This window comes from Myodes glareolus, chromosome 6 (genome assembly GCF_982192425.1).
Source record: "Myodes glareolus chromosome 6, mMyoGla1.1, whole genome shotgun sequence".
Classification (NCBI taxonomy): domain Eukaryota; kingdom Metazoa; phylum Chordata; class Mammalia; order Rodentia; family Cricetidae; genus Myodes; species Myodes glareolus.
In genome coordinates, this window is record NC_142031.1 from 101192507 (window position 1) to 101306822 (window position 114316).

General features: G+C 43.9%; 3 protein-coding genes across 5 annotated transcripts; 1 reads left to right on the top strand and 2 right to left on the bottom strand.

Moving 5' to 3' along the window:
* Positions 1–269: 269 nt before the first annotated feature.
* On the bottom strand, positions 270–41844 carry Hadhb (hydroxyacyl-CoA dehydrogenase trifunctional multienzyme complex subunit beta). Of its 3 annotated transcripts, none has more exons than XM_048436619.3 (16): positions 41705–41844; positions 33869–33943; positions 33743–33787; positions 27212–27311; positions 25050–25094; positions 22814–22913; positions 12915–13002; positions 10755–10942; positions 8966–9146; positions 7362–7483; positions 4327–4406; positions 4196–4243; positions 2935–3022; positions 2552–2626; positions 1744–1908; positions 270–794 (listed from the first exon to the last, which is right to left on the bottom strand). In XM_048436619.3, exons 2-16 carry the CDS (start codon positions 33933–33935, stop codon positions 759–761), a joined length of 1428 nt encoding a protein of 475 aa, XP_048292576.1. In that variant the 5' UTR covers positions 33936–33943; positions 41705–41844; the 3' UTR covers positions 270–758. The 3 variants fall into 3 exon arrangements, with proteins under 3 accessions (XP_048292576.1, XP_048292575.1, XP_048292577.1); XM_048436618.3 differs by having other exon boundaries at positions 41662–41790; XM_048436620.3 differs by lacking the exon at positions 41705–41844 and adding an exon at positions 41474–41491.
* Positions 41845–41955: 111 nt separating this feature from the next.
* Positions 41956–78218, top strand: Hadha (hydroxyacyl-CoA dehydrogenase trifunctional multienzyme complex subunit alpha). Its single transcript, XM_085691204.2, has 20 exons — positions 41956–42155; positions 47664–47705; positions 48296–48366; positions 50382–50515; positions 51448–51586; positions 52300–52419; positions 54265–54367; positions 58516–58638; positions 59125–59243; positions 61538–61594; positions 66537–66646; positions 67896–68030; positions 69190–69361; positions 73798–73884; positions 74647–74787; positions 75165–75233; positions 75997–76192; positions 76749–76863; positions 77475–77620; positions 77701–78218. Exons 1-20 carry the CDS (start codon positions 42089–42091, stop codon positions 77844–77846), a joined length of 2292 nt encoding a protein of 763 aa, XP_085547330.2. The 5' UTR covers positions 41956–42088; the 3' UTR covers positions 77847–78218.
* Positions 78219–79163: 945 nt separating this feature from the next.
* Positions 79164–93543, bottom strand: Garem2 (GRB2 associated regulator of MAPK1 subtype 2). Its single transcript, XM_085691203.2, has 6 exons — positions 93321–93543; positions 90386–90526; positions 85056–85186; positions 83447–84508; positions 82533–82702; positions 79164–81806 (listed from the first exon to the last, which is right to left on the bottom strand). Exons 1-6 carry the CDS (start codon positions 93430–93432, stop codon positions 80798–80800), a joined length of 2625 nt encoding a protein of 874 aa, XP_085547329.1. The 5' UTR covers positions 93433–93543; the 3' UTR covers positions 79164–80797.
* Positions 93544–114316: the final 20773 nt, after the last annotated feature.

Genomic DNA, 114316 nt, shown 5'->3' on the forward strand with positions numbered 1-114316 from the left:
TAGCTGTCAAGAATTTCAAAGAGTCTCTGATAGTCATGTTTTTACACGTGACACCAACCTTGACAAACAGGATCGCCTCCAAGGATATCAATTTGCTTCAATTAAGCAATAGAAGTGTATTATTATAAGGCAGGATATTACTTACAGTCCTGGTGGTTTCACAATCGACTGAAATAGTTATAAGTTCTAAATGAGTAATTAAAGGCAAAAGGTGCCTGTAAGTCAAAAAGGCCATCTTCTCCCACTAATAAAGAGATTACAAACAGTCCTCTAATACAGTTCTACTTTATTAGGGTCAGCAAAAATAGTATTTATGTATCTAAGCATTTCAATTTTCAGGGATGTTCAAATTATTATTTTTTTCCATAGTAAGTTAATTTAGGCACATAGGTTTGTATTTTAGAAAAAAAATAATTACCTCTATGGCACAGACAGGAACAGGGGGAATCTGCAAATGTTACAAAGATGATCCCAAACCTCAGCTAACCTCTCTCTAAGCTGCTGGCAGCCGTTAGTCTTTGTGACAAAAGACAACGAGAACTGTGTAGACATCTGTGATAGCCTGGAACTTAGAGAGCTGAAGCTGTGGTCATCGGAAAGCTTGGAATACTGACAAGGCTTGATTGCAAAGTATTTAAGAGAAGGCCACAAATGTTCCTAAGAAGAGCTAGGGCTACAGGTGTCACTCGGTAGTGCATTGAAATGGCATTGCCCAGTGCGAGTGCTGCACAGAAATCAGGTCACCTCCTCCACAGCAATCACTTTGGATAAGCTTCCACAATCATAGCATGACCCTGTAAACAGAAAAAAAAAGTCCAGTCAAAGTAATGAAAGCAATGAAAAGTGACAAATCCAGCCAGTATGGAAACAAGCGAACAGTGTACACAGACACCTTCAGCTACTGTGGACCATGGGAAAGTGATCCTTCTGAGCCCCAATTTCCTCTATAAAATGGAGCTCATGGTGCCTAGTTTAGACAGATTTTATAAACATTTTTAACTCAGAACACATTATATAGACACACGTGTATTTATATATATACACAACTGGCTATTCTCATATAAACACACGGATATATATATATATATATATATATATATATATATATATGTATATATATATATACATACACATACACACATACAGCAGACTCAGTGTAATATAGAGTATGAGTCCTAATAAGTATAATAAATGGTTGCTTTTATTTTAGTTTCTGTGCTTCTGGTGATTGATTCAGGGTCTCAGGCATGCTAGGCAAGCACTCTACCACTGGACCACATCTTCAACCCAAGTAGGATTTGAAAGATTAAGTGACTCAGTCAGACCATAAGTTACAGTTAAGTAAGACCAGATCTGAAAACAGGTGTGAGGATTCTGAGGCCTGGGCTCTCGGCTCTTCACTATTCTCTGGCTAAGAAGATGAACTGAATGTACATAAGGGTAGGAAGAAAGAACAATGTCCCTTCTCCAACACTCTGCACAGTTCTGGGTACTAGTCAAGCCTAAACAGCTAGGATTTCCAATCTGATAAACAGTCGTCCTTATCGCTGGACTGCCATCAAACCAGTAAACAGCCTAATGAAATGCCCAGCTTCTAGGTTCAACTCCCTTAAATAAGTATTAAGAAACTATTATTTATAAGGCACCAAGTTCAATACTATGTAAGTTTAAGGTTTGTCTCATGAATGTTTCAAACAAAATGTTCTTGAGATGTGAAGTGGTAAGGACACTGCTTTGACGTACCTGTCCTCCAGCTGCACAGGCAGCCACTAAAGCATACTGGCCTCCATCCTTCCTCAGTCTGTTTGCAGCTGCCATGACCAAACGACAGCCAGTGGCTCCAAAAGGGTGTCCCAGAGACAGTGATCCACCCCAGATATTAAACTTCTCCAGAGGAGGTGATCCAACCTGGCACCCACAAAAACAAACACCAGTTTAAAAGCAATTTTACTTAAGATCAATCAAATCAGGCTCTTCCTAAGAGAAGCAGGCAACCCAGAGGAAAGCAAGTAGCACTGACCACCTTACAAACCAGTGTATGACCTAGGAATGAGACCAGCAGAAGACTGATGTGGGATCCACCTCTGTATGCTGTAATTATTAGTATACTGTAAGTATACTAATACAAATGCTGTAATTATGTTTCATTGCCATTGGTTAATAAAGAAGCTGCTTTTGGCCAATGGCTTAATAGAGTAAAGTTAGGTGGAAAATCCCAACAGAAATGTAGAGAGAGAGTAGGCAGAATCAAAGAGACGCCATGTAGCAGCCAAAGCAGACAGATGCCCCAGAACCTTGTCAGTAAACCACGAGTCTTATGGTAAAATATAAAATAATAGAAATGGGCAAATTTAAGATGTAAGAGCTAGCTAGAAATATGCTTAAGCTATTGACCAAGCAGTGTTGTAATTAATTAATACAGTTTCTGTGTGATTATTTCGGGTCTGAGTGGCCAGGAAACAAGCAAGGAGCCTCCGCCTACAGAAGGCAACATAAAGGCTTATTGTCTTCACCGGGAAATTCAAACATATATTCTTCATTAGAAACTTACCTTGGCTTTCCGACCCATGTAGTTTTGTGCAAACCAGTCAGAATCCATGGCTTTAAAGTTAGCCAAAATCTGACCCTAGGAGGGAAATTATTCATGATTTTGTTATCAAGCTCTTCTGGGCTTTATCTAAGACACAGACACGTAACTTTAAGCAAATTTTTCTATCAGTTCTCAGTGAAAGTGTCTTAAAGAAATAATTTAACACCCCTTAATAGGCCTCTAAGAAACATCCTCAAAGGTATATTTTCAACACAAGTATGACCCAATTTTCTGTCGTAGCCTCCCTTCAAAGAAGCCTGAAATACAAAGTCCCACTCCTTACAAGCATGAGTTTCATTTTTAATGGTTATATACATTTCAGATGTGTCTTATAAACAACTTACTGAGAAGGCTTCATGAAATTCAAAAGCATCAATATCATTCATGGTTAATCCTGCCTTTTCTAGAACTTTTGGAGTAGCATATGTTGGTCTGAAAAAGAAAATAAACAAAAGGTAGTAGCCCAGAACTTTCCATTTTAACTTAAGTATTTCTTAGTATACTCCAAATTGAGTTGTATACTTATTCATTGGTTCTATTATACAAATACTAATTAAGTTTGAAGACACAAAAAGACATGCCTTTCATCTTTTCCATACTATAGAACTGGAAAAACAGATAATCAGCAGGCAAACATTGAAGGGTAAGTTAAAACTAAAGAAAAAAGGAACAGAATTGAAAGGGGCAAGGCAGGGAAGGGCTTGCCTAATTTTAAGGTTACAATGAAGCCAGTGGAAAAAGGAGTGTAGTACAAATTCTAATTGGTCTTAACAATAAAAACTTGGAGTCAGCTATCAGGAGGCTAAAGCTAAAGGATTAAAGAAGCAGAGCAGCCAGTCACTAGAGCTTTTACCTCTACTGATGCTCAGAGAGCAAAGAGGCGATCCTGTCCTCAGACTGCCTTCTCAGACTGACTTCCCCTGAGCTCCTGTCTCCTCCCACCTTACATTCCTCTCTCCAATTCAGCCATATCCCTTCCTGTCTCCTAGTGCTGGGATTAAAAGTGTGTGAATTCCAAGTACTGAGAATAAAGGTGTGAGTCACTATTGCTTGACTGTTTCTCTTTTAGACTAGATCAATTCCATGTAGCCCAGAGAGATCCATCTGCCTCTGTCTCCCGAATTCTGGGATTAAAGGTGTGTGCCACCACTGCCTGACTGCCATGGCTATCTAGTGTGGCTAGCTCTGCACTCTGATCTTCAAGCAAGCTTTATTTATTAGATCATAGACAAAATATCACCACAAATGAGATAACCAGAGGCACTTATGAAAGATCCTGTGGGATAGGGGTGAGGCTCAGTGTTGGGAGTGCTTGGTTTCAATACCCCAAAACACATAAATATACATACACACACATTCCACAGGGTGGAGGTGCTGTCTAATTATATTGCACAATGAATAGTGACATGAAAATAAAATACTTATGCCAATTTAGGGCTTAACATACTTTGAAACCTGTGTAAAACTGTGAGCAATTGATCCCTGGGTCCCATGTGGTGGAAGGAGAAAATTATACTCCACCATCCTCCATACACACTAAATAAATGTAATAAAAAAATCAAATACTTTTTATTGAAATCTAAAGAGATATTCACTACTACTTACCCAAGTAAAAGCTGATCTTTTGGATCCTGGGAAACATACATAAAATCCCTAGACAACAAAAAAACAGAGAAGATAACTCCGGCAATAAAATAAAGAAATCACAGGCAATTCACACAGAATATTTACTTTACCTCAAATATGCCTTTGGCTTATAACCCATGGCCAGAGCTTTCTCCTCTGACATGATGAGCATCGCAGAAGCGCCATCAGTCTGAAATGGTAACAGAACAATGATGTCATCTGGAGGTCTCCCGGCAGTCACCTCCTAAGTCTGTTCCTGAGTCCACTAACAGATCTATATGAAATCTATACAACAAATTCACTTTACTGTATCCACCATTAAGTCACAATCAAGCAAACACACTAAGCCACTCTGGGAGGACAACAGTAGCAGGTACTGTTCATAAGGTATCATAATTTGTCAAGATACATCGGGAGAGGCAACTTTAGAAATAAAAACCTATAGATTTTTGTTTAGAGCACAGGAAATAAAATTTTTTTATGAATTAGAACAATATTTTATTTACTCCAATTACTTATTTTTTACATTTTCTGTGCTGTTTCTTTGCTGCCTCCTGCCCACAACTTTGAGATTTTATTCTAGAGGCAAAACATTGAGAGAAGACATAGGTGGGCAAGTGAGAACATTAAAACCATGGTTTTAGAACATTTTGAATACATCCTGTATATTTTTATCCCAAATAATAATCAAGAAGTTACAGGACAAAAAGGACTTCTGGGGGGCTGGAGAGATGGCTCAGAGGTTAAGAGCACTGACTGCTCTTCCAGAGAATCTGGATTTGATTCCCAGAAACCACATGATGGCTCACAACCATCTGTAATGAGATTTGGTGCCCTCTTCTGGCCTGCAGACAGAACACTGTATACACAGTAAAGATAAAGAGAGAGAGAGAGAGAGAGAGAGAGAGAGAGAGAGAGAGAGAGAGAGAGAGAGAGAGAAAGGTACTTCTGGAGTTTGTTTTTAAAAAGTTCTTTACCATTACTTCAAAAAGAAAAGAATGGTCAAGTAGTGGAAGTCACACCTTTAATCCCAGCACTCAGGAGGCAGAGGCAGGCAGATCTCTGTGAGTTCAAAGCCAGCCTGGCTACAGAGTGAGTTCCAGGACAGCCAGGGCTACACAGAGAAACACTGTCTCAAACAAACAAAAAAGAAAGAAAGAGAAAATGAGAGAGAGAGAGAGAGAGAGAGAGAGAGAGAGAGAGAGAGAGAGAGAGAAGAAAGGAAGAGAGAAAAGAATGTCCTCCACAATTCAAAAGAAAATTAAACCAGTCCCTATAATATGCAAAAATCAAAACAAGTTCTGTCACATTCAGTTATACATCCCTTTTTAAAACTCCGCAATCCTAAAAAGAACATGTAGCCACCAATTTGGTGGCCATAAAGTCTGAGAACACAAGTGACTATACATAAAAGAAAATGGTTTATGGAGGTTAGAGAGATGGCTCAGCAGTTAAGAGCACTGGCTGCTCTTCCAGATCCAGGTTCAATTCCCAGCACCCACATGGTGGTTTACAACTGTCTTTAACTCCAGTTCCAGGGAATCTGATACTTTCATTATTATACCTTTATACCAATGCAAATAAAATTAATTTTAATAAATTATAAAACTGGGCAGTGGTGACGCATGCCTTTAATCTCAGCACTCGGGAGGCAGAGGCAGGCGGATCTCTCAGAGTTCGAGGGCAGCCTGGTCTACAAGAACTAGTTCCAGGACAGCTAGGGCTGTTACAGAGAGAAGCTCTGTCTTGAAAAAACAAAAAACAAGCAAACAAAAAAAAAATGGTTTATGGATACTACAATAGTATGGTCACTGCTGGGTGTGGTGGTAGTAACTGGTTAGCTATACTGTCAAAGAAACATTGAGGGCTCGAGAGACAGGCAGCTCAGTGGTTAAAAGAACTTGTTCTTCCAGAGGAGCCAGGTTCGTTTTCCAGTCTCCACACAGCACCGAAGAACAATCTGTAACTCCAGTTCCAGAAGAGCCAATCTCTCTTCTGGCCTCTATGGGCCCTGCACATACACGGTGCACAGACACACAACAAATTCACTTAGTACTTCTTTTGAGAAGCCACTCTGACATCCTCAGTGGCTAATGTACAGCCACCACAGTGCTTCACTGTATCACAACTGTCTTTTCCATTTCCAGTGCCCAGCGTAAGCAATACAAGTTTGATAAATGGTCAAGGGCATAAGAAGAACAGTTTCTCTATTTGTCATAGCCAGAACCTGGAAACAACCTAAATGCCCCTTGATTGAAGAAGAGATAAGAAAAATGTGGTACATTTACACAATGGAGCACAACACAGCAGGAAAAAAATAACAACAGCTTGAATTTTGCAGGAAAATGGATGGAGCTAGAAAACATTATTTTAAGTGAGGTAACCCAGACACAGAAAATTATCACATGTACTCACTCATAGGTGGTTTCTAAACATAAAACAAAGAAAGCCAGCCTACAAACCACAATCCCAGAGAACTTAGACAACAATGCGGACACTAAGAGAGACTTATATACATGTAATCTACATGGGAAGTAAAAAGTATAAAAAGACAAGATCTCCTGAGTAAATTGGGAGCACGGGGACCTTGGGGGAGGATTGAAAGGGGAGGGAAGAGGCGGGGAGGGAAGAGGCAGGGAAGGAGCAGAGCAAAATGTAGAGCTCAATAAATATCAATTAAAAAAAAAAGAACAGCTTCTGTATCAGTACAGTGAGAGATCTAAGTCCTTAAAACTATTATTTTAAACTTGGTGTTCAAACATGGTACATGCCTGTAATTCCAGCACCACGGAGGTTGAGGCAGGATTGTAACTTTGAGGCCAACCTAGGTTATATAAGGAAATCCTATCTTCAAAGCAAAACTTTATTTGCTGCATTTTTGAGACAGGGTCTTGCATACCAAGGCTAGCTGTAAACTCTTATCCTCCAGCCTCTATATCCTGAATGCTGGGGTTACAGGTTTGTATTATCACACCCAGTTTGTGGGTTTTTTTTGTTTTTGAAATGATTTTCTTTTAACATCTTTTTTTTTTCACAGTGGATAGCTTTATTTTAAGCCTCCAATCACACACAAGCAATTTGTTGTAGGCTCTTCTACTGAGAACACAGAAAAGCCTGTATTAAACACAATAGCACTGACAATTACCAGGAAAGAAGAGTTTGCAGCTGTCACTGTGCCATAGGGTTTGATGAAGGCAGGTTTTAGTTTGGCCATTTGCTCCAATGAGGAAGGTCGAATCCCATTATCTTTGATAACTGTTTCCTTTCCTATAACGACAACAATTTTTTAACTCTAAGAAACTGTAAGCATTATGTATCTTCTCTATAGCAATATGCTTTAAAAATGATAAGAACGGGGGGTGGGGCTGGAAAGATGGCTCAGTAGTTAACACTTGTTGTTCTTTTAGTACCTAGTACCCATGTTGGGCAACTCACAACTGCCTATGACTCCAGCTCCAGAGGAACCAATGTCCTCCTCTTCTGGGCTCTAAAGAATCCACATGCATGTGCATATATCCACACAAAGACACATACATGTTACTAAAAGCTTAACAAATGTAAGTATTATCTGTCAACTATGAAGAAAGCCTTTCTATTCTTTCTAGTTCTAGGGATTACCCCCCACCCCATAGGGCCTTGACTGTCCTGAGGCAAGCACTATACTACTGAGCTATGCATACCCTAATCTTTAAAAGAAAGGCTTTTCTGATTACCAAGATGAGATCAAGTTTTATTTTGTTTCCATTTATTTAGTTACACACACAGAGATGAGAAAAGAGATACTCCAGGAGTATCTGAAAAGAGGCACTTATAAAAACGTAAAGTTGGGTATGGCAGCATGTGCAGGCAATCCGACCACTTAGGAGGTAGAGGCAGAGGATCAGGAGTTCTAGGCCAGCCTCAGTAACATAATATGAGCCCAACCAAGTCTATGAGACTTTGTTTTAAAAATAACAAAAATATCTTTCTTTTTTCTTTTCTTTTTCGGCTTTCCAAGATAGGGTTTCTCTGTGTGGCCCTGACTGTCCTGGAACTTGCTTTGTAGACCTGTGTGGACCCTCAAACTCACAGAGATGCACCTGCCTTTGCTTCCGAAGCAAAAATCTTTTTAAAGCTTACCTGTGTTACCATATAAATCTAAAATTGAGTCCATGTTTAAGAACAAAAGCTGAGCTGGTTGGTGGTGGTGCACACCTTTAATCCCAGCACTTGGGAAGCAGAGGCTGGTGGATCTTTGTGAGTTCGAGGCCAGCTTGGTCTAAAGAGAGAGTTCTAGGACCAGCTCCAAAGCTACCGAGAAACCCTGTCTTGAAAAACAAAAATGAAAAAAGAATAAAAGCTGAGTAGTTTGGAAACAATCATTATACTTATTAAAAAGTAAATTAATCATAGCACCAGGGAGGCTAAAAGCAGGCCTCGCTGTGAGCTCAAGGTTTCCAGGGTCACATGGTAAGACCCTGTCTTTAAGAAATTATCACTTAAGGTTTTTAGTATAGGGATGAAGAGATGATTGAGCATCATTAAGAGCACTTGCTGCCCTTGCAGAGAATCCAGATTTGTTCCCAGCACCCACATCAGTTGGCTCACAATCACCTGGAAGCTTGGTTCCAGGGGCTCTGATGCCCTGGACACCTGCATGTATATGCACATAAATGCATATGTATATATGCATATAAACATACAGACACTGAGGTATACACATAAAACAAAATATAAAAATAAAGAAATACTTTAAATCTCACCATTTACCTGGTACTTTGAAGGGTACAACATCAGAAAGATGTCCTTCATCCTGTGCCTTTTTGGCCAGACTATGAGAACGCAGTGCATATTCATCCTGTTCCATTCGAGAAACAGCAAAAGCAGCAGCCAGTCGGTCTGCAGAGTGGCCCATGGTCTCGTTAGTGGAGAACTCAGCCACTGCAGGGAGCTAGCAAAGGGGACATTGAGAACAGTTACAGTCAGTTACAGTTATGTAGGACTGCTCAGTGTTATTTAGAAAAGTTGAAATCTATTTATTGGCTGGATCTAGGGACACATGCCTCTAATCCAGGAGGTTGAGGCAAGGGAATTTTGATTTTTTGTTTGTTTGTTTGTTTGTTGTTGTTGTTGCTTGTTTTGTTTTTTCAAGACGGTTTCTCTGTAGCTTTTGGAGCCAGTCCTGGAACTAGCTCTTGTAGAACAGGCTGGCCTTGAACTCACGAAGATTCACCTGCCCCTGCCTCCCAAGTGGAAGATCCACCTGCCCCTGCCCCCCAAGTGCTGGGATTAAAGGCATGCACCACCACCACCCGGCTTGCAAGGGGATTTTTAATTTGAGGGTAGCTCAGCAAGATCCTAGCTAAAAAAAAAAATAAAAAATAAAAAAGGCCAAAAATCTCTTTGTGAGCAAACATATTTCTAAAGAGGGCTAACAGACAAATTTCTGGAGCTAGTCTTATTATGTAAATCAGGCTGGTCTTGAACTTACACAGACTCCCTTGTCTCTGTCTCTAAAGTGCTAAGATTAAGGGTATGTGCTGCCACGCTACCATGCCCAGGTTACAAATTCAATTTTTTTTTGTTTTGTTTTGTTTTCTTGTTTTTCAAGACAGGGTTTCTCGGTAGCTTTGGAGCCTGTCCTGGAACTAGCTCTTACAGACCAGGCTTGCTTCGAACTCACAGAGATCCACCTGTCTCTGCCTCCCGAGTGCTGGAATTAAAGGCGTGCGCCACCACCGCCTGGTACAAATTCAATTTTTTAATAATTTATTTATTTTTATTATTTTATGTGCATTGGTGTTTTGCCTGTGTGGGACCCTCACCCCTTATTCTCAAAGGGGCGAGAAGAAATTTCCTAGCAGAATGTTTTCCCAGAAAGATAGTGGTCTTCCCCTCTCCCACCATGGAGATTCTGAGCACAAGGACACTCGGCTCAGCCCAGCCAGCCATCTGGTACAGGCTGATAAAGATGGCCTAACTCAGGAACAGTGGCCTTGCTCTAAGAACAAGAAGAAAGCTGACTTAGCAAAATGAGAGGGAGCAAAAGTCCTTGTACCCGTGCCAAAGCAGCATCAAAGATTCTCTTTGCAGTTATGCCTTTAAAAGCTTACCCCACAGAGGAGATACAACTCCTCTCTACCTCGTTGTAACGGGGATGGAGACGAGTTCCAAACATGTTTGTATTATGCTGATTAAACCTTGCTTATTACAGTCTGGGCCTCCTGGTGGTCATAATCCGGGCACAACACCTGCATGTATGTCCATGTGAGTGTGTCACATCTTGGAGTTACAGACAGTTGTGAGCTGTCATGTGGGTGCTGGGATTTGAACCTGAGACCTCTGGAAGAGCAGTCAGTGCTCTTTAACCGATGAGCCATTTCTCCAGTCTCTACAAATTCAATTTTTATAACTACTCCCACCCCCATCATGACCAAATACACTGCCCTGTAATCATGAGAATATATAGTTATTAGAGTATGTGTTATATCTAACAGTAATCTAGCCACAGGATGTTCTGGAAACTCGTCTTTATTTATATTAAATTCACAAGTCTTACCTCAGGTGATAGAAAATTCAATCTGAATTTAGAGAGTAAGGACAGGCGCTGGCCCAGAGTCTTGGCTTTATTGAGATCAAGCATCATTTTCCTCATTTTTCTTGAATGACGAATAGGGACATCAGACATTAACTCAACACCACCAGCCACAACAACATCACACTGGCCAGAAGCTATCAGACCAACAGCTACAAGAAACAAAGGATATGTGCATGAACAACTTTGTAGGAATAACAAACCACTGAAATATAAGCTTCTTGATTAAAAAGTTCTATAAATGGGGGCAAGTGAGATGGCTTAACAGGTAAAGGCACTTGCAGGCAAGCCCGAGGAACTCAGCTCCATCCCTATAGTCTATATGGCAGAAGGAGAGAACCAACTTCAACAAGTTATCCTTTGACCTCTACACATACATCATGACATGCATACATGCAAAATAAATACATGAAAAATTTTTGTAACAGTTATCAGTTTTACATGACAATAATCAGTTTTTAACTTTTCCTTCCTTCCTTTTTTTTCCTTCTGGATACAGGATCCTGGAACGCACTATGCAGACCAGGCCGGCTTCTAAATCTCAAACTCACAGAGATACACCTCCTTACTGCTGCCACTACACTTGACTAGTTTTTACTCTTCTTCTTTCCTTCCTTCCTTTTTTTTTGTTTTTTTTTTTGTTGTTGTTGTTTTTTGAGGAAGGAACTTCCTGTGTAGCCCTGGATGCCCTGGATCTCACTCCGTAGACCAGGCTGCCCTCAAACTCAAGAGATCTAACTGCCTCTGCCTCCTGAGTGCTGGGATTACAAGTGTGAGCCACCTCAACTTATAAATAAGTTGATATTCTTTTAATTTATTTATTTTATTCTGTGTGTATGTGTGTTTTACAAATGTATGTACAGCACATTTGTTCCTAGTGCTCACAGAGGCCAAGAGGGCATCAGATCTCCTGGAACTGGAGTTAATAGTTGTGAATTGCCATGTGGATGCTGGGAATCATACCCTGGTCCTCTGGAAGAACAACCAGTGCTGAGCCATCTCTCCAGCCCAACTCAAACAATACTCTAAACCTAAACATATTTTATATGCTCCCAGCCTAAGTTTTCAGAAAGGTTTCTTCCACACTCCACCCCCCGCCATGCAGAGAATATTAATTTCTACTACATGAGATATCTGACTTCTCAGATCTAGGTTTCCCTGTATGGCAACTGGCATGCAATATTTTGTTGTTTCAACTAGGAGTCAGTCACACCCTGCTCAATAGAGAAGCACCCAACCACTGCTTCGGGCATCATTCCTCGCCATCCACGAACTGACCAGTCTAATTCGGCCTTGATATTATTGTAACATTAAATATTAAGCCTGTCAAGTTTCCTGTCTTTAGAAGTAAGTAGCCATTTAACATCCCACAATTTTAGGAAGATTGTTAGAAGCTGAAATACTATATAGATTGCCAAGGATGTGGGTACAAAGTGAAGAAAAAAAATGAAAACATTTTTGCATGTGTGAATGTATGCTCACAGGTGTTAGAGCACATATGGCGAGGTGTGTGTGGTGTACATGTGCGTACAACCCAGAGGCTGGTATCTGATGTCTTCAATTGTGTCCATCTTGTATATTGAGACAAGTTCCCTTACTTGAACAGAGCTCACCAATTTGGACTGTCTAGCCAGCCAGCTTGCTCTGGGAATCCTGTCTCTGCCTTCTGAATTCTGAGATTACAAGCAGGCTGCCACACTTACACATTCATGTAGGTGCTAGGGATCTATCCACTCTTGTCCTCAAGCTTACTCAACAAGTGCTCACAGCTAAGACATTCCCACCCCATGACTTAGACCATCTAGAGCAAGAATTAACAACTACGTTGATGCTTAAGGATTGAGTACGCTGTCCACATGGGAAAACGTCCAATCAGAATTACCTACGCAGGATAAACTATGAACCTCCTCCCACTGACAGTTCCAGCAGCAGCCAGCCCAGGATTAAGGAAGAATTCAACTATCCCCACAGGGCATGGAAACTACTCTGAAAAATCTCCAACTTTCATACAATTTTATCTTTATAAAACACAAATGAAGAGCTCTGTGCTAATTGCTTACTTCTCTTAAGATTAATTAAAAGGAGTACAATCAGTAAGCACCTTTGGACTCCATTTACACATACCTGTAGTCATAGCTTGGTTTGAAGAGATACAGGCCATGGTGACAGTGTGAGCAGGAGTCTTGTCCGAGAAGCCAGCTCCAAGGGCAGCCTTCAGGGAACAGTGAGGGAAAGAAAACACACATGTGAGTGACACTCCGAGTCTACTCTGCCTGAAGAATTAAGAAAAGAGTTTATTAATATTCTACAAAGCAATGTTTAAAATAAAATAGCTTATTAGTTTTTCTTCTAGACACTGAAATGTACTCTTAAACTCCTGGTAACAAGTTTATTTTTTCTTTTAAAATTTTTATTAAAATTATTTATTTATGTGAACGTGGGTAGGCACACACATGTGAAGGACACTGGGCTCAAGGGACTGAACTCAGGTTGTCAGGCTTGGCGGTACATCCCTTACCAGCTAAGTAATCTTGTCAGTCCTTTCTGTTTTTCTTTTCTTTCTGTAGCACTGGGGGTTAAACCTAAAGCCTTGCACAATCTCAGCAAGCTCTATCACCATGAAGATCTATCCCTAACCCTTTTTACTTTTTACTTTAAAACAGGATTTCACGAGGTATCCTTGAAATCACTCTGTGGCCCAGGCAGCCATGAACTTGCTTGTCTCCTGCCTCAGCCTCCCCAGTATTCAGGTATGCAGTTGGCAGACTACCAAGTCCAGCAGCCTGGTAGCCATTTTCAAGTGTAGTGTACAAGGTTACAGCATTCTTCAGCCTCACCTAATTAATAACAATGCTTTGCTTCAAGCCTTCAAGGATACCATGTAATTTTATCTCTCTTAAAATTTAATATACAACTAAGAGTGAGGAAATTGCATCACGGGGTGAGGTTTTCATGTATCCCTGAAGCTATAAAGCCTAGCAGAGGAAAGGCTGAAATGTTTCTACAGAACTGACCATTAAAACCACAACAAAAGACAGCACAAACAAACAAAAAAAACAAACAAAAGCCTTTAATCCCAGCACTCAGGAGGCAGAGTTGGAGGCTAGGTCTATACAGCTAGTTAAAAAAAAAAAAAAAAAAAAAAAAAAAAAGCTTTAGGGGCCCTGAGGAAGTTTGAGGACCAACTAACCCAACAAAAAGTGGCCTCTAATTTCATGACCCAGTCAAAAACAAACATAAAACAAGGATATCTATAATTGTTTTACACTATTTGTTGGGAAAATTTATGTTGCCAAAACATTCCAGTTTTGCTAATGTAAGGAATTGAGTACACTTAAAAAAAACTTTTTAATATTAAAGCTTTACTTTAGGGGAAAAAAGTTCCCAATTTTTCCCACATTTATTATGAAACTACCAGGAACTATTTTTAGTAGTCTTTTTTGAAACTATTTAATTATCAGAATACATATGGATGTTGCAAATTCTTGATTTAATAGGTTGGGTCTCTTAGCTAATCTTTGCCTTTATACTTACACTGCACTTGATACTACCTGCCATCTGTAGGAGCAGAAAGCTGCTACTTTTGTGTAACCAGTATGACCGTACTCTGCCGTCTCCAGGGAGGCCTGATACTAAGTGCCTAAATAACTGTGCTAAAACTACTTCCTGGCAACTGCAAGTCAACTTCTCAATCTAAACCAGTTGGAAAGGAAATCAGAAGCAGGTGTCAGAGGCAAAAGGAAAGACTCCACAGTGGGGCAAGGGTAAGGGCACTCAGGTTAGAACAGCTTGATCCTCACAAGGCCACTGAAGCACGTTACCCTTGGCCCCAGCTGACCCAAAGGACTGACGGAGCTTTAAATAGAACTGGCAGCTGGTGACCCTTGTGTGCATACTTCTATTTAAAGAATGGCTCACTTTCAAGACACCAAGGAGAAAGGAAGAAGTTAAGCGGAAGGAGAAATACACTGAGGTCTTTCAACAAAGTCAGGTTTGATAGAGGTACAAGACCTTTTAGGAGTTCATATCAATATAGGTACAGGTCCTAACAAAACCCTTTAGCTGGCTTTAGTTGGATATTAAGTTCTACTACTTATTTTCATAACTGTCCCATCAACTCTATCTTTCTCCTTAGATACAAAAATTACCTGGAGAGTCAGGCATGGTGGCTCACAACTTCAATCCCAGTACTATTGGAGGCAGAGGCAGATAGATCTCTGTAAGCTTGAGGCTAGACTGGTCTATAGTGAGTTTCAGGCTAGCAAGGGCTTCATAAAAAAAAAAAACTTACGTGGAATACAACATGATTGATATTAATATGAGATTGAGGGAGAAACTTCCTCATGTCAATTATATAACAGCTGACGTGCATACACATTTAACACTTTAAGAAAAATTCAAAGAAAAACATCATAATTCTTATTTGAAAAATGAATAAAAGCAGAGAAAACTGAAACAGATTTAATATTTACTTTTTCAGTCTTATGAAAGCCACTTCCTATTCATGATACAGAAGTTGAAAACATATTGTGAGGTGCTTTATGCACTCACGAAACTTTTTTTTTAATAAATTTCATAGCATAGGTTTTTAACGGACTAGTATCATTGTGATAATTTATTTAATCATTCTATAGTTGGGCAAGATAAGTAGTTTTTCCAAGATTCATCCTTGTTTTATTCCACAAACTTCTTGTCTTTTTTTTTTAAATAGCCCACTGGAGCTCTTATTAGGCATTTAAAATAACGTGAAGCTGCAGAGGAAAAGTAAACACTCTATGAGAACAGTAACCTCTCCCTGCTCTCAGTCCTCTTCTGCCCCCCAACAGTGTCCAGATGGCCACTTTGTGAGCTGTGCAGTGCTGGGACTTTAGCTGGTTTAACATTTGTAAAAGTGTAACAAAAACAAATGCTTCTGATCTGCACATTTTTCCCTTCTATCTTGGTTGGCAATGGAAGTTATTATCCTTGCAACTATAATGGACACAGAAACATAGGCATGAAATAAGATAAATATGCTTGCAAGCCAAGTTTCTCCAAATAATTGAAACAAAGCCCAGAAGACAGGTTTGAACTATTCACAGTCAAATGCCCGTGGGATACTCACACTAGTTTCAAGGCGGTCATTATCTCCATTGCCCAATAAACACTAGATGGGTGTGTGCCAACTAGGGTAAAGGTAAACTTGTATGAAATACCTACATAAAAAGGAAAAAATCTACCTACGTGTCATCTAGTCAATGTCAGTAAATTATAGGCAAAGCTTCCTCTGACTACAAAAATCAAGCTATGAAATTGGCTATAAGATGTTAAAGTTTAACTAGAAACCATAATGACTAACATTACAAAGAGTAATATCAGCCACACACTGCTCTACTGTTTCTCTAACACAAGAGACAGATAAACTAACATTTCCAAAACCCACTCAAATAATCTATCTGACTCAATAGCAAAATGTGAATACACAATAACAGTTATGTGATAATAACAGTAATTATTAATAATAATAGTTATCTAATGGAGGCTTTTAAAGTCCAGCCTTAAAAACCTCCTCTCAGGGTCCAAACTACAATGAACGAAGAAACTAGGATTCAAGCGAGGGTGAAGGAAACAGGTCAACTCACACACGTCTTCTCATCACGTCTCTTTATTGTACTCCTCTAATTCTTCTGTCTTAATTGTCTATAATTTCTTAGTTCTAATTCTCTGTTTCAGTTCTAATTCCAATTCTCTGTTACATTCTTTGTTTTCTTCTTCATTATTCTTCCAACATTCTTTATCCTTTTACATTTCTGCCAGTCTCTCTCTCTCTCTCTGTGTTCTACCCAGCTTATAAAGACCCACAAAATCTTGCAAGCATTGCCTCTGAAGGTCACATACCAGTTCTTAAGTAAATGATTAAGAAACAGAGTCATTCCAACAACTTACAGTGCAATAAATCCAGACAGGAAGAAAAGATCATTTTGGCTGGCGGTGGTGGCACACACTTTTAATCCCAGCACTCAGGAAGCAGAGGCCGGCAGATCCCTGTGAATTCAAGGCCAGCCTGGTCTACAGAGCTAGTTCCAGAACAGCTACACAGAAAAACAGCTAGGGCTACACAGAGAAACCCTAAGGCTCAAAAAATAATAAAATTAAAAGAAGCACTTTCTTCCATTTAACCCCTAACTCGTGCACTGCAAACCGTGGCTGTGAAAGGAGAAGTCTCTTTGTTATCTTCTCTATAGAGGTAGCTTTACAGAGTTAAACCAATAAGAGAAATAAGGAAATTGTATGTTATGTCCTATACTTCTTACTGTATATAACATCTTAAACATTCTGTGATTAGTGGTCGTAAAGGCCAGGCCCTCTCACACTGGAGACTGTTTACAAATGTGTCCTCAGAGTGCAGCACAAGCTGCAGGGACAAGGGGTATGGCAGAGGAGCCTACTCAGCACTCGCCAAAGCACACTGACATTAAAAACATTTTAAATCTTAAGTTATATTTTTCTGTCCAGCAGGTAACCCTAGACCATAGAAAGAGAAGCTGTAACTCTTTTCAGGGGCTATAAAGTTAGTTTATATTTTCTAAATAGCCCTGGCCATTCAGGGAATCTTATCCCATGGTGTCTGGGCAAAGGCTATAAAACTGAGGTTAGGAATCCATGCAAAAAGTTAATTATTGTCCCTGGTACTGCAATTAGAGTACTTTTGCACTATTTACCTTGTCTCAACAAATCATACAGCTGGCTACATGTCCTAGTAAATAAGATTGTATTCGTTTAGTAATAGTTTATCTTAAAATCCAATTAGCAAAGCACCTGGACTAAAAGCGACTTTAAAGATTTATATCAGCTAATTGTGTGCGGCTATCTTGGCAGCTGAGGAAATTACAGCTCTTTTATTTTTTTCCCCCCTTTCCTTTTGTGTGTGCACACGCGTGTGTTTTGAGACAGGGTTTTTCTGTAGCTTTGGAGCCTGTCCTGGAACTTGCTCTATTTACCAGGTCTCTGCCTCCTGAGTGCTGGGATTAAGGGCGTGTACCACCATTATAACACCTGACTCTAGGGAAGCATCTTTGTATTTGTTTTATTCATCAAAACTCTATATAGGCTAACATTATTAATATTAATTAGACAATACAGCTAAGGAAGACCCAGCTTCTTGACAATCCACAGATAAAAATGCCCAATAGATCAGGAATGTATTTATGAGATACACACACATATATACAGGCTAGAGAAAGAATGCAATTAGTACATTTAAAATTACAGGCAGAAGCAACAGTTTTCTGGAGTTTATATTTCTTGCAGGCCTTGCAAGGCAAGTTTCCTCCATCAGAAGTTAACTCTTGGGCTGGAGAGATGGCTCAGAGGTTAAGAGCACTGGCTGCTCTTCCAAAGGTCCTGAGTTCAATTCCCAGCAACCACATGGTGGCTCACAACCATCTGTAATGAAATATGCTGCCCTCTTCTGGCCTGCAGGGACATATGCAGGCAGACCACTGTATACTCAATAAATAAATCTTTAAAAAAAAAAAAAAAAAGAAGTTAACTCTTGTGACTTGACACCTTGAATATTAATTGTAACTTCTGTAATAAATGATAAAGACTTTCAGCACACATCATCTGATTTGTAGTTAAATACATATTTAGTTAATGAATTTTAAGACTTTAATGACTTTAAAATGGTAAATTCTTGGTTGGGGACATATCTTAGTGGTAGAACACTTGGCACCAAGTACAAAGCCCTCAGTCTGATCTCTAGCCCCACATGTGTGCATGCGTGTGCGTGTATACACACACACACACACACACACACACACAGAGAAAATAAATTTAAAAAAATATTACTTCATCTGTTGTGAATTCTCTGTTCAGATCAGTACCCCATTTTTTAATTGGGTTAATTAGAGTTTTAGTGTCTAGTTTCTTGAGTTCTTTGTATATTCTGGAGATCAGACCTTTGTCTGATGAGGGGCTGGTGAAGATCTTCTCCCAGTCAGAAGGCAGCCTTTTTGTCTTACTGACAGTGTCCTTTGCTTTACAGAAGCTTCTCAGTTTCAGTAGATCCCATTTATTCATTGTTTCTCTTATTGTCTGTGCTGCTGGGGTCCTACTTAGGAAGAGGGCTCCTGTGCCTATATCTTGTAGACTACTTCCCACTTTCTCTTCTATCAGGTTCAAAGTGGACGGATTAATGTTGATGTCTTTAATCCATTTGGACTTGATTTTTGTGCATGGTGATAGATATGGATCTACTTTCATTTTTTTACAGGATGACATCCAGTTATGCCAGCACCATTTGTTAAAGATGCTTTCCTTCTTCCATTGTATACCTTTAGCTCCCTTGTCAAAAATTAGGTGCTCATAGGTTTGTGGGTTAATATCCGGGTCTTCTATTCGATTCCAAAGGTCGATTTCTCTGTTCTTATGCCAATACCAAGCTGTTTTCAATACTGTAGCTCTATAATAGAGTTTGAAGTCAGGGATGGTAATGCCTCCTGAAGTTCCTTTATTGTATAAGATTGTTTTGGCTATCCTGGGTTTTTTGTTTTGCCATATAAACTTGATTATTGTTCTCTCAAGGTCTGTGAAGAAGTTTGATAGGATTTTGATAGGGATTGCATTGAATCTATAGATTGCTTTTGGTAGAATTGCCATTTTTACTATGTTGATTCTCCCAATCCAAGAGCAGGGGAGGTCTTTCCATTTTCTGGTATCCTCCTCAATTTCTTTCTTCAAAGACTTAAAGTTTTTGTCAAATAGGTCTTTCACTTCCTTGGTTAGAGTAACCCCAAGATATTTTATGCTATTTGTGGCTATCATGAAAGGTGATGTTTCTCTGATTTCCCTCTCTGCTTCTTTATCCTTTGTGTATAGGAAGGCCACTGATTTTTTGGAGTTGATCTTGTATCCTGCCACGTTACTAAAGGTGTTTATCAGCTGTAGGAGTTCTTTGGTAGAGTTTTTGGGGTCACTTATGTAAACTATCATATCGTCAGCAAATAACGAAAGTTTGACTTCATCCTTTCCAATACGAATCCCCTTGATCTCCTTATGTTGTCTTATTGCTATTGCTAGAACTTCAAGCACTATATTGAAGAGGTATGGAGAGAGTGGACAGCCTTGTCGCGTTCCTGATTTTAGTGGAAAGGCTTTGAGTTTCTCTCCATTCAGTTTGATGTTAGCTGTCGGCTTGCTGTATATTGCTTTTATTATATTTAGGTATGATCCTTGTATCCCCAGTCTCTCCAACACCTTTATCATAAATGGGTGTTGAATTTTGTCAAATGCTTTTTCAGCATCTAGTGAGATGATCATATGGTTTTTTTCTTTCAGTTTATTTATATGATGGATTACATTGATAGATTTGCGAATGTTGAACCAGCCCTGCATCTCTGGAATGAAGCCGACTTGATCATAATGGATAATTTTTCTAATGTGCTCTTGGATACGGTTTGCCAGTATTTTATTGAGAATTTTCGCGTCAATGTTCATGAGTGAGATTGGCCTGTAATTCTCTTTCTTGGTTGTGTCTTTGTGTGGTTTTGGTATTAGGGTAACTGTAGCTTCATAAAAGGAGTTAGGCAATGACTCTTCTGTTTCTATATTGTGGAATACGTTAAGGAGTATAGGTATTAGCTCTTCCTGGAAGTTCTGGTAGAATTCTGCATTGAAACCATCTGGTCCTGGGCTTTTTTTGGTAGGGAGATTTTTGATAGCAGCTTCTAATTCTTCGCGACTAACAGGTCTATTTAGATTGTTCACCTGTTCTTGGTTCAACTTTGGTATATGGTACTTATCTAAAAAAATGTCCATTTCTTTTACATTTTCCAACTTTGTGGCATATAAACTTTCGTAGTAAGATCTAATGATTCTCTGAATTTCCTCTGTGTCTGTGGTTATGTCCCCCTTTTCATTTCTGATCCTATTAATTTGCACGTTCTCTCTCTGCCGTTTGATTAGTTTGGATAGGGGTTTGTCAATCTTGTTGATTTTCTCCAAGAACCAGCTTTTTGATTCATTGATTCTTTGGATTGTTTTCTCTGTTTCTATTTTGTTGATTTCAGCCCTCAGTTTGATTATTTCCAGTCTTCTACTCCTCCTGGGTGAATCAGCTTCTTTTTTTTCTAGAGCTTTCAAGTGTGCTGAACAGATGAACTTCGAATGGCCAGAAGACACTTAAGGTCATGCTCAACCTCCTTAGCGATCAGGGAAATGCAAATCAAAACCACTTTGAGATACCATCTTACACCTGTCAGAATAGCTAAAGTTAAAAACACCAATGATAGCCTATGCTGGAGGGGATGTGGAATGAGGGGAACACTCATCCATTGTTGGTGGGAATGCAAACTTGTGCAGCCACTTTGGAAATCAGTGTGGCGGTTTCTCAGGAAACTGGGAGTCAACCTCCCTCAGGACCCAGCAATTCCTCTCTTGGGAATATACCCTAGAGATGCCCAAACATACTACAAAAGCGTTTGTTCAACTATGTTCATAGCAGCACTATTTGTAATAGCCAGAACCTGGAAACAGCCTAGGTGCCCCTCAATAGAAGAATGGTTAAAAAAGGTGTGGAACATATACACATTAGAGTTTTACTCAGCGGTAAAAAATAATGACATCTTGAATTTTGCATGCAAATGGATGGACATAGAAAACGCTTTACTGAGTGAGGTAAGCCAGACCCAAAAAGAGGAACACGGTATGTATTCACTCATAAGTGGATTCTAACCATAATTAAAGGTCTTTGAGCCTATTATTCGTGATCCTAGAGAAGCTAAATAAGAAGACGAACCTGATGAAGATTATTTACCTATCCGCCAGGAGGTAGGAAATAGTCAAGAGTCCCAGGTAATCTTGGGTGCATGGGGGAGGGGGGTGGGAGGGTTGTTGGAAGGGGAGAGGGTTAGAGAGAAGGGAGTAGGGGAGGAATGGAGAAAGCTCGGTTGACCGGGATGGGGGGAAGGGAGGAAGGATGAATGTGGGATCAGGGAAGAATATATTTCAACTAAGGGAGTCATATTAGAGTTTACAGGAAACTTGATTATATATGGGATCCCAGGTCCAAGGAGAGATCCCCAGATTGTTCTCTGGACAGAGGAGGGGGTGCCTGAGCCGGCCTTGGCCCGTGACCATACTGATGAATATTTTGCTTATCACCATAGATCCCTCATCTGGCGTTGGATGACGAAACAGATGGAGGCCCGCGTTGGAGCACCGAACTGAGCCCCCCAAGAACCAAACGAGGAGCAAAAGGAGGAAGAAAATGACGAAGGACTGCGAGGGATACTATCACCCACTGATACAAGGGGTCGGATCTAATGAGAGTTTACCAAGGCCAGATGGACCGTGACTGAACGAGCATGTGATCCAACCAGATTCTCTGAATGTGGCTGGTTTTTCTGAATGTGGCTGGCCTGCAGTCTTTCCGAGAAGCCATTGACAATGACACTGGGACTTGTTTCCTCTGCATATACTGGATTTTTGGGATCCAGTCTGTTTGGATGCTCACCTTCCTGGACCTGGAGTGAGGGGGGAGGAACTTGGACTTCCCACAGGGCAGGAGACCCTGACTTCCCTTGGGGACAAAGAGGGAGGAGGAGAGGGAGGGGGGGAGTGGGAGGGTGTTGGGAGGAGGGGCGTAAATGGAAACTTTTTATAATTTAATAAAATTACAAAAAAAAAAATATTACTTCAAATTGACTTTTTTGCCACTTTGGAGGGGTTGGGAGAGGGGAAGAAAAAGGGTCTTACTTTGTAGCCCTAGATGGTCTAAAACTCATAGATTTTCCTGCTTCTGCCTTCTGAGTGCTGATAGTAAAGGCGTGTGCCACCAAGCCTAGAGCAACAGAGCTGTTGTTATTGTTTTGGAGACAAGGTCCTACTGCAGCCAGACTGATCTGGAATTTACTACAAAGTACAGTAAGTAGTGGACTCCATGGCAATCCCCCTGCCTCAGCCTCTCAAGAATAAATTACAAGCATCAGTTATTATGTCCAGCTTTATCAATCTCTTTAAACATATAATTTTGCTTTACTTACCTCTCTAGCCACATTGCTTGTTTTTACTTCCTGAATAACCGTACCAAAAATGATATAATCAACAACATCCTTTGGAACATTGGTCCGATGCAACAAACCCCTAAGAGCAGAAATCCAAAAAAAAAGAAACAGTTCAAACATGCCAGAGAACATCACATAAAACACTGCATGTTTTTAAGCAAGCAGTGCCTAAGTTGGAGGTATAGGTCAGAAGGAGAGTGCTCATCTAGTACATATAAGGCCCTAGGTTCAATCCTAATCACTAGAAAAATACAAAGATAAGCTCTTCCCTTTAAAAGGCCAGGCACAAACATTTGGCCCCCTATCAAAAAGGAAATGAATGACAAGGGATGTGAAGGCAGTATCTGATGGTCACTTGATAATGAGACATTAGAAGGAAGAATCAAAAGTAACTTTGGAGCTAGGCAGTGGTGGTACACACCTTTAATGCCAGCAGTATTCAGTAGGCAGAGGCAGTCGGCTGTCTGTGGGTTTGAGGCCAGTCTGGTCTACAGAGCAGGTTCCAGGCCAAGCTCCAAAGCTACAGAGAAACCTTGTCTCAAAAAACAAAAACAAAACAAAACAAAAAAGAACAACAACAACAAAAAAGAATTTAAGGAGCCATCAAAAATAAGAACACAAATACACATTTGTCAAAACTCAAAGGTGAGTTATATAAAATCTGTATGGAGTTAAAGGTGCAGTTCACTGGTAGAACATTTGCCAAGTATTTACAAGTCCTTTGGGTTAACACCCCCATCACTGAAATAAAGAAGAGGGGAAAGGAAGGGAAGGGAAAAGGAAGGAAGTAGAATAAAGAAGCAGGAGATGGAAGAACATCATAAAGCTGCAATACAAGAACTCAAAGGAAGACATGTCCAAGCACAGTCCACAGTGTTAAATGCAGAGCACAGAAAGGCCCAAGAAAAGAATGTTGTATTTATGATCACGAAGTCCCTAAAGAGAAACTTCCAATGTGTAGCTAAGCAGAGATTTGGGAATGGAAATGATTATTATTATGCAATTAGGGAGAGTAAACAGTAAACAGAAACAGTCCTGTGGCATTTGTTCTTAAAGTCTGGCAGGAAGACAAGAAAACTGATTGAGTGACGATGAGCAGAAAGGTTAAATGAAAGTGTTTTCCAATGAGGAAAAGATCTTCAGCTGCTTGGAGACACTAAAGCAAAATGTCACAGGACATTTAGAAAGTATCTTATGTAGACACAGCCATACATTTTATGACCACATCATAATACTCATCTATCTCAACTTCATTTCATTACATTTAATTTAAAAAAAAAAAAAATCTTTTTTTTTTTTTTGTTTTTTTGAGACAGGGTTTCTCTGTGTAGCTTTGGAGTCTGTCCTGAATGCACTCTGTAGACCACGCTGGCCTTGAACTCACAGAGACCCACCGGCCTCTGCCTCCCGAGTGCTGGGATTAAAGGCAGGTGCCACCACCACTGAGCTCTAATTTAAAACTTTTACTTGCTTTGCACATGAACCTTCGAGTTTTTTTTTTTAATTTTTTGTCTTATGAGTATGAGTATTTGCCACCATGCATACAGATGAAACAGGATGATTGCCATGAGTTTGAAGCCATCTTGCCCTACATAATGAGTTTCAGGCCAGCCTGAGAATATTATAATAAACACCATCCACATCACCACCAATATATATATATAGTCATGTCAAGATGCTACGTGCTAAACTTGCAAGATAAAGATGCCTTCCAATCAAAGCTGTTCAAATTTAACATATAAAGTTGAAATAAAATTTAATCCTATCACGGGATACACATTTAATCCCAGAAATTGAGAGGCAGAGGTAGGTGAATCCCTAAATTCAAGGTCAGTCTGTTCTATGGTGAGTTTCAGGTCAGTCAGAGTTAGATGGTAAAACCCTATCTTAAAAACAAAAAAACCAAAAAACCTTGTATAAGGTAGTTAATATTGCTTCTTGCAGCGAGGCAGTAGCAGTGCACGCCTTTAATCCCAGCACTTAGAAGGCAGAGGCAGGTGAATGTCTGTGAGAATGAGGTCAGCCTGGTCTACAGAGCAATTTCCAGGACAGACAGGGTTACATAGAGAAACCATGTCTCGAAAAACAAAACTTACTTCTTGCCATATAAAGTTTAACATATCCTAAACATGAAAGTTCTACAGAACATACTACTTCAAATGCTAAAACAAGAAAAACATTTTAAATGAAAGAACAGGAAACTTCATTTACTTACGAAAGTGCAGCTCTAGCCAAGTCATGTGGCATTAGGTCTTTATAGCTGGGAAAGAAAACAAATAATTTAAACCAAAAGCCTAGAGTTTCAATAACCTTTTAAATTATTTTTGAAATACAGATTATCTAACATATACTGCTGAAAATGCAACCAATGTTACTGTCAAAGTCATTCCGTTGGTTCAAGTGAAGAAATAGTGACTTTGCTGTCATCTTAAAAAACCTGACAAGCCCTAAACAAGTACAGAATTTGCTGGGTATCTGACCAAACAGATGTTCTAGCTGCACATGGCGCTCAGACTCATAATCCCAGCACCTGGGAGACCAAGGCTGGGGGAATGCTCACAAAATCTAGGCCAGTCCAGCTACAGCAGGAGACCCTGTCTCAAAAGCAACAAACAAAAATCCCAACCCCAAACATAAAATATTATGTACATTAAAAATTATATCCCAACTTTTATTACTCAGTATGGGATGTGTTAATTTTTTTTAAACTAACCTTCTTTTGAGAGATTTTTGGGGGGCAGGGGATGACTACATTTTTTATTTTATAAATCCCAAAAGGATACAAGGGGCATGTTTTAGTCATTTTTATGAAACTTTTTCCTTTGAAATAATCTGAGATTTACCAAAGAGCAGAAAGGACAGAGTTGAGTTCCTACACCCTCTACTCAGCTTCTTCAAGGTACTATTCACTAAGCTGCTAACTTTGTGGCTCTCACCAGTTTCCTATGAACATCCTTTTCCTGCTCCAGGGTCTAACCCACAGGGCCATGTGGCATCTGGTTGTTATGGTTGCTATGCTAGTTCCCCACTCTGTCCTTGACAGTGATGACTTGGACACTTTCGACACCTGAGATCGGAGGCAAGGCACTCTTCTCATTGCTTCCTATTGGAATGTGTGGCATTAAAATTACTTATTACCGATGATGTTAACTTGAGCATTTGGTTCAGATGGTACCTGTCAGTTTTCTCAACTATAAGCTACTATTTTCCCTTCCTGCAAAAAGTCTGTTAGAGTCACTGACCCCAGCCTTCCTGCTCTTCTCTCCCTCCTCCTCCTTCCACATTACACATGAGGCTCCACACCTTGTTGAAGTCTTTTTTTTCTTTTTTAACATTTGGTACTGTGTGCTCATACATTTGGGGAAGTCACAGGACAACTTGTAGGAGTCAGTTCTCTCCTTGTTTTCTGTACTTGTGTCATCAGATCTGGTAGCAAGCACCTTTACCCACTGAGCCATCTCACTAGCTCCTTTTTTAAATTTTATTTTTATTTTAAGTGCATTGGTGTTTTGTCTGCACGTATGTCTGTGTTGAATTCCCTGGAACTGGAGTTACAGATAATTGTGAGCTGCCTTGTGGGTGTTGGGAATTGAACCTGGGTCCTTTCAAAGGGCTCTTACCTCCTGAGCCATTTCTTCAGCCCCTATGCTTTGCCATTTAAAAGTAATATACCTCCAAGATGTCAAATTTTGCACATGAATACATAAGGTAGGCCTTATTGTTTTTAAACTGGAGCCTAATATTCTCCAGTAAGTTTTTAATGTTAGTGACTGCCTGTGCAAAATAAAAATATTAACAAACTAACACAATCTAAATAAAACAGAAATAATTCCTGTACTTAATTAGCAGAATTCAGTATCAGGTTTTTTTGTGTAGAATGAATTTCATTTAGAGGATAGAAAATCCTAAGAAAAACAGTTGTTTGATTCTGAGAAATTATCAGGTTAGTTCAAAATACTTGGGGTTGAGCTACAAGAGGCATTTAGACCAGCTGTGTCAATTCAAAGCCTCATCATTTTCAGGACCAAAGTTCTCAGAATTTTCACAGACCATTCTCAGCACTAACTGTGCCTACAGAAGCAATCAATGTTCCAGAAAAGAAAAGGATACCCTGTTGGAAAAAGATGCTATCTGGATCTACACTGGACTATCAATTAAGGCAATTTCAGGCTAATATCATGGCAAGCTAGTTTATAAAAAGGGACAAAATATCTTGCTATTATATACCACACAGTATATAATGATTTGACTTGTTCTGTACTGATTTTATACAAGTACTTTCCATATAGTCCCCCACTAGTGGCATTATTACCTACAGAGACTACATCAAACAGTACCTTAAAAGAGAAATGACTACCACGATCATTTCATACTTACGAAGTGCCGGACAGCAGAAATGGAATGCGGACACCTTCCACCACCACTATGTTCTTCATATTGGGTTTTGCTAAGGTCTTCTTTGACTTGGTCTGGACAGCTTTAAGATAAAGTTCAAAGAAATATTAATTAAAATATATGAGATTAGGGATAGGGAAGAAGCTCGAGTGGAACACTTGCCTAGATACATTTTGCTATGCTTGCTCTCTTTCTCTCATAAGAGTCTGGTATTTGGGTCTATTTTTATGACGACCTTCTGGCTTTCCTTATTTCCACTGAGAAGTTGGGTATAATTCTGATAGGTCTGCCTTTGTCTCCTCTAAAAAGAGCTGTACTGTTTATAGTCCCTGCCAATGGGGTAGTCAAACAAGGTCATAACTCTAAATCCAAGGCACAAACTGATCAGGTTCAGAGTGGGTATGCCAGGCCTATTGACAAATCAACAAAGTAGTTGACTAGTGTATATTAACACCATTTTTTGTTTTGTTTGTTTTCTTTTTGCTACAATAAAATACTTGAGACTGGACATTAAGGAATCTAAACTAATTAAATGGTGCATACCGAGGTCCTGGTGAAGGTCTACCTGGCTATGTTTTACAAAGCTAAACATACCACAGCAAAGAAGCAGAAAGAAAAATGGCTATGTGCAGAAGAGGACAAGCACTTGGGATGGACTCATTTAAGAACAGCCACTCTTGGGCTGGAGAGATGGCTCAGTGGTTAAGAGCATTGCCTGCTCTTCCAAAGGTCCTGAGTTCAATTCCCAGCAACCACATGGTGGCTCACAACCATCTGTAATGAGGTCTGGTGCCCTCTTCTGGCCTGCAGGCATTCAAGCAGACAGAATAAATGCTGTATACATAATAAATAAATAAATAAATGTTTTAAAAAAAAAGAACAGCCACTCTTGGACTGGAGAGATGGCTCAGTAGTTAAGAGCACTGGCTGTTCTTCCAAAGGTCCTGAGATCAATTCCCAGGAACCCACATGGTGGCTCAAAGCTATCAGTTAGGAGATCTGGTGCCCTCTTCTGGCCTGTATGTATGTATCTATGCAGGCAGAACATTGCATACTAAATAAATAAATAAATCTTAAAAAAACAAAATAAAACAACAACAAAAACCCAGCCACACTCAAAGGCTGATACCATACTCATACCAATGACCAAATTACTTTTCTTTTAGGTTCAATTAAAAAACAAAAACAACAACAACAAAAAAAACCAGAGGGTACTGCTACATATCAAATTCACAATGTAGCTCAGGTTGGCCTCAAACTCTCAACACTACTACTACTTAAGCTTCCCCAGTGCTGGGATTTCTTAAAGGTTCTAGCGCCTCTCAGTATTACCACAAGGAGCAAACTTCCAGCTCATGACCTTTGGTGTGTACACTCAGACTCTATAACCATAGCAATTAGCTATTCGTGTCATCAGCAAACAAGCGATGAACTGTGCCAGGCCAGATCCTCCTTGGTAGGAATCCAAGCAAACCCATTAGCAGAGGCTGAAAGATGCCACGAAAAGGACCAGGGCAATGGTAAAGTGAAGTCATCTGTAAGCTAGCTGTGGGATAGCCACAGATCCTGAGAGCAAAGAGAAGAACAAAAGAGTAAAAAGAAAAAAGACATACACAGATGAGAAGAAAAGTCAGGGAAAGGGTACATCACAGGGTGCCAAGAGAGGAATACCTGGCCATGAGCAGCTTGTGTGCTTCCTGACACCTTTCTACTTTCAGTACACTAAAACCCTCTCAAACCTGAGGATCCATTACCCACAATAACAAAACAGCTTTGTGACTTCCTACACATCAGAAAATAAGCTTAGGAGACAGTAGAAGATCAAAGAATGTGATGGAGCTGGAGGGTAGGGAATACAGAAAAATGTTTCCATCTTCAAGAAAAATGAGAAATAAAGGGTTGGAGAGATGGCTCAGTGGTTAAAAGCACTGACTGCTCTTCCAGAGGTCCTGAGTTCAATTCCCAGCAACCACATGGTGGTTCACAACCATCTGTAATGAGATCTGGTGCCTTCTTATGGCCTAAGGCATACATGCAGACAAAACACACTATACATAATAAATCTTTAAAAAAAAAACAAGAAAATAAAAACTGAGAAATAAAAACAGTCCACCAAATCTGTAGATTACTTGTGACTGACCTTATAAAAAGATATTTTGAGGAAAAGTTGGATGACACATTACTATGTTAGGGTAATTTTTTAAAAAGTAGCTTGTTTCTTTTATTTATCTCCAAAAAGATTAAAATTCTTATTTCTCTAATTTCTTGCTCAGCTTGAATAATTCTCAACTTTCATAATGTTGCAACCCTTTAATATAGTTCCTCATGTTGTGGTAATCCCCAATCATAAATTTATTTCTGCTGTTATTTCATAAATATCATTTTGTTGCTGTTATGAATCATAATATAAGAATCAGTGTTTTTCAGTGATCTTAGAACCCCTGTGAAAGGGTCATTCAAATGCCCAAAAGGGTTGCAACCCACAGGTTGAGAACCACTGCTCTATTTGGTTATCATAAGGTATCATCTACTACTGTTTTAAATGGACAGGTTGTGCAAGCCCCCAGTCCCTTGCTCACTTCTAGTATCTCACCTTTATTCAAGTACTCTCGCATTTGCTTACCTCCCATTTCATTCAATTCTTCCATGTGTCTAGGGTTTACCTCACATTCTATCCTAATAAAGCTTTCTCTAATAATTACAGTTACCTACAGTTCTGCCTTTGAACTTCTTTTTTTGTTTTGTTTTGTTTTGTTTTGTTTTGTTTTTCGAGACAGGGTTTCTCTGTAGCTTTGGGGTCTGTCCTGGAACTAGCTCTTGTAGACCTGGCTGGCCTATTTGAAAAATGGTATTGCTATTGCATTATGTAATAGTCACCAAAAGAACTCCCACTGTTTTATGCACACACTGGCTCCTAACCACATAAAATAATTCTCAAACATAATTAATACAGCTCCTTTACACATATTCAAATGTGTGTGTGTGTGTGTGTGTGTGTGTGTGTGTGTGTGTGTGTGTGTGTTAGGGGTAAACAAAACAATGAACCCAAAAAAATTTCAACTGAGTATAAAAAAACTATGGTTTACATTCCTGGTCTGCAAAACTTTATTTGCAAATGTGCAAGCTAGACTATATAACTTGAAAATCTAGAATTCAAATACTAATCAACATATATTCTATACTCTACACACAATTAAAATCAAAGATTAAAAGATGTGTCATATCTGAGAGAAACAATTAATAAATGGGACCTCCTGAAACAAAAAAAGCTTCTAAAGCAAAGGACATGGTCAACAAGACAAAACGACAGCCTACAGAATGGAAAAAGATCTTCACTGACCCCACATCAGACAGAGGTCTGATCTCCAAAATATACAAAGAACTCAAGAAACTGGTCATCAAAAGAACACATAATCCAATAAAAAAAAAATGGAGTACAGACCTAAACAGAGAACTCTCAACAAAGAAATCTAAAATGGCTGAAAGACACTTAAGGAAATGTTCAACATCCTTGGTCATCAGAGAAATGCAAATCAAAACAACTCTGAGATTCCATCTTACACCTGAAAGAATGGCCAAGATCAAAAACACTGATGACAACTTATGCTGGTGAGGTTGTGGAGTAAAGGGAACACTCCTACATTGCTGGTGGGAATGCAAGCTGGTACAGCCCCTTTGGATATCAGTATGGTGACTTCTCAGAAAATTAGGAAACAACCTTCCTCAAGACCCAGCAATATCACTTTTATATATCCAAAGGATATATATCCATCTATCCTTTGGATGCTCAATCGTGCCCCCAAGGACATGTGCTTAACTATGTTCATAGCAGCATTGTTTGTCATAGCCAGAACCTGGAAACAACCTAAATGCCCCTCGACCGAAGAATGGATAAGGAAAATATGGTACATTTACACAATGGAGTATTACACAGCAGAAAAAAATGACAGCATCTTGAAATTTGCAGGAAAATGGATGGAGCTAGAAAACATCATTTTGAGTGAGGTAACCCAGACCCAGAAAGACAATTATCATATGTACTCACTCATAAGTGGTTTTTAAACATAAAGCAAAGAAAACCAGCCTACAAATCACAATCCCAGAGAACCTGGACAACAGTGAAGACCCTAAGAAAGAGATACACAGATCTAATCTATATAGGAAGTAGAAAAAGGCAAGATCTCTTGAGTAAATTGGGAGCATGGGGACCTTGTGAGGGGGTTGAAGGGGAGCTAAGGGGCAGGGAGGGGACCAGGAAAAAATGTAGAGCTCAATAAAAATCAATTAAAAAAATTTTAAAAAAAGATGTGTCATGCTTTACATAACTGCTATCTCTGTGTGAGGAAAAACAGGAACATGTACAGAAAAACAAAAAAGTAATCATCAAATCAGTCAAAATCCCCACTAGACACGGTTCATGAGATGACAGGACACCAACACATCTTGCAGTCATTTGCTCACGTTTCTTCCAGCAGTTAAGAGAAATTATATGGTTATAACTACTGTAACCTAAAACCTGCTTGGCACAGGCAATGGCCCTTCCCTATCCTAAAACGAGCCAGTCACATTCCTTTGCTTATCAGGTGCCTTTTTGCATGATAATGCAAATGATGATAATGCTGATGCCATTATCATCAGCAGCATTAACATAAACCACTTATAAAATACTGTTTGACACTGGGGACATAAAGTCTCAAGATTTTCAGAGCTTATAACATAGGAAGAAAAGAAAAACATCAAAAAATGGCTACCAGACAACAGAGACTAGTCTAAACAACTGAAAAATGATTTCTCTGCTGTTATCAGTCTGACCTTCTACCACTTGGCAAGGAGTCAGGTCTACGTGGGTGATTATGCAAAACAAAAGCCTGAGTGAACAGTTAAATTAGGGGAAAGGTGACATAAGTCAGAATGGAACTATCCTATATTATTCCTTGTGGAGACAATAGTAATCTAAATTCTGGAGGCTCTAGAACATAATTTCTCTAGTTGAGATTAGGCAACAGATGCCTAAGAATACTGTGGGAAAACAATACCACCATGAACATACTGACTTTAGTTTATGAAGGGCTTTTTGGTTGTTTGCTGTTGTAGCTGCTATGGTGGTGGTAGGTTGAGTACAGTGTGCTAGGTAAGTGCTCCACCATTAATCTGTATCTTCAGTCCAAATCTGCTTTCATTTTGTCCTTTTTCCCTTAGTACAGGGTGGGGATTGACCCAGGGTCTTGAATATGCTAGGTAGGAGTTCTACCACTATATTCCCAGTGCATAAAGAACTTAGAGATATATTCATACCTATGTAAGGCTGGTAATCTTTTTTTTTTTTAAGAGAAGGAAACTATAAAACATAGAGATGTCATTTGGTCACACTGGCCAAAAAGATACCGTGCTGAAATAGAGTACATGTCCTGATCCTAGATGGTACTTTCTCTATGAAACCATTGTACAAATAATATATTTTATATTATATATAAATAAATCTAAAATCAAAAAAAAAGTCAACAGAAAGCCCAGACAAGGAGAAAAAAATGTTGACAATCTGTCAGGGAATTTTTACACCACTAAGTGATTTTCAACAGTGAAGAAGCCTAATTCATTGGCTTTCGTCGAGGATCTACATAACTGGTGCAGGAGAATTGTCTGTATTCTGTCAATCATGTTTTAAATAAATGCTGACTGGCCAGGCAGGAAGTATAGGTGGGTCAACCAGACAGGAAGTAGAGGCAGGGCCATAAGAACAGGAGAATGCTAGGAAGGAGGAAGCCCATTCCTCCCAGTCCCACCTAGACCACAGAGGAAGCAAGATGCAATCTGCTCGGCTGAGAAAGGTACTGAGCCATGTGGCTAACATAGATAAGAATAATGGGTTAATATAAGCTACAACAGCTAATAAGTAGCCTGAGCTAATGGGCCAATCAGTTTATAATCTTATGGAGACCTCTGTGTGATTTTCTTTGGGACTTGCCGGCTGTGGGAACTGGGCAGGACAGAAAACCCCAACAAGCAGGCCCCTTTATGTTTCACATAACACCATCAAATCAATGAATTTCCCTACTCTTTCATTCCATGATAGCTAAACAACTTCCTTTATTAAGTAGTTTTCCCATTCACTCCTATTTCAGAAACAGGTACTCTTGTATACACGATAATAAGATATTTAATAGCAAAGTCTGCCACTAACTACAATTGCAAAAGTTAACATGGGGCTCCACAATGATTTCAAGACAGTGTATAAGTTAATCTTTTCCAGGGCTACATACACCGACCCAGCAAAGTTTATAGGACCTTCATGACTCTATGAGTGCCAAAGGCCAGGAAGCAGTCTCTTTTATCATCTTAAGCCCAAAGTAATGTTACTGATTGATTATACATATTTTATTTGAAGGTAATAATGATACTCATGTTAATTATAAAAGGGGAAGAATTAACAAATTAGTTTGAGTTTTACTCAGAATTCACTAATACAGAATTCTAACATTTAATGGAGAAGTATTTGTTTGAAAATTACTGTACCTGGTGCTGATCGTAGCTGGGAAGAACAGCTCAGAGGTCTCACAGCTAGAAAACAAAGTGTGCATCATTTAATAACTATGCACAATGTTTATAAGTCTACACTTAAAAAAGAAAAATTGAACTTACAAAATCTGAGGGCCCATTTTGATGTAGTAGAAATGTTTTTAAAAGTGGAAGTCAAGATGGTAGACATTCTGAAACCTACAAAGAAAAGAACAAAGTATGTCTTGAATTACTTCAGCAATCTGTAGTATACCATCTATGAAATCTGATAAACTCATTCACAGCCATCATAAGATACCATTATCAATTATTCTTTTCTAGCAATATTATAACTATATTGGCATAGCTTTTCCATTGTACAAATAACTATTCTAAGCATTAATCATCTATTCCTCACAATGAATAGTATATCCATACTAAGAGATTAGGAAACCTGGCAGTGGTGGCGCACACCTTTAATCCCAGCACTCGGGAGACAGAGGCAGGTGGATCTCTGTGAGTTTAAGGCCAGTCTGGTCTACAGAGCGAGTTCTAGGACAGGCTTTAAATTTATAGAGAAGCATTGTCTCAAAAAAAACCAAAAGAAGTGGGGGTGAGCGGGGAATAAAACAGAGATTGAGTGACTTGTCTATAGACCCACTACCAGGAAATGGCGAAGCTTGAATCTGAACCCAAGCTGTCTAGCTCTGGAGTTTGTGCCCTTCTTATTCAACCCAAAGCAGCAGAGACAATGCTTGCATGCCCAGAAAATCACCAGCGTTATCTTCCTGATTTTGAAGTGTTCTGAATATGTAGAGGGCTCTATGGAATGCTGGCACATAAATGGATATATACTAAAATATTCAGAGATAGCAAAATAGTATCAAGTCAGCAATTTATTTTCAACTGCTACTAGGAACACTTTTATTTTTATTTTATGTGTTTTGCCTGTTTGTCTGTGCACTACACGTGTACACTGCCCAGAGTCCAGAAGAGGGAGTCAAGTCCTCTGGAACTGTGTTTATAGGTTGTTAGCCACCATAAAGTGATGGGAATCAAACCTGGGACTTCTTGAAGAATAACCAGTGCTTTTAAAACTGAGCCATTTCTTTAAGTCCCCTAGAAAAATTACTGTAGTACTATACTTCCAACTTTTTTTCTAAGCATAATATTATATCAAAATTACTTTCCAAATTAGAAATTTGTAATATTTTAAATATATTAACAAAGTCAATTTATGGGGAAAGGGTTAAAGTCTTAACAGTAAGTCCTTACAAATCAATATGAAGAAAACAGCAAATAAATGGGCACAAGATATAAACAAACTGTTCATAGGAAAGGAAATATAAAGGGATCTTAAATATATAAAAAAAGAGGCTGGGGTGATGGCTCAGTCAGTAAAGCGCCTACCATACAAATACAAGGAACTTAGTTCAGATTCTCAGAACCCATAAAAAAAAGTCACAAAAAGTAGCACATGCCTATAATTTCAGCCTTGGATCAGGGCAGAAACTGGAGGTTCCCTGAAGTTTGCTGGCCTGATCAATAAAGTTCATGTTCAAAGATCCTCTTCTCAAAACGTAAAGGTGAAAAGAGATAAAGATGTCCAACATGAACCTGCATGCACACAACACCACAAACACACCACAAAATACATACACACACGCACACACCTACACAAGAGGAGAAAGGCTTTCTTTGACTCTAGTCATAATAGGATTCAGATCAAAACCACAGAGATATAATTGTCTGCTAAATTAGCAAAAGCCCAAAGGTTTGATCCATACTGTGTGGACAGACATGTACAAACAATAACTGCACCAAGGGTGTGAACTGGTGCAAATTCTACGCTGGGCCATTTGGAATTGCCTTCTAACACCACATGTTCATTTAACTTTTGATCTAACAACTCCACTTCCACGGACTTATATGATAGACATTATGCACATGACCTGTATTGACTGCCACTGTAATAGAAAAAGATTAGAATAATAGCAAATAGGGAACTGGTTAAGTAAGTCATACAATAAAAGATAAGAAAACAGGAGCTGGTGAGATGGCTCAAAGGTTAAGAACACTTGCTGTTCTTCCAGAGGATACAGGTTTGGTTCCCAGAACTTTCATGGCAGCTTACAACAGTCTATAAATCCAGACCCAGGACACCCAACATCTTGGCCTCTGCGGGCATCAGGCACATAGTGTTTCATAGACAAACATGCAGGCAAAACAACCATATACATAAAAATAAGTTTTTGTATGCTACCACCCATTAAAAGAGGAAAAATATTTGTATTTCCTTGAATCATAATAAAATACCCTTAGGGTACAATGTTAAAAACAACTGTTAGGCAGGGCATGGTGGCACATGTCTTTAATCCTGGCGCTCAGGAGGCAGTGCAGGCAGATTTCTACAAGTTTGAGGGCAGTCTGGTCTACACAGTGAGTTCCAAGTCAGTCAAGGCTACATAGTGAGATCCTATCACAAAAACAAACAAATGGAAAAAGAAATAATTGTTAAGATGGAGGTAGAGAGATGGCTCATCTGTTAAGTGCACTTGTTGGTTACTAAAACTTACATCATGGCTCACAACCATCCATTATCTCCAGTTCTAGGAGATCTGAACCCACTCTTCTGATCTCCATGGGCACCAGGCACACATATGGAGTGCATACATAAACACAAGCAAAACACATAAATAAAACCAAAAAGAAAAAAATTAAAATAATTGTTAGGGGCTGAGTGAAATGGCTTAGCGGGTACAGGTGCTTGTCGTCAAGCATGAGGACCTGAATTTGATCCTCAGGACTGGTATGATAGGAGGAGAAGACCAACTCCTACAGGGAGCAGAAGAAGCCCTGAGTGAGTAAAGGTCTAAAGTGAATGTGTATCATTGACATTGGCACAGCCATGCTAAAGGCTCTGATGCCTGAGCCCCACAAGAGTGACAAAGCCTGCCCCTGGGAAGGCTCAGGGAGATGGCAAAGTTTTTCTTGGGACAGGTCGTGGGAAGGAATCCAAGCATAATGAAGAGACCAAAATGCACAAAAACTAGCAACCACAGCTCCCTCCGCCTCCTGGAGGTTCACAGCCTGAGACAATTTTCCAAAAGACACCTCCTACAGATACCTCCTACCCAAGACAAGCTAGCTCCTCCCCCTGTGCTGTATATAATATGGTGAGGTTCCAAGTTCTAGTGGTAGATGTCACTTCAGAGGTTTGCACACCCCATCTGACCCCAGCTTTTCTGTACATGTCTGTCACTTCAGCGATTGTCTTTTCTTTACTCCCTCACTGTGCCTAGACAGAGTTCCAGGTCCCGAGTGGCATACAGGTTCCGGGACCACAGCAAACTTCCTACAACAAGTCTTCTGATCTCCATATGAGTGCCATGGGCCTCCCTCCCAGATAAATGTTAATAAAAGAAAAAATTGTTAGCTGGGGGAGGTGAGCATATACTATAGCACACATGTAGAGGTCACTAGACAACCTGTGGGAGTTAAAGCGTTCCTTCTACCAAGAGGTTCCATGATTCAAGTCAGGTTCTCTGGCTTGGTGGCAGGAGCTTTTACCCATGGAATCACCTCACTGATCCAATGTCTTAATTTTTAAACGTATTTTTACTTAAAAAGTAAATAATAAAGTTAAGGTTTATAAGGATGCTGCAGTGGCCAGCCTCCAAGCTGACCCCAGCATCTTTCTCTCTCGGTTTGTGTACTCTTGGTCTGGTTGCCTTCCACACTGTACTGCTCTGTCAGAAGGAATGGCACGGCTTCTGAAATCAAGCTATGAAAAAGATCACAGTTTCTGTCTAAATATCTCAGATACCCTGTGGAAAGTGAGCTGGAAAGTCACTGGCTTTCTGGAGAGGTCTGTATACTGACATTTCCTGCCAACAGCCATGTGAGTGAGCTTGGAAGCTAATCTTCTGGCACAGGAAAGCCTTCAGATGACTACCACCTGCCCCACATGTTGACGACAACCTCCTAAAACTCCAAAGTCAGAACAACCCTGCCAAGTAGCCCAGATCCTTGACCCTCAAAAATTGTATGACAACATTTTATAACAAGCATACCTAAAGATATAAGAATCTATAATACGATATATAATGTAGTGTTTAAAGTAAATGGAAGAAAGATGACTTGATCAATCAATTTGCTGGGAAATGACTAATTGCTTGGGAAAAATAAGGTCTATAGTTCACATTCTAAGTATAAAAAATGCCATGTAGATAAAAGATCTGAAAACATTTAAAAATATAGAAATACCAGAGTCGGGAAAGGTGGTACACGCTTTTATTTAATTCCAACACTTTGAGTAGACGCAGGCAGATATCTGTGATTTTGAAGTCAGCCTGGTCTACATGGTAAGTTCAAGGCTAGCCAGAGGTACACAGTGAGAGACTGTCTCAAAACAAAAAGATGAGAGACTATAAGTGTGCATGTGTGTATACATGGAAGTGAAGGTTAGAGGTCAATCACTTCTACACCTTACTTTTTGAGATAAGGCCTCTCATTAAAGCTGGTCAGTTTATTGGCTGTCCGGCTAGATAGCAATCTCTAGATTCTCTTCTTTCCACTAGTGCTAGGATTACAGACCCACAAAGCTACACATCCAGCTTCTTTTAACCCAGCATATGGAGACTCAGTTTTCATGCTTGCACAGCAAACACTTCACCTATTAGATAAGGCCACCTCCCATTAGATGAATAAGACCTAGAAGCCATAAATTAAGCGTTAACATATTTGATTACTAAAATATTTTAAACCTACACACAATTTTAAAAAACTAAAATTGAGTTAAAAAGCAAAGAATACATTTAGAGAAAATATTCTGTAACGTATAAAGCAAAAAGGGGTTAATATAATCCATAAAGAGCCTGTTTCAAATTAAAAGGGAAAAATCTGCAATTTTTAATCTATATTTTGTTCTAGCATGCATTTCCCCCACTATGTAGTTGTCAGTGAAGTTTACATGGGATTGACCTAATCAGAGTAATCTTAATTGCTGGAGGGATTAAAGGCTCAGATGGCCAAACCCTACAGCACCTTGGCCATGGGTACTGATGTTTAGTTAGTCTAATACTCAAGTTTTCTGTCTGCAGTTCTAAAACACAAATCATTCCTTTTGGCTGTAGTTTTACAAATATTAACAGTGCTGCCTAAGGACAAAGTTGATATCAAACGAAGACAGAACTGAAAATTTTATGAAAAACAAAACAAAACAAAATAACAGTCCTAGTCATATTTTATCTGAAGCCCACCCACTGATTGTCTAGGAGATAATCCCCAAATTTAATTGAATTTTCTATTATTTGCAACTGAACAGGTTCCTATCTGATATGCAGATCACAAGCAAAAATGAACAAATAAGCAGTTCACGTAAGAAACTAAAATGCCAGGGCCTTAGAGTACAGCTCAACAGCAGAGCACTTGCCTATCACGTACCCTGTGTTTGATCCCCAGCATCAGTCAAATTAAAATAGTCACACTAACAAAAAAAAAATCTCTATTTTTATATGTGTTTGTATTTCTGTGAGTGTAAGCCACATATGCATGGATGCCCATGAAAGCTAGAAGAAGGTATTCAAGACCATGGAATTGATTCAATAGGTGGCTGTGAGCTGCCCATCATGGGTCCTGGGAATCAAAGTTGGATCCTCTGCCAAGTGCAGCAAGTGCCCTGAACTGCTTAGCCCCTCTCCAGCCCCCAAAAATACCTTTAAAAAATTTGTTTTAGGGCAATCCAGTGGCTAAATTCCATATCCAGCACAGGGGAATAGGGGATACATAAAAACCAGCCACAATGCTTGTTAGAGTATTATTTATAGCTGAAACTAATCTAATTGGGAATCAATAGAAATAGCTATATCATAAATATATCAGGATTATTTAGCAGGTTGGGAAAAAACGAAAAGATATACATGTATGTACTGACATGAAAAGATGTTCATAATAGGCATTAAATAAGAACGCTTTAATCCCAGCACTCAAGAGGTAGAGGCAGATAGATCTCTTTAAGTTTGAGGCCAGTCTGGTCTAAATAGTAAGTTCCAGGTCAGTCAGAACTATCTAATAGAGGAGAGACTGTTCAAAAAAAAAAATCAAAACTATACTATCTTATGGGATGGCTGGCCTTTGTTGTCATTTACACAGATTCAGAAATATAGAAATTTTGACAAACAGGTATTCAAAACATTGAAATACCTGAGTAGTATGGGCTTAGGTAGCATGGAGAGAGGTACACGGAAAGAAAGAAGAGGGTAGGTAAAGGGTTAAAAAAGCAAGATGGGGTGACTTTACAGCTACTACAACATCAAAGTTAAGAACAGACTCTAAGGACCATTCCAAATCCTAGCTGTAAGAGCCTTCAGCAGCTGCTTAACAGTTCTGTTTCTGGAGCTTCAGTAAAATGTAGACCATTTTAGAATTGTTGAAATAATAAATACACATATAGATACATGTTGCCTGGTATTTAGTAAGGTTTATTTATGCATTCACTATTAGTAGGTAATGACATAAATATACTTAACTCTCCTCTATCTAAACCTTTGCAGTAAAGTACTAAGTATCAAAAAACTTTACTTGATGAAATTTATAATTTCAATGAAAATTCAAGGGACAAAAAAAGTGCTTTAAATCAGGCATTAGCAAAGTACAACCCAAAAGACTCAATAAAGGGCTTTTTCTTTTCTCTTTACATGTTTTTTTAAAGTACTAACTATGAAGCCAGGAACCATACTGAACAAGCTCTCTACCACTGAGATACATTCCCAGCCCGTTTTTACACTTTCAAAGAGTTGCAAAAGGGTGTGTGTGCGTGTGTCAGCAGTTGAGTTTGTGTTTAATATTCACAAGGGCCTGGGTTCCATTCCAGCAAAAAATCAAAGACCTGCAAGCGATACAAAACAAAGATTGTATGACAGAGCACGAAACGAACTATTTCCTTCCTAGGTGGCCCTTTACAAAAAGTTTACCACCACTGATCTAAATAAATGCTATACGAAATTACGTGCAGTAGAGAGCATTATAGGGCTGAAGGACTCCTTTTTGCAATTTACTCCGAAGTGATTGTCTAGTTTCTGCTTACAGCGTTCTTGGTGCAAGACATAGCCTGACTTGAGCTTTAAAACAAAGCTCCCTTCTTTCTTTCCAAAACCATCGCAGCCATTTCTTGTTTCCTCTCTTGCAGAATAATCGGCTAACTAGTGAATGCCATTTGTTTTGAATACTGGGCTTGCCACAAAGAAGAAATTTTATATAATCTTTCTGAGCCGGCCAAGTCACTGAAAGTGTAAATGATTGAAAAATGCGGGTGATGGGTATTAAAGAAAATGGTGCAATGCTCCGGAAGCTGACTTTATTTTCTTTAGAAACAAATCCGTTTATTTCAGCACCAAAACCAAACAAAACACCCAAGCTAGGCGACGTGAGGCGCTGAGCTCTCAATTAGAAGTAGACTAGGGCTCTCTAGTCTAGTTCTACCACCTGTGGCTACCAGTTAACACACTCTGTTCCAACGACTGCGGCTACTTTGGTGAAGATGCCCAGATGCCCGCCGTCTCCCCTTCTGAGCTAGAAAACGCCCGTGAACCCTGGCTCACTAAACAGGTGGGAGGATTGTCTCGCCTCCTTCCACACCCGAGGCCCGCACTTAATGACACGTTCTCAATCCCAACAGCCGCGGGACTGCCTCGACAGGTAAAGCAGGGGAAACGACAACGCTCTGACACACGCAAACAGTCAGTGCACCTGAAGTGGAGAAGGGCGACACCCCTGCTGCGAGCTACGGAGAACGCGACCCGCCGCCCGCCTGGAGTCGGTTGGCACTGGAGGCCTGGACTCCGCAGCCAGTCCCGTTCCCGGGTTTTCGACCCTCACGGGAAAGGGAAGGGGCCACAAGCCCCGGAGACAGGAGCCGGAAGGGAAGTGGGACCTGCCTGCGGGAAAGTCAGAAGAAAGCCGAATCACGCGCCGCTGCACTTCAGAGACTGCGAACGCTGCCGCTCCCAAGAAGGTCTAGCCCGGAATGACAACCGAGGGGCGGCTCCCGTTTCGCAAGGACCCCTCTCGCCCCGCCCGGGGTCACCGCGGAACTTCAGGGCTGCCCGCTGAGCGCCTGACTAGAAAGTCAGACACTCCGCCCCCCTCCTCAGAGGTCCTTGATCCTCCTTCAGAGAAATCATCCTTTGGGCCCGATTAGTTGGGAGCAAGAGGGAGGGTGAGAGGCCCGGCGACTACTCAGAGTCTGCGTTTTAGTAAGGCAGTACATCGGGCGCCCTGCGGGACAGACGGAGAAAAGAAAAGTCCTCGACTTCATTGCGCCCCGCTAGAAGAGCTTTCTACTTTCGTCCTCTTCTGCTCAAGATGGTGGCGTCCCGGGCAATTGGCAGTCTCAGTCGCTTCTCTGCCTTCAGGATCCTCCGCTCCAGAGGTGAGCCTGGGTGGGGGCTCGGGAGAGTCCCGGAGTGCCTGCCGGAACCGAGGCGGCGGTCACCAGCGTTTGCCTCTCACTGTCTCCTTCCCACCCCTTCCCCGGGACCCCGGGAAACGGGGGTTACTGTCCAGGGACCCCATTTCCTGTGCCTTTGGGAAGGAACTGTTACTTCCTCGCCCTATTGCGGCGGTGTCAGGCTCTCCCTAACTTTCCTGACTCGTTCCACTTAGTCTGGGACTTTGCGCAGGTCTCTCTGCTGCAGCCCTGCGCTCACGCCCCTCTTGTCTCCTTTAATGATTATGGTCTTGGCTCTGACCCTGTTAGATCGGGAGAATTGAGACCCATTCTGTGGCATCTTTGAGGCTCTGCCGCACCTTGGTCACCTTAAGAGATCTGTCAAGCTTCTAGGTAGCATTGACTAGCCTTACAGATCACTGCCACTCCTGATCTCTACCGTCAAAACCATTTTTTGTAGGGAGCTCAACTCTCGCACTTCCAATAATCCTGGCGTGAATTTATAAAAGACTGAAAGCAGAGGTTCTCCAACTCAGAGGAAGGAAGATTTTTAAAATACTAGAAAAACTTGATTTTTTTTTAGTAACGAAATTGTTAGATTATTTTAAGAATTATTTTTAATCTTGTTTCTGCCGATGCCCAGTCAGGCTCTATGAACTTGCATTCTTCCTCTTCAGACTGGTAGTGAAAGGGTTAAAGGGGTGGCGGTAGAAAACTGCCTGTCCGGAGGCGTCCCTTATCCGTGAGGGCTAATGTAACTTTAATCATTGCATATCATACTTGATACCAGTTACTTTGAGACTTTCATTTGTAATATGAATTCGCTTTAATTTACTTTTATCTTACCTCCCGAGACATTTAATTAAGTGAATTAATTGAATCTTTTTCTATTTTTTTTTAATCGCCACAGATCAATTGTGTGTAAACAGTCTAAATGACCACATTACCAAAAGTGAAATGGGGCCGGGCATGGTGGTTCTCACCTTTAATCTCAGGTGGAACTTTGAGTTTGTGGCCTACCTGGTCTACATGGTGAGTTCCAGGCCAGTCAGGGCTACATAGTGAGATCCTGTCCTTTAAAAAAAAAAAAAAAAAAAAAAAAAAAAAAAAAAAAAAGATGTTAAGGAAGGAATTAGGGGGAAAAAAGCATTTGTTATCTTTATGTTTGTTTTCTTTCTTTTAGGTTATCTCTGTTTACTTGTGGCCACATGTCCTTACAGTTTATATTTTCCCTTTAACTCATTTATAACAGTTTTCGGAAAAACATCATATATGCTCCTCCATTTGTGAGGTATTTTTATGGATTTTCAGCTGCGGCAACACTGGAGTGGTGATGGGGTCACATGTTTTCTAGTTACTAGGTAGCTGTGTGACTTTGGCCAAGTGCTTTAATCTAAATGGGCTTTCTCATCTGTAAAATAAACGAGAATGATTTTTTTCTTTGGCGAGAAGTAATTTATTTGATGGAGCAATTAAAGGCTTTAAGTATGGACGCTGACTTCTGGGTTAAACCTGTCTTCTACCTTTGAGTGACCTTGGGAATTAATTTCAGTATCTTTTTCTCATTGGTAAAATGGAGTCAATTACATGTTAAGTCTAAAGAAGCTGCATTAGGTATAAAACAACTTACCATGGGAATAAGTTCCCAATAAACGTTATTGACTTTTTAGCCCTAAGAAGTAATGGTTGCATATAGCTGAGAATTTTTACAGCAATCTATCCATTTTATGTAGGTGATGAAAAGCTAACAGCCGGATTTTCCTATACTTCTACACAGAAATATATGTTAATTTGTAAATTGTCGTATGTTTTCTTTAAGAAAGTCTAGTCAGTTATAGCTACAACTTATTTTAATAGCAGCTTATATACTTCGAAAAAATTTGTAGGAAAATCAACTTAAAATTAGCTGCCCACCTGATTTTACTATTTAGAGTCTAGACTTCAGTAGTCCTTGACCCTGAGAGTGTGTGTGGGCGTTGCCAAATGCCCAATGAACTGTGGTATTTCCTGGAAAAAACATAAGCCTTCTATGATAGTTTTAGAACAATCCTGCTGTATAGTACTATCATTCTAGTATGATTATCAGATAAAAAACTCACAAGTTGACCTTCATATCTAATTTCTACTCCTCCTAATTCCCATGTATGTAAGTGAGAAGAATTTTGCGGGAAACGAAAGATAGTTAGTAGGCATTGTGGTATTTTTCAGTCTCTCACTTATTGAATCAATCCCATCCCTTGTCCTGGGGTTGGATTACGGAAAAGCTATAAACTGTCATAAACTAAAGTAACATTTCAAAATTGAGTCAGCATAATCCAACTTTTCACACCGATTATAGTCTCACGTGATCTCGTAGCTATTTTCTTACATATGAAGATGATTAAAAAGTAGGACAAAGGTTTCACTCTTGCTGGCACTGAAAAATGTAGGCTAAAGTTCACTCGGCGGCAGCTCGCTGCTAGGCGTGGGGTGAGGCTGGATTCCAGAAGCAAAGTGACCCTGTACTTCGGCTTGATTAAATTGACAGTGGTTAGGAATTTTTTTCTTTCTCTTTGCTTTTGTCTCTGTTGATTTAGGAGGTTTTGTGTAACTGTGTGGAAGTGTGTTTACCCCAAGAGAGGTTAGTTAGCAAGATTTAAATGGCCTAAACAAGGCTAATGAACACCAACTTATTTATTTATTTACTTATTTAAATTTTTTTTAGTTTTGTTTTAGAGATCTCACTAGGTAGATCAGGCTGGCCTGGAACGCCTAGCGACCTGCCTACCTCTGCCCCCTTAGGCTGCTCCCACACCCAGTTTGCATCATCCACCTCTAAAGCATGAATATCTGATTTTTAAGACAGTAGCTCTGCCCTGAGTGGTGACCAGTACCTGCCATCCCAGCATTTCCCAGAGACACAGGCTGTAGCTAGGCCGAGATATCTAGCAGTTCCTCGCCTCAAAATGAAGTTGCAGCCATGCTGCTTTTGTAGGTGTTTGTTTTTGGTTGTTTTTGTTTTTGGAGGTTTGTTGGTTCGGGCTGGTTAGGCTTCTTTGTTTTGGATTTGCTTCGGCATTTGCATTCTGACACTTAGCTGCTTATTTTCCTTAGTTTTTGTCTGACTTTCTACCTCATCCTGCCCTACTTGTCCTACCAGTTAGTCCATTCTTATCCCAATATGCTTCACTCTCTCCTAGTTAGAGTACCTAGCCCCTGCTTCTTTCCCACTAAAATTTCTACTTTACAATTTGTTTTTCAGAACTGGGTCTTGAACCTAGGTCCTTGTACATACTAGGCAAACACTTTACCACTGAGCTATTTTCAACCCTTCATTTATGTCCCCTGAGTAGATTTGGTACTATATCCTCTGCTCCACCAAGAAAGACTACTTTTACTTGTTACACCCCAGTGTCCTAGAAAGTTGCATGACATGTCAGATTGCTGTGAAAACTTTGATTGACTAATGACTGAAATTATATTGGAAGAGATTAATTATAAGTTCATTTGCAAATGCAGCAATGAGAACAAAACACTAAATAATAATAAAGGCCAAAATGCAGGAGGGGGAGGATCACACAGTTGAAATCTCAAGGTGAAGTTTTGTGGGGAAACTTAGAGCCAGGTACGTTCTGTTGAAGATCAGTAACTAGGCAGGCAGTGACAACACACACCTTTAGTCCCAGCACTCAGGAGGCAGAGACAGGCAGGTCTCTGTGAGTTCAAGGCCAGCATGATCTGCACAGCCAAGTTCCAGGACAACTTGGGCTGTTACACAGAGAAACCCTGTTTCGAAAAAAAAAAAAAGAAAAGAAAGGAAAAAAAGAAAGAACTAATAGTTGATATTACTTTAAGGGGATGGTTCTCAAGCTTCCTAATGCTATGACCCTTTAATACAGTTCCTCATGTTGTAGTGACCCCCAACCATAAAATTATTTTTGTTGCTACTTCATAACTATTTTGCTACTGTTATGAGCCATGATTTAAAAATCTAATATGCTAGATATCTGATATGTGACTCCCCCAAAGGGGTCCTGACCCACAGGTGCAAAACCACTGTTTTAAGGCATCTGCCTTTTGCTGAGTGCTGGTGCTTAAGTGTGTAACACCTAGTCAAGTAAATGATGATTTATTTTCATTTTTTGAACTAAAGAAAGAGACAGCTTTCCTAGGATAGTTGAGCAAGTTTGGGATGATGTGTAGAAAGGAGTGAAGGATTAAAGAGGCGTGTAGAAGAGATGGTTTGAACTGTGATGAAGAAGAAAAGGAAGGGTATTTTGAAGAAGCCCATAAGCTGTATTTGGGGGATGTTGCCTCTGAGCTACTCTTGAACAACCTGCTTGTCACCTAGAGCTTGCTTGCAATAGAGTAGAATCGAACCTTTATGATGGAGAGGCCATAGATCAATGTCTCAAACAAATTTAGTGTTTCTCCAAAATTCCCCTTATATCCCTTATCTTCTACCTAGAGTCTGATTGAAGGACCCTCCACTGGGCCTCTCTTGTGTGCTTGTAATACAAAGATCCAATCATAATCATTGCTATAGAAAAACCTAGTCCTGGAGTATGAAACCCACTGCTACAGGTGGGAGGGATCACGAGACTGACGAAAGTCAGGTCTAGGATTGCTGAAGTGAAATTTAATAGGAACTCTGAACAGAAAAATCCTTAGCAGCAAGACAAGTAGATTTCCTACACTCTAAGGCAGGAGGATGGGAATTACATACTAAGCTAGACAGAGTTGATCATAGCTAACCAGAATACACTTAGCCTTCCTCAAAAACTATTGAAATATCTAGTGTCAGTTAAGACAGCTTTGGGGACTAGAAGTAACTCAGTGGTACTTCTCTAGCACGTGTCCCTGGGTTCAATAATCCTCAGCACTAAACTTGGTGAGACACATCCTTCATCGCTGGCAACCTGTGTTTAATCCCAAGTGGGATTAAACTACCCCAATAACTACCAATATGGGTGTCATTAGGCTCATGTAGGTGTTGACAGGGCTTCCATTCTCTCCGAAGGCACTGAGAAAAAGCTGTGGCCTTACCTTTTCTAGTTTCTAGAGACAACCTGTGGTCTCAGCTTCTGCTCATCTCCTTCCATTTAGCAACCTGGAGCCAGGACATGCTCACATGTCTCTGATTTTCTTTGGGGTTACCCTAAATCTATTTAGATAATTCATGACACTTTCTCTATATTAAGGTCAATCTTACTTCCATTTGCATGTTAGCCCTTTGCCATGTAACCTAACACATTCACACAGTCTAGAGATGTGATGTGGCCTCCTTTTCTTTTGGTTGGTGGGACATCCTCTCCCTACCTTACTTATTATTTGGATAATCATTTGACCTGATAATTAAAATGAGAAAGGTAATGGAGTAGCCACAATAGTGGCCTAGAATACATTGTTCTGATTGGTGTTTTATTGGCGTAAATTCTAGTTTTGCTGATCTGACAGATATTACAGAAATACTGTTTCACAAAGTAATTTTGAAACACTCTTCCCTTGCAGGCTGTATTTGCCGCAGCTTTACAGCATCTTCTGCTTTGCTGAGTAAGTTGACTTTCTTGTTTACATAATGCTGATTTTTATACTTTTCATTTTATGAAATTATAATAGAATTGTATCATATCCCCCATTCACTTTTCTCCCTCTAACTTCTCCCACACACCTCTCTTGCTCTCAAATTCATGACCATTTTTCTTAATTGCTGTATATATGCATATGTGTATACGCACATATATACATACCTACATATATATCACTAGATATGTATATGTGTGTATCCCTAAATATATGTGTGTGTATACATACATACTTATACATACACATATATCCTAATATGTATGTGTGTATATGTTCCTAGATGTGTGTATATGTGTATTTCTTGATATATATATGTGTGTGTGTGTGTGCATATATATATATATATATATATATATAAAATAGCAAAGAAAAAGAGGCCATGAATTTGAGAGAACAAGGGGAGTATATGAAAGAGGTTGGAGGGAGGAAAGTGAATGGGGATGTATGTGTTTGCTCTGTCCATATAATGGTACTTGTGTGTATATATCTTAACATCACTTTGTAGACCTACATTGCAATAAGCATGTTTAGAAACAAATTTGTCTTCTCTTTTTTAGCCAGAAACCATATTAATTATGGAGTCAAAGGAGATGTGGCAGTTATTCGAATTAACTCACCCAATTCAAAGGTACCTAAACTTTTTTTAGTTAATATCTACCAACTACATTTATGAATCCTATCCTAAATAGAAATGAAATCTGCCTGTCTGGAAGTGGGCCCGTCACATGGTTTTAAAGTTTTGTTAGTTATAGGCAGATGTTCCTGTATGAGAATTCCTTCCTGAGGCCAGGGGTGGTGGTGCACACCTTTAATCCCAGCACTAGGAAACAAAGGCAGGCAGATTTCTGTCAAGTCTCAGCCAGCCTGATCTACATAGTGACTTTCAGGTCAGGTAGAACACAGTGAGAGCCTGTCTCAAAAAAAAAAAAAAAAAAAAGAAAGAAAAGAAAAGAAAAAAAAAGTCCTTCTTGGTGGTGTTCACCTTTAACACCAACACTGTAGAAGTAGAGACAGGTGGGTCTCTGTGATTTCTAGACCAGCCAGGCCTACTTAGTGAGACCCCATTTCAAAGACAGACAACACACAAAGAACTCCTTCTTATTGACTCTAGGTGTCAGATTAATATCAAAGATTAATAAAACTAGCCTGTTATTGTATAGGATAAGGATGATAGAATATGCTTGTTAATAAGACTTAATCCGCCTATTTTAAACATGAGGTGATTAAATCTACCTTCAGTACCTTCCTGATATAGTCATTACTCATAGTAGGTTGGTGGGGATACATGTAGACACTTGGTTCTTGAGCTTCCTACAGGTTCTGAATGACTCATGCAGGCCATATGCTAGAAACAGGTTATGTGAAAATGGAACCTGGAGCCGGACAGTGGTGGTGCACGTCTTTAATCCCAGTGCTCGGGAGGCAGAAGCAGGCGGATCTCTGTGAGTTTGAGGCCAGTCTGGTCTACAAGAGCCAGTTCCAGGACAGGCTCCAAAGCTATAGAGAAACCCTGTCTCGGGGAAAAAAATAAAGGAAAATAGAACCTGGATCTTGGCGAATTCAACAGTGTAGACAACAGAACCCTAGTTTTGCCAAGAATATTCTATTGCAGGAGTTCATTCTTTCCCCCATCTCAAATTGGTATAAAGGTGTCTTACTATTTTTTTTTTTAAAAAATAAAATCTTGCAGCCAGAGCCCTCTATGACATACAAGAGACTAAGCCAAGCATGGTGGCTGTCTCACAGCACCTGAGAGGCACAAACAGGAAGAATTCTAGGTCCTCCTCAGCTACAGAGTACAAGGCTAGCCTGGGTATATAGAACAGTGTAAGAAACAGGAGGACTTACATGAAGCAGTTGGCAACTCTCACATATTAGCAGTTATAGGAGCCAGCCCCTTCACTTGTGCTGGTCTAATACTGAATAACTTAGGATTCAAACTTAAGATTTTTCCCCTTAATTTTCTGAAGTTGAATATATTTATAAAATGAAGACCATACTGTGTCTAATTTTGCTTCTTTTTTATGTTGTATAGATTCCACCCTCCCCCTGAGCCAATAAATATTTGTAGATTTACTTAACTGTACCTGCATCTGATTCAGACTGCTAGGAGTTTGACCTCATGATCACTTTTTAGTTTAGTTTTTTTTTTTTTTTTTTGAGACAAGGTCTCACTGTGTATCCTGGATAGCCTGGAACCTTCCGTGTCCTATGTCAGCCTCAGACTTGCAGCAGTTCCCCTTGGTCTGCCCCTTGAGGACTAGGGTTTAGAAGGAAGCACCCCCATGCCCAGCCAGCAGAGTCCCCTTCTTTCTGTATTGTGTGTACATGACGTATTTGAGGGTGAGAGTGGAATTGAGTCTCTCCTCCCACCTTTACCTGGGATATAAGATTCATACTCGGATGGTTGGGCTTGCATGGCAAGCACGTTTACCCACTGGGCATCTCTCCAGCTCTTGAGACCTGTTTTTAAAGGGAAGGGTACTAGTTGGGTTTCAGAGGGGTTTTGGTCTGTCTGTGTTTTGGTTTTGGTTTCTTCATTTTCTTCTTACAATATGTCTGCTGCATGAACATATTTGACAGTGGTAGTATGTCTGTTATACTTCTAGTTTAAACCCTTAGATGTAGTTGTTTCTCTTGTAGGTAAATACATTGAATAAAGAAGTACAATCAGAGTTTGCAGAAGTTATGAATGAAATCTGGGCCAATGACCAAATCAGAAGTGCTGTCCTTATTTCATCAAAGCCCGGCTGCTTTGTCGCAGGTGCTGATATCAAGTAAGTTTATCTTGATTAATTACATATTTCTATCTTTAAAAGAAGATAGAAGTAAATTCTCCAAAAGTTTGTTTTTTGAAGTTATTTCCCTGAGTTTGATAAAGCTGATGAAATGCAGGAACTTGTTGCTTACGTCACAGACGACTGAATACAGCCTTTCCTACGTTAGCCGAGAACAAGTGCCCGGTTTCCTCCCGTCACACCAGAGAACATTTAAAAGTTTGGTGGAAATCCCAATTCATATAGCCACTTTGGAGCACAGTGTGTCAGTACTAAGTAAAATCAAAAGTACAAGGGCTAGGAAGATGGCTCGGTGGGTAAAATACCCGCTGCTAGGCCAATGACCTGAGTTTGCTTCCCAGCATCCACATAAAAGCTGGGCATGGTGAGTTTGATGGGTCGCCTTGTCTCAAAAAATAAGTGAAAAAGCCACCTGAAGTTGGCCTCCACATGTGCCTGCACAGTTGAGCAAACATGCACAGTTGAGCATACACACACACAAGGGGTGGGAGCCAACATGTATGTTCCAGCCACACTCTCATCTAGGTGTATATACTAAAGAAATCTTACTCTCTATTCATAAGAATCTGTGTGGAAGAATAGTCATTCCTGTGTGTAGGTAGAGAGTGAAGCCTTTGAAACCAGCTGCATGCCACTAGGGAAACAGCTGAAAGAGATTAACTAGATCCAGAACATCACCCTAGAACTGTCTGATCTGAAAGCGAAAATATTTACCAGGTGATGTTAGAGCTTTGTGTTCAATGGTTTGTTAAGGAAGCAAAATAAATTGTGTAACATGTTCCATTTTATGTCTGAAGACTTATTGCCAAATATTGATGTATGCTGAGATAAGTATGCAGTGGGTGAAGTATTATACAAAGTAGGATCCAGTTTCATCTCTCCTTTTGTGTTCTTTTATGTGTCTGCTACAGCATGCTAGCCTCTTGTACAACCCCCCAAGAAGCAACACGAATATCACAGGAAGGACAGAGAATGTTTGAGAAACTTGAAAAGTCCCCAAAGCCCGTTGTAGCCGCCATCAGTGGATCCTGCTTGGGAGGAGGACTTGAGGTATGGATGAATTCCACAGCTGAATAGATGCTGTCCCACTCACTGGTAGGATGTGCCACAGTGAACCTTAGGCTGTTGTTTCTCCTGCAGGAAAGTTTTCCGAGTAGGATTGGCTTGATTTAGCTATCAAACATCTGAATGGGTTTAATTCTTAATTCATGACAAGCAGCAAGTGACAAAGAGCACGTGAGCCAAGGAGTGCTGTTTCCATTGACAGCTGTGATTTAAACTGCACCATGAAGTCTTTCTCATGGCTGCATACCTGGCTCAGACTCAGGGCAAAGATCAGAAGTGGGATCTGTGTTCATGTTTTTAAGTCTGGTTGACCTTCAAAGCATAATACATGTTTAAGTCTTGTGAGAGAGAATTTCTTGTATATAGTAAAGATGATAAGATTAAAGAGAAGAGATTCTTGTTTGTTTTGTTTTTTGAGACAGGATCTCACTGTGTAGGCCTGCCTCTGTCTCCAGAGTGCTGGGATCAAAGGTTACGTTCAGAAGATTTTTAAGGAGAAGAGCAACCTGAAAGGGTTGATCAATCATGACAATGGTAGAAGAGGTAAATGGTAGAGTGCCGGATGTCAGCCTAACAAATCATGGTTTATTCTGTGGGACATTCCTGCTTTATAAATAACATTTAGACCTGCCAACATAGGGGCTAAAATGTTAAAATTATATTTTCTAACTTCTAATTTTTCTTTCATTTCTCTGAAGCTTGCCATAGCATGCCAATACAGAGTAGCAACAAAGGACAGAAAAACAGTATTGGGTGTCCCTGAAGTGCTGCTGGGACTCTTACCAGGAGCTGGAGGTACCCAGAGACTGCCTAAAATGGTGAGTTTAAGAACACCCAACACCATGAACTTGAGCTATACATAAATACCCTTTGGATCTACTCCATCTTCTACAAAGTACATAATATAGGCACGCACTGTAGAATTCAGAAACCAAGTAAGTTAGGAGTAAAGGGGATTGTTGAGAGATTTTTTTCTTCATTCCTGATAGTTTTTCAGTTCTACAGAATTGCTGGTAAAGGATAAAAGTGATAAGCCTTGCTTTTCCAAAACATTAATTTGTTCCTCCTCTCACGGTATCGCTTTAATAGTCTTTCAAAGCCATGGGTCGTAGTTCATGATAAGTATGAGACAGCTTTCTCATAATTCTCTGATTTAAACCATGTCCTTGCTGTAGTCAGAGGACCAAAAAAGATAAGCTTCTGAATTTCTAGGAAAGGAGAAGGGGAGTCATCCCTGGAGGCTGCAGAGAGATTTCCTATCAAAGCAGAGGGCAGAGCCTCGCAGCGCCCAGCACTGTAGACTTCTCAGTGAGAAGGGTGCAGTGGAGCAGCTGAGCCTAGAAGCCCACACAAGTGTGAATGGGGAAAGGAAGGTTTTGTTTCATTTGGTTGGTTTTGATTTTGATCAAAAGCTTCGTCCTGTAGCCTAAACTGGCCTCAAAAACTCTTGTCTGTCCCCCTGCCTCACCCTCCTGAGTGCTGGAATAACACATACCAATCTAGTTATCAAAATAAATAATACACATTTTTTGTAAGAATTGTCTAGAAGATGTCTTGACACAAAAATTTTGTTGAATTTCATTTACTTATGTTACTAGGAATTCTTTCATTTTTGTTTTTATTGCCTTTTTTTGTTATTGTTTTTCGTTGCTTTTTTGTTTGTTTTTTTTTTTTTAAGCCAGGGTCTCTTTATGTAGTTCCGACTGTCCTGGAACTCACTATGTAGACCAGGCTGGCCAAGAACTCAGAGATTCTTTTGCCTCTGCCTCCGGCGTACTAGGATTAAAGGTGTGCGACTCCGTACCTAGCTGCTGTTGTTTTGTTTGTTGTTGTTGTTTTGTTCTGAATCAGAGTCTGCTCCACAACTCAGACACACCTTGAGTCTACCATTCTCCTGCCTCAGCTTTCCAAGATTAAGGAACAAGCCATACACCTGACTAGAGATCAGTTTTCTACAATACTGTATCAGTTGAGCTGCATTGTTAATTCTCAGCATTAATTTGCTGAAAATTGAACCTATGGTCTTATGCATGCCAAGCAAAGACTACCCCTGAGCTACACCCTCAGCTCTGGTTTTAAATGCTGTATAAATGATGGAAAACAAATCGAGAATGACAGTCTACAATTTTAGTTCATATAAAATGAATTCTCCACCTCACCAGTTCCTTATGCTATTGAATTTAAAAGATATTATAAAAGCACTTTTTTCTTCAGCTAGGCATCTAATCTCAAAACTTAAAAGTGTGTAAGTATATAGAATTTAATTTACTGAGAATAGAATATAAAGCTGTGGTCTACAGAATTAGTTCTAGGACATCCAGGGCTATACAAAGAAACCCTGCCTTCAAAACAAAACTGGTTTGACTTTTCTCCTTATTTTAGAAAAAAAAAAAGATTATGTTTATTTGTTTGTATTGGGTGTTCATGCACACGTGTGCAAGGGTGCACACATGGAGGTCAGAGGACATCTTTCAGGAATCAGTTCTCTCCTGCCATGAGAGTTCCAGGAATTAAACTTGGGGTGTCAGCCTTGACAGCAAGCATCTTTACCCACTGAGCCCCTCCTAGCCCCACGTTTCTTCAAAAGTTTGCTCACTTGTGATTTGTAAACTAACTTCCACCCTCATTTTCCCCCTCTACCCTGGCTCTCGCTTGCATGTTAGGTAGGTGTTCCTGCTGCATTTGACATGATGCTGACTGGTAGAAACATTCGTGCAGACAGAGCAAAGAAAATGGGATTGGTTGACCAGCTGGTGGAACCCCTGGGTAAGTGTTAGCATGACTCAGAATTGATTCTTATAGAGTTGCTTATTTCCTGAAGGATTTGATCACTTGAATATTAGTTAGAATGAAACTCAAAACTCTTAAGAAGTAACAGTATTTTAGGAGTGACATTTTCTGAGAGCTAATACTAAATCATTTTTTTTTCTTCTTTTGGTTTTTCGAGACAGGGTTTCTCTGTAGCTTTGGAGTGTGTCCTGGAACTAGCTCTTGTAGCCCAGGCTGCTCAAACTCACAGAGATCCGCCTGCCTCTGCCTCTCAAGTGCTGTGATTAAAAACATGTACCACCACTGCCTGGCTAATACTAAATCATTTTAAACCCCACCCTGGTTTCTATTTATTTATTGATTATTTGGATATCAGGAACATAGGAATCTGTTCAATTATTAGTGTTTAATTATAAATTAGCTGTATTACTATCCATGTGTAAGATCCTGGTGGGAGGATCTTTGTTTTATTTACTGTTTTTATTTTTGTTTGGAGCATGTGGGATCAAATCAGGGTCTTCTGCATGCTGGGCCAGTACTCTACCACTGAGCTACATCCCCACCCTGTGTTTTAATTATGCAATAAGCACAGGAAAGATCCAGCCTCAGAATGTTAATATATGGTATCTACTTATGTGCTACTTTCATGCAATTTCTGCTAGCAGTAGAAACCTCTAAAATGTACATTCATCTCCTGGTATTTCTTAAATATCATCATTAAGCTATTACTTAAGGCTCAGTGTGGTGGTTCATGCTTGTAATCCAGCATTTAAAGATTGAAACAAATGAATCATGAGTTTGAGCCACCTTAGGCCACATAGTGTAGAAAGTTCTAAGCCAGAGCTGCATAGTGAGACCCTACCTCAAGAAAATAAACAGGAGCTATTGAGGTGCCCAGGGACCTGAGTTTAATTTCTAGGATCCACAGGACTAGAATAATTTTCTTAACAAACTGTGCAGAACATTGGGTATTGGTAGCAAAAGAAAAAAGACACTGCATGTAAATTCTAACTTAAAGTGGACCACAGACCAATGTCCAAGAGGCAAAGCCAGAACACTTACAGAAGAGAGCACAGAAGGAAATCTTTGTGCTTTTTAAACCAGAAAGGCGTTAGATACCAAGCCAGTAGCATGATCTACAAAATTTCCAAAATACCAAAATTATAAAATCTCTAGGGGCAGAGAGAGATGGCCCAGCTGGTAAAGACATTTGCCACATAAATCTGGTGACCTGGATTTGACCTCAGAAACAATATAAAGTTTGAAGAAAAGAACGAACTCCACAAAATTATCCTTTGACCTCCACATGTGAGCCATGGCATATAAGCACATAAGTGTACATGTTTATACAAACAGAGACAACCTAATGATGATATTGAGCCAGCCTTTGCCCCTGAAATAAACTTCACTTAAAGATAGCACATTATCCTTTTTACAAATTGTTGGCTTAATCACCTAAAATTTTATAAGTGATTCTTATGCCTGGCAAAGAAAATTAATGTTGTCATGGCTAATTATGTTTCCTTATAGTATTTGCATGATGTTAGTATCAGGGTAATGCTGGCCTCATAAAATTAGTTGTGGATTATTCCTTTCTCTTGTTTTCTGGAAATTTTTGTGTAGAATTGGTATTTCTTCTTACTTAAATACCTAACATACTTAACCATAAAGTCATATATGGGGTTGGAGGGTTGTTATTTTTTCTTTTGTTTTGTTTTTTGTTCTGACTAAGATGGTTTTAGGGTTTGTTTCAGGTTTCTTTGTTGTTTGTTTAATTTTTTATTATTTTAGATTTATTTATTTTATCTTATGAATGTTTTGCTTGTATGTATTTCTGTGCACATGTATGACTGATACCCACAGGAATCAGTAGAGAGCAACTTGACTTATAATTGTAAACCACTATGTGGGTGCTAGGAATCAAACTTTGTTCCTCTACAAGAGCAGCAAGTGCTCTTAACCTCTGAGCCAGCATTCTAGCCCCTTGTTTTTGTTTTTTAAGGTTTTGTGTGTGTGTGTGTGTGTGTGTCTATGTATAAATATCCCATCATGTGTGTTCAGGTGCCTCTGGAGGCCAGAAAAGGGCATTGGCTCCCATGAAGCCAGAGTTACACGTGGTTGTGAGGGGTCACCTGACTACTGAGGAAGCCTTGAACAAGCAGGCTTTGTGGAGCCTGGCAGAGGAGATGGCACAGAAGTAGGGGAAAGTGTCTTTAAGATTCTTTTTCTCTTAGTACAGCTAATGCCCTAAGGCCAAGAGACCTAGGATGGAAAGTATACGGGCTAGGAATGGAAATATGAGTGAGACCATTGCCATCCCAGGAGACCTGTCCTTGTCTGTACCTCCCTCGCGGACTGTGGTGTACTGGCCACACTCCAAGTGTGATATAAGGAAGGCAGTATTTCCCATGCCATCTTCCCAATGTCACATTCTTACCCTCAGGGAGTATCTCAGCTGGTCATAGTTCTTTGCCTACTAGGATGGCCTTTGTTCCTAAAAGGTGTAGCCCACCAGCCGTCCTGTGCTGGTGTTCTTTTTGCGCTTCTGGAGTGGTCTTTCGTGGATGTGCTGAACAGTGCTGGCCAAAGCTAGTCCCCTGGGTAGACCTGTTGTGTATTACATGCTCAGCAGCATTCTGCTTATGGTCTGGTGACCTTGGCCACCCTGCCAGATTATGATGCTATTGACTTTTCTGGATTCTCTGAGTCTTGGCCATTTTGAAGTTAAAAATTTTGTTCTGGTTCCCCTTTCTCCACTTGGGTTCAGACAGGACAGCCATCTTGCTAGAGGAGTTGTTCTACATTTGAGGTAAGCTTTTCCTCTTGAGATCTTGTTCCCTGAGTACTTCGGGAGTGTCGACACCTTTTACACTCCAGCCACTTCTTCCCGTGTAGTTCGTGCAGACTTTTAATAGAGAATTTGGATGGTGTTGGTCTTCATAGCCCATAAATTTTGTCCTTTGGATTTCTTAAATTTGCCACTTTTTGTTTGTTTGGGGGTGCTAAGGGTGGAACGAAGCCTCACACTTGCTAACCATATACCACTGAGCTGCACACATAGTCTAATTCCTGCTTCCAACAGGTTCACAAACTAGCAGGTGCTGTAAGTGGGAAGTTAGTTGCTGTCTTAGTTAGGGCCACAATTGCTGTGATGAAATACACTGACCAAAACCAAGTTGGGGAGGAAAGGGTTTGTTTCACCCACAGTTCCATACTCATCATCAGAAGCAGCGAGGACAGGAACTCATTCAGGACAGGAACCTGGAGGCTGGAGCTGGTGAGGCCATGGAGGAGTGCTGCTTCCTGGCTTGCTCAGCCCCCTTTCTTAGAGATCCCAGAACCATCTGCCCAGAGACAACACCACCCACAATGGACTGGACCCTCTCCCATCGATCACTAATTAAGAAAATGTCCTACAGGCTTGCCTATAGCCCCATCTTATGGAGGCATTTTCTTGAGGTTCCCTCCTCCAGATGATTTTCCCTTGTGTTGAGTTGATATAAAACTATAGCCAACACAGCTGCATACTGTTGCAGCCCTGTTCTGTGGACAAGTACTTTGTGGACCGGAGATCCCACCACCTTTCTGAACCAGCCATTTGAACCTCTCACTGCTGTTCCATCAGGGAAGCTGGCTTTGTATTCTCTTCCTTCTAATCTGTTCTCTGTGACCCCAGAGCTCTGATGTCTTATTTTCCCCCTAGTAGCAGCCTTTGACTCAACCCAAGTCCAGTAGCCAGTTAGTCCATGTCCCACAGTTTATGACTCACCAGAGAGCAAAGTGCCCAGTCATGGCCAGAGATGGGCTGTTCCCTTTCCAGAACTTTAGTCCTCGGGTTCTGCAGCTCCTTTCCAGATAGTTTACAGCTTACTTGGGTCTTCTATTTTCTTCTAGTTCTGCACCAGGAATGCAGGCCACACAAGACCCACCACATCCTGTGGAAGCATAAGACAGACTTGCTTCTACTTAGAGCTCACGGGTGCACCTTTGCTCACAATGTGTCCAGAGTTCCCACAGAGCTGAGCTCCCCGGTGTGAAAGCAGGGTTGTGTGGGAGGGCTTCTCTGCCTTGGACTGGCCCAAGCTTGATTTACATTCCAGTCCTTGCAATCATTTTGTTGTTGTTATTTTATTCTGTTTTTACAGGACCAGGAATAAAATCTTCAGAGGAAAGGACAATTGAATACCTAGAAGAGGTTGCAATTACTTTTGCCAAAGGCCTGGCTGATCGGAAGGTCTCTGCAAAGCAAAGCAAAGGCCTGATGGACAGTAAGTGTCTTTGTTAGCAGCACACAGCAGGGCTTCTTCCTTCCCAAGCTTTACCTGGGTTCAGAATGAGCCCAACTGGGCTGTGAGAGACGCTGCCTAAAAGGAAAAGAGAGAGGGGTAAATGTATTATCTATGCTGTATGAAGTCAGCCTTAAAGAGCACCACTGTGCCCATGGTCAAATCCTCAACCTGATACTGACTGTTAAAGCCATTGTTTAAAGGCTTGTTATTTTGGAAGACTTTTAACATTAATACAAAAGTAGATTTTAATAGTATAATAAAGCTGCAAGTCCCCAGAGCGGGCCTTAACCTTAACACGAAACAAGTACCTAAAGCCCATTAAGACGGTGCATTGCAGAGGTTGACATTTAGATTGTGTTCCTTCATGTGGCTAGAATTACTCTATTGCTGTGGAGACTGCAGAGCAAATGGACGAGGGAGCCCTGGTTCATGTCAGTGATTATCTAACTACATTTTACCTTACAGAGCTGATGTCATATGCCATGACTATTCCATTTGTCAGACAACAGATTTATAAAACAGTTGAAGAAAAGGTGAAAAAACAGACCAAAGGCCTTTATCCTGCACCCCTGAAAATAATCGATGTGAGTCTGCCCTGCATACCCACCTTCTCCATATTTCTTCCTCTTTGATGAAACAGTACTCTTTGTTGTGATTCTAAACAATGTACATCAGTACTTTTTGTTTGTGTCTTACTTCTTGAGAAGGAGTCTCACTATGTAACTCACTGTGTAGACCAGACTGGTCTGAAACTCAGAGATCCACCTGCCTCTGTGTCCTAAGTGCTAGAATTTTCATACTGCCCAGCCAGTACGAAATTCTTGTTTGTTTTGATTTGATTTGATTTGATTTGATTTTCGAGACAGAGTTTCTCCATGTAGGCCTGGCTGTCCTGGAACTTTCTCTTTACACCAAGCTGGCCTCATACTCACAAAAATCCTCCTGCTTTTGCCTCCCAAGTTCTGGGATTAAAGGTTTTCGCCACTATGCCCAGCTAATGATAATTTTCTTTTTTCTTTTTTTTTTAAATTTATTATGTATACAATATTCTGTCTGTGTGTATGCCTGCAGGCCAGAAGAGGGCACCAGACCTCATTATAGATGGTTGTGAGCCACCATGTGGTTGCCGGGAATTGAACTCAGGACCTTTGGAGGAGCAGGCAGTGCTCTTAACCACTGAGCCATCTCTCCAGCCCCTAATGATAATTTTCTAAAAAGACATTCCCACTTCTATATTTATTAAGAAGACCTAATGATGTAGAGGCAGCATGAAAAGATGAATGAAGATAATTAAAAGGTCCTTAAATTTAAAATACTTTAAATTAATTTAAAAGACTTTAAAACTTAGAGCTTTTCAGACTGGGAAATTCAAGAATGTGTAATCAGAATTAGAGAATGCAGAACTACATGGAGACCCTGTCTTAAAACACAAAAATAAAAACAAAAAACGGTGTGGTACACACAATCCTAGCATTCTGAGAGGCAGAGGCAGGCAGATCTCCAAGTTCCAGTCCAGCCTGGTCTACATGGAGAATTATAGGATAGAGAGACTGTGTCAAACAAACAAAACAAACAAAAAAAGAAAAAAAAACTGTCAAATGAATCCATTAGAGAGTACATTTTGAGTAGAAGACAGGAGACTACTAACACATGAAACATGGGCTAGGGTTGGATCTCTGGCAGACCCTTTGTCTGGCTTGTAGAAGCCTCTATATTCAGTCTCTAGCACTATAGGAAAATAAGATGAAACATGACACACACATCTGCTTTCATCTTAACAGTCTGGGCTGGGGAAATTAAATATGTGTGGTAAGGTCGTTAGCCATACAAGATATGAAGCAGCAGACAGTAATGCAGTCATCAAGATGAGGAAGAGACTCGTGGTCTGGTCTGAAAAGGGAGTGCCGAGTAGGTGAAGGGAAAGTCGGGCCAGGCAGGATGGGCAGCATGAGGCTGGTGAAGGAGCATTCAGTGAAACCCACGTTTAAAAGTGAACAGTGAGGTGTCTCCAGCAGGGCAGACTGAAGTTAGATTTGAGAAGGTTATCAACAATGAATCAATGTTAATTTGTCCTGTACTTTAAGCGATTTTCATGGTCGCGAGTCAAAGAGGATTAGAGTGACAAAATGAACTACTAGTCAGCCTGCTGTCTTGGTAAATTTGAGTAAGATTCTGAAGTGCAATAAAGTAAAAATAGGATGGCAAAAGAGAGAGATGGTGAGTTTAGATATGATGGGAAATCAGGGTTTAATGGATTTGGGGTCATATGTATAAATTATGGTGTTTGGGTTTGGGGTCATTTCTTTTTGTTGTTCGAGACAGGGTTTCTCTGTGTAGCCCTGGCTGTCCTAGAAGTTGCTTTGTAGACCTCGAACTCACAAAGATCCACCTGTGCCTCCCAAGTGCTGGGATTCAAGGGGTGCACCACCACCGCCTGGCCCGAGGGGTCATTTCTTTATTACATGGGGCAGTGCTTACCCCAGATGTAAAGTTGAATTGTACAGAGTTCTAGGTTAATGTGACTAACAAGATCTCTCTCTCTCTCTCTCTCTCTCTCTCTCTCTCTCTCTCACACACACACACACACACACACACACACACACACACACGGAAAGTACAGAGAAACAGAGAGCACTGTCCTTAGAAAGAAGCTGGAGATATGGCTTAAGGTTCTCTTTCCTCCCCAGTTCAGCAGCAGCAGCCTCAGACGCAGGTGCTTCAGTCCAGAGCAGCCAGGCATTCTGTTCCGTTCCTGCCCTCACAAAGCTGGATGAGTGACCTACTCTTGGAAGCCTGATCACACTGCTATTTTATTCAGCATTATTTTACATTTAGCCATTCTGTTTCAACACTAAACAATCACATTTGTGGCTTTTAGGTTGTGAAGGCTGGACTCGAGCAAGGAAATGACGCTGGTTATCTTGCTGAATCACAGGTAAAATTATCTCCAATTTAACTGTAGAAAACCCATAGCTAAAGACCCATAGCTGTGTTTAAAGCTGAAAATGTATGTACATAAGCTATACTATATGTAAAAAACACACTGTATAAGAAAGCTTGCACTTTTTTTCTTCCAGTGATTATTCTTGTGATTAGCCTCGGTGGTTGCATATGTGAGAATGGGATGGTTTCTACAGATGCTTGAAACTGCTCAGCAATGAGGGTGTAATGAGAACAAGAGCAGCCAGTCGCTTCAGAACCTATCACCTGAATGACTCCAGTCTGCACTCGGGCTGACTTTGTTGTGACAGAATGCGTACATTGAGGGCTAGGATGTAGGTCAGTACAGAGCGATTACGTTTGGCAGGTGCAAGGCCCTAGGTCCAACCCAAGTACCACAGAGAAAAAGGAAGAAGCAAACACTGATTTCCGTGTGTGTGTGTGTGTGTGTGTGTGTGTGTGTGTATTGCTTACTGAAACTCAGAGATGCAGCATTTTTGATCAATTAGAAAAGAAAACTGTCTTGCGTTCAGAAACAAAGAAGCACATATCGACCAGTATCACCCCTTTCGCTTTTCTCTAAAGTTATTGGTACTCCAGATTTAAGGGAGTGATGGGTAATTTAAGTTTTATGCAATCATTGAAGAATTTGATAATAGGACAAAGAGTAATCAGAAGAGCCTAAAGAAAGCTCTGAAAACCATATCTCATGGGTATTTTTCACGCATTCCTCATATTTTAAGCATCATAACCAGGTACACACACATATGTATGTACAGAACAGTAGAAGCATCTGTCTCAGAACTGAGTAACTGTCCTCACTGCATGCAGTCGGCCCTCCCACATCTACACTCCTGCATCCAACTACTGAACAAAAATGTTCAGGAAGGAGGATTGTTGGGATCAAGAGAGGATCATAAGACAATGGGAGGGAAAAGGGGGCAATGGGGTAGACATGATCAATGTATTATATACATATAAAAATTTTAGGGCTGGGGCTGGAGAGATGGCTCAGCGGTTAAGAGCATTGCCTGCACTTCCAAAGGTCCCGAGTTCAATTCCCAGCAACCACATGGTGGCTCACAACCATCTGTAATGAGATCTGGTGCCCTCTTCTGTACTAAGAATACTGTATACATAATAAATAAATAATTTCTTTAAAAAAAAAATTTTAGGGCTGGAGAGATGGCTCAGTGGTTAAGAGCATTGCCTACTCTTCCAAAGGTCCTGAGTTCAATTCCCGGCAACCACATGGTGGCTCACAACCATCTGTAATGAGGTCTGGTGCCCTCTTCTGGCCTGCAGACATACACACAGACAGAATATCGTATACATAATAAATAAATAAATATTAAAAAAAACTTTCCTTTAAAATTTTAGCAACTAAGTATATATAATATTTATCTTGTATTAGTTGTTTTAGGTAATCTAGCGTCAACTTGAAATACAGAGGATGTGCATATACTGTATTTTATGTAAAGAACTTGAGGATTTGTGAATTATGACTCTCCTGAGGTCCTGAAACCAGTGTTTGCATAGATTCCAAGGAGCGACTGTACTTGACATTTGTGTATGTGTGTGTGCGCGCACAAACACACACACACACATATATATAATGTATATATGTATAAACTTTTTATATAAAACCACTTATCAAGCCTATTGAATTCTTGACATGGTGGATTTTACCCATAATTTGAAATCTACTGGTTTACCAAATAGAACATGCTGTCTCAGGATTAAGTATAGAATTAATTCTGTGGGCCATTATTTCATGTTGTTATGTATGTAAGCAATATTATTAGAGAGTTTCTTTCTTGGCTATCTGTAACCCTATAATTTCACCAGTGTGTGCTAGCAGTGTTGACAATAGCTAGCATTGAGAGTCTAGTCATTTTGTTAGTATTCTCATTAATCCCCATGACAATGTTGTGAACTAGGCATCCATTTTCCCGTTTGAAGAATGAAGAAAGGTGACAGTAGAGAATGGCAAGATCACGGTGCAAACCCTACTGTATCAAACCCAGATTCCAACCTTTATTCCAAGAACCACTGAGAAGGGACTCGTGCTTACTGTTGGGACTTTAAAGTAGCAGTGGGAACGGTGCTAGACCGTCTGCTGCGGTGCAGAGAGCCACAGTGGGCAGGGGGCGTGTGACCTTAACATCTGGACCTTTTAGACTGCCACTCTGGTGGGTTATTGCGGGCAGTGGTGAAGATCCATTTGGGCCTGAGACTCTAGACAAGTGGTTCTCAACCTGTGGGTTGTACATATCAGATATTTTTTTATTGATATTTATTGAGCTCTACATTTTTCTCTGCTCCCCTCCCTGCCTCTCCCCTCCCCTCTTCAACCCTCCCCCAAGGTCCCCATGCTCCCAATTTACTCAGGAGATCTTGTCTTTTTCTACTTTCTACTTCCCATGTAGATTAGATCTATGTAAGTCTCTCTTAGTGTCCATATTGTTGTCTAAGTTCTCTGGGATTGTGGTTTGTAGGCTGCCTTTCTTTGCTTTATGTTTAAAAACCACCTATGAGTGAGCACATGTGACAATTGTCTTTCTGTGTCCGGGTTACCTCACTCAAAATAATGTTTTCTGCTCCATCCATTTTCCTGCAAAATTCAAGCTGTTGTTATTTTTTTCTGCTGTGTAGTACTCCATTGTGTAAATATACCACATTTTCCTTATCCATTCTTTGGTTGAGAGGCATTTAGGTTGTTTCCAGGTTCTGGCTATGACAAACAATGCTGATATGAACATAGTTGAGCACATGTCCTTGTGGCACAATTGAGCATCCTTTGGATATATACCCAAAAGTGATATTGTTGGGTCTTGAGGAAGGTTGTTTCCTAATTCTCTGAGAAATCATCACACTGATATCCAAAGGGGTTGTACCAGTTTGCACTCCCACCAGCAATGCAGAAGTGTTCCCTTTACCCCACAACCTCTCCAGCATAAGTTGTCATCAGTGATTTTGATCTTGGCCATTCTTACAGGTGTAAGATGGAATTTCAGGGTTGTTTTGATTTGCATTTCTCTGATGACTAAGGATGTTGAACATTTCCTTAAGTGTCTTTCAGCCATTTTAGATTTCTTTGTTGAGAGTTCTCTGTTTAGTTCTGTACTCCTGTAGTAAAAGAAGCGGCAGGCTATGTAAAAGGAACGGCGGGCTGCTTCCCACCGCGCACCCGGCTAGCTTTACCCGAAATAATTACACGGAAACTATATTCTTTTAAACGCTGGCTGGCCCGTTATCTGTAGCCTCTTATTGGCTAGCTCTTACATATTGATTCAACCCATTTCTAATAATCTGTATATCACCACGAGGTCATGGCTTACTGGGAAAGATTCAGTATGTCTGACCTGGCAGCTTCATGGTGGGCAGCTCTCTGCCTCTTCCTGACTCTGCTTCTTTCTCCCAGAATTCAGTTCTGTCTTCCCCGCCTACCTATGTTCTGACCTATCAGGCCAGGCAGTTTTCTTTATTAATTAGCCAATGAAAGCAACAGATAGATAGAAGATTCTCCTACATCATACTCTATTTTTTTATTGGATTATGTGTTCTTTTGGTGACTAATTTTTTTGAGTTCTTTGTATATTTTGGAGATCAGACCTCTGTCTGATGTGGGGTTAGTGAAGATCTTTTCCCATTCTGTAGGCTGTCGTTTTTGTCTTGTTGACCATGTCCTTTGCTTTGCAGAAGCTTTTCAGTTTCAGGAGGTCCCATTTATTAATTGTTTCTCTCAGTGTCTGTGTTGCTGAGGTTATATTTAGGAAGTGGTTCCCTGTGCCAATGGGTTCAAGTGTACTTCACACTTTCTCTTCTATAAGGTTCAGTGTGACTGGCTTTATGTTGAGGTCTTTGATCCATTCGGACTTGAGTTTTGTTCATGGTGATAGATATGGGTCTATTTTCATTTTTCTACATGTTGATATCCAGTTATGCCAGCACCACTTGTTAAATATACTTTCCATTTGATATTTTTGCTTCCTTGTCAAAAATCAGGTGTTTGAAGATGTGTGGATTGATATCCGGGTCTTCTATTTGGTTCCATTGGTCCTCCTGTCTGTTCTTATGCCAATACCAGGCTGTTTTCAGTACTGTAGCTCTGTAGTAGAGTTTGAAGTCAGGGATTGTGATGCATCCAAAAGGTCTTTTATTGTACGGGATTGTTTTGGCTATCCTGGGTTTTTTGCTTTTCCATATGAAGTTGAATACCGTTCTTTCGAGGTCTTTGAAGAATTTTTCTGGGATTTTGATGGGCATTGCATTGAATCTGTCATATTAGATATTTACATTAGACTTCATAACAGTAACAGAATTACAGTTATGAAGTAGCAACAATAATAATTTTGTAGTTGGGGATCAGCACAACATGAAGAGCTGTATTAAAGGGTCACAGTGTTAAGAAGGTTGAGAACCACTAGCTAGATCATTGGCAAAGGTCACCACTCCTCTGCTGTAAAGAATCTGAGGGCTCAGTTAAAGTAAAAAACCTTTTTCAAAGCTTGGTGTGCTGGCACATGCCTTTAATCCCAGCACTTGGGAGGCAGAGGCAGGAGGATCTCTATGAGTTCAAGGTTCAGCCTGTTCTACAAAGCAAGTTCCAGGGAGAGCCAAGGCTACACAGAGTACCCTGTCTCAAAAAACCAAAAATAGATAGATAGATAGATAGATAGATAGATAGATAGATAGATAGATAGATAGATAGATAAGCAGACCTCCTTCAAAGTGAGAAGTGCTCCAGAGGGGGACAGACAATAAAGAGAATACCAGCAGCAGCAGGGGAGCTGAAGCTGCACCTGGGTTCACTGAGATGCCTGTGGAACTGAGGCTTGGGGTGTTGCCTCTGCTCTGCAGAGGAGAATGAACCAAAGGCATCCCCATCACTAGACCCTGAAGTTCTACCTTTCTTTCTTCCCTTTACCTTTCAGAAATTCGGAGAGCTTGCGCTGACCAAAGAATCGAAGGCCCTGATGGGACTTTATAATGGCCAGGTCCTGTGCAAGAAGAATAAATTTGGAGCACCACAGAAGAATGTTCAGTAAGCTGCCCTGCCTAGAAAGCCTGTGCATTTGCTTTGCACCAAGTATGTAGGTGTCTGAGCATCCTCAGAACTAGATTTGCCCTCAGCCTCTTCTGCCCTGCACACAGTAGAGATTTTATTTCTGCCCTGCACACAAGAGAACCTTTATTCCAAGTATATTCTTGTTTTCAGATGCTCTGAGTTCTCTAGGTCTTTCTACCAGCTTTACGGAGCTTTCTTTTCTTTCTTTTTTTTTTTTTAAAGTTTATGTTCATTAGTGTTTTGTCTGCATTCATGTCTGTGTGGGAGTGTCAGATCCCCTGGAGCTAGAGTTACAGACAGTCATGAGCTGCCTTGTGAGTGCTGGGAATTGAACCTGGGTCTTCTAGAAGAGCAGCCATCTCTCCAGCCCCTATAGAACTCTCTTATTTCATAATGATTTTCTAGTGGTCTGGTTTAGGTCTTACTTCCCTGACCAAAGGTCCACTGTTGGAGCTGTAACTCAGCTCCGTTAGTAAATACTTACAGGGAATACGGGACTCCCCAGTTCAGTTCCCAATACCACATAAACCAGGTATGATGATGTGAGACTATTAGCCCTGAACTCAGGAGGTGAAGGCAGGAAAATCAGAAGTTCAAGGTCATCCTCTTCAGGAAGAGTTCAAGGCCAACCTAGACTACTAAGACCCTCTCTCAAAACAAATAAACAATCAAGAACCTAAAACTACTAGCAAGGAGCCTGAAGTATTGTGGCTTCGGGGCCATAGATTTGGGGGAAAAGGAGAATGACAAAAAAGTTAACGTCACTAAGAAGTCACTGACAGATTAGTCTGCAGACAGACCTCTGCAAGATTAGACCTGGTTTTCTGTGAGCTTCGAGCACAGCTGAAAGGTGGTGAAATTCTACCTTCACAGAAAGACCAGTTCTTTACACTCAGTGAGTTTTACGTTTGTCTTTAAAAATCAAAAATTAAGCCAGGTGGTGGTGGCGCACACCGTTAATCCCAGCACTCGCACTCGGGAGGCAGAGGCGGGAGGATCTTTGTGAGTTTGAGGCCAGCCTGGTCTACAGAGCAAGTTCCAGTAGAAACCCTGTCTCGAAAAACAAAAACAAAAAAATCAGGAATTTTCTGTAGATAGACATCATCAAAAGCTCTTAGACTTGTGCCTGGTGTGGCTGGTTTGTTGGATGACAGCATGGCTGGTGTTCCCCAGCCACTAAAACACCTGTGACGCTCACCAGAATCCTGTGTTCGTCTCCTTCCAGGCATCTAGCCATCCTTGGCGCGGGGCTGATGGGAGCTGGCATCGCCCAGGTCTCTGTGGATAAGGGACTGAAAACTCTGCTTAAAGACACCACAATGACAGGGCTGGGCCGGGGACAGCAGCAGGTGTTCAAAGGGTAAGTCTTCTTCTGCCAAGAGGGAAACTGTCTGGGGCAGGGCGGGCAGCTTACTGTTTTGTTTTTCATCACAGATTCCTTTTTCCTGAACATGAGCCCCATGCTCTGTCGTTTTACCAAAGTTTCCTTTGTTGTTTAGAAATATTAATTATTCTTGCAACTCTTTCTTATAAATATGATAGGCCTTTCAGTGTTGTAGATATTTTAAATATCATTTACTTATCCTTCGGTGTGAAACTAGTAATTCTCAGGTGTCTGAAATGGCTGAGGTTTGCATGTAGTTGCAGTGGAGTGGATCACAGAGCCTGCACGGCTCCTCTGAGAGGGCTGAGGGAAGGTGTGAATGAGTGTGTACTGACCTCAGCAGGTGAAGGCAGGGCCTGCACAAGGGCTCCTCAGCCCTCTTTCCTGACCAGAGAGACATGGCAGAGCCTTTGCCTGGTGAACCTGTGAGTGGCCAAGACCTGCTGTCTGCAGGCAAAACACCCTTCTACAGAAAATCCAAATAAAGGTTAAACAAGTGTTTTAAAATAAGAACAGAGAGTGGCTGTCCTTCCACCCTATCCAGTCCCTTGTCATGTACATGCCACCAGTTTTGCTGAGAGGAAATGGCGTCAGCTCAGCCAAACTAAGGTTGCTTTCAGCCCAGTGTTCTGCACAAACATGATGGATGAGCTGGCTGCGTTAGACCATCCTGCTTGGGACTTTTTGCCAAGTGAGGGTATTTGTGTTTCCTAAGTGAATTGTGTAGCTTGAGCATTGACTGTATAAAGATATTTTATGGTAGGAAGACTGTGTGCCTGGGGTCCAACTTGTCTTCAAGCCAGGCGGTAGTGGCACAAGCCTTTAATCCCAGCACTTGGGAGGCAGAGGCAGGCAGATCTCTGTGAGTCGAGGCCAGCCTGGTCTACAAGAGGTAGTTCCAGGACAGGCCCCAAAGCTACAGAGAAAGCCTGTCTCGAAAAACAAAACAAAACAAAAAACCCAACTTGTCTTCAAATGGTAATAACCTCCCTCCTTGTCATTTAAGCCCAGTATCTCTGGGCAACTCAATCTCAAAATGGGAGTAATGATGTAACCTTAGAGTTCCTGAACGCACATAGCAACTGTGTGGCCTCCAGTCTCCTGCTCTTCCACTCTAAGAATGTGTTCTTTTTAGATTAAATGACAAAGTGAAGAAGAAAGCTCTAACATCATTCGAAAGGGATTTCATCTTCAGCAGCTTGATCGGGCAGCTTGATTACAAGGGTTTTGAGAAGGCCGACATGGTGATCGAGGCTGTTTTTGAGGACCTCGCTGTTAAGCACAAAGTGTTGAAGGAAGTAGAAGGCGTAAGTAAAGGCTCCTCACACGGAGAACACTGAGGTGGGGCTGTATTGGGAGGGGACACACCATATCCCATGTGTGGAGTCAGAGGGTAGCTTGCAGGAACTGTTTCTCTCCTCCACCATGTTATCCAGCTTGAAGCAGGTGCTTTTCCTTTACTCACTGAGATCTTGCTGGCCCCAAGTGTAAGTTTTTGTGTGAGTGCGTACACACAGTGTCTATGAGAAAGCTCAGGTCTAAATTCTAAGGCAAGAAAATGAAGTACCCTGTTCTCTAAGCACAGGGCTTGTTAACCTTATTCAGGTAGGGAGAGGAAGGATCCAGTGGGGACTAAGGACACTTTCTCCAGACAGTTTTGGATGCTCTTCTGTGGTGGTGCTCCTTTGGTCCTGCCCCTGAATGTCCTAATTCATTATAATAATAATTGAGATTAGCTCAATCTTTTTTTTTTAACTTTTAAATTATTCTTTGTGTCTTTCACTTCATGCATCTTGATCCCATTTATCTCCCCATCCCTTTGTATCTGCCCTCTGCCCTTGCAACCTCCCTCTCCCCAAGAAAATGAAATAAAATTTAGGAGAAAAGGGGACAGGGAGGAAAAAGCAGTCTTGTCATGGAAGCTGTAGTGAACACAGTGAGTCACACAGTAAACCCTTTTATCCAGATATCTTTACTTGTAAGTGTTCATTGCAAAGAGTCATTGGTCTGGTTCAAGGCCTCTGGTTTCTGCTATACTGTTGAGGCTGGACCCTCACTGAACTCCTCCCTATGTCATGGAGGTCGTGTAGCTTTGTGTCTGCAGGACCAGCCCCTTCATATGCTCCAGCACATCAGAGATAGGGTGGGTGTTGGGGCAAGCCAACACATAACCCTGGTTCTGAGCCTGGGAAGTTGCAGCTTTGGTCAGCCCACCAGCTCTCCCGTCTTCACCACCAGGGTGAGCTCTCCAGCACTGCCCTGGCTAGTTCACCCCTTGCAGCAATGAGCAAGGGATGGGGTCAGTCTTCTGCTCTGAACCTCAGGGTCCACTCTCCCACACCTACACCATCAGGCCCAACGCCACTGTGCTACCCAGGTAAGGTGCAAGGGCCACTCTTCTGAGTGCTGCAGCTGGTGAGGGGCAGGGACAGCTCTCCTGCTGTTAAGATGGCAAGGCTAGCTCTCTCATCTGCCACAGGCGGCAAGGTGGAGGGTGTCTAATAGCCTTTTCTTAAAATGGAATGACATGCCCTGTGGTGGCGCAGGCCTTTAATCCCAGCACTGGGGAGGCAGAGGCAAGCAGATTTCTGTGAGTTCGAGGCCAACCTGGTCTACAAGTGTAACATGAAGGCCGGTTTGTTGGGGTTTCTATCCCTCCTGGTACCCCACAACCGGCAGGTTCCAAAGAAAATCACACACAGGACTCCATAAGGTTATAAACTGATTGGCCCATTAGGTCAGGCTTCTTGTTAACTCTTAAAACTTATGTTACCCCATTATCCTTATCTACATTAGCCACATGGCTCCGTACCTTTCTCAGCTGGGCAAGTTACATGCTGCCTCTTCGGTGGTCTGCGCAGGAATGGCTGAGGAAGTTTCCTCCTCCCTAGCCTTCTCCTATTCTCATTGCCCTGCGTCCACTTCCTGTCTGGTTGACCCACCTATACTTCCTGCCTGACCAATCAGCGTTTTATTAAAATACATGATTGACAGAATACAGACAATTCTCCCACACCATACAAGAGTAGTTCTAGGACAGACTCTAAAGCTACAGAGAAACCCTGTCTCAAAAAACAAAAAACAAAACAAAAAAGATAGGATGATGTGAACAAGGTGTGTATTTGTTGTGGGTAGTAGAAAGAAAAGTCTAGGAAAGGAGAAATGGCTGTAATCCGAGCATAAGAAAGACCACAGCTAGACTAGCCGAGGAAGTGAACGGTACTGAGTTGGCAATGCTGGTGGCCGTGGCTGTGAACTGTGGCGAAGCAGGCAGTGTTACTAAGGTGACTGCTGCATGGTGACTCACAGTCATCCGTAACGGGATCCAGTGCCCTCTTCTGGTGTGCAGGTGTAAATGCAGATAGTACTCATACATGCATAAATAAATCTTAAAAAAAGAAAGTCCAAAACTTGGGGTAGAAGGACCTCTAGCTCAGCACCATGCCCATCCTCGCACCTGGCCTTTTGCTGAGTGTCCTGGTGATTCAAGTGTTGTCTCTTACCCGCCATAGAACTAAGCTGGTTCCTGACATTTTTCTCGAGACAGTTTCTAGATGCTTCCCTGTCCTGCTGTCTCCATCATTACTGTACACATTGTCAAAGAACATCTCTACAACAACTCATTTTTATACTTCTGCAGTGTGACCAGGTTCTGTAGAGACAATGCCCTAAACACCATTTCAGGGCTGGCGTCAGTCGGCTGGTGGAAGTGCAGTCATTTGAAAACCTGGTTGGGTGCCCAGTGCCTGCCCCATGGCCTCCCTTCTCCCATGGCTAGAACTTCTCTACAGTAAGGTTCTCCAAGAGCCAAAGTGGTTTCTGCAGAACTGCAGTGAGGCCTGAGACCAGTAGCCATGCTTCTGTTGTTAAGAATCAATCACAGCCAGCCCTCATTCAGAGCATGGGAAATAGACTCCCTCTGTATGGGAAGAAAGGCATGCATGACCAAGGAGCAATGAGGTTGTTGCCAGCCATCTCTGGAGATACTGATTTGTTCTTCCTAGAGAAGAAGGATGGATAGATAGATAGATAGATAGATAGATAGATAGATAGATAGATAGATAGATAGATAGATAGACAGACTTCTTCCTAGAGAAGAAGGATGGATGGATAGATAGATAGATAGATAGACAGACAGACAGACCGACCGACCGACCGACCGACCGACCTCAGGCTGGCCCTGAACTCACTATGTAACCAAGAATGGCCTTGAATTTCAGATCCCCCGCCTCTGCTTCCCCAGTGCTAGGGATTACGGGCCTACAACACTGTGCCCAGTTTATGTGGTACTGGGGACCCAGTCCAGGCCTTCATACATGCTAGGCCTGCACTCTACTGTGGACTACATCCCAAGAGAACTTTTCCCTCAGCCTTGATACCGTGCTAACAGCTGAGTGACTGTGTTTGCTCTCACAGGCATGCCACACTGCCAACTCAAATTCCACTCTGCTTGGTTAAAATCATAGACTCAGCCTGATGATGGTGGCACACACCCTTAATCCTGGCATTTGGGAGTCAGAGGCAGACAGATCCCTGTGAGTTTGAGGCCAGCCCAAACAAACAAACAAAAACCACAAAGATACAGGATCTTCATCACAAGCCTGTTTTGTTCATCTAATATCAATTCTTGGAGGTTTTTTTGGTTTTGTTCTGATTTACCTTAATGATTCACCTTTATCTCTGATATAATTAACATTTTGTACTCAACTTTTGAGTATGTTAAATGTATCTTCAACCTTCAGTTTGCATTCTGTCTATGCCAGATTTGTGCAAAAAAGGATTTTCCCCAAGTAAGGGTTTCTTCATTACCTCTGGCTGTCCTGGAACTCACTTGTACACCAGGCTGGCCTCAAACTCACAGAGATCTGCCTGCTTCTTCCTCTCGAGTGCTATGATTAAAGGTGTGACCTCCACTGCTAGGCCTTTTTTTTTTTCAGATTTGTGCACATTTAACAGAGATGCCTTTCATATTTTACATCCAAGTGTCAGAAAACTTGAATAAGTTGAGATGGTAGACATAGTGCTGAACATTCTGTGTTAGGGACAATGCAGAGACAGCCTAATGCAGCTAACAACCGATGGTATTTGTGTGCTGCAGGAATAATTACAGTGGACACTGCTCTTCACTGACACTATTGGAGTGAAGTACTGTACACTTTCTGGCTTATTAAAGGTGAGCAGGTCTAGGAAATATTGTAACCTTCCAGACTCAAGAGAACATTCAGATAACAAGAGGGGTTGACACCCATGCCCTGCCTTAGTGAAATTTAATTCAAGTAATCGTTTTGGCATTCATCTAAAGTATCATGTTTACCAAAGTGCTGAGATGTAGTCTCTAGGGCAGGATAGGCCATCACTAGAGGACAGCTCAGTTAAGAAGAGAGCAAGGTCCACACAAGAGCTTCTAGGTGACTCGTGGTGTCTGGATGAGTTCTATGTTGTAAGCAAGTACAGGTGAGGGAGTAGACCAGGCTCGGGTGTCTCTCAGCTGTGCTGTGGACTCTGCCATCTCTAGGCCTGCCTGGCAGAATCTTTTTTTTTTTTTTTTTTTTTTGGTTTTTTGAGAAAGGGTTTCTCTGTAGCTTTGGAGCCTGTCCTGGAACTGGAACTAGCTCTTGTAGACCAGGCTGGCTTCAAACTTACAGAGATCCGCCTGCCTCTGCCTCCTGAGTGTGGGATTAAAGGCGTGCGCCACCACCGCCCGGCTGCCTGGCAGATTCTTAAACGCGTTTCCCTCTTGCAGGTGATTCCGGAGCACTGTATCTTTGCCAGCAACACATCTGCTCTCCCAATCAATCAGATTGCTTCTGTCAGCAAAAGACCTGAGAAGGTAATGTGGACAGAAAGCCCTCAGATGTCTGACTGCTTCAGAATTGTGGTTGGGACTTCAGAATACAAGCAGGGAAAGGACCAGTATAGATTGTGGGATGGATGGGGGCGGTTCCCAAAAGCTGAACGTCATGATCCACAGGTGTAGGAATTGATGGATTACTACAGCTGAGTACACTTGGTGGCTGGTGTGCTTCCCCCTTGGTAACTGTTTTTTCAAGTTTAAACTATTAAACTTCCTTTAACTTAGAATTAGGTGTTAAAGGATAGGCCCTAAACCAAAAAGCAGTATGCAGTTTAGCTATAGTGCAGTGTGGTAACTGCTTAGGCTGGGTAGGGCGAAATTCCTCACTTCTTGGGACGATAATAATGGTTTCAACTGATCAGCCAGAGAGACTAGAAATGCAAAAAAACAAAACAAAACAAAAAAATCTCTAAACAGCTAGCGTTGCTGATACTAAGTTTGTCTCCAAGCCACACAAGCCTGTTTCTTCTCACGCAGGGTGGATGAGTGAACAACAGTCAGCTTTCCTGCAAACAGCAGTCAGGGTGACGTGATGGACATGATAGAGGCGGGCTGGGGGTGGCAGGAGAAGGCGCAGGGAAAGAGAGCAGTGGCTATGAGACCACAGACCCAAGCCTCTGGACTAGACAGCCGTATTCCTGGCCACAGACCCTTCTCTCCAGTGTCTCCCTAGCCAGCCAGGCACAGTTGGGTTCTCCGTCTGCACTGGTAACCTGTTGGTTGTGGTTTTCTTTCCAGGTGATTGGCATGCACTACTTCTCTCCCGTGGACAAGATGCAGCTTCTGGAAATCATCACGACCGACAAAACCTCCAAGGACACCACAGCCTCTGCCGTGGCAGTGGGTCTCAAGCAGGGCAAAGTCATCATTGTGGTGAAGGTGAGGCCCGGAAGCAGCAGCAGATTTCCTGAGTCCCCGTAACTGTAATGGCTATTCTGGGGGAAGTGCAGCCTCCAGAACCCTGACCGCTGGACTGTCTCTGAAACGGACAGGAGTATTGACTGTCCTGCCGGGGTGGGGTAGGTGCAGTGGATCTAGGCTCTGACAGGTCCTCCATTGATTCCAGACCTCAGAGGTTACATGCAACCCAGACTGTTCAGGATGGCTTCCTCTCCACCTTAACACTGAGCATTCTGGGGAGAGTTTAAGTCAGCTGAAACTGTGAAATGAAGTCTGGGGAAGGGAGACTGGGTGTAAACATGGGCAGTTCAAGCAAAGCCAGACTATCTGTGAGCTCTCTTCCTCTCCCTTGGCAGGATGGACCCGGCTTCTACACCACCAGGTGTCTTGCTCCCATGATGTCTGAAGTCATGCGAATCCTTCAGGTGGGTATTGTTCTGTGGAATGTTTGAGACCTCATCAGCTCTTTCACTCTGTTCTCCAAGCTGAAAATGTTCAGATAAGGGATAGGCTCGCCCAGAATACACCACTGCTTTTCCCTGGAGGCCCTTTTGTGCCCTCCTCCCCATACTGGAACAGGAAATCTTGGGGCTGAGACTGCCCAATAGGCAGAATGTTAACACTGCTCTCTTAGCTCCCTGACCACTGCAGGAGCCAAAGGCCGCCCAGAATTCTCAGACACACTGTGTCTGTATCCCTGAGGTGAGGACCTTCAGACCGGAGCCTGTGTGGCCTGACTACCACTGTATCCACAGATGCACACACACACACACACACACACACACACACACACACACACACATACACACACACACACCCTTCCATAGTCATCCAGATCTTTTCATGGCAAGGAGGATCCTCTTCACTGGGCATGTCCCTAGCCTTGGAACGCCAGCATTCTCAGTCCTGGAGTCCTGGTAGCTATGGCATCTCCATAGTCCCAAGATTCAGAATCATGAGCAAGAACTGAGTAACCTGGTCATCTCAGCTGTCTTAAAGTGTGTGGGAAAGCATCAGGGTTTCCTCTTGTGCTTTCGGGGTGAAGCACTGGTTCTGGACCTGGCCAGGTGATGTCTAAGAAAGAAGTGGGTTTCGCACGAGGCTGTGTCCATGGGTTATTACAGGCAGCCCTCCTATGGGGGGATGAGGTAACTGTGCTCTGAGGCCCCTGCTTTACTTCCTATTCAGGAAGGAGTTGACCCTAAAAAGCTGGACACCTTGACCACAGGCTTTGGCTTTCCTGTGGGTGCTGCCACCCTGGCAGACGAAGTAGGTGTGGACGTAGCCCAGCATGTAGCAGAAGACCTAGGCAAAGCCTTTGGGGAGCGGTTCGGAGGTGGCAACGTAGAACTGTTGAAGCAGATGGTCTCCAAGGGCTTCTTGGGTGAGTAGCCACATGAGACACGAGTAACACTGTTAGTTACCAAGTTCTGAGCGGCTGTGTGAGCAGAGAGCGGGGAGGAGAGTTTCCTAAACACAGAACCTTGGACATAGGAAATGCCGTAGGCTGGGTGTGTAGATTAGGGGGAAAGACAGAGTGAGGCTTACAGGACTCTGCTATGTATACCAGACAGACGAGCATATTCCTCCTGCCAAGATCTGACACTATCGGAGCAAGTTCTGTATCCAGGCTTGACCTTGTGCCCTGGCCTTGTGTAGGGAGCTCAGCCTTCCCATTCAGAACATACCATTAAGGCTGCAGGAAATCACCTTCTGTTTGGACACTAAAGTCCAGGGGTGGAGGGTGGACTTGCTTGTTCAGATTCAGATGTCCGTGCACCAGGCAGTTCTCTCTGCCAGTCATCAGGACTAAACGGCTCAGTTGGCTGGACACAGGCACTGAGGGGTGCAGCAGCGTGCTAGAAGCTCCCAGCACCCAGCGGACATGAGTTCTCAGCTAGGGGGAAGGACAACAACTAGCAGTCTCTTTCTTCTCTCAGGTCGCAAGTCTGGGAAGGGCTTCTACATCTATCAGGAGGGGTCAAAGAATAAGAGCCTGAACTCGGAAATGGACGGCATCCTGGCAAGCCTGAGACTGGCTGCCAAGCCTGAGGTGTAAGTTGACTGGCGTGATTGTTCGCACAGAAGCATTGTTTCTCTGGTAGCTCACAGCTCCAAGCCCCTTTTCTGTTCTATGACCCAAAGCTGGCAAAGCGCTACAGCTAAGCTCCCTGCATTTGCCCTCAGCCTAGGCGTCCAGGTGAGGACTGGCCAAGCCTGGGGCAAGCCTTGCCTATATTTGTGTTGATTTCTTGAGACAGGGTTTCTCTGTGTCGCATTGGCTGTCCTGGAACTCTGTCTCTAGTCCATGCTGGCTGCGGACTCAGAGATCTGCCTTGCCTGTGAAGATGGAAGATGGATTGCGTGCCCCCCCAACACACACACTCTTGCTCTTTGTTAGTTTTAGGAACACACTGCTATTGCTGATCTGTCAGGTGATAGTGATTGAAACTTCTGTGCCAGGCCATTTTGGGTGCTTATTTTCACATCAGTCAGGGAAAGTCTCACCCCTTTTTCCAAGAGAAAGGCTGTGTCATCTTTCAGGATGGTGTGGTCCATCCTGGCCGCTGGACTCCCTAAGACTCACCTGTACCCCACATGCTACACTCAGCTCCTCCCATTCTTTCCCTAGCTAAATGTTCCTTCCTGCTCCTTCTTTTTCTCAGCTCCTCTGACGAAGACATCCAATACCGTGTGATACTGAGGTTCGTGAACGAGGCAGTCCTGTGCCTACAGGAAGGGATCCTGGCCACACCTGCAGAGGGAGACATTGGAGCAGTGTTTGGGCTGGGCTTTCCCCCTTGTCTCGGAGGTCAGTGTGGAGGCTGGGCCTGACTTCCTTTATCTTTGCGCTTGTTGTGTCGCTTTCGCTGATGTCCTGTCTCTGCTCAGGGCCCTTCCGCTTTGTGGATCTGTACGGTGCGCAGAAGGTAGTGGACCGGCTCCGGAAGTACGAGTCTGCCTACGGAATACAGTTTACCCCATGCCAGCTGCTCCTCGACCATGCGAACACCCCCAGCAAAAAGTTCTACCAGTGAGCAGGCCCTCCCGTCCTGCCCCGTCCATGCACTAACCCAGACCTGGCAGTGCGCTTTGTGCCGTGCTGGCTAGATTTTCAGGAGAAAGACCAGGCCTTGGGTCTGCTCCTCCCTCAGTGCCTTCAGCCCTGACCAGCTCTTCCTCCTGGTGAAGTCTGACTGTGAATTAAGCCTGTGTACTTCATGTTGGAGGGTGAGCCCCACTGTGTTCCTTTCGCCAGCCTGCCTGAGGCCCAGAGCAGCAACTACAGGCAACCCAGAACATCTGCTGCTTGTGCCCTCCAGGAGGCCACTGGGGACTGGCAGTGGGGAGGGCATTTCTGCACCCAGCCAAACACAGGGTGACAATAAAATCCAGACTGTTGGCCTCTGCCTGCCTGCTCTGTTTTCTGGTCTGCCCGTCTGTTTAAGCACCCCCTTCAGTAATAAAGCCCTGTGCTGTGGAGCAGGAATGTGTTGGGAGATGTTGAGGCAGCTGCTTGAGAGGGGGATTGTGATGCCAGAAAACGGACTTTCTGTGCCCGTGTCTTGAAGCTTGACTGCCTAAGTGCCTTGGCTGGGCTGTCTATGGCCCAGTTGTAGCCCTGGTCAGTGAGAGCAATGGGAACAGTAGGGGCATGGTGTACCAGGATGCGAAAGATACTTCTTTCCCCAAATTCATTTCCTCACTGCATTGTATGCAGTTTTTTTCTTGGCATGCTCGTCCCTGGCTTCTCAGGATGTCTGTGGGAGAGTTATACAGAAGATGGCATGCTCGTCCCTGGCTTCTCAGGATGTTTGTGGGAGAGTTATACAGAAGATGGCATTTGCCTGGTGCTTTGGAACCTTGCAAAGAAGATGGGTGCCTGCAGATCCAGCTCCACCTCATTTCTGTGGCCTCAGCTCATCCCACCCCCACGTGGTGGTAAAGTTCTCACACTCAGCTGGGAACAGGGCCTAGTTGTATAAGCAGTGCTGGCCTCTTAATGGTTCCACTGAGTTTGTACAGAATCCTAATTTGGGTCCCATCACACTTTGCCTTCTAAACCCAGATGGTGCTGACTCCAGCCTGTCCCGCTTGTGAGGGAGCTCATCTTGGGCTCCACTGAACAGCTGCCGTCCATTGCTAGGAAGCCCTACTCCAGAGCTGAGTCATCTCCTTAGATCTGCAGATGGCCAGAAGATACAGAACTGGTTCTCTGCACAAAGGCCAAGACCAGGTGTCTCAGGGAGCTGGCGGTGCTGCAGTTACACCGGGACCCTTGGTGGCACTGAGCTCTGATTTCTGGGTCTTCCCTCAACAAGAAGGTATAAATTCTGATAAAAATTACTTAAGACTCAAGGTGGCACACACCTTTAATCCCAGAGGCAGAGGCAGGCAGATCTCTGTGAGTTCAAGGCCAGCCTGGTTTACAAAGTGGATTCCAGGACAGCCAAGACTACACAGAAGAACCCTGTCTTGAAAAACAGGCAGGGGGAGGGGGGCCTAGAGAGATGGCTCCGTGGTTAAGAACCAAAGGACCAGGGTTCAATTCCCAGTACCCACATGGCAGCTCACACTAGTCTATAACTCCAAGATCTGACACCCTCACACAGATATACATGCAGGCAATACACCAATACACATATAATTTAAAAAAAAAATACTAGTGGGTCAAGATATTGTGGAAGGGTGCGGTTTTACAGACCGGGGTGAGGACTGCTGCCCTGTGTTCTCGGGTTTAAGAGCAGGCTACACACCACTGCAAAGCCCTCCCCTGCTCAGAGACGCACATATGATGTCTTCATAGCCCATATCAGCCAACACCCAGGGCCCCACACTTTCCACTGGTTGTGGTCTAAGCCTTTATTCCCCTACCCCTTCGGGAGCCATCAACTGTGAGAAGACACACAGCGCGGCAGCAGTGTTCCCCTCGGACAGGCACGGCTGTGGGTCGGGCTTAACTATTCGTAAAGACACTCAAGAAATAAATAGGTAGGTCAGGGAAGGCAGACAAGAAAACTGCCACCTCTGCCCACCCCACCAGAGGGCATGAGGGGTGTGGTTCTTGTTAGAGGTGCTGGAGAGGAATGGGGCGGGGGTGTGCATTAGCCAGGTCTCTAGCTGTCATACGGATCACCATGCTTGAGACTGAAGGGCCCAGAGATCTTCTCTGAGCTGGTAGCTTTCCTGAGCCACCTGCCTTTCCCAGTCAGACTGTCCTGTACCAGCGACACACCAGGGGGGGCCCCAGGTGTCCATCAGAGTGAAATGCTAACTGGGGAGCATCTGACCACTATGTTTCTAGAACTGAAGAGCGAGCGGCTGGGCTACATCCAGCCACTCTCCTCCAGGTTCTGTCCTCAGACTGCCCCATGGAAAGCCAGCGAATAGCTGTGATGACGTCAAAGCCAAGACCAAAGCAGGGACTCTAGTGCTCGGCATAGGCCTGTAGCGGGTTCATCAGTGCCAAGGGTCAGGTGCCTAATCATGGGAGCAGACGGAAAGAGGGCGCCTCAGAGATGGGAGTCACACCCCTAACTCTGGAGCAGCCACAGGCAGAGAGTGAAGGAGAGGGCCCTTTGGGGAAACTGTACTTGAGTTCTGAGCCATCTTCCCTTGCTCTCTAACCTGAACATAAAGAGCTGACCAGTGTGTGGTGTCTGAAAGGCTACAGCGGGGCACAGGAAGGCGTTCTGCCCCCTGCTGCCACACACGCCACCTTTACTCTGCTGTGGGAATGACAGCAAAAGCCCCACCGGGGCAGGTGCAGAGCAGCGCCCCCTCCCCAAGTAGTCTTCACAAACAAGACTTGCTCCTGCAAGGTCCGGCTGCAGAGGCCCACAGGTCCCAAAGTGTCTCCCCTGGAACGCTCAGAACCCACCGAGCAGCCTCAGTCTTGGCTCGCCTCTCCTACGGGAGGCCCTGCCCCCGGAAGATCTCAGGGCCTCCACTCCCGGCATTCAGGCTGTGCAGCCGCTGGCCGGACGGTTCAGATCTTGGGTCTCCAGCCCTTAATGAACTGCATGATCTTTTTGACCTGCAGCTTGGTGAGATGGAAGTCGTCAGCCAAGATGTCTTCACTGAGTTGCACGAAGATGCTTCCATCAATGCGTTCTCGGGCAAAGAAGCTCACCACGTCCTCGGAGAGCCCAATGAAGCGCAGGCTGCGCGAGACCTCTTCCAGGGAGAGCGCAGACAAGTCCGCTGGTGGCTGCCAGGGGGGTGTATCCCGGACTCCAGCGCCTGTGGCTCCCTCCCGGGGACTGCCAGGAGGCCCTTCCAGGCCCCCTTGGGTGAGAAAGAGTAGGGTCCCTCCTGTCTCGGGCCCCTGCAAGGCAGCTGGTGACAATGAGGCGGGGACCTGCCTCAGCACCAAACCTTCAGGCTCAAAGGCCTTAGGAGGACCAAGTGGTGAAAGGCAAGGTCCAGACCCAGGTGTCCCCACAGCTCTGGGCTCCTGACAGCGCAGCAGCTCCAGCTCTGGAGGACTAGCCTGCCCCAGCTCAAATGGGTCCAAGGGTTCCAGTGCTGGCTCCTGCCACTCAGAGGAGGACAGAGCAGCTGAGTAACCTTGGCCCTGAGGGCCTGGGCCCGGGGAATGTGTGGGGCTGGAGGTAGCCAGGGCACCCGAGGTGGATGTGGACGCAGAGGAGGAGGCCACTGGAGTACCTGAAGGGTGGGCAGGCCCAGAAAAGGGGTTGAGCGCACCAAATGGAGCAAAGCGCTTCTGGGCGTGGGAGGGCTTGAACAGAGGTGGACAGCCATGGTAGTTCTTAGCCACTGGGGTGTCAGCCCCTAAGAGGGAGGTGGTCCGACCACTCGGAGGCTCAGCTAGGGCTCTTGAGGCCTGGCTGGGCTGAGTGGTGGTAGAAGGCATGGGTCCTGGGGGTGGTCGACTAGAGGATTCGCTGGCCTTGCAGTCTCCCCAGGTACAAGGGTAACAATAGAGGGAGTAGGCATCCGGTGATGGGGAACCACTGCCACTGCGGGATCCTGCCCTATAAGCGGAGAGAGACACATGGGTGTACACACAGGGCGCGGGGGGGGGGGGGGGGGGGCGGGGGATGGTGTACACATAAGCCCTCAGCAGGAGACTTCTACTCTCACCAAAGCTAGCCAGCCTGCTAATCCCAAAGCCTGAGCTCCTCCTGAATCCCCCAAAGTCCCCAAGTCGTATCAGAACATTCAAGAGAAATTAAACTGAGAAAGTACAAATTGGAAAATAGTGATCTCAAGACTGAAGACAGGCTCAGTGGTTAAGAGTACTTGCTCTTGCTAAAGACCCTGGTTTGGGCTGGAGAATGGCTCAGCAATTAAGAGCACTGGCTGCTCTTCCATAGGACCCGGGTTCAGTTCCCAGCACCCACATGGCAGCTCACAACTGTTTCTAACTCCAGTTCCAGTGGATCCAACTCCCTCAAACACCAATGCATATAAAATTTAAAAAAGGAAAAAAAAAGCTCAATTCCCAACACCCACATGGTGGCTCTAACCATCCATAACTCCAGTTCCAGGGGATCTGAATTCCTCTTCTGATCTCCATATATATATGCAGACAAAACATACACATAAAATAAAATCAATAAATCTAAAGGAAGGAAGGAAGGAAGGAAGAAGGAAGGAAGGAAGGGTGCATTCCTGCAGCAGAATCCCAGTGTAGAGAATGACCACCCACCACCACTCCAAGCATCTGAGCAAAGCCAGGGACCAATGCAGTGACTCACCCATCCTGCAGGCCTGAGGAATAATAGGAGAGGCTGGAGCTGGGTGAGTGGACAGGCTGCAGCTTGGGAAAGCGGGGCGGCACTGGGGGGCTGCCTGTGAGCCTGCTGCAGCTGCTGCCGCCCCGAGGAGGTACAGGAGGGGCATGAAGCAGGCGACACTCTTCCTTTACCTGCAGAAGGTGACTGTGTCACTAGGCAGCTGGCCCTCCTTATCTCACTTCCCAAGCAGGTGAACCTGGGTCTGGGCCTGACATCTTACCCCACCCATCAGGGAGACTACCCTGGCTGGATAACCCAGCTATCCAGCCACCTGGCTCATCTCCAGCCCATTTTGTCCCTCACACTCGGTCCACAACAGTCCCCTATTCCACCTTAAATTCACTGTGAATGTTAGCAGATTGGGGGAGGGGCAGATATGGGAAAGGCAGATATGGGGGGGGAGGTATATGACAAGAGCGACAAAAGGGAGGGACAGGATCTGCCATCTAGATCCCATCCTTCCAGATTAAGTCCCCCAAAGAGTGTGTTAACAGGTGTGACTGATGAGGGAAATATTCTGAAGGCAAATAAATGGGGACCTGTTAAAAATCTTCCTCAGCGCAGAACATTTCAGAGCCTATAATGTGGTTCTAACTCCCAAGAAGTCAAGGGGTTGCTGGAAATCCCTCGCCATTTCCTACACTTACTGCGCCTCGGAACTTTACCTCACGAAGGACTTTGTGGGTAATCCTGTTTCCAGTTCACCCTTAAGTCTCCATGCGTTGCGTGCATGCGTGCGTGCTGTGGTCTTGCCCCCTCTCCCTTTCCCTTTTGGCTATGGCCATCCTATCACATCCCCGGTGCCCGGGTGTCATCACTTTTGTGGCCCTCTAAAAGCAGCCCAAGTTCCCCCGAGGACAGCAGAGCTGACTTACCGCCTCGGATTTGGGGGGGACAGGAGGCGGTGGTGCTTCGGACTCATGACGTGGGGACCCCACGGTCCCGAAAGAGATGAGGTCCGGCCCTGGCAACTGCCGGACACGGGCATCGACGAGGTTCTCGGGGGCCTGGTGCACCCATAGCTCTTCGTACGGAATCTCGGCGCACGCGGCCGCAGGTTCCGTCGCACCCGCCCAATCCGGGCTCACATACTCCTGGTCGCCGTCACCGAGCGCGGGCAGGGCTGGCCCGAGGCGACACGGTGGTCCGGGCGCTCGGACGAGCCCGGGGGCGCGCGGCGCGGGCAGGCAGAGGCGCGCGCGGCGCGGGCTGGCGCAGTCGTCGGCGAGCTCTGCGGGAGCCTCGCGCACGGCCGTAGAGTACTCGTCGGGATCGAAGCGCTCGCGACAGTAGGAGGCACTGTCGCGCACCAGGCGCTCGACGCGCGGGTCCCCGGCCAGCAGACCCTGCGGCAGTGCGAAGCGCGGCGTGTCGGTGAGCAGCAGGAAGTGCAGCGGCGCCGGACCCTCGCGGCGCAGCGCCAGCCCCAGCACCACCGTCTTGGAGATGATGCTGACCAGCTTGTAGCAGTGGCCCTCCCGCACCGGGTGTAAGTCGTAGGGGTTGCGTGGCGGCCGGCTGGGGACCAGCACGTTCACTGGCAGTCGCACGCGCTCGATGATGGCGCGCACCGTGTGCTCGCCCTCCTGCATCTGCAGCTCTAACGGGCTGCGCGTGCTGAAGCGACCCTGGCACTGGAAGGGCAGGCTCAGGCTTTCGTTGGTGCGGTGGTTCATGCAGATGAGACAGGGCATCTTGCCTTTGACGGGCCTCGCGGCCCCACCGCCACCCCCAGCGACCCCCACGCTCCCGGGGCCACCCATTCCGGCCAGGGCTCCAGCGCGGCCCAGCTTGCGCAGGAGCGTGGTGAAGCGCGAGCGCTCCTTGGTGGTCTTGGCGCACAGAATCTCTGCCTGGCCCATGAGAGTGAGCTCGTCGCCCGCGTGCAGTGTGAAGTTGTACACCTCGCTGTCCTCGCTGAACTCGCCTGACACCACCTGGGGAATCCCAGAGACAAGGTGAGGTCCGAACCGGGATCCCAAAGGAAAGTCACACATCGCTGAGCTCCAAGCTCCGCGGAGTCTCCAGTCCCTTCCTCTTCAGCTGTCGCTGGCATAAGAGCAAGAGCACTGGACTCGGACTGGAGAGAAGCTGTGGGACTTTAACGTTTTCCTTAGGTCCTTAGTTACCTCTGAGTATAGATGTGTACTTTGAAAGTGCTCATTCATGGCAGATTTTATTAAGCCATCTTGACCATATGGGATGATAACAATGCCTCACCCACCCAAGACTACTGTAAAGAGAAAGGAACTGATGGACAAGAAGACCACCCTGAATGTTCTCACCGGGTCGTGACCCCTCCACACACCATTCCTGTTTCACCACCTTTCCTGGGAAGCCCTTCAGCCCACTGAATCAGACTGCTTTTCTGACATGGCCTGACTGTAGCAAAGGGTGCACTGAAGCCGCTCTCCCTCCCTCCCTCTCTCCCTCAACCTGGGGGACAGGGAGCTTGGGAAGATCCTACCCTGTGCCAGGACTGACCTTGACACTGAAGGTAATGGCCTCCATCACAAAGATTCGGTCAGGAAAAACACTGGCCACCTCCTCCACGCTGCTGAAGTATCTCACCGGCTCCCGGACATCCCGAGCCTGCTCCAGGAGTTTGAACTTGCCTGCACAGGGGAGGGACACAGGCTGCTGGGAAAGTCCAGGTCTGCATCCTAGGACTAGCCAGGGCCCTGACTAATTGTTGTCCTAAACTCACAGACCCTCTGAGAATTCAGGTAGGCAGAAGGCAGGTACATTGACATCCCGTATCAAGTGTCCATCTTGCCTCACCAGCCACACCCATCGTCATGCCTACCGACATGAGCTTAAAGACAGGCTGAGAACAGCTCTGGCTTCACACCCGATGAAGAGCCCGGACTAGGTGAGGGACTCACAGAGGATGATGGAGAAAGGACAGAAGGACAGTTTCCTGAGTTCACTCGCGTCCCTGGCACACCCACGGCTGTGTCAGTCACCACCACAGACCCTCCAGAATGGACCGCTCTGTAAACAGTCTGCTCTCTGAAGAAATGCAGGCACCATAGGTGACACAGTGAGTACCCAGGGGTGACAGGGGAGACAAGTCCTGAGGCATGCCTGTGAGAAAAGAGCTCCAAAAGAGAGACCTTCGGGGTTCAACAAGCTGTGCCTTTTAAATGAAAGGGGGGTGGGTGACCTGGCCCAGGAAGTCAGGTGCCTGCTGTGCAAACTCAAGGATCAGAGTTCAGATCCCCAGCACCCACATGGAAAGTTAGGGGGGCATGGCTGAAGGTCTGTAATCCCAGCTCAAAGGAGATGGAGAGAGGAAGTCCTCAGACCAAGCTGGCAAGCCAGACCAGCAGAAGGGAGGAAGTGCAGGTTGAGGAAGAGATGCTGCCCCAGTATATAAAGTGCAGAACAACCAAAGAAGATACCTGATGTCAATCTTGGGCCTCTGAAGTGTGCATGCACACACTTTGCCCACACACATTCTGACATACAGACGTGCACGAATATCACATACACGTGCATGTATACACACACACACTAAAACCAGGGAAGAAAATGAATGGGGCCCCCTGGAGGAGTTTGAGCAAGAAAATACAGCAATCCAAGATGAACTCTGAGCCGGGCAGTGGTGGTGCACGCCTTTAATCCCAGCACTTGGGAGGCAGAGGGAGGTGGATCTCTGTGAGTTCAAGACCAGCCTGGTCTACAAGAGCTAGTTGCAGGACAGGCTCCAAAGCTACAGAGAAACCCTGTCTCACAAAATAAAACAAACACACATACACACACACAAAGATGAACTCTGGCAAGACTCGAGCAAGCAATCCAGTAACAAACCCTAGAGAAGAACCAGGGAACAGCACACAATGAGAGAACCCAGGGGTTACACAGGAGGCAGACTCCTCAGGCCCCAGTAACACGAGGAGGGAAGTGAAGAAGGAAAGGACTAAGGACCATACACATCGTTCACTGGTCGCTGTGGGATGGCCAACTGTTCCACCCTGGCAACCAAGAGGAAGATGGTGGAAGCAGATCCTGTGAGACCAACTAAGGAGCCTCAGGTCGTGCTCCACGGTACAGTGCTACTTGTATGTGTGGCGACACCACATAGAGCATCAGCCTGAAGCACCAGTGCAGCTGTGTGGGGCAGGTGTGTTGGGGAAGTGGCAAAGAGGGCCTTAACACTTTGGGGACCCATGACCCAGAAAAATGTCCATACACAGTGAAGAGAGCCGCTCCTCCCAAAGTCCAACCAGAGGTGGAGGGAGACCAAGCGACTCCTGATGCCTGAAGAACCTCTGGCCAAGGGCAGGACCTGAATCACCAACATCCAGCACCACAGAGAAAGGAGGATGAGGTGGTGCCCTGGAGCAAGCAAGAGTGAGGGTCATGATCCAGCCTCAACCTCCCAGACACTGGAGGGAAGAGATACCACAGCCCAAGGCTTGGGGGGATAAAATGAGGAGGGGCCAGCGTCAAGGAGCTGGAGCCCCGAGGCTGGCCTGCTAACTGGCCGCAGTCTCCTCCCTCTCCACACCCCTATATGAATCCCCATGCTTCAACCACAAGCAGCCAGGCATGGAGAAATGCCTGCAGCCCCCTGTGGCGAGATTTGGAGCCCAGTCTGGGTTGGATTATGGGAGGATGTGGCAGGAAGATCGATGTAACCATGGTATCCAGCACCGCCACCCCCAGCCTCACAGCAGGGTCATTTCTGCGGGAAGGAAGGAAGGGAGGCCTCCCAGGAGTCATGCTTTGGCCTCTAGAAACCTTCTCAGTCCTACAGCTTCCTCTCTGCCTCCCACAACGGTGTCAGTGGCAAGCAGAGTCTACAGGATCTGGGGACTGTCACACTTTGCAGTCTGGAAACACATCTGCACTATGCTGATCATCTTTTCCAGTCAGAAGCACCCTCCCGCCGCCCCCCAACCCTGACCCACACAGCGAGCATTCGGGTACTTGGTAAAGAACAGCGGTAGTGACTCGGCTGCTCCTGCCTAGGTTCGGTACCGCGGCTGGTAGGTGGGACGACCGATCAGACTTCAGAGTTGGATGTGGCTGCGTCTCGGCTGTGCCACCAATCGCCAGGGAAGTCATTTACTATCTGGGCTTTGGTTTCTTGGATGCATATTACGTGGCCCACGTTGGAGTTGAGAGGCGGGGCTCACCTGACTAGGGCTCCGCAGAGTCCAAGGCCAAGGCTCAGGAAATAGCTTTGAGGAAGGTCTCTGGACCCTCGGACAGCACCCGGATGTCTCTAGACACCAAGTCACCCTGACTCCCGGCACCCTGGAGACGGAGGGCAGCCACAGTGTCAGCGCCCCCAGCCCCACCCCTCCCCCGCTGGCTGCGCCTGGCCACAGCCGGCCTGGACGGTGCCATTATTAATTCATTGAGAGGGCTCAGCGTGGAGCCTGCACTCTGAGCCTCTTTGGAGGCCCAGCCCCCTCTTTTCGCTCCCATGAAGTGAGTGAAGCGCCCAGCGGAAGAGGCCCTACACGCCAGCTGTCACCCCAGTCCTGTCCTCACCTCTCATGCTCACTAAGGAGGCATCAAAATGGATGGGCAAACGGATGGGGGCTTCCCTCCCTCCGTTTACAGTTTGCTGGGAGCTCTGTGACTTGGTTTCTCGGGATTTTAAAGATAGAACCGAAATGGTTCCAATGTCTGTGAAGGCTTTCCCAAACTGCTGGCTTGCTTTTTTAGCCCAAGTAGGTAGGGATCTCAACACGAGTCAATCAATGCCAGGTTCTCAGTGAGGGGAATTTCTTCCTTGAGCAGGCACCAAAAGCCTACAGCCAAGACAGACCCCCAAGTCAGTCGGACCATTGGGGCAGCTTCCTCCCTGGGGTGTTGCAAGTAGAAGCCAGCCCTGCAAGTGTGTGGTGAAGAGATCAAAAGTGTGGCAAGGTTTAAGCCTTGTCCCGCTGACTCAAGGGAGGGCCAGGCCAGAAAGAGCAGTGGTGAGACCAAGGAAAGAATGTGAGCCTTCCTGGCCCCAAAGGCTGCAGTCCTTGTTGGGGGCGGGGCAGAAGAGCTGTGCAGAACAGCACAGGATTGGAGCCTCACTCTCAGCTGCTCAAAGGAGCGATGTGGTGAGAACAAAATGGTGGCGGCCAGCGCACAACCTAAGATCGGGAATGCACTGGACATAGCTGCCCTGGGCTTGCATGGAGACATTTCTGGAACTGCACTGGGCTGGTACCTTGCGGTGCTGGTAAGATGCAACAAGCCCAGTGGTTAGGATACCTGGGTTCTGACCTTGACTTCTCCAAGTAGCCCTGTGAACCACGGCAGGTCAATGCCCTACTGGGGCCCTTGGTTTCATTACCGGCAGAATCGAAGTGCTACCCTTTCTTTTGGCAGTAGATCCTTTCGTCAAACAAAACCTTTAACCAAACACAAAGGGCCAGACCTGGTGGCATGGTGCAGGACTGTAACTCCTAACCACTCAAGAGACTGAGGCAGGAGAAGCACAAGTTCAAGACCTGCCTGGATTACAGGGCAATTTATCAAGACCATGCCTCTAAATAAAACTATAGCTGAGCCGGGTGATGGCGGCGGCACACGCCTTTAATCCCAGCACTCAGGAGGCAGAGGCAGGCGGATCTTTGTTAGTTTGAGACCAGCCTGGTCTACAGAGGACAGCACAGCTAGGGCTACACAGAGAAACCCTGTCTTCAAAAACAAAACAAACAAAAAGATAGCGGAGATGGCTCAATGGTAAAGGTGCCTGCAGCCAAGCCTGAAGAAATGTGTTTGGTTCCTCGCTCCACGTGGTAGAAGACAAGAATCTGCAAGTTATTCTGATTTCCACATCTGCTGTCACGCACATGTGTGTGTGCGCGCACACACACACACAATGAATGGATAAAAATCTAACAAAAATTAAAACAAAAAGGTAGACGGGGGCTGGGGTTGCACCTCAGTGGTAGAGCACTAGCAAGCATGCCTAGCTTGCGTGAGGCCTTAGTTTTGACCCCCGTACTTCAAACAAATAAAAAATAAATATAACACACATAAAAACAGGTAGTTAGCAAATCCTTTAGAAATATACCACTTCAGCATTGTTGAAAGAGCCAATCCAGGAAGACCGTATGTTTAACACAAAACCGGGGGAAAGAGTAGCCAAGCTGAGAGGCAGCCACAAGTTGGCCCCAGCACTCAGTACTGAGAGGGCTCTAGCAGACATTCCTTTTGTTTGTGCTTGAAAACATTAAAGGCAGCTTAGGGCACAGTCTTGAAGCTCTCCAATTAGGGATAAAGTTTGATTTGTGTGCCTTAGAGATGTGGGTACATTTTGACAGCTCTGGTGGTGCACACCTCTAGTCCCCAGCACTTGGGAGGCAGAAGCAGACAGAGCTCTGTGATTTCGGGGTCAGTCTGATCTACAGAGTGAGACCCTGTCTTTAAAGGGGAAAAAAGATGTATATAGCTTTAATCATTACTTCAAAAAATATTTAAAAATAAAATGTGACCTAGGACAGTGGGTCATGCTTATAATCAGTACTCAGGAGGCTGAGGCAAGAGGCTTGACATGAGTTCAAGGTCAGCCTGAGCTATATGGTAAAAACCTGTCTCCAAAATATAAAACAAGACTCCAAAGTCTGCAAACCTGAGATCCATCTCTTCAGAAACAGCGCTCCACAAACAGTATTGACACTCCTCAGCCCTAGCTCTAAGCACAACCCCCTAGCGGCCACCCCATTAGCACGTCCTAGTTCATCCAGGAAGCTCGGAGGAAGGGCGCCCATCAATGGCGTCTGTTAAACATTACCCCGCACCCTTGGTCCCAGTCTCTCCCGTCTCCCGAGCCATCTGGCCCTAGCTGGGCACACCTGGGTACTGCAGGGGAATGTCAATCTTGGGCCCAATGACGTAGTGGCCCTCCTCCAGGGTGTGGGCTGTCACTGTCGTCCACTGGCGGCAGGAGTGGATCAGCAGGATGTCACGCTCACTGACACCCTCAGCGTACTCCCCTGGGAGAGAAAGGAAGAGATGGAAGGTTAGGAGAGGAAAAAAAGAAAAGATTGGGTGACCCCCCCCCCACACACACACTTCTTCAGCAAATCCCTGCCTGGGGACTGCACCCCGTGATCCTTGCACTGGTCAGCAACACTTGGGGGCAGGGGGTGGGCAGTAATGGGCTGTGGCCTCTGGGTTGTTGAGTCCGGCCTGAGCCTCAAAGCTCTGACTCCCTATGGGGCCTCCGCAACTATAGCATTCACAGCCTCTCATTCATCATTCCGCTGGAGTGTCTGCTGTCCCAGCCCAAGCTGGGGCTAGGGACTCCCAGTGGAGGAGTCTGAGCCAGCCAGCTTCTGCCCTCCAGGCATGTTCAGGCCTCGGGAGGCTGGAGGAAGCATGTTTGAGGTAGGGAGCTGAGGGCATGTAGGGACATGGGGGAGGCGGACATCAGGCTGGGGTGGGGTATGAGAGACTTTGCAGGATCCTGCCTAGTCAGTGCCCAGGCTAGACAAGGAAAAGACAGAGAAGGGATCTGTTTCTGTGGGTCCTGGCTATGAGAGCTCAGAATGGCAAAGCTCACAGGAGCCCGCTCCTGGATCTTACAGAGAAACACCCTCTCTACTCCCATTGCCACAGAGTCTCAAAAGCATGGGACCTCAAAGGATGGGGGAGTTAATCCTGAACACCCAGATCTCATCTTGGAAAGCAATTTCTTAAAATTGGGGAAGCAGAATTGGGGAGGAGGAGGGAAGCTAGGCTGAGGAAAGCAGCTCTGGGGCAGAGGTGCTGGAGTCGGGAGGGGTCTGGGCCCAAGAGGCTCCATCCCCAGCAACCGTTTCCAGGGGAAGCAGGACTAGCAGCCCAGCTTCCAGGAGACTGATGGGGCGTATCCTGGATGCAGCTGGTGGACACAGTGGGGGTGGGGATGTCTCCTTCCCAGCCCCCTCACACACGCACACACACACACACACACACACACACACACACACACACACACCAAATTTTCTACCAGTCAAACAAATGGAAAATGGTTTGCTCTGACAGAGGGGGTTTCAGAAAGCATGTCCGTATGGTGTGTATGAATGGGTGCGGTATTCAGGGCCTTCAAGGGAGAATCTTCCGCTCTGTGTGTGAATATGTGTATGCAAGAGCATGCCAGGGGAAGTTTGTCTGTCTTCCTCCTCAGCTCTTTAACTCCTGGAAGAGATGAAGGTCTGCTCTCTCTCCAACTCTACCAGCTCTTTCTAGGCCCCACCCCCTCTTCCACAGGGACACAGGCAAAAGCCACACTGGTTTACATACCAAGAGCCAGGGGCCACCATCACCAACAGTTCAAACGCTTGTCACACAAACAGCAAAACTCAGTCTCAGTATCGCATAGAAGGACACTTCCTGAATGTATGCCCCCCCACGAGGGGACCTTCAAGGACACACCATTTCAAATATACATTCATACTCTAATGGTGACTACAGTCATAACGACGCTGTCATAGACAGCTAGGCCATCACACACCATTGTTCATTCATTCATTGATTCAGTGAATCAATGTCCACGATCTTTGTCCGGTCTTCTCCCAAAAGCCAGGAGCCCAGTGGAAGACAGAAAACTGTTGGTTATAATGGGACGCACAGGTGTGGCGGACAGCAGAGGAGGCCTAGCCTATACAGAAGGGCTCAGAAAAGAACTCAAAGAAAGAGGTGTCAAAGAGATGCGTGGGAAGTGAGCAGGAAGAACCTAGGGCCGAATTTCCTATTCACAAGCAGACGCGGCCCAGCTGCAGACAGAGTCTTGGGATCACACAGCTGAGTGGTAAGCAAGGTCCAGCAAGAGTTGCCCTACCAGGTATCCCTGCCTAATGGACCCGGATACCGATGCCCCACAGAGCCTGCTTCAGCCTGCCTGGTACCCACTGTGCCCAGTTCTTGCTGTTGCCGGTCAGAGGAAGGACTGCCAGTCCAAGAAGACAGCACAGGAGTCCCATTAGCATTCAGGGAAGCGAGTGTGCCAACGCGGGCCAAACCCCTATTCTTCTCACACACAAAACCCCCCGGCCTGGCTGCCAGCCCCGGCTCCCGCCCCTCCCCCAGTCAAGCAGCTCCCCTTTCCCCCAACTCTACAGTCCTCTTGCTCTGTGCAGCCTTCAAGCTCTCCCAAATAAGGTCCCGGTCCCATCATCGGAATACCGGGAGACTGCTAGAGAAATAGGACGAGAGAGGGCGGGAGCGAGGGTCCTGTGCTGGCGTGTGGCGGGGGGGGGGGGGGTCGCTAAGGGGGCCGCTCACTCAGGCCTCTCCTGAGGGTAGCCTACCCTTCACCAGAGGACCTTAGGATGTCAAAGGACGGTTCAAGTCCCCCAAAAGGGACTAGCGGGTGATAGTAGAGAAAAGACATATAGAGGTCCAAAGGATGCAGGAGGAAGAAGGTAAAGGCTGAAGACAAAGGGATCAAGGGGGTGCGGCCGGGGCAGGGGCCGACAAGCTCCAAGAAAACGGGGTGCACCGCCGGATCAGCCCAGAGACTCAGCAGCGCTACTGGCTCCAGAGGGAACAGGAAACTTTCTCCCAGCCCTGTCGCCAGTTTCTAACCCTGTGCCCAGATTGGGTCAGAAAGCGCTCCCCGGGCTCGGGGGCTCCGGTTGTCCCGGGAGCTGCCCCAGAAGACAGGCGAGGCTCCTATCACTGAGGACAGGGAGGGCAGGGACCTGGACCGAGTGCATCTCGTAGTCCCGCCAGCTCCATCCGAGAGAGGTCCCGACGGTCCGTCTACCCCCCCTCCACAACGTCCCCTCCCTGGACACCCGGTACCTGGCCCGAGGCAGGCGAGCGTGGGCAGGCGGCAGCGGCTGACGATGAGGTCGAGCGGGAAAGCGCCCATGCTCCAGCGCAGCCCGGCCAGCCCGGCCGCCAGCTTCTCCATGGCATGGGAGCTCTCCGGGAGCCGCCGTCCCGGGGCCCCGACGGCCAGTCCCGCGCCGCTCGGGCTCCGCGCCCGCCGCCACCACCCGGGCTTTAGCAGCGCTCCCCGCCTGGCAGCCCGTCCGTGCTGAGGGAGTCACGTGGCCGGCCTCCTCCCACGGGCCCGGCCCCCGCCCCCATCCCCGCCCCGCGCCCCGCCCGCCAGGCCCGCACCCCGGAATGCCCAGGTGATGGTCGGCGACCCGGCTCTTGGGGTGGAGGGTGAGTGTGTGTGTGGGAGGAGGGTCGGGCACCGTATCCTAGGTGTCCCCTTGTGCCAGGACTTCGTGGAGTCCGGATCCATCCCTGATGCGGTACCCAATCGGCTATTCCAAGCTGGCCGCTGGCTGCCCGGCGGCGAGGATGCTTAGACTGGGGAGGAACAGAGAGGGCAGGTGGTACTTGGGATCTAAGTTGTCTCCGAATCCTTGTAAGAGCACTCTCCGAATCCACCCCCGCCCCCCCCCGCGGCCCCCGCCCCCCATCCACTTTATAGATGGGGAAACAGGTTCAGCATCAAAGCGATTGGGGTCAGTAGCAGAACTCGTTTTTTCATCTACTCTTTCTTTTCTGCTTTCCTCATCAACTTCATCCCGCTCCTGGCTTCTTCCCTTAGGGAAGAAGCCTTGGCCAGAAGCTGTACTGGCCATGGCCTCGCACCCAGCCTGGGGCTCGCTTCTCCTCGGTGTGTCTGCGGCGCCCTCTGCAGGTGCAGGTGTGTCGCAGCTGAGTGCCCTCCAAGAAGAGGACCTTGGTCCTAGGCTAGTCCTTAAGAGGCTCCATGTACTCCGTGCACTCAAGAAATTTGCATGCGTGTATACACAAGTCCTTTTGCCTGATATATCTGACTTTCGACCTAACCTCAAAGGAAATGGCATCAGATAGTACCTTTTTTATTTGTTTTGGTTTCTTTGAGTCAAGGCGCTGACTGTCTCTCTGTCTCTGTCTGTCTTCTGCCTCTCTCTCTTTCCCTCCCTCCCTTCCTCTCCCCCCCCGTGTGTGTGTATGTGTGTGTGTGTGTGTGTGTGTGTGTGTGTGTGTGTGTGTGTGTAGTCTATGTTGGCTCATTCTCTTGTTCTCCTGCCGGAGAACATCCCGGAGCGCAATGGGCATTACAGCCCTGAGCCAGTGTCAAGAGCAGAAACCCCATTCCCCTGCTTTTTTCTTTCTTTTTTTCATACCCAAGGCCTGGCACATGCTGAACAAGGGCCCTACCACTGAGTTATATCGCCAGCCCTCTTTCACTTTTGGTCTTCAGGCAAGACTCAATAAATTGCCCAGGCTGGTCTTGAACTTCCGATCTAGCACAGCCAGCCTTTGAACTTTCAAGCCGTCTGCCTTTGTTGTTGTTTTGTTTTTGAGACAAAGTTTCTCTGTGTATCTCTGATTATCCTGGAATTTACTCTGTATATCAGGCTACTGATCTACTCACAGAGATCCACCTCCATCTGCCTCCTGAGTGCTGGGATTAAAGATGTGAGCCACCAAGTCACCACATCTCGAGTAACAAATTCCTCTGAGATTGAAACATTTTATACTGCAGGGAAACTCCTTAAGCAAGAAGGCAAACAACTCAAAAGAACTTCAGGAAATTCCTGAAACTGACCAGGCTCACTAGGCCCCTCCCCAAAGCCAAGTTGCAAAGAAGACTCAGACCAGATTGGAAGAAGCCAAACCAAATGAGGTTTAGGCAACTGAGGCACCTGAGATAAACACTCTCCAACCTGGTGAGCTGCTGCAGTGTACTCTGGATCCCCAGCGTAGTGAGCTGTCACCCTTGCTGGGGTGGGCTTTGGTGATGTGGCTGTCTTTGAGTCATTTCTGCTCCTATAAGTAACTCCTCACTCATATTCCTGTAAGTAACCCCAATAAAACTCTTGGTTCATCAAGCTAAACATTGGTGATATCTGGAGTTAGGTCTGTCCTGGGCTCCCTGAGTAGATATGCACGTGTTGGGTCTCCCCAGGAAAAGCTTCGTCACGCGGCAGGCACCGTACGACAGTTTATGGAGTAAAAGCCAGGCCAACGGGCGTAACCTAGAGTCCAGAAAGCAGGTGTGAAGGGCCATATGGTCACCTGACTGCCTACCCCTGGATGGAGGTGTCACATCTGTGGTGTCATTTTCACACATGTCCCTTTCTGGGCAGAATGTTCAGATATTCCAAGTGCACGGCCTGAAGTCTGGCATCAGCCATTCTGGTGACATATGGTCCGTTTAAGTAGGAAAGTCATGAATTCACATTCTGAGAGCTGGGAGTCTCTCTCTTCAGGATGTGTTATTGCTTTTAAGCCTTTTCAGTGAGCAGAACCAAGGACATAGGAGTGTGTGTCTATGTGAGTATGTCTTTGTGTGTGGAATGTGTCTGTGTGTATGTGTTATTTGAATGTAGGACTTTGCACACACTAGATGAGTGATAGATCACTCAGCCACATCACTATATAGCCCAGGCTGACCAGGAACTTGCTTAGTGGTTGAGGATTACCTTGAATTTCTGATGTAGCGAGAATTACCTTAAATCCCTGATCCTCCCACCTTTCCTCGGTGCTATGATTCTAAGAGCGCAATGCCATGCCCAGTTTTTTGTGGGGTTAGACATTAAACCCAGGTCTTTGCAGTTTCTAAGGAAGCCCTCTACTATCTAATTCCATCCTCAGCCTTAACGTCAGGTTTTAAGAAAGGAATGTAAGCTGTCCGTGGTAGCACTTGTCTTTGATCCCAGCACTCATAGTTCCAAACAGCTGGAAAGACTTTGTCTCAAAAAAAAAAAAATCTGGGTGGTGGTGGCATATTCCTTTGATACCAGTACTTGGGAGGCAGAGGCAGGCAGATCTCTGTGAGTTCAAGACCAGTCTGGTCTACAGACAGCCAGGACTGACTACACAGAGAAACCTTGTGTTGAAAAATCAAGAGAGAGAGGTAACTAGGAGCCTATTCAGAGGAGTTTTTGTCATATTTTAATTTTTTTAAAAAAATTATTTTTTTATATTTTATATACATTGGTGTTTTGCCATGAGTGTTGGGTCTCCCAGAACTAGAATTACAGGCAGTTGTGAGCTGCCATGTGGGTGCTGGGAATTGAACCCGGGTCCTCTGGAAGATCAGTCAGTGCTCTTAACCACTGAGCCATCTCCCCAGCCCCATATTTTAATTTCTTATAAGGAAGAAAATGTTAGCATCACAAGGAGGACTAGGGATCCAATCTTTTTTTTCAGTGTCAAAATCTGCTATCACATTTCTACATTTTCTTTTTTTATTGATTTTTATTGAGCTCTACATTTTTTTCTGCTCCCCTCCTTGCCTCTCCCCTCCCCTTCAACCATCTCCCAAAGTCCCTATGCTCCCAATTTACTCAGGAGATCTTGTCTTTTTCTACTTCCCATGTAGATTAGATCCGTGTGTGTCTCTCTTAGAGTCCTCATTGTTGTCTAGGTTCTCTGGGATTGTGATTTGTAGGCTAATTTTCTTTGGTTTATGCTTAAAAACCACTTATGAGTGAGTACATGTGATAATTGTCTTTCTGGGTCTAGGTTACCTCACTCAAAATGATGTTTTCTAGCTCCATCCATTTGCCTGCAAACTTCAAGATGTTGTCATTTTTTTCTGCTGTGTAGTACTCCATTGTGGAAATGGACCACATTTTCTTTATCCATTCTTTGGTCAAGGGGCATTTACGTTGTTTCCAGGTTCTAACTATAACAAACAAAGCTGCTATGAACATAGTTGAGCACATGTCCTTGTGGCACGATTGAGCATCCTTTGGATATATACCCAAAAGCGATATTGCTGGGTCTTGAGGAAGGTTGTTTTCTAATTCTCTGAGAAATCGCCATACTGATATCCAAAGGGGCTGTACCAGCTTGCATTCCCACCAGAAATGCAGAAGTGTTCCCTTTACCCCACATCCTCTCCAGCATAAGTTGTCATTAGTGTTTTTGATCTTGACCATTCTTACAGGAGTAAGAGGGAATCTCAGAGTTGTTTTGATTTGCATTTCTCTGATGGCTAAGGATGTTGAACATTTCCTTAAGTGTCTTTCAGCCATTTTAGATTTCTTTGTTGAGAGTTCTCTGTTTTGGTCTATACTCCATTTTTTATTGGATCATTTGTTCTTTTGATGACCAATTTTTTGAGTTCTTTGTATATTTTGGAGATCAAACCTCTGTCTGATGTGGGGTTGGTGAAGACCTTTTCCCATTCTGTAGGCTGTCGTTTTGTGTTATTGACGGTGTCCTTTGCTTTGCAGAAGCTTTTCAGTTTCAGGAGGTCCCATTTATTGTTTCTCTCGGCGTCTGTCCTACTGGGGTTATATTTAGGAAGTGGTTCCCTGTGCCAATGCGTTCAAGTGTAGTTCCCAGTTTCTCTTCTATGAGGTTCAGTTTGGCTGACTTTAAGTTGAGGTCTTTGATCCATTTGGACTTGAGTTTTGTTCATGGTGATAGATATGGGTCTATTTTCATTTTTCTACATGTTGATATCCAGTTATGCCAACACCACTTGTTAAATATACTTTCTTTTTTCCATTTGATATTTTTGCTTCCTTGTCAAAAATCAGGTGTTCGAAGATGTATAGATTGATATCCAGGTCTTCTATTTGATTCCACTGGTCCTCCTGTCTGTTCTTATGCCAATACCAGGCTGTTTTCAGTACTGTAGCTCTGTAGTAGAGTTTGAAATCAGTGACTGTGATGCCTCCAGAAGTTCTTTTATTGCACAGGATTGTTTTGGCTATCCTGGGTTTTTTGCTTTTCCATATGAAGTTGAGTACCGTTCTTTCGAGGTCTTTGAAGAATTTTGCTTGGATTTTGATGGGCATTGTGTTGAATCTGTAGATTGCTTTTGATAAGATTGCCATTTTTCTATATTATCCTGCCTACCCAAGAGCATGGGAGGTCTTTCCACTTTCTGGTGTCTTCTTCAATTTCTTTTTTCAAAGATTTAAAGTTCTTGTCATACAGTCTTCCACTTGTTTGGTTAGAGTTACTCCGAGATATTTTATGCTATTTGTAGCTATTGTGAAGGATGTTGATTCTCTGATTTCTTCCCCAGCCCTTTTATCATCTGTGTACAGGAGGGCTACTAATTTTTTTTTTAGTTAATCTTGTATCCTGCTACATTGCTGAAAGCATTTATGAGTTGTAGAAGTTCCTTGGTAGAATTTTTGGGATCACTTATGTAAACTATCATATCATCAGCAAACAGTGAGAGTTTGACTTCTTCTTTTCCAATTTGTATCCCCTTAATCTCCCTTTGGTGTCTTATTGCTCTAGCTAGGACCTCAAGAACTATATTGAATAGATATGGAGAGAGTGGACAATCTTGTCTTGTTCCTGATGTCAGTGGAATCGCTGGGAGTTTCTCTCCATTTAGTTTGACGTTGGTTGTTGGCTTGCTGTAAATTGCCTTAATTATGTTTAGGTATGTTCCTTGTATCCCTGCTCTCTCCAAGACCTTTATCATGAAGGGATGTTGTATTTTGTCAAATGTTTTTTTGTCATCTAATGAGATGATCATGTGGTTTTTATTTTTCAGCTTGTTTATATGGTGGATTTCATTGACAGATTTCCTACGTTGAACCATCCCTGCTTCTGTGGGATGAAGTCGACTTGGTCATGGTGGATGATGGTTCTGATGTGTTCTTGGATTCGATTTGCTAGTGTTTTATTTAGTATTTTTGCATCAATGTTTATGAGTGAGATTGGTCTGTAATTCTCTTTCTTAGTATTGTCTTTCTGTGGTTTGGGTATCAGGGTAATTGTAGCCTCATAAAAAGAGTTTGGCAATGTTCCCTCTGTTTCTATTGTGTGGAATAATTTGAGGAGTATTGGTATTCATTTTTCTTTGAAAGTCTTGTAAAATTCTGAGCTTTTGTGTTTTTGTTGGTGTAGCCATCTTCCTTGGGTTGGAGTTTTCCTTCTAGTATTTTGTGTAGGGCTGGGTTTGTGGCTAGGTATTGGTGAAATCTAGATTTGTCATAGAATATCTTGTTTTGTCCTTCTATGGTGATCAACAGTTTTGCTGGGTATAGTAGTCTGGGCTGGCATCTGTGGTCTCTTAATGTCTGCATAATGCTTGACCATGACCTTCTGGCTTTCATTGTCTCCACTGAGAAGTCAGATGTAATTCTGATAGGTCTACCTTTATTTTTGCTTTGCAGCTCTTAATATTCTTTCTTTACTCTGTATGTTTAGTGTTTTGATTATTATGTGGTGAGAGGACTTTTTTTAGATCCAGTCTATTTGGTGTTCTGTAAGCTTCTTGTGTCTTCATAGGCATATCTTTCTTTAGGTAGGGAAAGTTTTCTTCTATGATTTTGTTAAAAAAATTTTCTGTGCCTTTGAGTTGAACTTCTTCTTCTATACTATTCTATACTTCTTTTTTTTAAAAGTAATTTTATTAAATTATAAAAGTTTCCATTTACACCCCTCTTCCCAACACCCTCCCACTCCCCCCTCCCTCTCCTCCTCCCTCTTTGTCCCTAAGAGCAGTCAGGGTTTCCTGCCCTGTGGGAAGTTCAAGTTCCTCCCCCCTCCCTCCAGGTCCAGGAAGGTGAGTATCCAAACAGACTGGATCCCAAAAATCCAGTATATGCAGAGGAAACTAGTCCCAGTGTCATTGTCAATGGCTTCTCAGAAAGACTCCGGGCCAGCCACATTCAGAGAATCCGGCCACATTCAGAGAATCTGGTTGGATCACGTGCTCGTTCAGTCGCAGTCCAACTGCCCTTGGTAAACTCTCATTAGATCCGACCCCTTGTATCAGTGGGTGATAGCATCCCTCGCAGTCCTTCGTCATTTTCTTCGTCCTTCTGCTCCTCATTTGGACCTTGGGGGGCTCAGTCCGGTGCTCCAATGTGGGTCTCCGTCTGTATCGCCATCCATCGCCAGATGAAGGATCTATGGTGATAAGCAAAATATTCATCAGTATGGTTATGGGCCAAGGCCGGTTCAGGCACCCTCTCCTCTGTCCAGAGAACAATCTGGGGATCTCTCCTTGGACCTGGGATCCCATATATAATCAAGTTTCCTGTAAACCCTAAAATGACTCCCTTAGTTGAAATATATTCTTCCCTGCTCCCATATTCATCCTTCCTCCCTTCCCCCCATCCCGGTCAACCGAGGTTTCTCCATTTCTCCCCTACTCCCTTCTCTCTAACCCTCTCCCCTTCCAAAACCCCTCCCACCACCCCCTTGCACCCAAGGTTACCTGGGACTCTTCTATTCTATACTTCTATATTATTCTAAGATTTGGCCTTTTTATGTTGTCCCATATTTCATGGATATTTTGGGTTAAGTTTTAGTTAGATTTAATGTTTTTTTAACTGATGAGTCTATTTTCTCTATTGTATCTTCATATCAAGGTTATTTTAATTAAGTCCTGAAATCTTTTTAAAGACAGTATCTCCCTGTGTAGCTCATGCTCAAAAGTGGCCTCCCCACCTGTGCTGCCTCAGCTTCCCAAATGTTGGAATTACAAACACACATTATCATGTCCAGCTTTATTTATTTGCACGTGACTGCGTCTGTCTCTCTGTGTGTGCATGCATGCCACAGCACACATGTGAAGGTCAGAGGACAACTTTTAGGAGTTGATTCTCTTCTAAAAGGGTTGGCTTGAGGCTTAACAAGAGAATGAGACCACAGGAGCCACACTGAGGCCGGAAGGTAAAACTTTTATTTAAAGCAAGAACTGCCAGTCTCCAAGAGAACAGCAGCGCCAAAAAGGGAACTGGGGTTTTATAGGGTGATTTCAGCTGGGCATGAGAGTGGCAGGAGGGCATTAAGGAGAAAGGAACTGTCACAGGCAACAGGAACTGCAGTAGGCAGAAGTTTGCAGGGGAGAGGGGATTCTGGTCATTAGGCTACCAGGAGGGATCAGCAGGCTTCTGAGACTTACAGGACATTCTGGTTCCCTTTCCCTGAAGGAACCAGGTCCCCCACAGGTTGTTCATCTCAGTGTCTTAGGTGACTCTGTCTTGGGGACAGCATACTAGATGGAAGTCATACCATCTGGCTTATGTGTCAATATCGTCACATGTGGAGCCATCTCCCTGGCTCTTAAGACACCTGTAAACTGAGACTTCATTATCATCTCATGATTCTCATGACTTTTTTTAAAGATTTATTTATTATGTATACGATGTTCTGCCTGCATGTATACCTGCAGGCCAGAAGAGGGTACCAGATTTCATTACAGATGGTTATGAGCCAGCATGTGGTTCCTGGGAATTGAACTCAGGACCTCTGGAAAAGCAGCCAGTGCTCTCAACCACTGAGCCATCTCTCCAGCCCTCATGGCTTGCTTTTAAATTGAGTTGCTTTTTTCAAAAGTTTCATGATTTTAAATTTTCTCACATTATTTCCCAGTGAAATGCTTCATGCTAGTGGTCTTCCAGAGCTCTGGGAACGGCACTTGCCTGGATAGATACTTCAGGTGAACTTGGCATCTTGGGCCTCCGTGACAGCAAATTCTTGGTTATCTGACATGAATCTAGCCGATAAGTTGATGAGGGACCCAACAGATTGCCTTTGTTGACCTAGACTGATGCCCAGTGGTTGCACCAAGGTAACCAATCTTTGACAAAAGAGCAAAGGGGACAGGCTGTTCTACTGCGAGAAGTGCTGAGACAAGTACATGTGGGAACAGGTAAATAAAACCAAAATGCTGCACTCCGGAGGCAGAGGCAGGTGGAGCTCTGTAAATTCAAGGCCAGCCTGGTCTATGAGAGCTAGTTCCAGGACAGGTGATGTAGGAGAGTCTTCTATCTGTCTGTTGCTTTCATTGGTTAATTAATAAAGAAAACTGCCTGGCCTGATAGGTCAGAACATAGGTAGGTGGGGAAGACAGAACAGAATTGTGGGAGAAAGCAAGCAGAGGCACGCAGACGCCATGATTCCCCTTCCTGAGATGGATGTTGGCTAGACTCATGCTGGTAAGCCACGACCTTGTGGTGACCTACAGATTATGAGATATGGGTTAGTCAGGATGTGAGAGTTAGCCAATAAGAGGCTAGAACTAATGGGTCATGCAGTGTTTAAATGAATACAGTTTCTATGTAATTATTTCGGGTGTAAAGCTAGCCGGGTGGTGGGACGCAGCCCGCTGCTCCTTCTACAACAGACAGGCTCCAAAGCTACACAGAGAAACCCTGTCTTGAACCCCCCACCCCAAATTAAACTATCAAACTAGAAGAAAACATAAATAAGGATCTAAACAGCCTTGTGCTGGGGGATAACTCCTTAAGATAACTTGATGCCAAAAACTTAATTCAGAAAGGGAAAAAAATGTGGAGTTAGCTAGGGGGCTAGAGAGTTGGCTCCATAGTTAAGAGCACTGGCTATTTTTCTAGAGGACTTGGGTTCTATTCCCATCACCCACATGGAAGCTCACAATTTTCTGCAACTCCAGCTCCAGGGGATCCAATGCCCTCTTCTGGCCTTGGAGGCACCAGGCACACATATGGCGTATAGATATGTGCAGACAAAACTCCCATATATGTAATCTGTAAATAAATAAATAAATAAAATATATTTAAATTGAAAGTTTACTTTTCTATTTTGTTTTGTATTTGAGGTAATCCATTTATTTTTATTTTGTTCTTGGTTTTTCAAGACAGAGTTTCTCTGTGTAGCCCTGGCTGTCCTGGAACTGACTCTGTAGACCAGGCTAACCTCAAATTCACAACTCCACCTGCCTCTGACTTCCAAGTGCTAGGATGAAGGGCATGCATCACCACTGCCTGGCAAGGATTAGATTGAAAACTATCAATATACTGGGACTGGAGCGATGGCTCAGTGGTTAAGAGCACTTGATGCTCTTTCAGGGGACCCAGGATTGATTCCCATCACCCACACAGCAATTCACGTTCCTCACTTGACATGGTGAAGACAGCAAGGAATTCCAGATGCTAACGTCCTGGTGAAGTCATTTAAATCAGGAGAGGAAGTAGAAAGTGGGGGACGGAATCATTCTCACCCCACAACAAAAACCCCACAACAAAGACAAGCAATCAGATGAAAACAAATTCGCCCATTGCTCTGCCTGGTGTGCGGTTGTCACAGTGCCTGCCCCCACCAAGCAGGGGAACCTGGTGCAAGTGCAAAAGAAGACAGCAGCTACCAACCTTGAATGTCCTGCTCTAGTCTCTCCTGGAAGTTTCCAGAACTAGAGGAGCCCTCCTTCACAGTCATCTTCATAGTGACCGGACAGCTGATAAGATGTCTTCCTTTGGCCTTGCCTTTCAGGTCACAGTTCTAGCCTCACAGGCAACACCGAAACACAGCCCAGAATCGCTGTGACGTCACTGGCTATGGCCTGATGTAAGGCCACACTTTAATCCCAGCATACCTTTGTGGTTTGTCTTCCTCTCACGAAGACGGGGCATAGTGCTATCTATACACCAGCAGCGGAGGTAGAGGCAGGACAATCAAGAGCTCAAGGCTAGCCTGGGCTACAATGAGACCTCGTTTCAAACAAACAGAAAACAGCTGGTCAAAGGTCAAAAGCCTATGGCTATGATGGGGGAGGGTATCCGTCTCGAGGGAACCTACTGCTGCTCTGTGAGATGACATATTGTCACGCCGCCTTCCAAAGACCTGTGTCTATACCCCAGTAGACAACAATGCAGGGACTCAAGAATGAGTGACCGTGGAACATTCAGCCACAAGTGGGACGCCTACACCAGCCTCCCACTCCTCCCAGTGGTTCTCAGGGACCATGACTGAACGAGTGTGTGAGCCAGAGGATGCTGTCTTCTGGGCAAGATGGGGCTGTGGTCCTCACGAACTCCAGCAGCTGTTGTCACCTGTACATTCTGGTGTGGTTGGAAGAGGGTCTCCTGAAGCTACACCCCCAGCTGAGGAGCTACTGGCAGTTGATGGTTACTAAGTACGGAGACCTGAAATGATGCTCTTACACTAAGCGAATCGCAGCTGCGATAATGAGGGCGGGGAACGTGGGCAGCTATGAATGCACTCCGGCTTTAAAGGGATGTGAGTACAAATGGGCATCCCCAGACTCATAAAGATGTGTGGCTTATCCAAGTGGTAGTGGCTCACGCCTTTAATCTCAGCACTTGGGAAGCAGAGGCAGGCGGACGTCTGTGAGCTCAAGGCCAGCCTGGTCTACAAGAGCTGGTCCCAGGACAGGCTCAATAGCTACAGCAAAACCCTGTCTCGGAAACAAAAACAGCAACAAAAAAGATGTGTGACTTGTCTTCTACTCTAGTTTGTTTCCTGTTGCAGGGATAAACCAGTGTCCAAAACCATATGGAAAAGGAAGGGTTTATTTTAGTTTACAAGTTATAGTCCGTCATTGAGGGGGTCCAGGCAGGAACTGAAGGCAAGAACCTGGAGGCAGGAACTTGTTACCAGAGGTTTCTCTCCTGCCCGTCAGTTCCTGGATAAGCACTCTGAGGCTTCATATTAATTACAAACTGTTGGGTCTATTACCTCTGGATTATTGTTAACTAACTCTTACAACTTAAATTAGCCCATTTCTTTTATTCTATATTTTATATTTACCACGAGTCTCATAGCTTGTTACCTAACATCTTACTTCTCCAGTGGCTCCTCACGTCTCCTCGCCGCCCCTTTTCTCCCTGTATCTCTTTTGGATATCCTGCCTGACTCTATTCTGTCTGACTATTGGCCAAATCACCTTCTTTATTAATGATAATAAATGACAACTTTATTAATGACAACTAATGATAATAAAACATATTCACAGCATACAGAGAGACATCCCACATCAGAAACTGAAGGCAGGAACTGAACCAGAAACCATGGGGGAGTGCTGCTTACTGGCTTGCTTACCATGGCTTGCTCTGATTATTTTCTTATGCAACCCAGGACCCTTGCCCAGGGGTATACCACACTCCTGAGCCCTCCCATGTTAATCATTAATCAAGAAAATGCCCACAAGCCAATATGACAGAAGCAATTCCTCAACTGAGGGTCCATCTTTCCAACTGACACTACTTTGTGTCCAACTGACAAAACTAGGCAGTATACCTTCCTTTCTGCAGCATTTTGTGTGTATATCGTGTGGATGGGCACAGCGCACTCACATCTGCAGGGCAGAGGTCAACACTGTATATCTTCATAAATTGGAGGCCTTGTTTTAATTTTTTTTCAATTAATTAATTAAACATTTTTGAGGGTCTGGAGAGATGACTCAAAGGTTAAGAGCACTGGCTGCTCTTCCACAGGTCCTGAGTTCAGATTCCTAGCAACCACATGGTGGCTCACAGCCATCTATAATGAGATCTGGTGCCCTTTTCTGGTATAAAGTTCTACATGCAGATAGAGCACTCATACATAAAATAAATAAATAAATCTTTTAAAAAAATTTTTGGTTTTGGTGATGGCAGGGACCTTGAAACTCCATAGAGTTGTGGCAATAAACATGGCTCCAGTCGGTACCTCCGCCATGAGGCTACATTCTCAGAAAGCTAAGGAATGGGGTGGATAAAACTGTCAAAGCCAGGGCTTTAATCCTAGCCATATCACTTAGCAAATTAAAGACTCGTGTGGTCAGGAAAAGACACAGTAAAGACAGATTTAGGTGAAGAGAATCTCTAAATGGTTTGCAGTGTGTTTAAAAATTTTATGTAGACTTGGGAGAGAAAAGAAAAAAAGGATAAAATCCTTTAAATAAAAAAGAAAGAGAGTAGTTGGGTATGGTGGCACACACCTTTAATCCTAGCACTTGGGAGACAGAGGCAGGAAGATCTCTGAGTTCAAGAACAGCCTGGTCTACAGAATGAATTCCAGGACATCCAAAGATACACAGAAAAACCCTGTCTCAAAAAGCCAAAAATTAAAAATAAAAATAAAAGAAATAGAGTTTAAAATAAAGCCACGTAAAGATGGAAAATACCCAGAAAGTCTGGATTCTGTATGTTATTGTGTTGTCTTTACATTGTTTGGTGGTTGAGGAAGGAGCAAAAGCTGCTAAAAGACATTTGATTATAAATGTTGCTGGATTAATCCAACATACATATTTTTTAAAATGCCTTGACTTTAAAATATAAGTCAAAAGATATGTTACTTTGGAGAAGAGGTTTTGCTTTTGTTTCCACAGGAAATGAGAGGTTGTAGATTTATTCTGGATTAAGAAAAATCAGGTTTGATCACTCCCTGAGAAATCTCCAATAGGAGCTGATGGCCCAGATGTCTGAGTTCTAAATCCAGAACAGATTCAAGGCTGCTGCCTGAGATGATTCAAGCCTCACAGGATACTCCAGTCAGGACTTGATCATAATTCTAAATTCTCTTTAGGTCCCCATAAGATTATCAGTGGCCCAAATCAGCAGGAAGTAGCCTGGAAAACTACACTCACATTCCCAAAAAATAGACTATGGATATTTTTCTTTGTTTAGAGTGTTGGTTATAGGTTGTTATGGATAATGGTCAGGAAGAAAGCTAAAGGGGTGCTGTGGGATAATGGTTTGTTTCTTGTACTTGTTTAATAAAACACCGATTGGCCAGTAGCCAGGCAAGAAGTATAGGCAGGACGACCAGGCAGGAAGTAGAGGCAGAGTGACGAGAACAGGAGAATTCTGGGAAGAGGAAAGGTCAGTTTTCAGTCATCATCCAGAGACAGAGGAAGCAAGACATGACTACCTCACCAAAACAAGGTACCAAGCCATGTGGCTAACACAGACAAGAATTATGGGCTAATATAAGTTATGAGTTAATAAGAAGCCTGATGTAATAGGACAGTCAGTTTATAATTAATGTAGGCCTCTGTGTTTATTTGGGACTAAACAGATGAGGGACCTGGTGGTACAGAAACCTCTGCCAACAGGAGGCCTTGTATTAAATTTTTTCATTTAATTAATTAATTTTTTTCAAGAGGCTGGAGTGATGGCTCAGAGATTAAGAGCACTGGCTGCTCTTCCGGAGGTCCTGAGTTCAAATTCCTAGCAACCACATGGTGACTCACAGCCATCTCTAGTGGAATCTGATGCCCTCTTCTGGGGTAAAGCTGCCCATGCAGATAGAGCGCTCATACATAAAATAAATAAATAAATCTTTGAAAAATATTTTGAGACTAGAGCCACATGCATGCTAGACAAGTGCTCTACCACTGAGCCACGTCCTCTGTGCCCTGCCTTAGTTTTTGGTAGGACCTCTCACTGACCCTGAGCATTGCATATGGCTTTCCTAGGTGTTCTAGAGACTGGGCTTGAGCCATTGTGCTCAAGCGGTGAGTGCTCCACAGACTGAGCCACGTTCCCAGCCCCTCTCCCTTCTTCCTGGATACCATGCGCTGAGCCATCTGGCTGGCCCACTGTGGTCTTCATATCTATAGTCTCGGGCTGGAGCTCCATGTTGGAGCCTGCGCTGCCCATGCACGCCAACCCCAGGCATGGCTCAGCAGTTAGGGGACTTGCCGCAGAGGCTACATTCAATCCCTGGAGTCACGTGTTGGAAGGAGAGAACGACTCCTACAAGTTTTCCTCCAGCTTTCACTCGTGCCCACCATGACATGGGTACAGACCGAGTCAAAGAGAAGGTAAGAACGTTCCAAGGAAACAGTAACAAAACTCCTTTTCTTGCAGTTCTGAAATGCCATAAAGACAGTTCTTGGCATAGGTAATCTTCTAGGTTATTTGTATGTGTATGTAGTGTGTATGTGTGTATGTGTGTTGTATGTGTGGTATGTGCACGTGTGTGTTGTGGAATATTATTTTAAGATGTGTTACATCTGGGCAGTGGTGGCGCATGCCTTTAATCTCAGCACTAAGGAGGCAGAAGCAGATGGATCTCTGTGAGTTTGAGGCCAGCCTGGTCTACAGAGCAAGTTCCAGAATAGCTAGGACTGTTACACAGAGAAACCCTGTCTTGGGGGAAGATGTGTTGCATTTGTTTATGCTATGGAACATTTGTTTAATGATGCAAAGATGTGCTGCCTTTTGTTTTATGTTGCGTTTGTTTAACTCTGTGAAGCTGTGCTATTTTGCCTGTCTAAAACACCTGATTGGTCCAATAAAAAACTGAACGGCCAATAATAAGGCAGGAGAAATGATAGTGGGGCTAGCAGGCAGAGAGAATAAATAGAAGGAGAAAAGGAGAGAAAAGGAAGGAGGAGCAAGAGAACAAGGTGAGGAGGATGCTAGGGGCCGACCAGCCAGCTACAGAGCAAGAGAAAAGTAAGATGTACAGAAGTAAGAAAAGGCCCAGAGGCAAAAGATAGACAGGATAATTTAAGTAAAGCTGGCTAGAAACAAGCCAAGTTAAGGCTGGCCATTTATAAGTACTAATCAGCCTCCATGTGTGGGTTGTTTGGGAGCTGGGTGGCAGGGCCCCCAAAGAGTAAAACAAAAACAAAAAACAAAAAACTATGTGTGTGTGTTTTGTATGTGTGTGTGCCGTGTCTTTCTCATCTTGAAACTAATGTTCCTCAACTCTCATTTTCCCCTCGCTGTCACAGAACGCCGCAGACTGGGTAGTTTATACAGAACAGGAATGTGTTCTCAGTTTTGGAGACTGGGAACTCGAGTTCAAGGTGAAACTGTCCGGCTGTTTCCTCCAGGGGTGGAGTTCTCTTCAACCCTGTTTCCTTCGGTAAGGGAGGTCCAGCTCCCACAACCCAATACCCTATTAAAGGGCCTGCTCGGAACCTCAGGCCATAACACACCGTCCGCTTTCCCCTCTGTTTCCAGCTGCTCGTTTGTTCGTTTATGTTCCGAGACAGGGTTTCTCTGTGTAGCCCAGGCTATTCTGGAATTTGCTCTGTAGACCAGACTAGGCTCAAACGCAGAAATCTGCCTGCCTCTGCCTCCTGAGTGCTGGAATTATAGGCGTGCGCTACCATGCCTGGCCCCTAGTTACTCAAATTTCAACCTTTGATTTCATCTTTGCTTTCTCATTTAAAATTATATTTATGTATTTATGGCATATCTACATGTGTGAGTACACACGTCATGGCTTGCATTTGGATGATTTCTTCTTCCACCATGTGAGTCCCAGGTGTCAAATTCAGGTTGTCAGACTTGGTGCAGACATTTTTACCTGCTTTACCCATGTAGCACCTCACCCGTTTTCCTTCGGGTTTCCTTCCTGTTAGTTATATTTGCTCTTTTGCGTTAGCATGAAGAACTGACTAGGATTGGGCTGGTGGTGCATACCCCATAATCCCAGCATTTGGGAGGTGGGAGTGGGTGTGGCTCAGCTGATACACATACCCTAAATCCTCAAGGTGTTGGTTTTTATATAAATAATAAATACATATACTACTTATCTAACTTTATTTTATGTGAACTGGTGTAAGGTGTCAGATTCTCTAGAACTGGAGTTAGAGACCATTATGAGCTGCCATGTGGGTGCTGGGAATTGAACCCAGGTCCTCTGGAAGAGCAGCCAGTGCTCTTAACCGCTGAGCCATCTCTCCAGCCCCTTCCTTCAAAGTGTTTAAGGCAGTGGTTCTCAACCTGGGGGCAGAAAACACAAGTATTTACATTACAATTCATAACAGTAACAAAACCACTGTTATGAAGTAGCAACGAAATCATTTTATGGTTGGGGGGTCACCACAACATGAGAGACTGTATTAAAAGGTCACAGCATTGGAAGGTTGAGAACTCCTGGTTTAAGGAAGTGTTTCATTGAGAATTGAGTATTGGGACCGCAGTTCCCAAAATGACCACCAGGTGGCAAACTTGCTCTATGGTTAATTTTATAGTCCCCACATCCTCACCCATCCTACCCCACAGTAACAAGACCGTGTCAATTCAGAAAAACTAGAGTGTTATGAGTCTTGTGTGTCAAGCAAGGAGCCCTCAGAACTGAGAATATTTCTATTGGATTATGTCTAATAGAAAGGGACTTTCTAGATCACCCTTTATTTTACATTTATCTTGAGTGCGTGCATAAATGCATGCAAGTGAATGACTAATTCAGAGGACAAACTTTAAGAGTTGGTTATTTCCCTCCAACTTGACCCAGGGATCAAACTCGGGTCATAAGAGTTGGCAGCAAGCATCCTTACCCGCTGAGCTGTCCCAACTAATTTGTCCAGCAACTAACTGGCAGGAGTTAGCTTGACCAGACTGCAGTTTGGATTTTAAAGTTCTTTTTGAGTTATAATTGAAGCTGCATTAAAAGAAATGCAAGCAGGGTGCAGTGACTTGTGCTCACAGCCTCAGCTATTTGGGAGGCTGAGGGGGAAGGTAAGAATCCAAGGCAGACCTGGGCAGCCTGACCTAGTGGTGCACGCCTGTAATCTCACCACGAATTCAAGTGGCTACACAGTGAGTTCAAGACCACCCTGGGCTACATACGACACAGTGTGTGTGTGTGTGTGTGTGTATACATATATATATATACATATATATATATATATATGTACTGTTTGCTTTTTTTATTGTCAACTTGATACAACCTCGAGTCACCTGTCAACTTGATACAACCTTAATGCTTAATGTTAGGTTGGTCTAGGGGAATGTTTGTGGGAATTGTCTTGATTTTAGATGGATGGAGGTGGATAAACTCCATTGTGGGTGACACCATTCTCTAGGCAAGGGATCCTGAATCACATAAAACAGAAGAAAGCTAGCTGAGAATAAAAAAGCCAGCGGGCAACATGAATATACTTAACTCTTTTCTCTTTGCCCTTGACTGGCCATGATGTGACTGACTAGCAGATGGCCTTTCTGCCCCAACTTCCCCTCAGTGGTGGACTGCAATCAGGAATGGTAAGGACAAAATCTTTCTAAGGACAGTTAACTGAAACTGAGGACGTGCACAGGGCCTGCCAGATGACATGTAGGCTATGGTGTGCTTTCCTCAAACACCGCAGGCCAGCCCTTCCCAAACCAATACAGGCCACACTTATTTAGGTTGTTGCTTAAACTTGGGTTCTAGTTGTATTGAGACTCCGTATTTTATACCCCCTTTTTTTCTGGAAGGAAGGGGGATCAAGCCTGGGACCTTCACTCTACGACTTAGGGCATACCTAGCCCTAAGATTTTCCTTAGGGCTCTCTTCCTTCTTTCCTGTTGTGATGGAGACAGGTGGTTTATTGAAGAAACAGCGTTCTCCAGAATGGGAGTGGGCTCTAGAGAGTTGGGACTGGGAGAGGCTCAAGAAAAAGCCTGTTTCTAACAGGCTCCCAGGAGGTCCCAAGGCATGTAATTTGAAGGCCAGCTCATGAACTTGGCTGCCTAGTGGGAATCACAAAGAAAGTTAAAACAAAACAAATAACAAAACAATCCACACAGCTAGCACCTGAGTCTCAACCCAGCATTCTTCTTCAGATGGGTAGGGTACAACTGTGGTGTGTGTCTGTGTATTTTGTTCTTTTCTTAAGATTTATTTATTTTGCATACAATATGTTGCTGGCATGTATGCCTGCCTACATGTCAGAAGAGAGCACCAGATCTCATTACAGATGGTTGTGAGCCACCATGTGGTTGTTGGGACTTGAACTCAGGTCCTCTGGAAGAGCAGTCAGTGCTCTTAACCTCGGAGCCATCTCTCCAATTCATATTTTGTTCTTGTTTGGCTGGTTTTAAGCCAGTGTCTCACTTAGTCCAGGCTGTCCTTGAACTGGCTCTGTAGCCAAGGGTACAGGTGGTCACCATCACACTTGGTTTATGGGGTTCTGAGGATTGAGTTCAGGACCTTGTGCATGGGAGGCAAGCATTTTACCAAGCTGCATTACCAGTCATGGATGGGCATTAAACTGACATTTATACGAGGGAGTGACTCAGTTACTTTTCTATTGCCACACTAAGACACCATGACCAAGGCATTTTTTTTTTGTTTGTTGATTTTTTTGTTTTTCAAGACAAGGCTTCTCTGTAGCTTTGGAGCCTGTCCCGGAACTAGCTCTTGCAGACCAGGTTGGCCTCCCGAGTGCTGGGATTAAAGGTGTGCACCACCACCACCTGGCTTGACCAAGGCAATTATAAAACAAATTAGAAGCCATGGCCATCATCATGGGGAGCATGGCAGCAGGCATGACCCTGGAGCAGTAGCTGAGTTTCCATATTTGATTCACAAGCATGAGGTAGAGAGCTAACTGGGAATGGTGTGGGCTTCTGAGATCTCAAAGGACATCACAGTGACACACTTCCTTCCCTAAGGCTACAGCCCCTGGTCCTTCCCCTAAACCTCTACCAACTGGGCACCAAATATTCAGCTCTCGATTGTTGGAATTAAAGGTGTCTTCCACCACTGCCCAGCTTCTAAAGGCATTCCTATTTCATTTGCTTACCTTTTGCTCCTCAGCAATCACTGGAGAGGCTGGGTCAAAAGTCCTGTGAACTCTTGCCAACTTGGGTTTAGATTAATGTGGTTTGATCTGTCCCTGTCCTCATATTTCCTGCAATGTGGCATTTGGAACCAGACTACACATTTGATCTTCCTGGCCTGGCTTTTTAAGAAGTGTCTACTGGGCCAGGGAGGTGGCTTAGTGGGTAGGTAAAAGAGCTTTCCACCCAGTCTGATGACCTGAGTTTGATCCCCAGGACCCACAAGGAGAGAACTAACCTATGAAAGATGTCCTCTGGTTTCCATGTCATGCTGCAACACACTGGAGTGCACACACGTGTGCACGCATAAACACACACAAATAACAAATTTTTAAAAAGTATTTATTGGCATGCACACACACAAATAAATGTAATGACAATTTTTTTTAAAAGAAGTATTTATTGTACTGCCCAAGAGGGGGAGGAGGGATTATAGAAGCCAGAGGGGTCAAAAACATGGCCCACAGAATCACCAAGCAGGGCTTATTCACAGACCGTACCAACAATTAAGAAGCCTGTATGGGTCTGACCCCGGTCCTCTGCATAAATGCTATGTTTGGTGTTCTTGTAGGGCTCCCAAAGGTGGGAGTGGGGACCGTTTATGACTTCTGTCAGTTTTTAGGACCTTTTTCCTCCTACTGGGCTGCCTAGTGCAGCCTTAGTATGAGGGGTAGTGCCTGGATGTACTGAGACTTGACACAGCATGTCTAGCTGATATTCTTGGGAGGTCTGCCCTTTTTTGAGGGAAACAGAGGCTTGGATCTAGGAGAGAGGAGGGGTACGGGAGGGACTGAGAGGAGAGGGAGGAATATAATATACAAGAGAAGAATTAAAAGAAAAACAGTTTATTGTAGGGACTGGGGATATAGTTCAGTTGGTAAAGTGTTTGCCGATCTTGCACGAAATGGGTTTGATTCCAGTACTGCTTTATAAAAACAAAAACGGGACTAGAGAGGCGGCCTGCAAGTTAAGGGCGCTTGTTGCTCCTGCAGAGGCCCCTAGCTCAGTTCCCAGCACACACACGGCGGCTCACAGTCTCCTGATCTGATGTTCTCCTGTGACTTCAGGCACCCACATGCATGGGCACATACAGATCCACACAAATTAACAAATAGAAACAAAAAACGTGTGGCTTTTGTGTATAATTTCAGGCGAGGCATAGGAGGAGGTGTCTGATGTAGTTTCCTGCCCATGTGGGGGTTCTCTGACAGCTGTCAATACAGCAGCTAAGAAACAAAAGCAACCCTCCCACCCTGACCCCAACTTCTGCCGTAGCACCTCCCATTTTGACAGCCAGCAGGAAGTCCAGTCTGACAGTTTTTTTCTTGACCTCACTAAGTCTCACCTTATTTGTGTGCCCACATCCAATCAGAAGTCAGCTGGTCTCAATAAATTAGACCCTCTCCTGAGGCTTCCAGCAAAATGCAGTAAATGAGAAGCCCCATGTTACTGGTAGGGAATTCTTGGGAGACAAAGATGTGGGCTCCTTCTGCCTAAGGCTTCTGCCCTGACAGGCAGCTCCCTCCAGCAGTATCCACCACTGGGATCAGTAGCTGCCAGCAGAGGGCCTCACCCCTGCCTAAACTA

What these genes read in the sequence shown, in the direction of transcription:
- Hadhb (XM_048436619.3), bottom strand. Translation starts at nt 33,935, where the DNA reads ATGTCTACCATCTTGACTTCCACTTTTAAAAACATTTCTACTACATCA. An exon ending in TGTACCCTTCAAAGTACCAG is followed by an intron (nt 7,484 to 8,965) that starts GTAAATGGTGAG and finishes TTGTCGTTATAG; the next exon opens with GAAAGGAAACAGTTATCAAA. An exon ending in AATTTCATGAAGCCTTCTCA is followed by an intron (nt 2,627 to 2,934) that starts GTAAGTTGTTTA and finishes TTTCCCTCCTAG; the next exon opens with GGTCAGATTTTGGCTAACTT.
- Hadha (XM_085691204.2), top strand. Translation starts at nt 42,089, where the DNA reads ATGGTGGCGTCCCGGGCAATTGGCAGTCTCAGTCGCTTCTCTGCCTTC. An exon ending in CCAGCTGGTGGAACCCCTGG is followed by an intron (nt 54,368 to 58,515) that starts GTAAGTGTTAGC and finishes CTGTTTTTACAG; the next exon opens with GACCAGGAATAAAATCTTCA. An exon ending in CACCCCTGAAAATAATCGAT is followed by an intron (nt 59,244 to 61,537) that starts GTGAGTCTGCCC and finishes TGTGGCTTTTAG; the next exon opens with GTTGTGAAGGCTGGACTCGA.
- Garem2 (XM_085691203.2), bottom strand. Translation starts at nt 93,432, where the DNA reads ATGGAGAAGCTGGCGGCCGGGCTGGCCGGGCTGCGCTGGAGCATGGGC. An exon ending in GCTCGCCTGCCTCGGGCCAG is followed by an intron (nt 90,527 to 93,320) that starts GTACCGGGTGTC and finishes TTTCTCTCCCAG; the next exon opens with GGGAGTACGCTGAGGGTGTC. An exon ending in TCCTCAGGCCTGCAGGATGG is followed by an intron (nt 81,807 to 82,532) that starts GTGAGTCACTGC and finishes CTCCGCTTATAG; the next exon opens with GGCAGGATCCCGCAGTGGCA.